Source organism: Ailuropoda melanoleuca, chromosome 12, assembly GCF_002007445.2.
Source record: "Ailuropoda melanoleuca isolate Jingjing chromosome 12, ASM200744v2, whole genome shotgun sequence".
Lineage (NCBI taxonomy): Eukaryota > Metazoa > Chordata > Mammalia > Carnivora > Ursidae > Ailuropoda > Ailuropoda melanoleuca.
Genome location: NC_048229.1, coordinates 71,345,944 through 71,490,122, shown reverse-complemented (window position 1 = coordinate 71,490,122; position 144,179 = coordinate 71,345,944).

The window sequence follows — 144,179 nt, the reverse complement described above, 5'->3', positions numbered from 1 at the left end:
CCCAGCTGTTCTGGAGAAATCAGAAGTCAGGGATCAGCACAAGTTTGCACAAGGGCTGAAGAATTGTTCCCATGTGCATTTCTCCTTTGTTTCCTTCCCTTTCCTTCCCTTCTCTTTTGTGTCCAAACTAGCTCTTTTGTCCTAAGTTTTAGACATCTCATCTAAAAATGATCCCACAATATTAAGAGAACTTATTTTTATCTGATTCTATGTTTAAAGTTTGCCAAAGTTGAAGGGACCTCGATGAGACCCAAATTGTCTTACTGAGAGTTCCCAGAAATATTTTGCAATGATTGCAAAAAAGTTGCCCTTGCATGATAGGTCAGTTAGAATAGGCTGGGTTGTGCCAAAGGAACAGATAATTCCTATATCGTGATGGCTTGAAGAACAAAGACTTTTTTCTTGCTCGCTCTACATGCCTGCATGAGTCCAGTTCTCCAGAGAAATAGAACAATAACATATGATGGTTATATTATGGAGGCTGAGAAGTCCCAGGACCTACTGTTTGCAAGCTGGAGTCCCAGGAGAGCTGGTGATGGAATTCAGCCTGAATCTGAAGGCTTGAGAACCAGGGGAGCTGACAGTGTAAATCCTAGTTTGAGGGCAGGAGAAGATGAGATGAAATGTCCCAGCTCACACAGTGAGAAATGGGGAAAAAAAGGGACTAATTCGTCCTTCCCCCATCTTTTGTTCTATTCCCGCCCTCTACAACTGGGTGATGCCCACTCACATTCAGGAGGACCCTCTACTTTGCTAAGTCCACCAACTCAAATGCTAATTTCATCCAGAAACACCCTGACAGACACACCCGGGAGTAATGTGTAATCTGGACATCCTGTGGCGCATCAAACTGACGTATAAAATTAACCATCACAGTGCCTATCCCGGGTGGGTTGGGGCTCTGTCTCATATCACTGGAAGCCCAAAGTTGGTGAGGCACCTACCATGTACAATGATGCAGGCCACTTAGCAGAGGGAAAGAGAATGGGGTGAGTCACAAACTGTCTCTTAGAACTTTGCAAGGGTCTTCAGCTCTACTAACATTGGCTGAGCAAGTCACGCAGCCATATTTACCTTAAGAGGACTGGGTAAATATCAGTTCAGTGTCTTTCTACCATGCCCAGAAGAAGAGAGAACTGAATAACGATTGACATACCACATCTAATTGCTCGGGAAGAACAGTCAAGAGCACCATATTGGGAGGTCTTAAGTATCTGCCCTCACTTATCAAGCAAGACTGTGATCGGTATTAACATTGTATGTCAACTGTATTTCAATTAAAAAAAAAAAAGACTGGCCAGTGTTACCTGTAATTCTAGGGACAGGACAGTTGAATCATATGGGCTGGGTAGTTTCTTTACCTGGACGGTCAGCAGTACGTCACTTTAGTGCTTTTAAGAAGCACCAAATGTCAATGGAGATTTCTAGACACACAGATGCTCAGGGCCCATCATAAGAGTCTTTTTCCTAAAGTTCAACGTTATTCTTGATCTTTTTCTGATTTTATCTATCAGAAATGGTCCACCAGAACAAAAGGAGAATTGGGCAACAATTTTCTAGTCCCAGATGTACAGGAAAGGTACTAAATGTGCTGTAAATATAAACTGATAACTAGTGAAGAGTTCCCTGATTTGTGGCAGAAGGGGGAGAGCCATGGCTTGGACTCATCATCCCTCAAGGTCAGATTTGGCATATGAGATTTCATTTCATATAATAACTCTGACTGATGGGAAGGCGCTGCCTAGAGTACTGTATAGGATTGATAGAGAGGCTGCGTCAAAACTCATCATCAAAAGTGTGCAATGATTGATTAACAGTGCCTGCCATTGGTGCAGGAACGGTAATACTAGAACACGTGCCAACTATTTGTCTTTGCTCTTCCAGATCATCACTTTCCACCCATCTCCCTCGTTTGGGGGGATTACATTCTGATCTGTCAATCTGATTGCTAATTAGATCTATCAGTCTGATTACAGTTTGTTTCCATGTGTTCCTTGCTATTTGTGTAGGCATGATCTGGATGTCGGACATCCATTTGTCATTCACCAGATAGGTGTCTTCTTCAGAATAAATTAAAAATAAAACAAAAACAAGTCCAAAAAACCCCCCCAAAAAACCTAAAAGCAGAAGCTTGATGTTATGATTTATATCAACCCTTTAGGATTTCGATTAAATGATTAAATTGAATCAGTCCCAGAGATCTGATCAACTGATAATGTTAATTCCTTAATGTGGAAACCTGAACTTGAGTGTGATCTTCCCAGAAGACACTGTCTGTTTGGGGAAATTGGGCTGCTTTCTTCTCTGACATCACTGTAGCCCTTCTTTTTTACTAAAATAATTGTCAACTGGATGGATCATGGATGGAACCAATGTGAAATAACTCATTATGAAAGAAGAGAAGAAGAAACAGATGAGAAAAAGTTCAAGGAGGGAAAATAGAAGCTTTATATTTTGATGTGATGGATGATTAGTCAAGATTGGGCTAAATATCTCTAAGGTCAGTAAAGAAGGAAAGGCTGGATTATTCCAAAGAGCTGCTTGGTTCTTATTTTACCATCAGTGTGTGATTTAGAGGCTGAGAAAATACGTGCCGTCTTGGCTCCAGAATAGCCATTTAGTATTAGACCTCTTTCTCTACTTTTAAAGAGAAGATGAGGTTGGGCTGTCTTTTTAATGTGATCGTTGATCATTGGGAATAAGTGTGTGACAGGTACGGCAGTTACAGACACCCTCATAAGCTAATGAGAGATGGGCTGCATGTCAAGAGAAATTAGAAGAACATTTCAATCTGCCTAGTTACATGACTCGAAGAAAAATATTTCATTTTTTCATATTCTTCATGACTAAAATTTTTTTTATAATCTCATAAATCTTCAAACTTAGAGTGTATACCAGTAACTTGCACATAAATATATTTGGAGGATGTAATGATATTTGTGTAATGGGACTGAGTCTCTGGCCAGCTGCCCGCCTGTGCTAGTTAGAGAGTCTTCCCCAAAAACCTTAGATTTAACCTCTTATTCTCCCAAATGCTACAGAGTGTAATTTAACAATAAAGAAACAATTTCACTGGCAACTTTAGTTCATATTTTATGTGACATAAGTAAGTAATTTTAAAGGTCTTATGATCTATACAGATTAAGAATTATAGAATGTCAGAGATTAATTTATTTATCATGTGCATTTTCAACAGGGGTAATATTTCTCCCAAGAGGGTAGAAATTTGTTCTTAAATATTACAGTAGTCTGTGGCTCTCCAAAGGCCCACTGCACATTCAACACATACAGATGTACAATATAAAAAATTCAGGGAGCAGGGGAGTGATTAGGAAAAAGATGTCAAAAGAAGCTTCTTAAGGAGATGATAATAAAAAGATTGAGAAACGCTCTCTCTCTCTCTCTCTCTCAATAATTTCAGAAATAGTAATAGTTCTAATGATGACTAACATTTCTGGTATGTTTACCGTGTGTCTGGGATTTTGTCTAATCCAATTTCTCTGCCACTAGGGTTCTTTTGATACAGTGTGTGTTTCTCATCTTGGTAATGGGACCATTGAGAAAAGTGAATGAAATCAAGGTGGTTGATGGTGTCCAATTCTTCCATATCCTTGCTGACATTTTGTCTACCCAGTCTGTCTATGACTGAAGGAAACTGTTGACGTCTTCAACTGGTAATGGTGGATTTCTCTGTTTCCCCCTTTCATTCTGTTAGTTTTTGCTTCGTGTAGTTTGGAGCTCTATTTTTAGGTGAATACGCACTTTGGATTGTTATGCCTGTTGGTCAACTGACCTCTTTATCATTACATAACGTCCCCCTTTATTTCCGAGAGCGTCTTTGTCTGATATTCATAGCATCACTCCAGCTGTTTTTGGTCAGTATTTTCATGGTACATCTCTTCTCATCCTTTACTATAACCTTTAAAGTGGGGGTCTTTAGAGAATATTTATTTTTAAAATTTATTCTGGCAGTATCTGTCTCTTAAATAGACACTAATTTCATGTATTTGTGATGATATGTTTGGAGTTTAGTATACCATTTTATTGTTCTCTGTTTGTTTCTTCTGTTTTTCATTTCTTGGTTTCCCCTTTTCTGGTTTGTTCTGGATGATTGGATGTTTTAGTATTTTGTTTTAATTTTTCTGAGTTTCTTTCCATTGTTGCTCTAGGAATTTCAAAATACCTGCTCAGCTTTCCACTTTCCACTCAGAATTAATATTTTCTGTTTTAAGTGGAATGGAGAAACCTAACTATGTACAGTACAGGTATTTTTACCTCTCCCTTCTTTATATTGTAGTTCTGTATTTGTATGTATGGGTAGGTATAATTGTATCATATGTGTAATTGCATCTATGTACTTTGAAAACTGCATCAGTCTTATTATTTTTACCTTCACCATCATACATATTTATCTAGCCAATTAGAGAAGAATAGATTAGTTTATTAAACTTACCCAGATAGTTACCATTTCTTGAGCTTTTCCTTCATTCTTGGTGTTCCAAGCTTCCTCCCTGTATCATTTCCCTTCTGTCTAAAGAACTTCCTTTAGCATTTCTTTCAGAGAGGGTTGGGTAGCAATGACTCCTCTTCGAATGTCTATTTCACGTGCATTTGTGAAGGACATTTTTACTGGATATAGAATTCTGGTTGACAGTTCTTTACTTGCAAAAATTTCGGAATGGTCTCCTTCTTTTGGTGTCCATGGTTTCTGATGATAAATCCATAGTGATGTGAGTTGTTGCTCCCCTCTAGGTCACATGTCTTTTTTCCTCTGGCTGCTTTCAAGAGGTTTTTGTGGGGTTTTTTTCTTCATCTTTAGTTTTCAGGTCATGTTATGATGTGTCTGGGTATGATTTTTCAAAAATTTATTATGTTTGGTTTGCTGAGAACAGAGAGGAAAACAAGTGTAATGGCTAATTTGCCTTACGCTGTTGGAACCGACCTCTCTGGTTCGAGAGAGACTCCCTGCCCTCAGTTTTAGGCCTCTGCCCAGTCTCTGCTGTAGCTGCTGCTGCACTGTGGCAGGATTGCCTGGTGGCTGGCACAGAAACTGAGAAAAAAATAGGGACTTACCTCACTGGCTCTGTCCCTCCCAGCCCCGTTTCCTAATCCTTGGGCCAGAAAGCCAGGTCTTCTCTTGAAGCTCTTCTGGGCCTGGGGCTGCATCATGTGTCTAGACTGGGTGATACCAGAGGGGAAAAAGTAGTGATCTTTCCTCTAGTTTGGTTATACTTCCCATTCTGCTTTCCCCTATCTGCTGGCTACCATTTCCTTCTGAGATAATTGCCCCCTGGTTCTGCCCAGTGCTATATTTGCATTCGGTGGAGAGACAGGGTGGAGTGCGCTTACCCCATCTTGCCCGGAATTGATCCCAATCCGTTTAAATGTTCTTTGTTGTCTTCTGACTACTTGACAAGCATACAGAGATTTGCACACTTAATCACTTAAATTCCCTGAATTCTGTTGAATTTCAAAATGTGATGTGTCTCAAGTTGTAGAATTTTCTATTTTCTTGCTGCCCTGGACACCTGCAAGTTATGGAAAGAATTCTAAGGGAACTTAGATTAATGAGTCAGTCCTTGATGCAACACTGTCACACTTCATCTTCATCATGGTCCTTTTTCATGGGCATTATTTCCTCATTTAAGAGAAGAGGAAAATTTGGCTAAGCAAAGTCACATAGCTAAGTTAAGTGGCACATCCAAACTCAGGTTGATTTGTCTAATTCCAAACCTGAGTTATTTTCGTCGTACCATGCTGAGGATAGACTAAATTTGTATTTTTCAAATGTGGGTATTGCTGGGGGAAAAAAACTGTCAGTTTTTTTTAACCCATTAATACTTGAAAGTGCAATCAATATTTTGGTCTCATGTTACCTGAAGAAGGCTCACTCTCTTGCTCTGAGTAACTGGACCAACTGTCCCCTGATTCTCTTTTAAGACCTTTCTTAGGTGTTGTGATTTCATTAATAACCACCTGATCCTTTGGTAGACGACTGGCCTGAAGATTTCAGACTTTCATTTTATCAAGAAAAAATCCAGTTACATTTAACTTAGAGTGTTTAGCTTGGACAGAATAGTAGACTCATAAATACTAATTTTTGAGAAGTCACAGGGGTCCCCATGGATAAGTGGATTGACCTTCAGCAAGTACGTAGCTGAGGAGCCGACTGGGCTGCCCTTTCATCAGGAAATCCCTGAAGTAATGGCTTTGACGCGGTGGGAGAAGTGGATCCACTGTCCTCACTGCCTGACGAGATTGTCCTGGTGGCGGTTACATGTGTTCTTTGGCAAACGGCCATTTCCGCAGCCTCAAACCAACAACACGTCAGTGGTTGAAAGCCATGTCTTGGGAGGAGGGATTCTACAATTCTTTGGCAGCCTCCCCAGAGTGAGAGATGTGGAGAAGCTCTATGAAGATTGAGGAAGAGATAGTGGAGCGGGGTGAGCAGGTCAGACTGCGATTGTTAGCTTTTGAAAAAATGAAACTCAGAGACACTGAGCTCAAAGATAGGTTAGACTGAACTCAAAGAGAGGTACCCTGAGTCAACAAACGACTTGAAATAGGTAGGACTGCTTGTCTCCGCATTTTCTAGGGAGAGGGGCAATTCTTTAAATTCATCAAGGACCCCACAAAGTTAAGAGTCCTTGATCTGTTTGTTATGTAAACACGTGTAGCTCTGTCCAGTCAATCCATGTGCTATGCACAGAGGGAATCATTAATAATAATGGATAAAGTGTGAGGTGGCCAGCTAGGAGCCTCCACCAAGGGGAAAGTCATGTCATCCCTGTGAGGCACTATTAAATTATTAGATGGTTTTTGTGGCTGTATCCCTGTCATGCTGCGGTTTAGTTGATTTGAGTTTGGCAATGATGACCCGAAGCCTGAAGACAGTGTGAAAAAAAAAAAACAACATGGCTTGAGGGAAGCTATATGGAGAGTGTTTGGAAACCATCTTGTACTATTTTTGCAACTTTTCTGTTATTTTAAAATTATATATATATATATCAAAGAATGTATATTCCTTTTGGAATAAGATGAACTCTAGAAGAGAAGTTCTATGGATTAAATGGATGAGGTTGACCTTGGGAATTTTGACAGCAAGGAGGTAAGCATAGTATAGTGATAAAGAGCATGGACCCTGGGGTTAGGAATTCCTGGGTGTGATTCGCAGACTTAATATTTACCCGCCATGTGATCGTCATTTTGCACGCCGCCCCCATTTTATAGATGAGAACACGGAGGCTCAGAGAGTTTACTAACAGATACTTACCTCATACCGTGGTCACAGAAGTTAAATGAGGTAAATCAAGCAAAAATGCCTGGCACATGGAAAGCATTTGGTGAGTGTTAGCCATTCACATGATTATGATAATAATTATTATCAAAATGGAGGCAGAAGATTTTAAAAGACACGAACAGGCTGGTGAGATCAGGTAAATTCTAGTCCTGACAGCTAATGACCTTCCTATATGTCAGAGTGTTTTCAGGGGCTGAAACTACAGAAAGAAGTGTAGTAGTTAGTAGGGTAAAATGCAGGGAGAGTCAATGGATATAGGATGCAAGGAAAACAAGCTGGCTGATGGGGGCCATATTGAGGAATTTCTGAGTCTCCATGGAGAAGGGCAGGCTGATTAGTCATGGGACTCCTAGAGCCCTCTATTATTTTCTTTTTTAGGATTTATTTATTTATTTTAGAAAGACAGAGCCCACAAGCAGTGGGGGAACAGAGGAAGAGGGAGAGAATCTCAAGCAGACTCCCCGCTGAGCACAGAGCGCGACAGGGGACTTGATCTCACGGGACTGACCACCCAAGATCATGACCTGAGTGGAAATTAAGAGCTGGCCTCTCAACCCACTGAGCCACCCAGGCACCCTGAGCCCTATATTATTAATAATCAAGATCATAAACTTTGACATTTGGATATCAGGAAGGGCTTGAATTCTTTCTCTCAGATAGGTTTTTAAATTCATAGTCCCTTTGGAGTAAGACAACTTCTTTCCACTTTTATTTCAGGGCTTTGGGATCCTTCTGTAATAGGGATCTGATCTGCCATTTAATTGCTAAGGCCCTGGCTCTGAGAAAACTTGCCCCCCACCCCCCACCGTGTGCACAATGACCTCTGAATGCCTTAGACCAACTTTCAAAATGTAACTCCATTAACCCAAATGTGACAGTAAGAAACAAGTCCAAAATATTATGAAAATGTTGCAGTCATGATCTGTAATCACTTTCCTTCATTCTCACTGTAGACGGAGCGTGTTATTTCCCCCTTGAACTTACCCATGATTTCAACATGATATGTTATCATTTTAATGTCTGTGGTCTTACTCAAGAATTGAGTGATGAAAAACCAAGACACATGAAAAATGGTCCATGGTAAAAGCCTATATTAAGAACATGTTCAGAAAAGAGATTAAACTAATTGCATCCAGGGGAATGTGGGTTAGGAGAGACCGGACTTGTGTTCCTACTTAAAGTTCTAGTCTCTGAACGCATTTCTCTATTTGATATGAAATTATAGTAGAAGGGAGTTTGCCTGAATAATAAATGTAGTGGTAACTGAGAGGGAAAACATCATGAAGCCAGAGAACTTTGGTTAAGTGAGGCTGATGATGGTGACTATGGGATGTGTGCACAGCATGTTTTCATTTATTATTTCCAGTGATGCGGACATTTCAGTTTTCCATAGTCTTGCTTACTGAAGTAGTCAGTATTAAAGTCAGAATTAAAGCCATTTTATTTTTATTTTTTTGTAGCAATGTGGGATGAAGCAGAGATCCACTAAAAATGGAGGAAGGAATAGCTAGGAGAAATATTTCTGAGAATTCAAAGGAAATGTCTGTTTTGAATATCCAGGTTCTTGAAATCTGGGGTCACAAGGGAGCAAAATCACTGGCCAAAAAAAAGTAATCTTTCTCCTTATTGTAACGTAAGAAAGAATAAGCTCCTCTAGTTTCCCTTCCTGTAAAATCAAGCTGACTTAGAATACCTGGAAAACATAGAAAAGATAGAAGAAAATGAAAAGCACCACCATATGCAACATCAGGATAAACATTAACACTTTTTTTGTAATAATTTCAAGTTAAATAAAAATGTTTATCTCTACATAATGGCTGCTATCGTGCACATACAGTTAGGTTTCTGCTTTGTATATATGGTGAAAATTTCCCCCGTATCATTGAAACTTTGCTGAAACAATGATTCTAAAGACAAAACTGGAAGTCAGTTTACAGAGAGCAGCTCCCATACGTCAGAAAGCCCAGATGCCCCACACAGACGGAGCTCGAAGGAAATGTGCTCAGTGGGTTGGGCGTGAGAGCCACCATCTGTGAGGTGCAGAGCGTCCTTGCTCGGCATGACTGTTCTGTTAGATGCTAAGTGCTACTGAAGAGAGAGTCTCATGGCTCCCAACCCAGTGCTGATTTCTAATCTTATTTCTTCCATAACTTGAATGATACCCTTTCCCCTCTCTGAACCTCAGTTCTTTCTCTTCCGTTTGATGACTGACAAGATACTGTCAGATCTAGGGTGTCATATCTCTAGACTTAGTACGTTGGTACCATGAAACATATGTTCCTTATTAGTGTTATTATCACGTTTACATTTTCTTTCTTTCAATGCCTACTAGGTTGTCGCTATATTCCAGACACTGACTGATATGTTTTCATGTGTAACATTTGACAATCGCCCTATGAAATAGGTGTCATTATTATCCTCATGCTAGAGACAAGGTGAGTGAAACTCAAAGGGCTGAAGGGGTAAGTGGGGAGCAGAACTTCCACTCTGCCCTACGGTTCTCCCCAAAGCAGGCTGCTTCAGAGGGACTGAACCATTATCACCTGGAGCTGGGCACTCCCTCCGTCAGCCCATCAGCCTCTTCTGTTGGTCACCCAGTTCCTCACTTGTTGGCTCACTGGTCATGGAAGGCAGAATAATGCTCCCTTCCCACCACTGATGTCCATGTCTTAACCCTCAGAATTCATAAATTTGTTTTGTGGCAAAGGACAGTTAAAGTTGCCGGTGAAATAAGGTGGCTAATTAGCAACCCTTAATACAGGTGAGAGCCAGGATTATTCAGACGCTCCCAGTATAATCACGGCAGTCTTTAAAAGTGGGAGCAGGAGAAGAGGCAGCATCAGAGAGATGTGAAGTGAGGACTCCGCCAAGCTCTTGTTGGCCTTGCAGCTATAAGGAGTCAAGGGCCAAGGGGTGCAGGTGGCCTCTAGAAGCTGGGAAACAGATTCTGTCCTGGAAACTGAAGGAAGAGACACAGCTCTGATGATGTCTTGATTTTAGCCCCACGAGTCTGTCATCAGACTTCTGACCTCCAGAACGGTAAGGTAATCGTTTCGTGTTATTTTTATGCCGCTAAGTTTATGGTGATTTCTGTGGCGGCTATAGGAAACTAATACAGAGGGTGTGCTCTGAGAATTACTGGAAGTCTGGAGTGTTCCAGTGTTGAACCCCGGGGGCTCTGTGTTGTTGGGGGGCGGGGCAGCAGGGGCTCTAGCACGTGCTAATTTTGGAGCAGGTGGGCAGCTGCTTCAAGGTCTGTGTAGTTGCCTGATTTTGAACAAGACCCAGCCAGTTGTCAGGGGGCCTGGGTGGGACCAGCCACTTGAAAATGTTTAGGCAGCGTCTTCAAGAACGAGTCAGGCAGATTTTAAAGGCTCATAGAGGGGCCCCTGGGTGGCTCAGTCAGTTAAGCATCTGCCTTTGGCTCAGGTCATGATCCCAGGGGTCCTGGGATCAAGTCCTGCATTGGGCTCCTTGCTCAGTGGGGAGCCTGCCTCTCCCCTGCCTGCTGTGCCTGTAGCTCTCCCTACTTGCGTGCTCTCGCTCTCTGATAAATAAATAAAATCTTTTAAAAAATTAAAAAAATAAAAGGACATAGAGTAATGGGATCTGGGACGCTAGGGTCTAGAGCAGTGCTATCCAGTGGAAACGTAATTAGCTATGTTAGTCACGTTTTCAGTCTTCAGAAAATATGTTTTATACTTTTTCTCTATCCTCCAAAGTTCAGACTTTATAGAGGCAATTTAAGTGTTGCTCAAGAAACACTTATTAATTATTGTTGCGGTGGTTCATCTCATTTTTAACTGCACATTTATTTAACTGTATCTTTTTCAATGGCTGTTCCAATGTGTTGCAATTCAAACCCAAAATACAACGCCTTCATGGGAATTGTTAAACTTATTAGTAGTCCTGGTGTTTTGTTGGTTACATATAAAATTTTCCAACTTTTTCAAATGGGAATTGTATTGGTCTGTTGGCTCAGGGAAAATGAAAAGACAATTGAAATGCATATTGTTTGTTTCAAGATGATGGAAACAGAAAATAATTCTGAGCAAGAAAACATCACCCAAAGGCAGGAAGCCAAAAGAACAATAGTGGTTATAACTAATATAATAAATCTAAGCCTAATCCTTTCTCTTACATTTAAACAAAAGGGCAATAATAATTCTATTTCATAAGAGCATCCCTGGGAGTTACACATGAAAATATTTTTCCCCCTAGGCAGTATTTGAATTTTCCTGCTCTGTCATCTATTTTTGAAACAATTTAATATCTGGTAACATCTGCTCGGTCTGCATGATCTGTGTTTCATACTCAGAATAGAACGTATGGCAGCATATAAGAACACATTGCCTATTGTTAAGGAGTCTTTTTATTTATTGACTGTATTTATAACTTTTCTCTCCAAAGGAACAAAATCCGATAAAACAAAAATAAGAAATTGGGCAAGGCAAGGAGACTGAGGAAAAAATCTATGTGATAGTCTATGGGATAATATATTTACTATGACTGACCTTCTTATTTGGCTCTGAGTTTCCTAGTAGCAAGAGCAAAATTTAAAAAAAAAAAAAGGAATTTAAAGTCTACAGATTCCCCAGTAGCAGAAAGTTTGAATAAAAACAAATTTATAAGGGATTTCCCCATTACTATGTATTTTTTTTACATTTTAAATCCAAAAAATACTTTTGCATTGTAACCACTTTGTCTATTCAACAGTAGAGAACACATCACTGTGTTCTAAGATAGTTGTTCTCAAACTCTGGCAGGTATCAGAAATTCCTGGTGTAGGGGGGGCCCTCTTAAAACAGATATCTGTGTCCCATCCCCAGAGATTCTGAGTCACTGTGGCCTGGGAATTTGCATTTCTAACAAGTTTCCAGGTGATATGATATGTTGGACTGGGGCCACACTTTGAGAACAAGGAGATTGATAGAGATATGTGAGCGGAGACACTGAGTAACCGATGGGAAAGTATCTTTTCAAGGAGTTCCGGGTACATGCAATAGCCATTCTGATACAGATGTTCCTTGGAAACATCTTCAGCAGAGGTCAAGGGTACAACTCTGTGGAGGGGAATTTTACAACATGCACAATTAACATGGTCCGACGACATCCATTTGCTGTCCATCATTCCAAGGATGGAGTATAGAGTCCCTAAGGAAATAAATGAATAATGTACTTCTAAATGTAGATTACTTTCTCCAAATCTTGTTCCTTTTAATCTGGGCTTTTGATTGAGACTCAACTTTTTGAGTCCTCCTATTTCTCTTAATTGGTTTCCAATACAGGATGGTTGTCTGTACACATATGAATATAAGAGTTTGTTTCCGCTACTTCTAGAAATCCCATTGAAATGATTATAGAAGGAATGAAACCCTATTTGCCTAAGAATGGGAGAGGGAGCTTTCAGTGGGTCAGGGAAGGTCATGAGTAACCAGAGTGGTCATGAGGATGGAGTCACAGTTACCCCCATTAAAAATAGTTTTATTTTGTAATAATTTAGATTCATTGAAAGTTCCAAAAAAAAAAAAATACAGGGAGATTCCATATAGGTTCAGTGAAGGGAGTTACCCTTCACTCAGTGTTCTCCAATGGTAACATCTTGCATAACTTGTAGAATATCAAAGCCAGGAAATTGACAATCCAGAAATTAGTACAATCCACAGTTTAATCAGATTTCAACAGTTTTACATGTACTCTGAATATGTGTGCAGACGGGACAATTTTATTGCACGTGTTGACTCAAGTAACCACCACCACAGTCAAAATACAGAAGTATTCCACCATCACAAAATTCTTCCTGATGCTACCCCTTATAATCACACCACCTCCATCCCCAACTGCTGGCAACTGCTAATCCCCTCCCACCTCGATAATTTTGTCAGAAATCATACACTACATAGCCTTCTGAGGTTGGCTTTTTCACGCTGTGTAATTTCTCTGAGATCCATCTGAGTTGCTGCGGGTATCAGTAGTTGATTCTTTTTTATGGCTGTGTAGTACTCCACAGTGTGGCTGTAAGACAATTTGTTTAAACATTTACCTATTGAAGGACCTTTGTAAGAAGAGACCCAGAATGCTGAGTCCAAGGCAGTAATAGTTCAGTTAAATTTGGAAATTTTTCTTTCTTGGAACATCTGAGACATTCCTGGCTTGGGTTCGGTAGGTTAGAGAAGGTGAGGTCTGAAGGAGAGGCAGGAGGCTGGGTGAGTGCTGGAAGACTCTCCAGACCTTTGGTGTGGGTGCTAGTGCCCCAGAATAAAGCACAGGAAGGTCTGACATTTGGTGAGGGAGTCTGTCGCTCTGCCTGCCTGCTTCAGACAGGCCCTGCCTGGGGGAAGCCTCCTTATTCAGAGGCTCTGCCCTGAGTTCCTGGTCTGGTCCCTTATTTAGGGAAGAGGTCCCAATAGGGGAAAAAAACTACTCAAAAAAAAGAGAAAGAGAAAAAGAAAGAAAGAAAGAGAAAAAAAGAAAGAAAGAAAAAGAAAGAAAGAAAGAAAGAAAGAAGAAAGGAAGCAATCCTAGAGATTCACTTCAGTGACTTAGATTACCTGATGAAGCCCTGCTTTGTTGAATGCATAGAGTCAAGACCACCAGACATTTGAGGGAAATCTCTGGGACAGACAAGGGCCAAGATGAACAAATAGAACACTTGGCTCTGGAAGACAGAAATAATTCAAGGAACAGAAGAGAAATTTAACAAAGCCTAATTGTGTCAGTGATTGTGGCCATTTAAAAGAGCGGGCTACTATAAAAAAGAAGAAATGGAGAAATTAGAATTCTTTTAAATGAGTGGTCTCAACCTGGGGTGATTGGCAGTATCTGGAGACGTTTCTGGTTGTGTTGGCTGGAGGCACTGGGCTATCGGCCTTGAGCAGGTAGAGAGGCCAGGATGCTGCTAAAATACTTCAATGCATAAGGTGGTTCCCCACGACAGCCAGTGATCCATCCTGAAATGTCCATAGTACCAAGGTAGAAAAACCTTGCCCGAAACTCAAACTATTATTGCCACAGTAGTCTTCATTAAGAACAAAACGTTCCTTAGCACCTGAAAGGAACATTTTAAAGCATCTCTCGGAATGTAAAACGAAAGATACAGAGAAAACCTGGGAAAACCGTTGACACAGATGATCAGTGTATGAGGACCCAACTCCCAACGACTAGAAGTTCCTCAGAGGGAGAACAGAGACAATGGAAATCAGGACATAATCAAAGAAATAGAAGAAGACGACTTTCCAATGTTGAGCAAAGACACTAGACCAAAGCAGGATGAAAGGAGAAAGACTCAGTTTTTTGGACACTGAGGAGAAAGTGGCTATGAACATATGAGAATATGTATATGGGAGAATATGTATATGATAATATAGGTATATGGGAACTCAGCAATGTTTGCCCTTTTCAAGGCCAAAATTAGTTCCAAATAAATTAAAAAGTTTCCAGTTGGTTTGTGGTTCTCTGTTTATTATAATTAACTCCACTAGAACATCCTTGTAGATAGATCTTGATAGCAGACGGTTTGGTTATGGGTCTTTTTGTCTTTATCAGTTTAATACCATTTCCTTATTCATGCCACAGACCTACTATGGAGTTGGTACCAAAACCCCGCCCCTTCTTGCCTAGTGCCTGCCGTGTTGTCATGGAAGGGAACCTCAGTGACGATCCAGGCAAAAATTTTATTTTCTAGAGGAAGAAGCCGAGTTCCACACAGTACAGGTTAATAAGCCAAGGTCATGGAGTCAGAAGGTCAGATTCTCAGACAATGGGCATCCCAGACAGTACCCATTACAGCAAACCCATTATGTGCTACAGTTTTGTCTGAATCACATCTGTGAACTTTAATGGATACTGCTCAAATTCATAGTCTTAATGACTGTTTTCCCTGCGATTAATAGTCCTTTGTTTATACCTCTAAATGCCCTTGTAGTTTTCTTGAGCAGTATAGTTACTAATATACATGCAGTTTTGTTGAGGACACTCCTCATCTTAGCATAACCTCACAAGGCAAATAGTACAGTGTCTTATACTTAATTGGAATTAAATGAATGTTAATTAATTCATTCAACAGATAATGAGTACCTACTATGTACCAGGTACTAATTAAGGGGGTATACAGTGAACAAGGTAGATAAATTCTTTGCCTTCATAGAGTTTGTATTTTATAGGGAGACAGACAGTAAGATAATATAATTTCAGGCAGTTAGAAACGCACAGGAAAAAAATAAATTTGAATGAAGGGTGATTAGCTCGCTCTTTTGGATGAAGCAGGCAGGAAGGGCTTTTCATCTAGAAATGCCATTTTCAGAAAGAAAATCTATGGTCATCTTATCACCTTTGTGACTCCTTAGCAATGAAAATTAGAAATATATAATCATTTTTCATTACTTTATCCCTTTTAGCACTCCCTCTGGGAAAGGTAATTGGACTTTGAGAATTCCAAGACTCTTTTCAGGGCTGAAAACCTATGACAAGAGACATACTGCAGAGCAGCACAGATTCTTATCAGAAATGTCATAAACCGCAGAGGGCTCAGGTTTTTGGGTAGAAAATGATGATTCTCATGAAAGTGTCTCCGTAAGCCGTTCCTTCACCTCCCACTGTGGTGTGGTGTGTGCCTGTGCACGTGTGTGCATGTGGACGTTAAGTGTGTGTCTAAGGTTGCGCCTGAATGTTCACTCCCTGCCTCCTGTCATCTCTGGCTCATTCTTCACCGTGCAACCTTGGCTGATGAGGTCATGGAAAGAGAAGTCGTGGAAAAGGAGGAGGCAAAGGGCGGTTATGCAGGTACCCGATGCTCTCTTGGGATTTCATTGTTTTGTTTTCATGGTTTAAAAAAATGAGATGCAGGTATTCATATCTTGCTTCTTCCTCATCTCCTTATCCTGAGATGTCTTCCTCCCCACGTGCACATTGTTACTCAGGCGATACTCTGAGACTTAAACCAACACCCTAGTAGAACTTTTGGAGGACACCAGCCCCAGATGCTACCTGCAGTGGCGTGAAAAACCCCAAGAAAGAGCAGCAGAACTCTCCAGCTAGCCAAGCTAACCCACAGAACATTGAGCAAGAATAAGCCATTAAGTTTGGGAATGGCTTGTCATACGTGCAGCTGTAGGTAACCAGAATAGGCTATAAACTTCATTTTTCCACTACATGAGCCGCGAAGATGGAAGTATGTTTTGCAGTATTGTTCTGGAAACAACAACAAAAATGGTGCCAATGCTTTGTGCTGGATGCCAACTGGTACTGGAAGACCACGGAGCAGCCTGCTGACGGGAGGATCCAGACTGCCCTTTGCTGCAAGCAAAGTGTTTTGGTGGATGTCGAAATTAAAGCCAGTTCCAGGATGGTGTATCTAGAAGGTTGAGAGTCCCTGTCTGGTTTGAGGAGCACCTGGAAAGAGTTGCCAGGCAGTGAAAAATTACTGCTTCTGGTGGGGTGAGGGTGGGAGGGCAGGATACAATCCTAGACACCATAATTAGAGGATATTGTTCCGGAAATCAGTATACCCAAATAGAGGCTAAAAATAGTTGTGCATTCTTTGCTGAGCCCAGCTGCTACCAGGGCATTTGGCTCCCAGCCTTTTACACCCCCCACCTTCATTTTCGTGCTTTTGCTCTCTTCAGTGTTAGATTCCTTCAGCACAAGAGCTACGCATTTTTTTGTTTGTTTGTTTCCTTGAAATCCATGTAGAATCATTCCTTTCTGGAAGGACTCCTGAGGTTTCAAGGATATTAGGGCATCTATTTAACTGGGAGATGCTAGAAATGTGCTCCTTCGTACACAGACAGTAACCATCACATGACACATAGCCACAGCTTGACAAAGCCATCACATGCATGATAAAGATTTTGAGGTTGGTGGAATCACAGAAGAGGTGTAGAGAGGTTTTGACTTTGCCAAAAGTCACATAATTAGTATTAAATGGGGAGTTGGGGTTTGAGCCCACTAACTGCTGAGAAGGGTACTGCACACGGGGTATCGTTCTTGGGTCCTTATGAATGGTGTCTTACATTATAACTGAGTGCAATAGGTGGAGTGGTCAGAGGAGAATGTAGAGGTGGGAATCTTCCAAGGAAGAGGCACCTAATAGCCACTTTGAAGTCACAGGTGAGCTTGGTTGCAGTGGAGGGCAGTCAAAGGCAGAGGGAAGATCAAAATGGACTCCAGATAGCCTGTGATGCATGAGGGGCAAGTTCAAGTATTTTCTCAAGTATTATCTTATCATGTTCTCATATTAACCTTACAAGCCAATAGAGGGAATAGAAGTTTATCTCCCTCTTTTTCTCCCCTCCCCCCATTGTGTGTGTGTGTGTGTGTGTGTGTGTGCATACACACCTTCATTACCTTTATTTGCATATATGCAGTACATCTTCTTCCCATATATGACCTATATATTAGTGCCTTGTCCAGCTCTCCTTTATGAGACCAGTGTATACATCTCCTGGCCTTCTGTAAATGTTGGCTGCTAAGGGTTCATGGCTGACCTCCTTCTCCAAAAAATTATCATCACCAGAGAGTAGCCTCTTCACCTAGGAGAAATCATTCCTACTACTGTGGGGACACCTCAGTGTCCAATACTGAGGGGGAAAAAGAAAGAAAAAGACTGACCTTGTCTCAAAGTGGAGATTACTCTAAGATAAAACATCTGTTAGGCTCCTGGTCTGTTTATTCTTCTCTCATGAGTCAGGCTAAGGCTAGACTGTATCTGAGATCATATCCTCTCAACACTTTATCCCTTTCTATCTTGTTTCACTGGCCTTAGAGGTTTGTCTCAGTACTCCCTCAGTCACATGCGTCGGAACCCCTGTCTCAGGCTCTGCTTCCAGAGAACCTGACCTGTACACACACACAAACACTCACACACGCACACATACACATATACATACGTGCATATGCACAATGACTTTATTTTGCAGGTAACAGAATTGAGGCTGAAGTTAAAAAAAAAAAAGGCTTGGCCAAGTTCACATGAGACACATTAATGTCAAAACTATGACTAGAAACCTTTTATTCCGAATGCACATCTTGCCTTTGTTCCAAACTAGATTGGCTGTGGCCTATAATAGTCCTTCATTAATTCCTTGGTTTTGGGAATTGATTATACACGTAGAAACCCGTAATTTCTTTTGTCTATCCTGCAAGGTCTGTTGTAAGTAACCTCAGCCTGGTTGATTTCAATGAGGAAGGGGAATATGGGTAACTTAACTAGAAGGTGGGTCACAGTTTTCAACAGGCTTTGCTCTGCAGAGTGAAGTGAGAAATGTGTGGCACGGAGATGCTATCTCTCTCCAGGGTCAAACATCTCTCAACCCGCAATGCATGGAAATTGTGGAATGGGGCTGTCGGAAATTTTACACATTCATAAATATTGATAGGCTGACAAAGAATTTTAATTTTGAGATGTCTGACTCTGATTATTTCTGAAACATAAACACCTTTTAATTCTCCCCTTAGGCCAGAGATCAAGCTTTGGCTGTCGTCTTTTAGATAAGGCATCTGACTGTTCGATGTAATCCAGATTTGTACACATTTCTGCCCAGGGAAGCTAACCCTTCAGCTGTCAAAGGAATGAGAAAGCTGGCTCTGGCCTGGGACCCCCTTGTTTATTTTGCTGTGTTACCCTCCATAGGTTCTGCCCAGGAGTCTCCCACCTTGGGTGGGGGGTAGGTAGGGTTCTCCCGAGTAACCCTTTCTTTTCTGTTTTCAGATGAATTCTGATCTTCATTTTAATTTTTTTAAAAGATTTTATTCATTTATTTGAGAGAGCAAGAGAGGGCGTGCACAAGTGGGGGGAGGGACAGAGGGAGAGGGAGAAGCAGACTCCCTTCTGAGCAGGGAGCCCTCACATACAGGGTGGGGCTCGATCCCAGGACCCTGAGATCATGACCTGAACTGAAGGTGGCCGCTTAACTGACTGAGCCACCCAGGCCCCCTATCATTTTAATGTCTTTTAATGAAAAAACAAGTATTGTGTTGTGGTAAGAACACTGCGCACATGAGATCTGGGCCGATCTGTAAGTGCACCGTACTGACCAAACAACACACGTTACTAACTGTAGGCGCAGCGCTGGGCAGTAGGTCTCTCGAACTTGCTCATCTTGCGTTGCTGAAGCTTTGAATGCCATTGTGCCCTTTGCATCTATGAGTCCGACTGTTTTTAGACACCTCAAATAAGTGGACTCAAAAGTGCAATCAGAAACAAATGAAAGCTGTGTTGGCGAGGGCGTGGAGACGGAGCCCTCGGGCACTGTTGGTGGGCGTGCAAAATGGGGTAGCTGTCATGGAAAATGGTACAGAGCTTCCCCAAAAAATCTTAAAAAGGGGACTTTGTTTTTTAAATGCAACATTTGAAGCTTCTTCCTGTGCTTGGAATGTACTCCAAACGAATAGCTGGGCTCAATACTATCCTGCCGCCTGGTCTCCCCGCCATCTCTCATCTCTGGTTCTCCTTGTTCATGACTCCAGCCACAGTGGTCTTCGTTCCACCAGAACCCTATCCCCGTGTGGGGTCTTCGTTCCACCAACACCCTCTCCCTGTGTGGGGTCTTCGTTCCTGCTGTCCCATCCTCTTGGGTTATCCTGCCCCCACATAGGCCCCCACTCTTAATTGAGAGATCATCCCCTCTTGGAAGCCTTTGCTGACATCACTGTTAGTTCATGGAAGAGTGTGCTGCTTTATATTGTCCTTGAGGAGTTTTATCAGAAAATGCAAATACTCACCTGTTTTTTAGTTGTTGTCAGGAAAATAAGGACCACAGTCTCTGTCTTGGTCACATCCTCTGTTAACCCTTTCCTGCTTACTTTTGGGTTATTTGAACATTTAAAAAACTATTTTTTTTAACTCTCTTTTTAAATCTTTATTCTTTCTTTGTAAAGTTTTTAAGTAGTTTCTTTAGGGGATCTCTAGGTAGCTTGCTATAGCTTTCCACTGTCTACTGAAAATCAGCAGCTTACTATTTCTGGTGGCATGCAAACACCTCGCCACCGTTTGTATCGTATACATTTGTATGTTACACCATATGCAGCTCTGTACTCCCCCTGCCCAGCTTTATGTCATACTTGCCTCCCATAGTACACCTCTCTATATTGGAAACACCATTAGACAACGTTTTAATTTTCTTTTAACCTTGAAATGTATTTTAAGGGATTCAAGACAAGAATGGGCTCTTAAGCTGTTCTTCATTATTGTTATTCCAGATTTCTATCTGGTATCATTTCTCTGAAGAATTTCTTCTAGCAATTTGGTTAAAGCAGGTCTGTTCTAAATGATTTCTTTTTGTTTTGTTGTGCTTTTCTTCATCTGAGAATGTCTATATCACTTTTATTTCTGTAAGATGTTTTTGCCAGCTAGAGAATTTGCATCAACAGTTAATTTATTTCAAAACCTTGAAAATATGGTGCCATTACCTTATGGTCCCATGGTCTCTAATGAGGAATCTGTAGTCATTTTAATTGTTGTCTTCTTACAGGTAATGAGTTTGTTCTTTGTCTGTACTTCTTAACTTTTTGGAGTTTACTCAGGTATGTCTTTCACCGAATTTGGGAAGTTTTCAATCATTATTCTTTCAAAAAATTTCCAGTACTATACTGTTTCTCCTCTCTCTGTGATTCTGGTCACATGAACATTAAATTTTTTGTTCTTATCTCATAGGTTCCCAAGGCTCTGTTCCATCTTTATCTCGGTGTTCAGATTGGATAATTTCCATCGACCCATCTTCAAGTTCATGGGCTCTCTCTTGTGGTCTTCATTCTGCTGTTAAGCACACAGTAAGTTTTTATTTCAGTTGTGTTTTTCAGTTCTAAAATTGTTTGATTCTTCTTTATATCTTCTATTCCTTTCCTGAGAATGCCTGTATTTCCTTTGGCTTTGAAGTGTTTATAGGCATTTGCTTAAGAATTTTATACTAGCTTTTAAAAGGTCTTTGTCAGATAATCTCAACATTCGTATCACCACTGTGTTGGGGTCTGGCAATTGTCTTAGCTTATTTGAGTTCATTTTTTCCCTTATCGCCATATGCTGAGTAATTTTGGACTGTATCCTGAACCTTTTTAATGCTATATTAAGAGACTCTGGGTATTTCTAAAATCCTTGGAGAATGTTGATGTTTTATTATGTTTTTAGTCGTTGACCTGTTTGTGGTCAAACCCCAAGTTTTGTGGGCTGTGATTCTAATGTTCTTCAGTGTTCCAAAGCTTTCCAGTGTTCCTCGGATCTGTCCTGCATGTGCTCCACCTAGTGGCGGGTCTGGGTCCTGGAAGGGGGTTTGTTCATTGATGGATGTGCTTGCTGTACTGGATGGGATCAGATCCAAGCATTCACTGGGGTTGGGGGGGGTTGAGTCTAAGTGTTCCTAAACACATTTATGGATCTCTTTCTTGAGTTTCTCCTTCCTTGTGATCTCTACAATGTTTTTTTGGTTTTCGGGGGGCTCTTCCCTTTGGTCCTCTGTCTAGAAAACGGGATTAGTCACTTTGGTCGGCTGCGTAGGGACCATGGTGGGAGGACAGAGAGAGAAAAATGAAGGTTGCCCCCCACCCTCTTGGGATTGCATCTCCACCAAATTGACAGAAACATGCCTTTCCCTCAGTCTTGACTCCCATGGGCTCCTGTGACGGGTCACTTCCCCACCCTTACAAAATTGATTGGGAGTGTGAGAAAACAGAAAAATGAAGCAGAAAACAAAATGGGACATTTGACATTTCCATACTCTCCTTTGGAGTTAGAAGTCCCCTGTGGAGGACCTCAGGCCCGAAGGAGGTGGCTTTTCTTGCAGCTGTGTTCTATCTACTGCCAGGTCTGGAGTGTTGAGTTCAAGGCAAGGTACACTGGGGCGAAAGACATGGAAAAGCCACCCCCGGTTCAGTGGTGTTTCAAATTCTGATCTCTTCCCCAATCTGTGTGCCACTGTTTACTTTGCAGAGTCCTAAAATTGCTACTTCTTGAATTGCGTCTGTGTTTTATAGCTATATACAGTGGGAGAGGCAGGGTGGGGGGTGTTTCTTCCCTGTTACCTGGAACCAGAACTCCTTAATTACTAATTTAGTCAGCATACATAACCCTCTGGCATTATTGCTATTCATAAATCCAAACAGCTGCCCGATTTTGTTCTTGGGGTGCAGGAGGAAATGGAGTATAGCAAAAGACCTGTGGACTTGGAAACTGTGAGACCTAACTGCTCATCCTAGAGCTGCTGTGGGATGGTCAGGTAATCCTAGACAAGTGGCTATCTCTGCATCATTGTGTCAACTATGAACGTCGTATTATTCTCCACCCAACTGGGCCCCCCCAACCAGGGTCATTGTGATGGTCAGATAAGATAGTGGAGGTGATAATACTTGGAAGTACAAAGTGGTATGCAGAGAGAATGGAGGTTCCTTCTGTGACCCATGGAAAGTGACAAGGGCAGTATTCTTGGACCAGGGGGCAGCAGGCACCCCTGCAGGGATGGGGGGCCCAGTAGCAGGTCTGTGCTATTGACCTGCCTCCCCAGGACATTTCCCTCCACTCGTGTACCCTCTGTAACATCATTTCCAGGGCTGGAACTTCTGTTCTCGCTCAGACTTCTGGGCAGCATAAACAGCACTGTTGGTGATCAAAATAAACCAGAATTCAGAGACAGGGAAGGATATAATATAATGAGGATGTAATAATTCTATCCAAGTGGTATACTTCTGAATGGATCAGCACTGGTTAGTCTTAGATGATATACAAAACTCTAAGAGCTTAGGATTATTGAGAAAATGGGTAACTTTCCTAATTTTCAGTGTATATTGGAATATCTCCAAAGTATCTTTTGAATTATTAATATTAATTGCAAATAAACTGTAATAAAAAAGGTCAGGGATTAACTGTGCAAAGTATGGTATATAAACATCACAGAATGTGATCTTATGAAATTTAATTAAAATCATCAGCTCATGTTGAATTTTTTAAGAACATGGATGTACCCGTCAGCTCTTCTGCTAGTCATGCAACTTTTCTTTCCATCACCACAGAATGTTGTGTTTGATGGTGCTGACCTAAAATTTGTTTAAAAGCAATCAAGAAGAAAACAATTCTGTTTTCACAAAACGTATGCCACTTATTTTTCCTCATTCATATATGACATCCGTAAGGAAAATGAATTTGTACCATGTCCATGTTCAGCTTCTGAAGCTTGGACCAGATCGTGATGTGGGCTATTTCATTGACTGCTCTGCTATTTGTGTAACAGTTACTATGGATGAAAGCGTTATTTATTTCAGAACTTACTTCCTATCTTTGGCACATTTTTCCTTTTTTCTCAAGCGTCCAAGCTAGGGAAATAGCCATAACTGAATACAGTCAATAATAATAATAATAATAATAATAATAGTAATAATAATAGTTAATAGACAACCACAGCTCTTTGTTGAATGCTCACAGTCTAGTAAACACTGCGCTAAATGCCCTTTGGCAGGTATGGCTGGTATCAAATGCAGACACAGCGTCACAGAAAAAAAAGTCCCAATTTTTGTATAGAATGGGGAATGGCAGTTCTTCCCCCAACACACCCCATCACTCCTAGACCTCTTCTGGAAGGATACAGTCCGACAGGACTTGAAGCTTGTGGCAGAAGGCAGGATTTCATTCTCATTGCTGACTGAAGTTTTTAGTGAAAATTAAAGATTAATGATGCAAGTGTCTAAGAGTCAAAAAGAAGAAAAGGCCAGGACTCTGAAACATTTGTAAACAGTGTAAAGCTTTGTACTGTGCAAATGGCCACAGACAGGGAAAGCTAATACCAACGCAGTAAAACCAAGGGCTAACCTTTCATGGTGTGTCTGGTGCCGAGCTCCCAGCATTTGATGAATGACTACCTCGTGCCAGGAGGTCACTGGGGAGTGGCGGGGGCTTTCATGTGGTCGGGACAGCTGTGGGCAATCTGCAAGTATGGATTACCCTGAGGAGAGAAACTTCTACGTGTGCAGGCAGCACGACATTTGTAGGGGGAGTTAGGAAAGAGATAAACATCAAGAACCAGTGGACATCCTGGATGAAGTCTTTGTGGGATTTTCAACTTGATGGAATCAGCAACTTGGCTTTTGATGTCTGCTCGAAGTGAGATCATTTTGTGTCTGATCTGATACTTACATGAGGGTAATCGGGTTTCACTGTACATTATTCCTGTCCTCTTCATAAGTCATCTGAGATGGGCACTTTGGCTGCCTCAGCCCTTTACTGAGAGGCTCAGTCATTTGTCCAAGGTGGCAGAGCTGGCAAGTGGCTGAGCGGGGACTTGAACCCAGGTCTGTCTGGTTCCAAAGCTTGTGTTGTCCCACAGTTGAAAGTGAGTCCTAGCTTCAGAGGAATATAAAGCTTATTGCTTTCTCATAAAAGAGTGTTCCCTTTTTATTTATTTATTTTTTTAGGGGAGGCTGTGGCTGTAAGGCAGGGTGTGTTTCTTGACTCTGAAATCCAGAAAGGGCCACGTATTAACCTCTATTTCCCTTTCACTTTTGGCTTAGTATCCCCAGTTGGATCAGAAATCAGTGGAATGAGTTTCCCTTCATTGTTTTTGAGAAGGAAATGCCTTCTGAACTTTGACAACAGCATTCATAGTTGCTGGAGACCCTCAATTTATTATTCCTCTCTCAGGAGTCCTATATAAGTTTCCTTTGAAAAGTGTCTCCTCATCAGTATTAATAATCTCTTGATGCCATGCACATTTGTGTTGGTCAGAATGCCTTCATCATAGGGGCTAATTTCACCCTGAAATTTTTTTTTTAAAGATTTTATTTATTTGACAGAGACAGCCAGCGAGAGAGGGAACACAAGCAGGGGGAGTGGGAGAGGAAGAAGCAGGCTCATAGCGGAGGAGCCTGATATGGGGCTCGATCCCAGAACACCGGGATCATGCCCTGAGCCGAAGGCAGATGCTTAACGGCTGCGCCACCCAGGCGCCCCCACCCTGAAATTTTTATGGGAAGCTGTCTACACATTAAGCACCATGTTAAGTGTAGGGAATATCAGAAGAGTTGTCTCCCCAATTTCATTTTATGCAGTAGACCGGATACTGTCTCTATCTTATGCACGATTCTTTGCCTCAGTGTAACCTTCTGTCCCCACCTTTCACAACTTTCGTGTCTTCTTTTCTCCTCTATCAAGGTGCTCACAGTTATAGACTCTGAAACATGACTTGCTCATTTTATCTCCAAGCTTTGGCTGAGGCTCCGTCTCTTCTTGATCTGCTTTCTTGCCACTTTTCTAGTTGTTCACATCCAAGGTACTGTCTCCTCTCCTCCATGGCAGTTCCTCGAGAACTGGATGCCCTCTTCCTGCTCTACACTTTCGTGCCCGTGTGGCCGCCATCTTCTAGTTGGTACTCAGAGGATAAGGCGATTTCATACCTCTTGTCTCTGCAGTTGGTTTCGTGGCATATCTATCAATGTGGAAAGGAAAAGACCATTGATAGGTACTATAAATAAATACATTAAAATATTATTCAACATGTATGATATTTGCTGGAAAGAACACTTGGAATCATGCAGAGACCTGTGTCAGATTTAACCAAAATGTGTATGGTTTAGCCAGCAAAATGTTTCTGTATGCATGACAAAATTTTAGAACATTGATTGCCAATATCTACGTATTGGGAGATTTGACATAGCAAGCTGGACCTCTGGCTTCACTTAAAAAATCAGAAGTTCTGACAACACTTGGCTTATTTTTGGGGTCATGACCATTAGCTGAGGTTGAGAAGAGAGTGCCCCTTAGACATGAGCCTCAGACTCCCCATTCCCCCACGGCCCCCACCATGGCCCGTCCATCGGCTCCTGGATATGGTTGATGAGCGTGAGTTTGCCATTCACCATCTGGTCATCCTGATGACTTCTTACAACATTAAAGAGAAGGTGAAGTATTTCTCGTTAACTCTGAGTCTGTGTAAAGGAAAAAAAAAAAAGCCTGAAAGGGCTTCGTGTTTGAAGAAAAATGAGAGGGAGCAATATTATTATTACTGTCATTATTATTTTGGCAGAGTGGAAAATAAAACTGTGGGTTTCACAGGCAAAGGGAGTTTATGTAGAAACAGAAAGAAAACAAACCCAAGTTGCTGTTAGGGAATAAAGCTGTCTCACTCGACTCTCTGCCAGCTGGCCCTGGCAGGCTTTTCTGGGGGAGGAGGAAGGGCCTGGCCTGGCCGGGTTACTGGGGTGTGACCTTGAGTAGGCTGTGTCTGATCCCGCTCTTCCTGTCCGTGAAACTGGAATACTGTCTGCAGAGGGGTGCTGTGTTGACCTGCACTGTGGTGTGAGGACAGATTGGTGTCTGTTCCGGGCAGCTCTGTGCTACAGCAGTGTGCTGGCTGTACCTGCCTGGGGCTTAGCAAACACTCGCTGGATGGATGAATGCCATGTACGAAGCACCTAGCACAAAACTTGGCTCACAGAAGGCCATCAGCGAATTTCAACCTGTTCCTAAGGATTGAATCATGCTTGCTATGAAAGGCAAAGACTGGTCTCTTTCTTCCTAGTACCTAGGCCTGCCTCACACCCGGCAATAAATACTCATTTGTGGGATGAATAGATAATATCTAGGAATCTGTCACGTGGCAATCTTAAAGAGCATGGCAGCAAGTACACCAGGCTGCCATTTTGGTTTGGTTTCTTTTTTTCTCCCTGGGATGAAAGGTTTGCTCCAATGTGCCATGTGGTATAGGTCTACTTTATGTCCCTTTTTATGGTTCTGGGAGATGGTTAATGGAGAGTAGTATCTTCTCAAGAATGTTTATTTCCCTTTTGGAAGGCCTTTCTCATGTTCCCAGCTGGCCTTCACCTCCCCCTACACTTTAGGAATAACTTAACAGCCCACGGAGGTGCTCTAGAGAACATGGTAGCTGACACGGGCACCTTGAGTAACAGAGACTGCGAGTGGGCAGGTCAACCCACAGAGTCACGGGACTCATGATTAAATCCAAGCACCAGTCTTGTTTTGTGCTGGGGAGCCAGACTTGAGCAACACGTTCAGGCCAGCCATTACTTTGCCATCTTGGCTTTTCTTTGGGTGTCTTTTCTTATTTGACATTAGTAAGTGGCCTTTGAAATAAAGGTTTCATTACCGTGTTTGTGAAAGGGAGAAGAGTGAGTCAAGATCCATGTCAATGGCTCGTGCTTCTCATACTAAGCATGTATCAACGTGTCTGGCTCTCTGATGCTTGTTAGTCACCTTTCCAGCTCTCTCATCTTCCTCATGTGCCTTGACTTTGAGCTTCAGGGTTGGAGGCCCAATAGAGGCCATTGGGATGAGTCCTGTGGGGTGCCAGGCTTTGTGTTGGGAACGTTCATCAATGCTGACTTGTTGGTTCACACAAGTTAGTTTAGTTCCAGATAAACTCATCCAGAACAACTTTGGGTTCTCCTCTGTGCTACGGTTGCAAGTCAGTTTTATTATCTCCCAGGAAAATGCATTCCAGACTCTCAGGGACTGTGACGATGGACTCCCTGGAACATTTATTTTTATTTTATTTTTTAAATAATATTTTTTATTATATTATGTTAGTCACCATACAGTACATCCCTAGTTTTTGATGTAAATTCCATGATTCATTACTTGTGTGTAACACCCAACATTTAATCTCTTAAAGATGAGTAGTTGTGCTTTTGTTTTATCTATCATTCTCGAAGTAGGTGGTAATTGTGGTGGTGGTGGTTTGTGCAGTTTGTGTGGTCAGAATATTTATAAGGCATTAATCGAAGATGTGCTAAGCATTTTGTACCATGCAAGACTTCCTGGAGTTAGGGGGAAATGGTGATGTGGACACATAGTAGGTAGTCAATAAATATGTGTTAAATAAGTCTTTAGTTTCTGTTCTTTGACTTGACTGATAGATATTTTTAAATAATGTGCTTTATAAAAGTTGTAACAACGATGTATGTTCCTTGTGGATCACCTGGCATATATAAAAATTTAATCACTTGTTCAATCAACAACCATGAATTGAACACTTACTATGTTCCAGGCTATGTGCTGGGCACCAGGGACCTAACATGGAACAATAAACACAGTCTCTTGGGAGTTTACATCCTTGTGGGGAGAAACACAAAATAATCCTAGTTAAAAATTTTATCTTTTTGTCCCCTTCTCTTAGCCTAAGTGCCATGAAAGAAAAATGTAACAAAAACAAGTGATTGAGCTAGACCGCGATGTCACCCCCCCGCCCCCCTCAAGTAACTGCTGCTAGTATTTTGGTGCATTTCCATTTGGTGATGTGCATTTTGTGCCAGGGAACATACACTAACATCTGGATTCCATTTTGTTTCGTTTTATTTCAATTAATGACCCATGTTAGGTTGTCGAACAAGGTAGATGTGCGAGCGCCAGCCCGCATCTTCATGCTTTCCGAGATTACAGGAGGCAACGTTTCCAGCGAGGCACCTTTGGCCCCCTGGACTTCCCCTCATTCCTCGAGCCCACTATCCCAGAAAAAAGCCTGGCCTGAGCCCAGCGCACCTGGGACAGGCAACCTGGGGCAGCAGAGGCCAAGCCTGGCTGCGCAAACACGCCCTCCCCCACCATCCTGATCTCCAGATTGTGGTCCTGCCATGGCTGTTTTCAGCTGAAATAGCATGAAAAATGAGTTCTTGTGGTATTTTCAATATAAATAGTGGAGATGCCACAGGAATTCGAGCACTCAAGGGATGTGCTTTCTTACAGGGCTTTCAACGTCCTGAGAAGACCCTGGAGTCCTGCCTCCACACCAGCGCTGCTCCCTCGGAGGAGGGAGTGGCTGGCAGTGTCCCCCTGGGGGAGGGCTCCATCCAGTGCCACGGGCCCAGAGCTCACCGGGCTGCCCAGGCTGAGACCGTGAGCTCAGGAGCAGCAGGCAGCAGACTTTTCCTGTAAAGAGCCAGATAGGAAATACTTTAGGCTTTGCAGACCTTATGGTGGCTGTCCTCCTACTGAGCTCTGCTGTTCGAGCGTGGAGGCAGCTACAGATGATATGTAAGTGAATGGGCGTGTTTGTGCTCCATCAAAACTTCATTAATTAAAAAAAAAAAAAAAGGCAGTGTACCAGATTGAGCCTGTGTGCCTGTCAGCTGTCACTGGCTCTGAGCCAAAGAGCCTGGGATCCCCCCTGGGCTTCCTACTGGGATGGTAGGTGCATGTTCCGGCTTTCTCATCGGTTCCATGGGGCCCATCAGAGCACTCACATGTGGTTTCATGAGTCTCCGAGGAACAGTGTAAGAAGGGCTCCAGATCCTGTCTGCCCTGTGATCGGTACCTGAACAGTCCTTGTACATCACATCTCTGTCTTTCCAGGTGGCTCTGGCCTCTGGGCACGTTGCTTCTTCCATTCTCCTCTTCCAGGACGCATGTCTTCTCACTCCTACACGTGCGAGTCTTACTAAGAGTAAAGGCCAGTTGGTCCCTAAGCTTTTCCCTGATCTCTTTCTGGGTGGTTGTTCACACACGTCTGTAACTTCCCTTTCCCAGCACTGGATGTGTGCTTCGGAGTGGCCCTTGTTCCTTTCTCATGCTGATCTGTTCAGTCTTCAGACCCAGGGTGTAGACTGTCCATTTTCCACCCAACTCAAGGTGCTTTCGGTACATATCTTAATTAGCGCTTTAAGACCAAAGGTCTTTGAGGTCCTGGTACCCCAGAGCCTTGCATTTGGCTTGGCATAAAACACATCCTCAATAAGGTGGAAGGCATTTAAATCCTGTTTCTTACTCAACTTGCCAGTCCTCACTCTATTTGCCTTGGAGCTTTGTATACGGTAGGCATCAAATTAACACATGGTGGTCAAGTTCTACCTCCATCTCATTTACTCCGTCTGTGGTAGTGTTTCTTTCCTTGAGGGACCTGGTTGCCAAATGAGATCTTTACCTTTCACCTTGAGGCTGATGGAAGGGCTGAACTTTTGGTTCAGAAGGGGTTCTAAGCCTAGGATGGCAGGACTCTTGGGGGTGGGGTGCGTGGAGGGCGTGGATGGTGGCGAGGGGTCCAGAGTTCCCTCTGGGTGGCCCGTGAAGCCAGACAGAACGATGATCCCTCCCGCCGCTGCACTCTAAATTATTTACATTCCCCAGCCAGGACACCAGACTCCTACGATCAGACTTGACTGCTCTGTTTCCCTTCTGACTGACCTGAGGGCTTTTATGGGTTTCAGAAAAGGGTACCACGCTTGGAATCAGAGAGCCTTGGGTTTGAAACCCAGCTTTGTGGTTTTGTAAAATTACTTTATCAATGGTAGGGATCTCTGTCTATTCTACGGTATGGGAGGAATGAAAACACCTATCTTATAGAGGTCTGTTGTAAAAAAAACAAAAAACAAAAAACAAAACAAACCAACTAGCCAAAAAACCACACAGAAAGAAGTGGGTTAACACGTGAAATGCAGGGGCCGTCATACACTAGGAGATCAATAAATGCATGCCATTTTCCTTTTCTCTGTCTTGTTCACCAGGGTTTGAATTCTTCCTAATCCTACCCCTTGGGGACCCGCTTTGAGAGACACTGGCTTTATAGGAGAAGAAATAAAAGTTGGATGAACCTCCAGTCCAGGGGTTCTCAGCCTTGGCACTGTCGACATTGGGTCCATGTCATTCTTTATTGGGGGGGCTGCCCTATATATTGTAGGGTATTTAGAAGCACCCCTGGCCTGACCCAGTAGATGGCTGTAACATCTTACCTCCCCCCACGCCCCGGTGACAACAAAATCTTGTGCAGACATTGCCAGGGATTCCCTGAGGGTACGGCTGTCCCCCTTTGAGAACTACTGGACTAATGATCCAAGGTCCCTAGCCTGGTGTAGGGGACAGAGGAGCCTGGAATGGGAGTGGCCCCTGGAAGGGGACCTCCTTGCTCCTTCTCAAGGGAAGTGTCCTCTATGGGGTCCAAGTGCTGAGGGGCACAGAGGGCAGAGAGCAGGATCTTCAGACTCGAGGTCTACACAGCCAGTAGGTGCTTTGTTTCCTGTCCCCATGAGGATGGTTGCCACCTGCCTTACCTGGAGCCCAGGAGCAGTGACTGGGCATTACTGCCTCCCTGGTGGCCTCCCTCCTTGTGGTACACCTTGCTGGTGTCCTGCTTGTGCTTTTCTCCCCACCAATCCATTCTCCACACAGTGGCCAGAGTGATTATTTTAGGACATGGGTCTGGTCTGATTTTGTTTCTCCTTCAAAAGCTTTCAAGGGCTACCCCACTAAGAATAAAATTCAAACTCCTGCCCTGGGCCCATGAGGCCTTGTGTGATCTCTGCCCCCTCTCCAGCCTTGCCTCCCTCGTGCTCTGTCCTGGGTTTCCACAGCCAGCTTGTAGGGCTTCTTCCTCTCCCATGATCCACCAAGCTCCTTTCTGCCGCAGGGCCTTTGCACTCACTGTTCCCTCTGTCTGGCTTTTTACACACACGAGCCCTTTCTACCTTTAGTTCTCAGCTTAAATGTCTGTCCTTCAGGAACAACATTCTGTCCCAGACTCCCTGATCCCCAATAGGCATAGCACCCTGAGTTTTTTTCTTTTGTAGCACTTATCATGTGCTGAAATTATTTGGTTTCGCTTAAGTTTCTGTTTCTTCAACAGGACAGACAAGTTCTGGGGCTTCATGAAGCTTCCAGTTTCGTTGATTTCTGAATCCCTCACACTTAACCCAGTGCCTAACAGAAAATGGCTAAGTGACCCGTATTTGCTGGATGAAGAATGAGTTTTACTTCTCTGATCTCACGGTGTTATCAAAATAACCTCCCGAAACTCAGAGACTTCGAGAGATTTAGCCATTTTTATGGTCAAAATTATAGGCTCACCAACCATGTTTCAGCTTACCAGATTTATGAAAACATATTTACTTGGTCTGGGGAGGTCTAGTAAGGTTACTCTCTACCAGCATTCGGAGTGAGTAGAATCAGATCTGCTCTTTTTACGTGTGTGTGTGTGTGTATGTGTATGCGCGCGCACGTATGATTGTTTTTTCTCTTAATCTCTGAACAAGCTGTGAAATTTCACTGTAGTTATAAAAGTAAAAAAAAAAAAAGTAAAAACTAATAGTTACATGGATACTGCTGCTACGTGTAATAATAATACTTAATATGTGAATAGAGGAATTCTGGGGTAATGGGTAAAGACTGCTTCCATTAGGATCTGCCGTCCCACCCCCAGAACTACTGGATCAGAAACTGGGATGAGGCCTGGGAATGTTCACTTGTAACCAGCCTCCCAAGAGATTCTGATGCCCCCACCCCCCAAAGCTTTAGGATCCCTGCCCCATTGGAGAGGGCATACGCCTTGGGTTTACAACTGAGTTTGGGCCCCATCCAACCCCTGCCCCAAAGCTTGCTAGATGTGTGATGTAGAAAAAGTTATGCTGAGCTGCTTCCGTAAAAGAAGTTCAACAATATTGGCCTCCCTGGATAATCATAAGGACAAAATGCAATTTTTTTTTTGAGCACCCACTTGGTGTCAGGCACTTTGGTAAGCACTTCTCATTGGTGATTTCAATGTACATGTCTATAAACTTCCAAAGGAGGGCATCATTTCACTTTTCATCACAGGGTTCTGCTGTGAGAGATATTATGCCCATTTTGTAGATTAAGAAACTGAGGCTTCTTGAGTCACTTCTTCAAGGGTGACGCAGACCCCTAGCTACTAGCTTTTGGGCTCATGTCAGGCGGTTTGGCTGCACATGAAGGATTCTTACCACTGATCTTCCTCAGTAGATGGCTGTGCCTAATTCCCACTGCCAGACCTTATTTGGTATTAACGTCCAGGATTCTGCTCAAGGATAACACAGAGAAGAATCTAATCAGATTTGAATAAGAAGATCTCAACTGTGAAACCAGTGCCAACTTTCCAACATGGCGGGCAGGAAATGAGTGTGCTGGACTCCTTCGCACCTTTAGAAACAAAGAAAGACACTTGGGGTGATCAGTAAGTGGAGGGGTATTTGCCATGTGTCTTGGGGATTGGGGTACAGTTCCGCTGTGTAATAACTGTCTTGACATCCCTTACCCCGACCCAGTTTACTTTTGGTTAACACCAAGTTGGGGGCGTTTGCCACCAACATAAATATCCTTTCCGTGTCCCCCTGCCATGCAGGAAGTAGCTGCTAGGAAGGGCAAAGGCAAAGGTCAGCTCATGTCACCTGAACTCCACTCAAGTACCTCTTGTCTCCCTGGGCCAATTAGCTGGAAGGGTTTGCAGGTTTCCCCAAGTGGAGCTGATCCCAGTCACTAATTGAGATGTTGCAGGAAGCAGAGACAGAAATGAATTGATGGAAGTGGGCAGCGCTTTCCTTACGTTACTGGCTTTGCTTGAAAAGTCTGTGCAGGAAATTTGTGGGCATTATTTTATAAATGTGTCTTTGACCCTAGACTTCCATGCTCTCATTGTGAAAACACCCCGATTGGTGCGATGTGGTGATTATCTGAGTAATACAGGGTAACGTGGCGTTGATCATAAATAAAACCCAAACACTTGCACAAAGGCGTGGGCTGGTTTCCTTTGAACTTCGGGACTGCTGAAGACAATATCCCAGATCATCACGGTGGTGTGGACTTGGGGACCATAACTAGAAGTGGTCATGTGGTAGTGATACCGAGGAAAGTTTACCAACTCATTTTGCTTTTTCAAAAGGCTGAATACTCTGCCCAGGGTTGCACAGTTGGGATTTGTAGCCAGAGTGATCTGATCTTTAAAGCCATGTTCTTTCCATTTTATCGTAGACTGACTGAATGGGAGCCTAGGGTTTCTCCCACCACCCTCCATTTAGAACATCCTTTCTGCTTTGTTTTAACAATATATCTGTGGTTCAGAGAATCAGCTGTATGTTGCAAGTGTGTTTCCATGTGAGAGGTGATCTTGTATCTTAGATCTCAGAATGGTCAAGGGGTGTAATGTTTCAGAGCAGTAGAGACCAGATATTTCTATATGGTTTCCTGCTGCCTGTGCTAGCTACAAATAGACTAAGAGCAACTTAGGATGGCCTTTGTCTTTTTCCTGTCATTTGGCTTAGTTTAGGGCTACTTTTCTTGATGGTTAACATACTTTGAAGTTTGAGGGTGCTAATTTTCACTAGTAATTCTTAAGGGTAGGTGCTAATTTTCACTAGTAATTCTTAAGGGTAGGAGATGGGACAAGATGGAGTTTCTAAGCAAAGGATTAGAGGCAAGAAAATGCATCGATCTTTTTAGAACCCCAAGAAATCACTATTTTCATTCTAAATTGCCCTTTCTGCTTCTTTGGAAACTCCTTGTTACCCGTGCAGGCTCCCAGGAGCTATAAATGGTAGCAGATACAACTGTCAGGGTTTAAATGGCCCTAGGAGCGTGCAGGTTCCAGAGGTGTGCTGTTTTGACGGTTGTCCACCAGGTGGCGACCTCTCCAAGGGAACTGAGACCAAAATCCGGTTGGTAAGCAACGATTATTCTCTAAATGTTTATTGGGCAGCTCCCACAGGCTTGGCACTGTACTGAATGCTTAAAAGACAGCCTCTGTCTTCAAGGAGCTTCCCAAATATCTGCCTTCAGAAGTCCCTTGAGTTAGACCATTTCTCAGCCTCTCGGTTCAAGTTAGTTTTTATATTCCTTGAGTCCTTGAAAGAAAGAGTACTGTGCAGGACAGACGGAAAATAAGCTTCCTTGAGTCCTGCTACGTGCCAGGTACCGAGCTAGGCACTTCACACACATAATCCTCACTGCGAACCTGTGAGGACAGTGGGGACTGCCCCCTGGCCAGAAAGGGAAGCTGGGAGAACATCTTAGTCTTTGGAACTCCGCTGCCACAGAACTAGTAAGGAGTAGAGGCAGCCTCCGAACCCAAATTCATCTCTTGCCGCAGTCTTTCCACTCCTCACCCTGTCTCACTGGGGGAGACTCATGGAACACATGACTCCTGAGAAGTGGTCCCAAAATAGAAATGGCCACAAAAGCCTTTAGATATTTTCACGGATGTCACATCCTTGGGAGGTGGTTATGAAGAAAGACCGAGTTTTTGGAGGCACGTCTCGACCCTTGAAGGGTGATGCCAAGGGAGCCAGACTGCTTCCCACAAACTTTTCTTTGAGAGAAGGGATCCAGTAGGTTGGCTGCAAGTTTAGCGTTTAGGTATTTCATCCTTTCTGGTTCATTTCATCTAACTTTTTAAAAAAATATTTGTGTGTGTGTGAGAGAGAGAGAGAGAGACAGAGCATGCACACGAGCGCACACAGGAGCAGAGGGGGAGGGGCCGAGGGAGAGGGAGAAGCAGACTCCCGGGTTGAGCAGGGAACCCAACTCAGGACTCGATCCCAGGGCCCTGGGATCAGGACCTGAACTGAAGGCAGACGCTTAATGACTGAGACTGAGCCACCCAGGCACCCCATTTTTATCTGTCTTTATACTATTTTATGCGTGCATGTACATGTAATGTAGTCTAAAGCTAGTGTGATGTATATGAACCTAGATCTCAGCCCTGCTGGACTGTAAGCTAACCGAGGGTGAGGTCCTGAATGCGTTTGATATTACCGCACAGTCTCTTTGGGCCTTTATATGTCCATGGTAATTCATTGAACTGTTTCTTAGGCAAATATATTTCCCTTCCCCGCCCCCCTTTTAAAAAAACTTATTGTGGTAAGAACACAAATCTTAAGTGTAGGATATATTATCGTGGACTCCCAGTAAAGCTCTTACCAGAAAACATGGCGAAAAGACCCATGGCATTGATCTTGGCCATGAGCTCACGGATCGGACACCAAAGGCACAGGCAACAAAGAATGAAAATAGACAAGTGGGACTGCATCAAACTAAAAAACTTCTGCACAGAGAAGGAAACAGCCGAGAGAGTGAAAAGGCAACCCATGGAATGGGAGAAAAAACCTGCAAAGCATATAACTGACCAGGGGTCATCTCCAGAATAAGTCTACCCTTTCTTGCCTTCACGTCTGAAAATGCTGCTGGGGAGTGGATGCTGAGATGCCCCAGAGCAGACTCTGGGGTGAGGACTCCAGGTCGAGGCACAGCTCTCAGGGAGGTCATGAGAGAGCAGGGCAGGGCAGAGGAGGGTACCCGAGAAGACCGCAGGTTCCAGCACAGTCCCACAGAGGGGAGTGTCAGCCTGATCTCATCAGGGAAGCCGGAAGGCAAACCACACCTTAGACTCTGGGGCGGGGGAGATGTGGATTTCCTACAGCTGCACCTGTCAGCTATTAACATGTTAAGAGCCACCCCCAGGAGGAGGATGGGAAGTGGACATGAATTCCAGGGAACCTGTGGCTCCCCGTGCCTGTGAGCAAACCAGCTCCATTGGAAGCCAAGGTCAGCCTCTTACAATCTCCCATGGCTGGCTGTCCTAGGTACGAAGAAGCTAGTGTGTTTACACGGAGCCCAAAGACATCAGGTGGGGTATCAGCATTGTAAGCTGTGCTAACAGGCTCTTAGCGCTGAGGTTTTTAGGTTGATGGTTTCCAGTTGTCACGGAGGCCCGTGATTTTGTTTTAGTATTTACAGCTAGACTCTAGCCGCTAGCATAATTTAACGAGGCACGAGCTCACACCTGAAATTAATGAATTCTAACCCATTTCTTTTCTGACCTGCATTCAGTGTGCTAAAGATTCAAAATCCTGGGACCGACTATTGACTTTGCTGAAGTTAACACACTTTCCCTCTCTCCGGCCATCTCTGGGTGGCAAGAGGAGGCATACCTCAGCTGCCCTGCTAGGACCAGAATCATCTGATTTGCCACCAGACCATGCCTGCCACAGCAAGACAGCCATCATGCCCCAAAGGAGTAGGGGGGAGGCTGCTGAGCGGCCGGGAATGACAAACACCCACGGAAGCTCCTAGGTACAGAGCAAATGAGCATCTCTGGCCGGCTTTGCACCAAGGCAGAGCCCGTTACGGGCTAGTGCGTCGGCTGGGTACTTGGGTCTCAGACGCTGCATTTGGCTGTCAACTTTCCGGGTCACCCGTGGCCTCTAGGATTTGAAGCTTTGGATCTCCACCTCTCAGTCATTCCTTTAGGGGCTTTCAGATTTGGCCGTAGTTGAGGTTTGGCATCCTGCATCTGGGGGCCGGGCCAGAATCCTGTTGAAAACCGTGAGCCACCACGGCTCAGAAAATCCGAGGTAACGCCATGCTGGGCTGCACTGGGGGAGGCTGTAAATTCTATTGAGGAACCGAGGGAAACTTGCTAAGGCAGCTGCTGCCAATGATGTTGGGATTCCAAAGCATCTAGGAAAAGCAGACTTTAGCATTTTTACACACCAGGCAGGAGCTGTTCTTCCAATTTCCTGGTCAGCTCTACGTTCTCAAGGTCACCCCTATGAGAAACACTCACAGGCCCTAGGACACCAGGCAGGTGCGGGACAGTCACTTCAGAGAAGGTAATTACACCTCCCTGTTCTCGTTTTGGCATTTTCATCTGCTGAAGGCTAACATTCCGCCTGAATTGCTTAAAGCTGTAGCAGCCTCCCACTGCATGACGACAGCCCTGTCCAGGTGAGGACAGTCTGGGGAGCACTGTGAGCTGGAGCATCGCGGGCTGCGTTTCCCAACCTGTTTTCCTTGACCGGCTGACAGCAGTTTCCACTCGGCTGTCTTGAAAACAAGTGGTGATTGCCTCCAATTGATCAGCAAATGCTACAGTAACAGGAGGCGGCCATAGACTTCGTCGAGTGATTAGAGAATCAAGTGTGGTGTGTAAACTTGGTGTCCCTGACATTGCTTTTTCCTGGTTTAGGGGAAGGGGATAGCAGTCAGGAGTCCAGCACAGTTTGGGATTTTGGAGTCTTCAAAGGTGGAGGTGCTAACAGGTGAAGAGCATTAACAAAGGATTTGAGGCTCTCGGGGACCAGTCACAGGGGCAAGCTGCTACAGGAGAATTGAGGGGTGGGGCCAGAGCACCAAGATTGCTTACTACGAGCATCCTGGAATGGCTCCTGTGACGAAGTGATGCTGGAGCCCAGATGCGTTGAGAACTGGGAGCTAACTGGTTGCAGAGGAGGTGGGCACATCTCATGGGAGATGGACGTGACAAAGGCAGTGAGCCTGGACACAGCCTGAGATGTTTGGTGAGTGGAGACCAGTGTGGCTGAAGGGTGATGCTTTGAGGGGCACGTGGGGAGCTGTTGCTGGGGAGTCACAGAAAGGAGTTTTATTTTCTCCCTATGGTCACAGGAAGCCATTGAAGAATTTTTTTTTTTTTTTTTTAAAGATTTTATTTATTTATTTGACAGAGATAGAGACAGCCAGTGAGAGAGGGAACACAAGCAGGGGGAGTGGGAGAGGAAGAAGCAGGCTCCCAGCAGAGGAACCTGACGTGGGGCTCGATCCCGTAACGCCGGGATCACGCCCTGAGCCGAAGGCAGACGCTCAACCGCTGTGCCACCCAGGCGCCCCGCCATTGAAGAATTTTAAACAGAAGGATAACATCCCTTCCCTCATCTTGGTTGGTACCTTGGATGGCAGAAGCCCCTCTCTGACCACATCTTTGGAGTCTGCTTTGAGACTAGTGCCTTCTCAGTGGCTATAGCTGACTGGCTCTTAACGCTCACCTGCTCCAAAGGAGGGGGATTTCCTTGTAACATCTCCTCCTTGATCAAGCAGCCTCGTTGCCCATGATAAATGGAGCCTTACCAGTGTTACCAAATCCCAAGATGGCGCCTCTGGTCCATCTGGAGAACTCCTTCCTCCTGCTCCCTCAGACTCCAGAAATGTATGTGTCCTAGGCTAACTTTTAGTTCTTGGAGTCTTATCCCAGACTGGGCATCCTTCCAGCAGGAATATGGAGCCATCCCCAGTGGAAAATCTATGACTCGTAGTCTTCTTACTCATGTAGTAGTTCACACAAGGACAGTTGAGCATTTACATGACTTATTTCACTTGATTCTCACACTGACCCCATCCGTTATCCTCCTTTTCCAAGTGGACTCAGGCTGGGAAAATTTGAGTAGATCACTCCAGGGCAAGGGGCCACTTTATGGCAGAGCAGAATTCAAACCCAGGTTCGGATCCTAACCTCTTGGCCACTCTGTTGTATCATCGCCTCTAGAGAGCAATGCCGGGGCTCAAGCTTTCTTACTTCATGCACAAACATTTAGCATCCCCCAGGGTCATTACTAGCTGCACACCAGTCAAATCCTTTAGCCTTCTTGTTGCAGATATCTGGGTTCTGAGCACCTTGGGGAAAGCATGTTAATCACCTCCTAGCCATCTGGGTCACAACCTTCATTCCCTTTCAAAAAAGTAGAAGTTTGAGTCTTAGAAACAATGGGACCCTCTGGCTTAGGACCATGTATTCACTTTCAGGGTGATAATCTGTCAGGGTCAAGAGCAGGAAGAGAGGGAAAATCAGAGGAATTAGCAAATTTTAGGTCCAACTGGAGGTGAGCCATAATTTGTGAATTAAGTTTACATCACTTAGATCACTTTACAGACAAGCGGCTTGATATTAGAAATTACCAGTGTTTATTTGCACAGATGCAGTGGAGAGAAACATTTCCGCAGGGTCACGTTAGCCCAGCTGATGGACTGATAAGGGAAGCCACACCATCTGCAGACAACCAAGCCTCTGAGTACTTTTAGGATCACTGTTAACCACATTTATGATAATATGAGAGGAAATGGATCATTTCGGTTTCTTCCCCATTCAAGCTCTAATTTAGATTTTAAACCAAACATGGGCCCCCTTTTTCTGCCTGGAGTTTCCTTGTATGTCTCTGAACCTTCCAGTTTATATTTACTTCCAGGAACCCTTGCTGATTTGAGTTGTTTATATCTCCTGGGATTCTGGACTTACATCATGGTGTATGATATCCCATCAGATGGAGAAGGCTTGGGAGGCCCCTTTTGCAATTGACTGAAGAGGAAGTATTAGCAAATGTGGAACAGAGATGCTGAGAAGCAATTAGCCTGAGTGCTAATTTCAGTGGAAATAGGTAGCAGACCCTCATTTCCACAGTCTTTGAAAACAGGGAAGGCAATCCATGCGGTCCCTCTTGGTGTCTGCATCTGTGTGGGGTGGGCAGGGCAGAGAGGGGTAAGGTCGTGGGTAGTATCAGGGGATTCTTCCCTCTGAGCTGGCCAAGGGGGAAGTACACTGCCCTGGGAGCTGGATTCTCATCCCGATGCCTCTTTTTTCTGGCTATGTGACCTTAGCTAGTCTCCCGTCCTCTCTCAGCCTTGGTTAGTAAATGTAAGATGAGGAGAATAGTCTCTTGAGTTGGCCTTATGTGCCAGATACTGCCTTTTGTACCTGGTCCTTGAGTTCGAGGACCACATTGTCAAGTAGAAGGACTGCTGTGTATCCCTAATCAGTGAACAAGAATTGCAAGTAGAGAAATGATTTCAGTATGTCTCAACAGTGTGCATAGGAAGGAAGGGAAAGGCAGCTCGTTAGCCTGAGGGCTAAAGGAGGAATAAAGTGATAAAAAGTGCTTTATAAGGATCTTCAATATCTAACTAGGGCTGAAACTTGGACACTTCCTGGTTTTAAAGACCTATTGGTCAGGATAGACTACTTTATGATGCAGTAATAAAACCATACAATTCAGTGGTTTTACATAATAAAAGTTTGATTTAATTTTTTTCACGACACTACCATCCAATTAGTTGGCAAGAGTGGGAGTGGTCTGTGTTCATTGGTGTCATTCAGTGACCCAGTTGGATGAAGATTCTGTGTCACCATAGGAATCTGTTCTCCGTGGCAAGAGGGCTGTGCACCGACTCTAAAAGCTTTGGTCTATAGAACACGGTCTCACTTCTTCTCCTAACTCCTTCATTGGCCAAAGCAAGTCACATGGCCATGACTAATTTCAAAGGAGTCAGAGGAGGGTGATCCCACCATGTGCCTATAACATGGAGAGAGAAAAGAAATTTGGGGAGATCTCTAAAGTCTTTAGATATTTTCTGTAGAAATACTGCTAGCCTGCTTGAGAATCAGAAAGTGAATTTTGCTGTATTTTTTTTCTGAAATCCTATAGTATCATAACTATAAATATAACTTAAGGCTCAGCAATACCATGCCTAGGGATATATATCCCTGAGAAATTCTCTCCTAGATCTGCTAGGATGAATAGCAAGGCACTCTTTGATTTAGTAATTAACTGGGGGGGGGGGTCTTTCATTTTGCTGGAGATAGAAACCTAGATTAGTTAAAATATGGCAGGCATACATTATGGAGTACTGTGGTAGGCAGAAAAATGTGCCCGCCAGTACTCCCCACCCCAGAAAAGTCCATGTTCTAATTCCTGGAAACTGTGAACACATTACATGGCCAAGGGGGATTTAGGTTGCATATGGTTAGTTTGCTAATCATCTGATCTTTAAGTAGATTATTTTGGATTCTCCAGGCGGGCCCAGTGTAATCACAAAAGTCCTTATGTGTGGAAGGAGATGGAAGAATCCGTGTCAGAGTGATCGATTTGAGACTTGACCTGTCATTGCCTTGAAGATGGACAACAAACTAAGGAACGAGGTGTGCTCTAGAGCTGGAAAAGGCAAGGAGACGGATTCTCCCCTAGAGCTATGGAGGCTAGAGAACAGAGTCGTGCCTGATATCTTGACATTAGCCTGGTCAGACCCATTTCCGACCTCTGACCTCCACAACTGTAAGATAATACGTTGGTATTGGTTAAGCCCCTGAGTTTGTGCCAGTCTCCTGTAGCAGCCATAGGAAACCAAGGCAAACACCATGCAGCATTCTAAATCAACTCATTGGACATATAATGTACAGATTTTATAAAAATTCTAATCGAGAAAAGTAAGAAACAGGATAGGATTTTGAACACAAGACCCTCCATGGCAATTAAGCACACAGGCACATACGTATACATAAAACATAATTTACAAGGTAACGAGCATATTAAAGGATCCATATTAAATGTAGTATGGTTTGTGGGGGAGAGAATGGGAGTGGAAATCAGGGGCAAAAGGAAGAAAACTGAAAGGACAGAGATTCTGCCTGGACCAAGGAGGAGAGTGGACTCAAGTGAGCAGTGTGATTGAACATAGACCTTTAAATTTCTATCAGGGGTTAGACACTTTGGGTTATAGGACTTTTTAGACACCGTGAATCTTAATTTGGAGGGGCAGTTTGAACTAGGGAGAAGTCTGGATTTTGGACTACTGAAGCAAGGCATGAGCTTGTCTATTTCTTCCAGCATTATCACTCTAGCCTGGTGCAATGCCTGGAATACACTAGACCTTCTGGAAACAACCACGGTGTGGTGAAATTCATGACTGAGTGAGGGAATGAGCTGAGTGAGTGAGTGGACTTCCGAATCAAGCCCGAGCTCAGACACAGTGTTCATTATCAGATGTGGTTGCCTAATTTGACAACCCACACCAAGCCCCCACCACGTACCTGCTGGGCGTCAGACACAGAGTTCGGTGTTGGGGATTAAGAAAAAAAAGAAGTTTAAGCATGCAGTCTGTTTTATGTCTTCAAGTGGTCATTTAAAGTATAAGTAGGTGACATCTTTCACACAGGAAACGACACGGTGAAAGCCTCTGAAGAAGAACAAAGTGGCCGGTGGTGAAGGAGAGATGACAAAGGACATTCTAGACGTTAAGCACAGTACTTCACTGTATCAGCTGTTTGAAGTGCCCACCTGGAGTATTTGAATTAATGTTCAGCTCAGGGAAACCCTCTCAGTTTTGCCCGCCTGACTTTGAAGGCCAGAGCAAAGCGGAACTGGGACGATGACAGAGGGCACTTCAGAGTCGGAGTGGGGAGGAGGGAGAGGTGACCTAGCTGGTGTGGCTGTGGAAAGACAGGCGGCCTTCAAGGAAAATGAGGAATAGGCTTTCCCTGCCTCTGTCTGGGCCTGGCCTGGAGGCCGTGCAGCTGAGTTAGGGAGGAGGTGGCCCGCGCGGCCAAGCCGGCCCGCCTCTCTTCTCCTCACCAGTTGGCCTTCGTCAGGCAGTTCTGATGAGCCCGGCCTCCTGGTTCGTTTTCCTCTTGGAAAGAATTGGGGGAAGTTGACCGGCTTATAGATAAGGAGGCAGATCTGTTACCTTGGCCTCGGCTCTTGGCAGGTCCTGTCCAGGATTTCCCTGGGCCATCTGAGCATCGTGGGGAGATGAGAGGTCAGGCGTGGGCTGGGTGGGAAACTCTGGGATCTCCAAGGCAACCATATAGCTGAAGGAAGAAAAAAAGCCCTCTGGTGCTCAGCTAAGACCGGCACTTGTGGTTAGTAATCGGGACTTAGACATTCTTTCCATCTGGGGGGAGACAGATGACTGTAAAGAAACCACTGGCTCTTCAGCTCATTGAGGCAGCACATTGTGGTAGACTGGCCTAAGGTTTTGAAATAGGCACAAACAAAATCAAAAAACAAATACCTGCTATCTCACTAAAGTCAGCTCCCTCCCCCAACCCCTCCTTAAGTCCTTTCATTTGCTAGGTCTGCCTCCTTCTCCTGAGAAACCTCTGTTTTCATTACTCTAAATCACTAGCTCTTAACTACTGGAGCAAGTTTGCCCCTCCAGGGGACATTTGACAATGTCCAGATTCATTTTGGGTTGTCACAACTGCAAGGTGCTATTGGCATCTAGTGGATGGGGGCCAGCAATGCTGCAAGACATTCTACAAGCTGCAGGCCAGCCCCCCACAAAGAATTATGCGTCCCCAAATATCACATATCTAGCTCCTCTTCCAGACCCCAGATCCCATGTTCCTGCTGCGTCACAGCATTCAGCACAGTGGCTCAAAGCGTGGGGATGTTGAGTTTAAAGGGACAGCCAGCCATCCAAGGGGGTACATAGAAGAGAATCAATGAAAGCAGACATAGGATTTGCTTTTTTTGGAGGGGGAGCATTAATGATTAATTAATAACAGTATATTGTTCTAGTTTCCCCTCGAAACAGATCTCTGATGGAGGTACTGTCATGGTCTCCTTTTTACAGATAAGAATAGAACACACATAAGATAAACTCTTGTCCATGTTTAGCCAAGTGCCTTTGTGGTCTGTACCTTTGTGGTCCGGCCTCCCTCTGCAACACCCTTCCCCCACATTTCCTGGGTTCTACCTACAAATTGAAATTTCCAACCTGAAAGATAACTTCTCTATTATTTCTATTTAGTTGTAACCACCCTTCAGAGTTGAAGCCAGTTCTCTCCTGCAGGAGCCTTCCCTATCTCCTGTGATCTTCACTGGCCCCTCTTTTCCCTGCTCTTCTCTAGTAGGTGTCTATGCACCGTCTGAGAGCGTTTTAAATCCAGAGGGGACCTTTGAAGTCCTAGGCCAGGAGATTTTGCAGGAGTGCCTGTCAGAATCCAGAGCTTTGGGGGGGATAAATTATCTTGGGGCCTCTCCCAGGAATGTACTGAGTCAGACTCTAACAAGGGGTAAGTGCGTGTCTTAAAGGACGCCTGCCGCCGACCTAATGATCTGTTAGCAGAAAGGGAAACTGAGGCCCAGAGAGGGGAAATGAGCTGAGACCAGCACTCAGGTTTCCTGATTGCCACTTCAGGTCTCAAAATGCAGCACGAGGTCTCTTGATTCCTAGGTCTCTCCCCTAGCCACAGATCGAAGAGAAGCTAAATAAACATTTCCTGGCTGAGTGATACCAAGAAAAAAAAAAAAAGGGCCTTACACAAAAACATTTTTGTCATATTTGTCTTCTTCTGGCCCCACCCCCCACCCCGAATCCTGCAAATGTTAGCATTTCTGCAAGGTCATGTTATTCAGTACATAGCTCATCATCTTAAACGTCATTCTCCCATTTTCTCTTGAGCTGAAAGCCATGCATGTCTCTCACCACTCCTGAAAAATGTTTATTTTCAGTCTTTTTGAAATCTTTCAGCTTCCTGAGGCTAATTAAAATGCAAGAAAAATAAGTAACATTTGTTGGTTGCCTTCTGCATGTCCAGGGTTCGTGCTTTGATCCTTTAAATGCACAATTTCTGATTCGAGCAACCATACCGTAGCCCAGATCTTTTGCCCTGATGAGAGTGAGACTCAGGCCAAAATAACTCACCTGAACGTCGCACAGCCAGTAAATGCAGGTGGCGGGCTGTAGGTCTGACAACAAAGCCTTGTGCATTACCCCACGCTGAGTCCCAGCGTCCTACCAAATTCAGATGATTGAAGCCATGCCGGTGACCGCCAAGTGTCCCCTTTACTCTGTGCTTTGATTGCGACTACAGTCTTCCTATCTGTTGTACCTGCTCTGAATACGGTTTGCTTGATCATTTCCTGAAAGAAGAGGTACGTATCAGCCAGAAGGGAGCTAGGAAAACAGACACAGTCCAGGTCTTTCAAGCAGAGGTGATACACTACAGGGAATGGGCTCCATGGCTGGTTACCACCAGCTCCGCCGCCCTATGCCCAGAGGAATGACAGGAACAGGTATCGTTCCCAGAGTTCAGAAGCCAGACCTGTCCACCCAGAGCTGGAGCGCAGGGGAGATTCTGTAGGGACCAGAGGCCGGGTGGAGATGTACCCAGGCTTCTGTCTTCACAGCTGTGGTTGCCTCTTCCGCCAGTGCCCCCAATTGGTCAAACCCATGCGGGAGCCAGAGGCCATGGGACATGGAAATGTGGTTTCCTAAAATACAGAGGGAAGCAGGAGACAGTGGGGAATGGAGAGAAGAGAAGAGGCAAATCACCAAGTAGGCAAGAACAGTGAAGCTTTCCCCTCATCCCTCCGCGGAATAGAAGCGGACTCTGCAACTATGGAGTTAGGCGGACTTGCGTCTGAACCCTGGCCTTGCTGCTGCTGCAGGTGGGACCTGAGCCCTCCCGGGCTTGATGGCTCCATGGTGACTAAAGGAGTAAGAACGTGTCCTCCATCCCAGGATTGCCGTCAGGATGAGAGAGGCGAAGAGGGAGAAGCTCAGTTCCTAACACAAAATGGGCCTGCAGCAAGTAGAAACTATTTTTACTGCCCTTTGGAAAAATCTGTACAATTGGGATTTGACCAGTGTTCTCAGGGAGACTGGGTGTTGCCGCGAGGGTGTCCTGTGACCACGGACAGCGGTAAGGATGAGGCTCGTTCTCTTCCTCTGTAGACAAGTTCAGAAGACCTTTGAAAGTCAAGCTCCAAATTGTATTCAAAGAATTTTACTGCCTTTTTTCCCCACATGTTTTCTGCCACCTTCCCTCCCAAACACACACACACACACACACACACACACACACACACACAAATACTTAAACGCACACTTAAATTTCAGCCCTGGTAGATGTTGAATCCCATACATTTTCTGTACCTGAGTTATTTCACTGACACCTTAGGTTGCCCACTTTTCCTTCTGGGGCTCAGGGGAAGTCTAAATCCAAGCTCGCAGAGGAGGGAACTTCCTGAAGCAGTAATTCAAACGCTCCTGCTGTCTGCCCCGGAGAGACACAGACAGTCTGACCTACTGGGGAGGTCATCCCCAAGTGTGAGTTTCTCGAGGACGCGTGTTCTTGTCCAAGAACAATACTCTCGCTCGTGACCCCGGTTTATGGTGAAGATGGAAATGATTCATTAGCACTTGCACAGACGTGCTCTGGACAGCTCAGGCAACCAGGGGCATTTCAACGTCAGCTCGGTTCCCACAGAAAGTCTCCGTGAGGCTGTTTGTTCAGGCTTCCTGGTTGAAAGTCCTCTTTTGAACAGAGGTGCTTTTTCTTTCTCGGGAGATGATGAGATGTTGTTTCTGCAAAGCGACAAGGTCAGGAAATAAAGAGACAGGTATCCCTGTGAACACTGGAACTCATGGAGGCTCGTGAAGGTCACATGGCAGCCCAATCCCTTGGTGGAAAGCTCCTCGGTTTGGGACTCAGCATGCCAGCACGTAGCAGAATGTGGATTTGGATGCAAATTTAAAGCAATCATTTACTTATTTGTTAATTCAGTAAATATTCACTGAGCGTGTCCTGTGTGCTGAGATGTTGTAGGGGCTCGGGATAGAACAGTGAACAAAACAAAACAAAACCCTAAAAAAAAAAAATCCCACCTTCGTGGCGCTTAGTGGGGAGACGAACAATATACAAGATGAATACTTACAGTGTTTAATACCTTTGATGTTTTTAAGTCTTAAGAAAAAAACACTAGAGCAGAGAGGGAGTTGGAATTTGAGACCCGGTGGCCTCTCTGCAGCAGGACGTAAAGCCTTGGAGTAGGTGAGCAGAGGGTGACTACCTGGGGGGACGGCAGATCTGGCCGAGGTTGCCCTAGTGCGCATGTCCTGAGGGCTGCAGAGGCCAGTGTGCCCAATCATGTCTCCTTCCTAAAATGCACATTGTCCATTCACTCAGCAAAAGGTTTTAACCATCTCTTCTGTGCTTGATGTTGTGGTTGGAGGATGTTAAGAATCTTAAGTGTCACAGTACAATGGGGGAAAATGGAGGGATTCTGAATTATTTAACCAGTAGGTACTGGAAACCTGCCCCAGTGGATGCTCTGTGAGGAAATGCAGATATCCGTGATACACATCAGCGGTGAACCTTAATACAACTGACACAGATTTCTAGGGGCCAGGAGCGAGGAGAAGAAGACCTCAGCATCCCTATTCATAAAGAAGCTGTGGCAGAATTAGGGCCGCTGGGACATGCGCAGATAGAACCCAGCAGCACGAGCCAGCAACCTGTAAATAAAGTGTGGCCGGATGTTTCAGTCTTGCTTCTGCCCCCAGATGTCTTCCTGGCCCACAGGGACTGGCAAAGACACAAACAGGGAACAAAAGAGGAGCTTTTATAGTGCAACCCAAAGCAGACCTTGGAGGTGGATGTTTCAAGCTTAGCTGGGCTTAGCGTTATGCTAAGAGCCACTCTATGCAAAACGTCTGATGGTTTTACATTTTCCCCGAAGGCAAGTTAGGGCTGCATCCGGCACCCACCTCCTAAGCAGGAATCCCAAGCTGTGTTGGCCTGTTGGCTGAGTTCCGGGGGATCAAGACCCCAAATGCAGTTTTCCACGGAAGGGGAAGCTCCTTGTGGATTGTGACCAACCCCTAGCAGCTGAACTTTCTGCAGCTGCTTCTGTGCTCGCTGTGTGAGATGGATCAGGCAACACTCCGACTTTGTCTGTTTTCCTTTTTCCTCTTAATGAACCATACCATCTCCTCCCGCTAACCGTGTTAAGGGCATATCCAGTAAGGGAGTTACAAAGTACCGATAAATATAAACAGTAAAAGCAAATTAACTAGAGGCATGAATTTGAAAGAGAGAGATTGTGTGTGTCTAAGTTCATTCTGGAAGTTTCTCCACTCTTAGGACAGCAGGGCTGCCTGGATTTACAAAGTGTGAAGCTATGCAAAACTTCTATACAGATTAACATTGCCTTTTCTTTCCTACTCTTCTTTTTTCCTCCTGGGACCGAAAGAGACACTCACCCCTCCTGAACCCACAGAAATCCTAACTTGTCTCCAGTTCCAAGGGGGGAAAATGACCTACTAGAGCAGAACGAACATTGAAGAGGGGCAGCTGCCTGGGAGATGCCATTGTGCAGTGCCAGCCTGTGGGGAGGCCGAAGGGGGAGGCCCATGGGACAGAGCTGTCACTTGAGATGTCCCATTCACAGTAGTGCTGTGAGCTCCGTCCAGAGCCCCTTTATCAGATAAGGGGGCCCTTCCCCCAGCTCATGGCTCTCATCTGCCCCCTTCCCTGGAGATTTTCCTTCCACTGTTAAGAACGGTTACTCTCAAAGAGGGAACAGCCCACAGCCGATGGCTGCCGGATACAGAAGCACCACGGCCCGATCCCCTTGCTTCAAGGAAGACAGCCCAGTGGTGTCATTCATGCCCCAGAGCCTTCCTGGGCCAGGCTGTGGCTGGAACTTTCCTGAGATCTTGTGCTTATTCATTTCTTTCCTTCCTTTCCTGCTTCACTCTATCCTTCTAGGTTTCTCCTGAAAAGCATTCCCTCAGTAAATGACGTGCCCTTGAATCTGTCTCAAGATCTGCTTGGAAGGGACCCAACCTCGGTCATCATCTGTATTAACTATATTGCTATGGAACAAATTACCCCAAAACTTAGCAGGATAAAACAGCAGTAGACATTTACTATCTCACAGTTTTTGTGAGTCAGGGATTTGGGAGCAACTTAGAATGTCTCAAGAGGTTGCATTTGAGACATTGGCTGGGGCGGTGGGGATCTGAAAGCAGGATGGGGGCTGGCGGGCCCTCTGGAGGATTGTTAGCTCGTGCCCGGCTCGTTCTTGCTGGATCTTGACTGGAGGTTTCACTCCTTGCCCCGCATGGACTTTGCCATGGGACTCACTTCTGTTTCCCAGGAGGCGGTGGTTGGCTTTCTCCAGAGGGAGTGATCTCAGGGAGACAGCTGCCATGTTGGTTCTGCCCTCACCTCGGAAGGCACACACAGTCGTTTCTGTGGCAGCCTATCGATGACGCGAGTCAACCCTGTTCATGACCAGAGGGAGCCACACGAAACCGTGAACACCAGCCAGGAAGTGAGGCTCTTCGAAGCCATGTTGGAGTCTCGCTCTGAATTGTGATACTGAATCATCACGATCTTGAGCTGTGCCTCCCTCTTTCTGGCTTCCTATGTATTTTCCGACAGTAAGCTTTTTTCTTTTCCCTCCTACAAAATGGACATCTTAAATCCCAGTCTGGGGGACTCGGAAACTGTTGGTTTTAACCAGCAACCTTAACTGATGTCTCCATCTTGACTAAAAGGAGCAGCAGCATGAACAAGACATTGTGTTTAGATGGCGCTGCAAATATGTCATTGCTCTAAGCGGGCTTTTTTTTTTTTTTTTAAAGATTTTATTTATTTGACAGAGAGATAGAGACAGCCAGCAAAAGAGGGAACACAAGCAGGGGGAGTGGGAGAGGAAGAAGCAGGCTCCCAGCGGAAAAGCCTGACGTGGGGCTCGATCCCAGAACGCCGGGATCACACCCTGAGCCGAAGGCAGACGCCTAACGACTGCGCCACCCAGGAGCCCCTAAGTGGCCTTTTATTGGGGCTGGTGTGCTGGTTGAAAATGGCGGGGCTGCCCACACTGACTGTGAAACCTTATTCTCCCCTCAGGCTGCTACGTTCAGGAACATTCAGTTTAGGCAATACTAAGTGACTGAGAGATATAAGTCATGCAGGACTGAGAAGTGGGAAGCTTGGGCCAGGAGCTGTATTTCTGTTTTAGATATGCATCCAATGCACAGATACAGAGGAATGCTGTTAATTTATTGTGAAATAGATATAACTCATTTTCCTATTGCCTTATCATTTTCTTCTCCTACAGGAATCTGGGGAAAAGGTTGTAAGAAAATCCTATTAGAAATCTGCGGGGGTGGAGATAGGGTCTCCAGCGTCGCAGTTTGGCATGAATTCTGAATTTTCAACACACACAGTGTGTGTGGGTTTGGTTGATACTGGGGGCCTCCATCCTTAATGTCCTCCCCTCTCTCCCCTCTAGGTCAGTCTCTTCTAGCCCCTTTCTTCTGATTTGACAGGGTCGTTGAGATGTGGAACGTGGGGCTTTGGGGTTAGGCACACCTAGGCTTAAATCCTTTCACATACTTGCTGTGTGATCTTGAGCAAGTAAATGAGCCTCTCTAAGCTTCTCTTTTCTCATCTGTGAAAAACTAACACATCCTTCCCGGAGCGGTTTGGAGGATTGAATGAGGTTCTGCCCATGGTAGCGCTTCTCAGCACAGTGCCGGGTACGGACAACGCTCGAGGGGTAGAAGCTGCTGGATTCAGTCTCCGTCCCCCAGCCCCTCGTACCAGGTTCCTCAGCCACTTGTGGCGGCCCAGATAACAGCCGCTGTGCATCAGGGTAGAGCAGGGCACCTCCACACCCTGGCAGCATTTTCCCTTTGTTCTCAGCTGGGCCTTCTGTGCCCCCGCGCCTGTGGTGATGTTGGCACTGGCTCCGCTGGCTTACAAAGGCTGACTGTACCTGACTCATCCCAACTCTGAGGTCAGAGATGTCATGCTGATCGCTTGAGATCAGCCACGCTGGCAAGTATATACACCAATGCCCTACAAGGCAGAGCTCCTCCCTATAGAGCCCCTTAGTAAAGATTTACCAGCACCTCTCTTCCCAGGGCTGTGTCTTCATGCGATAATCTGAATTATTTGTCTGCTTTGCTACCCCCGCCCCCAGCACTTTCTAAATGCCTCTTTAACCATCTCTTCTCTTTTGTTTCTCCCTTCTGAACCACTACAATAGCTTTTTTCCCCCAGATTGCCACTCTCTTCCCCTCCATTTCTTTCCTTCACCATGTCAGAAGAATCTTCCAAAAGCACCGATTTCATCCTGCCAAGAAATTCCTGCTCACCGTCCTCCCGCAGCATCTGTGCTGTGCTGATAGAGGGTGTTTGATTTCTCCGAGTGGGATTTTATTTTACTATTTTTTTGAGAGACAGAGACAGAGAGAGCATGTGGGGGAGGGGCAGAGGGAGAGAGAGAATCTCAAGCAGGCTCCATGCCCAAGTGCAGAGTCTGATGCAGGGCTCCCGCTCACGACCCTGAGATCATGACCTGAGCCAAAATTGAGTCAGATGCTTAACCACCTGAGCCACCCAGGTGCCCCAGAAGCGGGATTTTAAATCTCTTGCCCCACTCTTTCCACTGGACGAACTCAATGCCCATATTATGCAGGACTGTACATGGAAAGAGCATGGGCTCTAACACAAGGAAGAATTTGGAATTCAAACTCCACCACCTTCCAGCTAGGTGACCTTGGGAAATTTACTTCCCACAGAGTTGCTGTGGGATTATAGCGTTAATGAATGCACTGGTCTAAGCACAGGGACTGCTACACAGTAAGCGCTCAGTAAATGTCGGGTTATTGTTCTCCTTCCTTACCAATGTGCCCCCTCCTGAGTCCTTCCCTGCTGCATGCAGATGTCACTCTCAGTAGGACCTGGTGCCATTTTCCAGATTGGGGATGTCCTTTCCTCCCCCCTTCCCTCTGCAAATTCACCCCACGACTTAGGATCAGAGTCTAGTACTGTCCTACCCAGAAAGTCCCCCCAAAGTTTCTCAGGCTTTTTGACATCTCCCCACCTGAGGAAGGAACAGAAGCTCTGAGGGGGCTCACATCATCCGGTTGTCTTCACTGGAGGCCAGCACTGTGTGGGCAGAGGGACACCGCATCTCCTGCCTATTGAAAATTATGGATTCATGGCTGAATATGGCTAGAGAACAAAAAGTGCTCTAACGAGGCAAAACAAGGTCTGGGGAAGCACACACAAAGGAGGGGGGTCTCGTCCATGCCTGTGGACTTCAGGGAAGGCATTCAGAGGAAGTGACCTTCAAATGGAGAGAACTGGAGAGTGTGGACATTATCCAGATGGAAATTGCAGAGGCGTGGTAGGAATTGCATTGTTCTAGAGAAAGAAGCGAGCATGTAGGGAGGCCTGGTGCTTAGAGGTTATCATGACGGTATAGAGGTGCTGAGAAGTGCTCATTGTGGCTGACATGCAGAGTCTGGAGGCCGAGAAGATGGAGACTAGGCTGAGGCTGGGTCTTAAGAAGTTGAGATGTTATCCTGAGGACCACTGGCGTTGAGCAGAAGAATGACTTGATTCGATTTCCATGCTATTTTGCTACATTTGCTTCTGTGTTACCCATGGTTTTCTCCCTAAATGAAACATCACATCTCTGAGCCTTAATCTTTACCTCTCTAAAATAGGCTAATAAATTCACAGTTTGCCGAGGATAACTATAGGAAATAATGTGTGGGAAAGCGTATCGTGAGCCTTTAAAGCTGTCTACACATGAGGGGATCATTATTAATTTTGGATGGAGGTGGTGGCCTCGTGTATTTTGCTCTACTGGAAAAGCTGAGTCCACATCCTTGCATTCCCACTACTTGGGAAAGCAGCTTAACTTTCAGATGCTGCTATCACTTCTTCCACTGCACAGGTGACGGTAACACCCAAGCAGAAGGTCCTAATGAAAGGTTTATAGCGTGCAATTTTAGGACACACAGTAGTGTTTGATGAATGGTAACCTCGATGCACACACACGCACCCACATCTATGCTCTGAATTACTTCCCTCGTGTAAGGACAAAACACATGTCTGCATCTTAAAAAACAAAAACAAAGAATAGCTAGCACAGGACTGGGCAGAGAGTGGTAAATTATGTTTTTCATATTAAACTAGGTGCTGGAGTAATGATCGTCTCTCCTACTGTGTTTGGCATTAGACCAGCTAAATCCAAGCCCTGACCTCAGCTCAGTTTCCTGCACCTGCAATGAACACACACACCCATGCCCCCTCCCCCACCCTTTATCGGACTTCTTGATCCGTTAGTATTTGGAGTAATGGTTCGGATTCCTTAATATATGCAAGTTTCAGATGCGTTAATGTACATAGCTGTTCTGAGAGCACATAGAGGCTGATCACGGTCTTCACCCCTGTACTCTGATAATCAGCAACACTGGATCTGTGGCATGATTTCAGGCAGCGATGAAACACACTCTGAGGTCTGAGATACAGGAAGGGCAAGGCATTCTGACGTTTGCAAAAATGTTATCCCAGCTTTCCTGGGACCCAGGGAACTGCTGATAATTTTAGCACTTCTTCCTTTATTGCTAGGAGTTTTCCACTAAATTACACATACAATTTGGCACACGTATGGTGGAATATATGGTTTTCATTTTCTGGGACTAGATAAGACCAGAGCACAAGAGACTAATTAAAAACAACAGGCTGGAGTAATTCCTCTTCCCACATCTAGCTCTAGGAGCCGCTTTGCACATCAGTCTTGGGTTCGTGCTCATTCGCGTAATTTGGAAGCAAGATCACCCTCTCCTGATAGGTGAGGTGCCACAAAGAAGGTGGAGGAGAACTGCAGAGTCCTGGGTTTCTTACGTTCCTAAGAACAAGGGTCTTTGGAAAAAATAATCCATGAGATTCATCTGTTTACAACAAGCTACCAGTTTTGTCCCAAGTGTGACATTTCTTAGCTATGGATTTCCACGGTATTAGCCTTTATGTTGGAAATCTGGCATTATTTAAACATGGACAAACCTAAAGAGTACCTTCTAGATTTTTTTTTAAGATTTTATTTATTTATTTGACAGAGATAGAGACAGCCAGTGAGAGAGGGAACACAGGCAGGGGGAGTGGGAGAGGAAGAAGCAGGCTCATAGCGGAGGAGCCTGATGTGGGGCTCGATCCCACAACGCCGGGATCATGCCCCGAGCCAAAGGCAGCCGCTTAACGACTGCGCCACCCAGGCGCCCCACCTTCTAGATTTTTATCAATGACTCAGCCCCGCCGCTGCAAAGCCTTCCTGCACATGTACTATTCAGAGGCTCACTATGTCCTATCTATAGTTCATGGACAGGCCCGTGTCGATGCCATGGTGGCCAGTGAGGTTGGATTAAGTGGAGGTTAAAGACCAGGGTCTCCCGGTCACTCTCTTCTGCTGTGATCCCCACCCACCTGAGGGTGACACGACCTAAGGAGCTGGTCCTGTCCTCCTGACCTCGTCCCTTCCTTCTGACGTTGAATATGTGCCCTATCTGGGGAGCAAAGCTTAGTGTCTCTCGATCTAGAGAGAGGACACGCAAACCCAAGTATTCTATACAGCCTCCTATAACTGTTGCGATTTGATTGTGGTCCTCTTGGAAGCCAGCCCTGAAGAAGGGAGAGGGATTATTTTATGCTGAAGGGATGCGAGGGCCCCTAATGGGAGAAGTAGGCTTTAGGAAGGGCCTTGCAAAACAAATGACACAGGAAACGTAAAGGTATTTCATCAAAGAAGAGATGTAACTACTTGGAGAACCTGGACAGGAGTTCAACTTCAGGAGCAAAGGGAGGATAATATACGTAAACTGTTACATTTTATTTATCAACTGGCAAAGAGTCTTTTTTTCTTCAATGCAGCTCCCCAAGGCTGGCTAGAATAAAACGATATGACCCCACTCAAATATTACAGGGAGTCTGATATGTCAGCTGTTCCGTTTTCAGTAATCTATATGAAGGGTTAGGAAAAAAAAAAAAGATGCCTGTATTTACAAATTAAATTATTAATTACCAAAAAAAATGGAAAATGATCTCAATTACCCACAACCAGGGGATGATTTAGGGGCTGTGTAGCTGTCCTAAATGACACCTATGAAGAGTTCGTATAACATAACAAAGTTCTTAGGAAATACTATGTGGACAACTAAGGAGACAATGTTTACACATACATATAATCAAAACTGTTGTGCAAAGATGCACATAATAAAGCATGAAGGAAATACACCAACATGCCTCCAAGGGTTATCCTCAATATTTAATATGGACACAGCGTGGTGGAGATTTTGATGGGATGGTGAATCACGAGCGGGGAAGGAGCTGTGTGGAAGGGAATTCAGGGAGCTCTCATCTCAAGCTGCCTCATAGATCCAGATCTGATTTAGAAATATTTTTGATGACTCAGATTTCTACCACCAAAGCCTGTTCAAGATTTTTTTTTTTTTTTTTTTGATAGCAAAAGTGACAGAAGCTTCAACTGAGCCCAGCAAACCAGCAGGCCTTGATAAATAAATGGTGGTTTCAGGTGCATTAGACAAGACCTGCCTGTGCTGCCCTTCCTTGGCCGTGGACAGGGATTTGAATGGAAGAAAGCCAGCCCGTGGAGGAAAACACAACTCACAGGATGAATTTACCTCCCCAGAACTACAGCGCAAAAAACCCAAGAATATATCTGGAAAAAAAATTACCCTTGATTTAAAACAAAGGGAAACCAAAGCCACATTTTCTCCTGCTACTTACCTCTTTCCTCCTTAATGGGGTTGGAAAAGTATGAGACCTCGTTCCGGGACTGGCCCCGCTATTTGCTCACTGTGTGACCCTGGACAAGGGTCTCCTCAGTGTTCCCATCTATAAAATGTGTTGGATTCAACTCCAAACAGCCGGAGATGGAGCTTGAGCCAGCTGAACTTAAGAGCAAAATTTCTCAAGGATGAACACGAGACCACAAAAATCCGTGTATATTTATGTTTATTCTAATCTAACATAACAACCACCAAGTAGAATTTGCACGGCGGTAAGATACAGTATAATCAAATTTTGGCCTGTGTCTACTCCGGTTTGAGAAACACGGGGTAGTCCACTGATCTGCAAGGGCCCTTTCAGTCTTAACACCCCTGCACCTCTGGTGTTTCATGTCTCACTTAGACCCCTCTGAGCTCTGCACTTCTGAGATGGGCATCCAAATCCAAAATTTTTTTTTTTTTTTTTTTTTTAGCAGCCGTTGTGGCAAGCAGGAAAACAGTTTACATAGCTGTCTTCCTTCTCTAGCCCAGGATCTCGGTAAAACATCCTGTGCATTTTAGACAAAGCATGTGGTGTTTGCCCAACTATCAAGGAGCTGGGGTGGTGGTGGGGGGAATCTAAAATCTATTCCCATGTGCAGTCGCACCCCTCTTTCCGTCATCCTTAAACCTAGGGCCCAGTTAAGATTTTTAATCGTAAGAAAGATATTAATGCTAATATGAATAATATGTAACAAGTATAATATTCCATATTAGGAATACAAGTACTGCTGATATTTGGTGACTCAGTAAGGCATTTTAGAAGCAAGTCACTAGAACTTCTCTGGGTAATCAACAAAAATATGTGGGCTAGCTCATAGGATTCAAGGAAGAATTGGACAATCAATTCTGCAAGCACAGGAACTGAGACTTTTTATGGGCTGAGACAGGAGGAAGTAATCAACAGCTTCTTTGGGGTAACATGATTAACATGAATCATCTCCGTGCATTCAATTTGATTTAAGTTGTCAAGAGGGAAAGTAGACAGTGCTGGCTGGGTTTTCAGAGTGATTGCCCAGGAGAGGAAACACAAATTTCTACCTCTTTTGACAACTCGTGTGACCACCTGCAAGAGGATACATACTAACACTTTCTGTAAATTATTCCTAATCCTTCGCACGGACTTTCAAAGATGTATTCATGTATATTTGCTACAAGACCCCCAAGGTTTAGAGAGGTAAAGTGACTTACACAGGGTCACACAGCAGAGTTGCTGAGACTGAAACCCAGGTCTTTCTGATTCCAGCTGACAATCCTAGGCTGCTCTCCACGGTTCTCACTCATCAGAAAATGATGCCCTCATGATCCAAACTCTATCTGGTTAATTCACAATTTGTATTCTAACTAATCCGATTATCATTCTCTTACATTTGGTGGCAAAGTTTGATGTCCTGAATCGGAAGGAAAAAACTAAGTGTGACCACAAATCTCTCTGCCTGCCTACCAATCTCCTTCCTTTGCTGTGCCCAGCCCTTAATTCCCTTACTTTCTAGACCAGCCCGGCATCATATTATATACTCATTTATTTGCTTTGTGTCTGATTCCCTTCTTGAATCTATGTCCTACAAGAGCAGTGGTTTTGCATCCACATTTTAAAAAAAGATTTATTTATTTTAGAGAGAGTCAGGGGAAGGGCAGAGGGAGAAGGAGAGACAAAATCAAGCAGACTCTGCTGAGTGTGGAGCCCAGTGTGGGGCTCAATCTAATGACCCCAAGATCATGAGCTGAAAGCAAGACTCAGACGCCCAGCTGACTGCGCCGTCTAGGTGCCCCTTGCGTCCACGGTTTCTAATAGAGGCACTTGATAAATATGTTTTGAAGACGTGAATGCTGCTGGCAGATGCAGACCAGCTCACGAATTTAGCTCCTCCCCTTGTGTGGTAATGAATTCGAAGGGTATTCCACACTCCAGTTCTCCCTACTTCCTGTTTCAGGTCATTTCTCCATTCTTGCAGTCAATCAAACTTCAGTCTCCTAGGTGTTTCTGTGACTTTCTGTCTGGTCTTTAAGCCAAATGGCCATGCCTGTGGCCACCTGAGGGGATCATCAATTGCATACAATGGAGCGAACAGGACACACTACTCACGGTCCCATTTCTTGACCTCTTTCCCTAACCTTTTTCCTATGGCGGAGTGTGATGGTCCTGGCAATAGACCTCACTGATTAGTCTTAGAAGTTTGTATGTGCTTCAGTCTTCAGACTTCAAACTCTGCACCATCATCCCAGCAGGGACCTTGGCTCTCCCCGTTCATCTGGACCGCCTTTCTGGCCTTCTGTGCTGGTGACATCACCTGTGGAGTGTGAAGGCGAGGGCCCCCTCCTCAGTCAGTAGGCCTCCAGGACCCCAAAGCCATGCGCGGCTCCATACCACAAGTACACCCCATTCACCCAGTCGTCCGAGTAGAAGTCAGAAATGGCCCGCTCGTGTCCGCTCAAGTCCCAAGTCTGCCATCTTTATTCTGCCAAATCTCACCCTCTGTCCATTCCCAGGGCAGCTATGGTTCAGATCTCCATTCCGTGTCATCTGACTCATTCCACCTTCATCCTTCCTCAGCTCCCTGCACCCAGGCTCACTGTCTCAGGTTCTCAGGGAGCTTGCAGCCTGCCCAGGGGACCAGAGGTCTTTGAGCAGCGTGCCTCGTGTTAATTGGTCTGAGTGTAGAAGGTCCCTCAGGTAGCACCTGGTAGGACATTCAGAAGCCCTTCTCCTGCTGGAACCGACTGCTCTTCGTGCCTCTACCCCTGCACCCCACAGTCTAGCCACACTGGGCCACAGTAGTTCCTCTTCTCCTTTGGTCTGTTTTTTTTTTTTTTAATTTCAAAGGGAAAATATGAATAAAGAACTTCTCATACTGCCATTCCCCACCCTCTGAAATCTTACCCATATTTCAGGACCCAGCTCACTGCCACATTTTCCATAGGGCCTTCCCTCATCTCTGTGGTCAGAATTGGTCTCTCTCTCTCTGGGCTCCAATTACATTTTCTGCTTTCCTTAGAAGACAAATAGCATCTGCGTTGTATCATGACTGGCATCTGTCCGCCACACTAGACCAGCGATTCTCAAGTGGGATCCTTCTATCCCATGAAAAAGAATCACCGGGAGGGAGGACTTCTGCTAAAATGCGTATTCCTCAGCCCCATTCCTTGTGCTGCCCTGCACTTAATTTAATTCATGTTCTTTCCAGAAACAGCATCCTAACTTCCCCATGGGGAAATTCTCCCCTCCCTCCCAGTTAGTATTCAGTCTTGATGGGATGATTATGGAAGGTGCTTCGCCCTGTCTCGTTGAAGGATAAGTAGGTGACTCATTCTCTACTCTCCCTGGCATTCTGACTTTGGAGCACCAAAAGGACAGAAAATAGTTCCCTGAAGATTTATTCATGAGTTTCCCCAATCTAAAACACCCACTGCTTTTCTGGCTAAATTAAACTTCCAAAGGAAAGTATTGGAGGAATCTGGGCTACCTGATGTCACGAAGATTTGTAGCACCTCATCTCATGGAAGAAAAGCTGAACATCTGGGCCTCAGAAAGGACCCCAACCATAGTCCGGTTTTGTTGCTTCCACCTTAAGAAGTAAAAGGTAGAGCCACTGAACCAGGATCTCAGAACCAAAAGATAGGCTTTTTTTTTTTTTCTTTTTTCAGAACGTCCAGCTCTTCTCCTCCTCCCCCCTCTTCCTCTTCCCCTTTCCTCCTCCTCCTCCTTCTTTTAAATAAACGTAAAGTTTTGGAGTAGTTTAGATGGACAGAAAAGTTGTGAAGATAGTGGAGGGTTCCTTATACCTTACACCATCTCCCCCATTGTTAACATTCTACTTCTCCATTAGTTCCTGCAACTTAAAACACCCGCTGTGGTTCATTTATCAAGATGAAGAAACCGACGTGGGTACCTTACTGTTAACTTACTTCCAGACCGGGGACTTTTTTCTCCTTTTCCCCACTAATGTCCTCTTTCTGTTCCAGATGCAGTCCAGGCTGCCATATTGCATTTAGTTGCTGTGTCTCCCTGGTCTCTTTTGGTCGGTGACACTTCCTCAGCCCTTCCCTGTTGTTCACGACCTTGGCAGTGTTGAGTCACACGGGCTGGAGTCCCCCGTCTCTCCCAGTGATTTTGACGCCACCCCGGGCTCTGGGCGTCTCGTGGACAGGGTGCATGTCTGCACTGTGTCTTTGAGGTGTTGCAGGTCCGGTGTGTGCCTGGCCCAGGGCAAGAGCTCATTGGTCACCGCGGACATCGTGAACACTGCAGCCTGCGCTGCCTGCGTCAGACACCAGGCCTCGCCTGTCCCTGTGATCTGTACGCTGTCCCTTTTGTGTCGGGACTTGCAGAAGCGCCCACCATCCCACAGAGCTGAATGCATTTGACTCGGGTCAGGTCTTCAGACAGAAACCATCACATAAATACAAAGGAGACCTCTAAATGCAATCACCTGACCTTGCTTTGCCATCTCGGCGTTGATTCATGAATGTGTCACCTGCAGCCCAAACGGAGACACAGTAAGGAGGAAAACGGGGACTCTGGCATTCTCTCAGCAGAGCTGGGAAGACAGCCTGTTGCTCTGGGCATGTTTATAAATTTCAAAATATTTCAGATGCTTTTGCACTGCTGCTGCTTCTGGTTCAGTGGGCAGGGGGAATGCGTGAGGGGGACGGTGCTTCATCTCGCCGGGCTGCTGGTGGATTACGGGTGCGCTTGGTGCTGCCAAAGGGGGGGCCGCCGCCACCGCCGTGTCGCCACATCCAGCTGACCAGACTCAATGCAAACACTGAAAACAACAGCAAAAGCGCTCATCGAGTCTAGCTGAGTGGATCTTCATACCCTGCTAAGTGCGTCCCAGACATCAACGTCTAATGCTGAGGGTATTCTAAAAAGCAGATGATTTTTAGCCCTGTTTACCAGTGAGTAGCAAACAATGGCAGAATAAAGCCTTGAGAGGCCCAGGAGAATTCTCGAGACCAGGCAGAGCTGGCAGGGGAATGCACGTCTCTGTGGCACGCCAGTCACCCCTCTGTCGTGGCTTTTCACGGACCCCAGAAGCCACTTGCCTTCTTTTCCGGGTATCTATGCACACGTGCATCGCCTGTCTCTGGTTATTTCACTATTAAATAAATAAAATCAGTATCTTCACAGTTGTTTTTTGACAATTAAATACACTTCAGAGCCAGCATTGTATGGTACAGCCTTCCTCAAAATTTCATTCTGTGAGCAAACTGTGTCAAAGCCCCATGGGGGGCATCTCAGAAAGGCCCATTCCTGGAGCCCAGTGGAGACCTCTGGAACCAGAGCTCTGATGTGTTGCGGGCAGGGTCAACACAGGTCCTACCGTGAATGCAAATTCGTGCTGCAGTTGGAGAAGCTCTCCCGTGGGCAAGTGCGCGGGGCTGGGGACCAGGGCTTACGTGGGTAGCTTTCAGTTCTGGGACTTTTTATCTTGTTAACCTTGGACAAATCANCCCCCCCCAAAAAAAAAAAAAAAAAAAAAAAAAAAAAAGGGTTTCTCACTTCGAGGGCTGCTCTTAGGATTAGAAGCGAAAACGTGGATGAAAACCTGCTGTCCTTGAGAAGGAAAGCATCTCCCAGTTACAGATGCGGGAGAGAGATGTCCAGGCGAGAGCAGCGCCATGCTGCAAGGTTGTGTTTCTGACTCCGGAAGGCCTGCGGTGCTTTACCCACCCACGTAGAGCACAGTGGGATTGAAACAAACCTTGGAGGGATTTGTGCTGTGGGAGAGCATTGATAGGAAGACCAAAGAGCCAGGTGGAAGGGTGATAATGTACAGCACAGCCTCTGGACCAGAGTTTCTGAGCCCCGGGGCTAGACGGTCTTTGTGGTCGGGGAGCTGCTGTGAGCATGCCGGGCGCTTTAGCAGCATCCCTGGCTCTTCCACCCACTAGATGCCGGCAGCATCCACCCTCCCTGGTCCTGACAACCAAAAATGTCTGCAGACGTTGCCAAGTGTCCCCTGGGGGGCAGAACTGCCCGTGCTTGAGCACTGCCTCTCGGGAGGGAGGCGGAACTGGTTCAAATCCTGGCTCTACCAATTTACCATCTGTGTGATCTCGGGCAGCGGTTTAATCTCCCAGAGCCCCAGTGTTCTTAGCTATAAATGGCGGGGGAGGAGGGATTCATCCTCCAAGTCTCTACTCCACTGGGTTGTAAGAATGGCACGAGAAACTGTATGTCAAAGTGTAACACTGTATGTTAAATCACTGGAATTAAAATAAAATCTTTTTAAAAAAAAGCATAAAAAAAGTAGTGTAGCAAAATCCTTGGCTCTGTGCTGTGTGTGTTTTAATAAATCTTGGAATTTTGCCAGATTTTAAAAATTTGAAATACATACTCCTTTTCCTTCTTTGTGCAGAAAGGGGTTTTCAAAACACTGAGAATTCTTAACTTTAGTTTCAAAGTCACGAGCCGAGAACGTTGTCACTGGGCCGGGGGCACCAACATTGTCTGCGCTGAATCAGAGACGTTATTTTACCCCGGAATCCGATTGCTGTTGGCACACTGACACGCCATGTTCTACAGAATGTTGCCATTTTGGACCTAGGTCCCGCCAACATTTTTCTTCAGGCTGCAAGTGAAAATCATTCATCTCTTCCCAATGTGAACTTGCTGGTTGGACGCACAGGCAGAGCTGAGCCCGAGGAGGTATTTGGTGCTCTCCCCTGGTCTGGCTGTTTGAACACTGAGCCTGCAGACGGCTGATCTTTCAAGAGGATGAGGGGTTTTTAACATTTGGGACAGATTAACCCGTTTGACAAAAGCAAAACAGTTCCCCTTTTAAGATGAAGTGTTCCTTAAGTGCCTGTACGGTTTCCAGCCCAGCCCAGACACTTCTTCCCTGTCTGCGCCAAAAGGGGCGCTGGACCCCGATGTGTGAGCAGATCATCAGACGCGGTTCTCCTGTGGGCCCGACTCTGCAGAGTTGAGAGATTAGGCCCCCAAACAATCTTGGTGGAGCCTGAACTCAGCCTGAATCCGGAGCTTCCCACCTTTCCTGCCATGACTGCGGATGACTTCGGTGTGTGTTCCCCCACCCCCACCTCCAGTCATTTGAATACCTTCTTTTCTGTTGTTTCTCCTTCAACAATAACTTAATAAAGAGCTCGATACGTGCCTGGCATGGGCCCAGTTTTTGTGAATACTACCCAGTAACCCAAGTCCTTTCCTCTGGAACCCCTTCTATGTCTGCAGGGAGTGTCCCATCCTGCCACAGGTGGAATGAATGTCACAAGGACTCAAATTGATGGATATCTACTTCCCTCAGTGACACTGGCTTCCCATAGTGGCAGGAACATCCGTGGGTTGCCCACATTTGATTACATGCTTCCAGAGACATGGAACTCATTACCTTACAAAATGATGTGTTCCCTTGTGGGACATTGTCAGCTCCTCTTCTCCATGGAAGCTATCTGGTTATGTCCTTCCTAACGCTTGTCAACATCACAACTAGTAATACATTTATCTGTTTGTTCATTGACTCTCTGGGTCCCTGCCCCCAGTAGATGTAGGCGCCACGAGGATAGGGAACTTTCTGATCTAGTGCATATTTGGATCCTCTCATGTTCTCCTTGAATATGAGCTGAATTGAAAGATGAATCCGTGAATTAAAGGGTTTATTGCTTGAGCCAGACATCTCCTGGGAGACAGAGTTTATGTCTGTGATCATAAATCACTCCTAGCATTAGCTTGGGGGCCAAACCTGGTGTGGCGGGAAGAATACAGATTTAGGAATCAGATAAACCTATGTTAAAAATCCCACCTTTCCCACTTGCAAGGGTGTTAGGTAATTCACATTTCTGAGCTACAATGGCTACAGTTGCTTCAATTAGTGAAATGTTTGATTCTAGGATAGTATCTAGCTCACACATTGTGGTGAAGATGGAAAGAGATTTTTCTAAAGTGCTTAGCAGTGCCTGGGACACAGTAGGGATTTGAATTGCGTGGAGAAGGCCAGATGGTTATCACCAGCGTGGTCAGGAGAGGCCCAGCACCCACGGGGGCTGGGGTGTGGCATGTCCGTCTTTCAGAGGTGGACAGACTGAGACGACCTGTTTACTCATTCTTGAAAGTCATTTTAGTATAGCAGATGTCACCAGGTGTGGTAGCATCAATCTGGGGGACCCCTGCGCTCCGGCCAATCGTCCCACTTAATTTGTAGTATAAATGATTTCAAATGTGCGTTTATTTTCCTTTCTCTCCAGCTTGTGGCTTCCTGGACTTTTAAACTGTTTACCTGCCCAAATGTGCCTGGATTTTAGATGCTGTACAAACACATTACACATGCACACACACATACACACACAGCCCACTCTCGAGGCATTTGTCTGTCACTGCCCTAAATTGAGAATAAATCACAGTCAGTTTAAATCTCCCAATTTAATAAACACCAGACCCCCCAACTGTCAGAGAGTCTAGTCTTTTGCGAGGTCTTTAACTTGTGGCTCATATTTGAGACTCAGGAAAAAAGTGGTAAATGACATGGGCTTGTGCGAGCAGATGGGTTACTCACTAGGCCAGGAATGTGAGGACAAGTGGTGTGGGGCCGATCTCACCATGCAGCTAGACCACGTACAGGCCTTCTGGTCTCTGTGGACCTTGCCAGGGGTCTTCAATTCCAATTAGGAAGGCCCAGACTTCTGCTTTATGGCGAGCAGTAAGCTGCTGCACAACGAGGATTTGCTTTACCAAGATGTTTCCAGAGTGGAAGACCTTTCAATCGATAGCACGATGTCAGTTTTCCATGGCCCAAGGAAACCTGGTCTGTGCCTTCATTTTGCAAAGCTCTGTGGCAGTTTTGACCAGGGCTTGTATTACGCCAAAACTCTGCCCCTTGTTACTGTTGTTGATATCATTCACAGGAAGACCTTTTAAAGTAATGAGGTTAAGGGAAAGGGCATGGGACCAGGAGTTGATCCTAGCCCTTGACCTTCCATAAAACTTTTATAGGTCCTAAAAGAAGCCACTTCCTGCCTTGGGACCCTTGTTTCCTCACGAATGATCCAAGGAAGGCTCTAGGTCCGTTGTTTTAAACCCGCGGTCTGTGCAGTATTGGGGGTTGTGTAGGTGTTACACTTCCACTGTCCTCTCACCAGAACATCCTCACTGCGGTAGCATGAGGAATGGCCCCCAAGTTGTCCACATCTGACCCCTGGGACCTATGAATGTGTTTCCTTACATGGCAAAAGGGACTTTGCAGGTGTGATGAAGTTAAGGGTCTTGAGATGGGGGGATTATCCTGGTGCGTTCAGTGTAATCACAAGGCCCCTTGTAAGAAGGAGGCTGGGGAGTCAGTGTGAGACAAGGAGAGGTGGTGAGAGAGGCAGGGAGGGGTACGAGTAAGGGTGGGGTGGAGGGAAGAGGCAGGGAGCAGGGAGATGCTATGCTGCTGGCTTTGAAGACAGAGGAAGCAGCCATGACAAGGAATCAGGTGGCCACCAGAAGCTGGAAAAAGGAGTAGATTTTGTTCTAGAGGCTTTGGAGAGGAATGCACCCTGCTGACTCCTTGGCTTTAGGACTTCTGACCTCTGGATAACAGATTTGTGTTGTTTTCAGCCACGGTGTTTGCATAATTTATTGTAGAAGCAATAGGAAACAAATGTACCCACCTTACTTGATTTACACATTGAGATTTCATCTAGGATTTTCTCTGAGGAGGGATCTCAGTGGTTAAAATGTTTGAAAGTCATGGAGTGGCTGAACCCTGAGTTTCATTGCAGCTTGAAACCACTATGTCCTTAGTTGTCAAAGGACAACTCCGGGGGAAAAGGACATGACCTGTTGAAGTCTACATGGACTAACACACCATTCTTCAGCAGTCAAACCCATTTGTCATATCCTTCTCCATGGTCAAGCCAGCTGTGCCTTGCGACCCTCTCTTCTCCAGTCAGCCAACCCTTCAGGGTGTGGGGAGAACCTTTTACTCTGCAAGGATGCCCTCCCTGAGAGGATAATGGAAGTAGCAATTTCCTCTGCTCTATAGACATTTCCTGAGACAGTGCCAAGAAGCAGCTCCTCTTTCAGGATAACCTCTCAGATAACTCTAGCAAGTTCTCTGCGTGAGTGCAAAGCACAGGAGGGCGGGACCACTTCTGTTTTGTTCACCCTGCTATTCCCTATGCTGGTCCTGATGTGGAGCCTCAGTGACCATTCTTGGAGTAAATGAACACATAAATGAATAAAAGATCGGCCCTGGTGGGAATGTAAAATGGTACAGCCACTTTGAAGGCTGGCTTGGCAGTTTGTTACCAAGGTAACCTTAGCCTTACCATTGGCTCCAGCAATCACGCTCCTTGATATTCACCCAAATGTATTGAAATCTTCTGTTCACATGAAACATAAACAGGGGTGTGTATAGCAGCTTTATTCATAATTGCCAAAACTTAGAATGAACCAAGATGTCCTTCAGAAGGTGAATAAGTAGGGAAACTGTGGTACATGCAGATCATGGGATATTATTCAGTGCTAAAGAGGAATGAACTGTGAGGCCATGATAAGACGCACATACGTATTACAAGGTGAGAGAAGCCAATCTGAGTAGACTACCTACCATACAATTCCAACTCTATGACATTCTGGAAAAGACAAAATTGTGGAGACAGCGAAAGATCAGTGGTTTTTAGGGATTGGGGGGAGGGAGGGAGGAACAGGCAGAGCACAGAGGATTTTTAGAACAGTGACATTTACTCTGTGTGATACTAGAATGGTGGGTACAGGTCCTTATACGTTGGTCCAGACCCAAAGAAGGTACAACACCAAGGGTGAACCCTAGCGTAAACTATGGGCTTTAGGTGCTCATGGTGTGTCTGTGTGGGTTCATTGATGGCCACTCTGTGCCACACTGGTGGGGGATGTTGATGGCCGGGGGGCTGTGCATGTGGGGAGACAGAGGGCAGTATGTGGGAACTCCATAATTCCTGCTCAGTATTTCCGTGAACCTTAAACTGCTCTAAAAAATAAGTCTAGGGGTGCCTGGGTGGCTCAGTCAGTTAGGCACCTGCCTTTGGCTCAGGTTGTGGTCCCTGGGGTCCTGGGGTCGAGCCCCACGTTGGGCTCCTTGCTCAGTGGGGAGTCTGCTTCTCCCTCTCCCTCTGTGCTCTCTCTCTCAAGTAAATAAATAGAATCTTAAAAAAAAAAGTGAACCTGAAGATTTTGACCCATAATTTATGGAGCAGTTTAAATTTCAGCTGACTGTCTTAATGTGTAGCGATTTGTAAATAAATTATTTAAAAGAAATTCAGAAAACGAAGTGATGATAACTAAAAGTCAACGGAATCAGCCGTGTTAAATTAATTCTGCCTTCCTTGCTGCAGAATATGGCCGTTAGAAGTGCTGAGGCTCTAAGATCTCTGGTTTTCAGCAAGGTGTATGATAGTCGTTGAGAAAATCAGAAAAACCTGGTGAGATTATTATACATTGAGCACCAGTGTTGATATCCAAAATGAGGTTGACGGACCACAGGTATCTGGAGGTGTTTGGTCAACAGAAGGGAAAAAGCATTTGGTTGGAGTGTGGCAGAATGGAACGGAACCTCAGATGGGATATTGGACCACGTGGGCTTCTAATCCTCCCTCTATTCCAAAGGGTCTATGATCCTATAAAATATAGATATTTAATCCAGGTACCAGAATTCTCAGGGAAAAAAAAAGAACTTTACTCTCACAACAGCACAGTTCTTTAGTCTTTTAGGACTTTATTAGCTTAATTCCGGCCAGTTATTTATTTTTTTTATAGCTTTCATGAATCTAATTCAAAACACATTGAGAAGCCAAACCTTTGCTGGGCTTGAGAATGTAACTAATAAAAAGGCAAATACATCAAGGTTGCCAAACACTGCAAAAGAGAAGTATATGACACCAGCTCTAATGTGAGAAATTGTAGAGCCTTATTTTTGTTCTCCTTTTGATAGGAAACATAAGGGTTGTTTCATACTCTTGGAGAAAGGCCCTCACAATACTTAGCAATGACTTTAAAAATATCATTGTTATCAAATGAGAAGACCCTTCACTTCATGGCAACGATCGAGGTATAATCCAGGCATTGCCCTTTTCTCTGGGGAGCTCCATGCAAGGCGGTGCCTCTCAAGTTTAGTAGCCTTTGGCAGCCAGAGATACCTCAAATCCTGCCGAAAAACCGAAACCTCACGTTGCGGTCCCCACGGCGATGCTGTGGTCTTGCAGGTGGCCTCAGAAGAGCAGTCAGGAGGACCAGCGTTGGCCTTTGGGCAAGGGCAAGGAGCCTTTTCCTCGCCTTCCTCGTCTGGTGCTCCCTCCTACTCCTCCTCTGCGGCCCCAGCCAGTGTGTCAAGTATGGACAGCCAACCCCATGCCCCCTGATCCGAAGGTCTCTGTGGGAACCCTGCAGACAGAGAATCCATCTGCCCGTTCCTTTTGCAGAGTGATGAATGATTTTGCCGAGTGGAGCATGACTCCTCTCTTTTAACCCAAGCGGAATCCATTAAGCAGTTTTTCCAGTATCTTTTATTTTAAAAATCCAGGGGTGCAGATTTCGGTGTCCTTCCTTTAGCTGCTGGTACACAGCAAGTACTTGTTCTGTCATATTTCCTTGTTGAATTTCATGGCATTTGGAGAACAGTCCTGGCCTATCTAGAGAACCACTTTCCACTACTCCCAGGTTAGAGACAGAACTCCTTATTACAGCTTCTGGGTTCCTTTAGAGCATCTTCTAACCCCTCACACCTGCCCTGCTCCTTTCTGCCAAGGCCGCTCCTTCAGCCTGGGAGGGTCTTTCCTCCTCCTCCATCCAGTCAAGTCCAACACATTCTTCAGACCTCAGTGCAGCCATCAGCTCTCTCCCCTCCCCACCGCATCCACACACAATGCTCTAGGGACACCATGGGTCTCTCCTTCCCAAAGCACATAGTTCACAGTTTCTCATTTCCTTGGGCAATTACTGATCAGTGACCATCATTTCAACTATGCTGTAATTGACATGAGGGCTTCTGTCTTTTTGCACATTTTATCTCTAACATGTTGCATAGTGTTTAGCATATTCTGGAAGCTCGATAAACCTTCGTTGAATGAATCAATGTACAGATGAATGAATTTCCTCTATTCGCTGCCCTCAGTTGGTTGATGCACACCTCTCTGGGCTTCAGTTTTGTTCCATAACCATCTGGATAAGAATACCTATACTTCCTTCCTTGTAGGGTTTTTATTAGAATCATATGAAATACTAAGGGCTCTTGGGTGGCTTAGTCGGCTAAGTGTCTGGCTCTTGGTTTTGGCTCCAGTCATGATTTTGGGGTCTTAAGATCAAGCCCCGTGTGGGGCTCCCTGCTCAGCGGGGTGCCTGCTGGAGATTCTCTCCCTCTCCCTCTGCCCCTCCACCTATTCTCTCTCACTGGTGCTCACACTCTCTCAAATAAATACATAAAATATATAAAGAAAGAATCGTATGAAATACTGCAAAGCCTTCAGCAGATTATAGGAACTCAAATATTTGCTGAAATAAATGGCTGCGTTTGAAAACATTTGGCAACATCTCGCATTTGTGATGGACCTTACATCATATATTTTTTCTTTGCCCCCAAAATATCTCATCCGGATCTTTACTTATCTTTTCCCACTCTGACTTTGCCACTTCATATTTTCTCCCAAGGCCTCCATGTCTGCGAAGAACAGACTTATGGTAGTGATGGTATTTCTTACCTTTGCATATTTCTTGTAAGTTTATGAATTGCTTAGCACTATTCGTGCATTCCACTTAACAGTAGTGGGTTTAAAAAACTGTATTCATAGAACAGAATATCATATGAGGAGAACAACTGATTAAAGCTACTCACAACACGGTTGAATCTAACAAACGTAATATTGAGTGACAGGACACAAAAGGATATCCATTGCATAATCCCATTTGTATATGAAAGTATGAAAGGCACAATTAATTCTTAGTATTAGAATCAGGACAGTAGTTACCCTTGATGGGAGAAGGTATTGGAAGAGGGCAAGTGGAGCTTCTGGGTAGTGCCCTGTTTCTTGAGCTGGGTGCTGGTTACACGGGTGTACTCGGGGTGGGGAAATTCACAAATGTACGCTTCTGAAAGGCACATTCTTCTGTATGTGTACTTTACCTCGATAAGAAGTTTTGAATTGCTGTTCCATGCATGATTTAATCCCATTTTTGCCTCAACTCTGTGAGTTCAACAGGGCAAGTATTTTTAATTCCATTTTGGAGAAGAGGAGAATGACGCTTACACGACACTCGCACCTGTCCTATGTGTTATAGCAGAGATTGAAGCCTAGGTGTTCTTAGTCTAGAGCTCTCTCGTTCCAGCATATGATCCTCAGCAGGTAATAAAATACTATTTAAATGTGCACGCCTCCTTGCAAACCATAAGGAGTGGCTTGCATGGTGGCAACCTTAGGTAATTGCCAGGGGTGTAATCTTGGATTATAGAAGCTTTCTGATACGCCCCACAGCCCACCATGTTGGTGGCCACCTACTTGGATGTCCCCCATTTCTAGTTGAAAGACAGTAGAAGTGTTCCTAATGGAGAGCTCTCTTCCTTGCACCACCTCCCACGTGAGCTGCTGATGGCTACATCTGGAGATCCAAATGAGTTCCAAAGACTGAGGCAATGACTTTGAGGACATGTGCAGAATATGATAGTGCTGAGCAGATGTTAAGCAGCTGGAACTTTCTTTAGCATATCCAGTCAGGTCCCAGATGAACTGATTCTCTGTGTTCTTCTGTTCAGCACCCCACGTGCTAATCCTTGCAATGGGAAGGTGGAATTCTGGCTCACACCTCATCACAGAGGGCTTAATGGAGGAGAAGAGATTTTTGCAGGGGTCTTTAAAGACATAAGGGGCTTGGTGCTTGATGGGAGGAAAAAGGTTCCAGATGTAAGTACACTACAGGAGTGGACCAAGTTACAGGAAAACTGGCTACAGGATTCCATGGGTGCAGAGGATACATAAAGGGACAAGAGAGATTCGAGGAGTTTGCTTCTAAAGATAGAAAATGTATGAATCTCAGGAGATTTTATTTTAAGGGGCGGAGCTTGAGCCTGTCAGCTCCAGGGCCAGAACCCAAGGCTCTTAACTTGCAGACCCGTGCCTTCTGTTTTAATCATCTGCTGTGTGACCTTAAGCAAGTCATTCCACCTCTCTGAGCAGGAATATGGTCCTTGATATTAGAGCTTGTGGTTATGCCCCCGCTGGAGTTTGACAATGCGTCCTAGCAACCAAAGCCTGTTTGTGGATAAGGAACAAAAAACAAGTTTGAGGGATCATAAAAATATGTTCCATTGAAGGAAAAATGAGCATTCCGCACTTTCTTTTGCAAAAACAACGGACACATACCTCAAAATACTTGACAGATCACATCTAAATAGAATCTTTATTAAAGATAAATGCAGAACATTCTTTTGACTCCCCTTTTTTAAGGAATTGAGATGATTTTTATTTGCTTTTGTATTGTTTGATTTTCTTACTATTTTCTAAAGTTGCATCGTGTCATGGGACTCAACTTGGACCCATTTTCGTGTTGGCTTTGTTGAAGAGCAATATTTTTTTTGAAAATTGAGGTTTCCTGAAATCTGGTTTTATTTTCCCAATAAAAGCACAAAACTCCGTATTTTGATTTTCTCTTCTTCTATATCTTGTGCTTCTTCATGGATATTAATAAAAAGTTCCCTATGTAATAAAGAAAAATGTGCTTATGCCTCTCGCAGAGGTTCACTAATCAGAGTTCATATTCCTTTCACACAAATACTCCAACCTGCCAGGTTTTCAACATCGTTAGAGCGGTCCAGCACACATTTGTGGACATTCATCTTGTGTTTTGAGTAGGACTCCTTAGCTGTCATCCTTAAGTCCCACATATCTCAGAGGTTATGTTTTTACCTCTGGATGGCTTCAATCAGTGTGATAGACACAGAGCACTGGCTGTGGAGAGTGGGTTCTCGTCTGATGGACTCCTGATTATTTTGGCTTCGTCTCTCTTGCAATCTCATATTTTCTTGAGTGCATAATTTCCTATCAGCTTCAGACACCAGAGTCACCAGCTGAGAAAGAGTTGGGAGGGCAGTCTTTGACAGTGGTAAATTTGATCGTGCTTTAAAAAACCCCAACCAACAGACACCATATGCTGCCATCCGAAGGAAGACTTATTTCATGGTCTCAACTTTATGGCCTTAGATTTCAGCATGACATGAGTGATGGGGAAGGGAAGTACATTTGGATGATAAGATGAGGATAATTTGTACTGGGAAATTATTTGCGATTGTGATAAATAATCCCTGGCACATCATAACAGAAAAGCTCAACCCTTGCCCTGAATTATATATATTTGCGTCTCATAAACAAGGAAGAAAATACATTTTTTAAACTGCTGTGTTTGCAAAGTCCTTTCCTTCCAAGGCACCCTCGTTAATAATCATAAAGGAGCACATTTCCAAGCTCAGAATCACATTAATCTCCCTCCACGTGACCTGATCGTGCACTTTGGGGAGAATGGATGGGATGCAGTTGCCTTCATGTATCCTATGTGTTTTTTCCTTGTTTTCTGGTGGATAGCTGGGAAATACAGAGTGGGGGAGACTGATGGAAAAAAAACCAAGAAGATAAAAAATGAGTGTTTCAAGAAAATTGGACGTTTTCTGGTTAATCACTGAAACAATGATGGAATGATGAGATGAGTGGGTTTTTTCTTTTTCTTTGTACACTCAGGGAAGGTGAAAAGGGAATAATGTTTCTGTTGGTACTCATGAACCTTACCATCATATCTGGAAAAGTTGATAGGGAGACTTAACAGGACTTTTCTTTTGAAAGTGTATGCTTATAAATGTCACAGAGTTGGATTTTCCAAGAGAGGGAGGTTATCCAAGGGTTGAGGAGCAGGGGAATGGCTCTCTACAAGAAAGAATGTGAGGATTCCTCAAGAAGGTGATAGGAATGGCAGTGGGGAAAGAGAATGGTGGGATGAAGCAGAGGGAAGATAAGATAAACTAGCAAGATTGACTTGTGTCTCCCTTCGAGGCTGCTTTCTGGAAGAGGATAAATCTCCAGAGGATGACTAGGTGATACCTGTGGAGGTTGAACAGTAAGTGTGGAACCTTGAGAGAAATGAGGGTACCCCGTCCAGTCAATGGAGGGGTCTGCTGAGAAGAATGTCTTTCTCTGTCGGGTAGTGCCATGCTGGAGTACTTACGGATGGTCACTACCCAACGGTGGCATGGGTGACCTAGCGAAAGCAGCAATGGCAATAGTGGAAACCCCCATGATAGATCAAAATAAGGCCCCAAATTCAGCCTCTTGGGACCCTGCTACCCTTCTACCATGGCTGAGTTCAACCATTGATTGAGTTCAACCTCCACATTTACCAGAGGCATAAAATGAGTCCTAGAAAGATTAATCCCCATTCATACAGTAGAAGAGGGGGATACAAGGCCACTGAAGCCACCTCAGAATAATTCAAAGGGGTGGGAGGAGTGACCAGGAGAGTCCGGCAACATCCTGACACCTCATGGGCTTTTGGGAGGATCAAATGAGATCGGTGTATGGAATCACCTAGCACATAATCGAGCTTCTTACTTCATCATTTAGCTCTTAAGTAAACTCGTCCAGCGTGTATTTGTTAAGCATTTGCAACCGTTGTGTAATGTGTTCTGACGGAGCCTAACATCTGGCCCTAGAACTCCTATTTCAGGAAACTTACAGTGACCTGCTTGCAGGTGGAATTCTACAGTTGGACAAGAAAGAAAGATGACTGGGTCTTGGTCTACAAAACAACAGTCAGGTTTCATAGGGAGAGGTCACCTGTGGTTTAGAGGCCAAGGAAAGTATAAGGGAACCAAGAGAGGAGAGAGGGGTTGGAGTTCAGCCCTGAAGAATTGCTAAGGTTTGGCCAGAATCTGGAATCTTAGAACTAGAAGAAAGCATGAGAACTCTAGTTTCTTCTACACAACCATAGGAAGTTTCTGGGCATCATCGCCTCAGGGATTATCTGCTTGAGCTCCCAAGAAAGTCTTTCTCGCCTTCCATTATTCTCAAGTCAGGCGACCTTATAAAGCTATGATTTCCTCCATCTCCTGGGAAGACAGAGCTCAGAGATGTTCAGTGACCTGCTGGGTGTGCTCGGGTGGTACGGTTCAGCTTTGCATGTTGATGTGAGGGGTTGGGAGTCGATGCTTCAAAATCAGATGGGCTTGAAGTTGAATCCTGTCTCTGCCACTTCACAGCTGGGCAATTTGTGTAACCATGCAGAGCCTCAGTTTCCCAGTGTGTAAAACAGGAATCATAACCAGACATCCCACACAGAGTTACCGTGAGATTTCAGCTAGAGCCACCAGACAGTGCCGTGCAAGTGTCCAGTGTGTTTAGGACTTGACAAGTGATGTGTTTTCAGTGTTAAGGGAGAGAGAGGAAAGACACACAGACGGGGGCTGAGCGTACACGTGGCCCTGAGGACGGAAGGAAGGAGGAGTCGGTATTGCGTGCTGGGTCTGGGGGTCCAGTCTTGCCTGTTGCCCGCAGCCATGAACTTGCATTTCTCTGTAGGTTGTGCCCGGTCTCTCAGCCTCAGCACTGTTGATATCTGGGGCTGGATAAATTCCTTTACTTGGGATGGATGTAAGGGTGGAGTTTCTCCTGTGCATTGTAGGATATTTTAGCAGCATCACTGGCTTCTAGCCATTTGATGCCTGCGATGCCTTCCCCCCAACTCTTGCCAGACATTGCTGAGTGTCCTTCAGGGGAGCAGACCTCACCCTGGTCCAGCAGCTGCCCGTGCTCCCTTGCGAGGGAATTGGCACAGGCGCTGGTGGCAGCTCACAGCCGAGAAGTCCTCGCACGACTTCACCAGGAATATATAATAACCCGGCCCAAGACTGTCTTTCCCCCCTTAATTCCCATGATTGTACCGTGTTTCTTTTTCAGTTTTCGACTCTGGGAATTTGTCTTTTCTCACTCGCCAAAGCCACAGCTCAGAGCAACCATCAGAAAATGATTAACACTGTCTGTCTGTGCCGAAGCTGTCGGACAATCGCAAGGTATACGTGTCCCTAGTACAGTGTGAACTTACTCTGTGACCCCCAGTTAAAGACAGCATGGTTTATATTTTTTACTGTAAGAATTTCATGGGGAATATTTTTCTTCATTTTGTTTTCTTTTCCAGCTGTTAGAAAAACTAACATTCTTTGTCCTCACGTCCTGCTGCTCTTCTCTCTCTGTCATTTAAAATAATCACAGGAATTTCAGTGAGGGGTTAGGGAGGTCTTAAAGAGGTCACCTAGTTTAAGCCGTGTCTGTGTGGATACTGAGTATGGTCTAGGCCCTGGGGGAGTGGGGTCTGCCCTTCAGGGTCCAGGCTCCCGGATGTTCCTCTTGGTGGGAAGAAGAAAACCTGGATCTTCATTTGGAGAGGAGCTGGAGGGCTTTGGTATTAATCAGGCACCTGGCTAAGCATCTCACCCTGTTGTCTTACTAAACCCTCACAAAGGCGTTACGGGAAATGGGAATGATAGTAATTGCTCCGTAGAGAAAATGAGTGAGGCTCAGTAGAGACTCACTGATCCTGTACCTTACAGTCTGTAATCCCTGCTGGGATTCAAGCCCAGGCTCTCTGCTGCCACAGCTCTGTATCCTTCGTGGCAATGAACAAGACCTCCACAGGGACAGGGACTGGTGTGTTAGGATTTTATCCAGCCTGCTTGTATCATTCCTTTCCTTGAATATTAATACCACGTATAGCCTTAAATCCATGGACGGACTCCTCTATAGACGCTGGCCAAGAGGGCCAGGTAGGGAGTTTGGCTAAATCACAAGAGGCCTGCAGATGACCGAGCAGGCATGTCAAGCCTTGCCTCATCTTGACTGACTGCATATACTTCAGCTCCGGGACGTACTGATAATAAATCGGTATCGGTACTGATAAATGAGCAGCCAGGGAAAGTGCAGGGGCAAATAGAAAATCAAGTGACCGGGATTCACATCCAAGTGTGTGTGGCCCTGGACAAGTTATCTCTTGGTTTGTTCATCTTTGAAATGGGAATGATGATCCCAATTCACAGGCTGGGAGAGTGTCTGAAACAGCCCATAAGTGGTTGTTGTCTCCTTCTGCTCTACCTTGTTGCTGTTATCAGGCATCGATATGGGTGTCTCCTCCTGCTTCTCCACACCTGCGCTTGGACATCAGCCCTGCAGGCGGGGATGATGCATCCCGTCCTCCCTGCGTTAGCACCACCGTCTGAGGTCCTGCCAATTCCTGGGGATGCTTCCATGAAGTAGGGCTCTTTTCCCTTGACACACCGGACCTCCCAAACTTTGTCCTTTTTCAAGTCTGGGGGACCCTCGCTCCTCCCAGGTCAGCCACTCAGCCATGCTTCTGTGAACTGTCTCCTGCCCTTTGCTTCCTGTCAGGCACAGCCTCATCCACTCTGCTTGGTGGGCTCCAGTAGCCACCATGTTGTTTCTTCCTTCTTGGGACTTGGGGTAGGCAAAAGAAATGTTGACCCCTGCTTTTTTTTCCCTTTTATTTATACATATTTGAATGAACGAACCTTCCTTTTTTTGTTGTTTTATGATGGTAACTGCGGACAGTGGAGAAGAAATTACGTCTTCTAATGCAAACATGTTGTAGGTAGGATGTGACCAAGAAATTCTTCCAACTTATTTTGATCTTTGATACAGAAAACACTTCCGTGGGGGCACATTCTTTCTTCAGGCACTGTTCGAGGCACCTGACATATTTTAATTCATATAATTCTCAGAAGAAAGGCAAGGAGGTAGGTTCTTTTAAGATCTCCATTATGTAGATGAGGAAATAGGTGTGAGGGGTGAAATAACTTGTCTGAGGCCGCACAGCTAGGAATTGACACCTAAGATCTTAACCACTGCTCGTATTCAATCCTTGTGAAGATAGTTCTATGAAAAGTCTTACATTTGTATAAAATCCTTTAATTTATTACCAGGTATAAAATGTGACTTCACTGCTTATTAAAGAGGATGAAATTGCATGAAATTGAGACCTGGACATATTATTCTATTTTTTTTTAAAGTCTACTTCTTGATATGTCTGCGCCAGCTCTGAGAACTTCTACCAGGGGAAAAAATTAGAATTTGGATTCGCAAGATCACCTCCGAAGGTCCCTTTAGCTACATGTGTCTGGGGGAGAAAACTAAGGCAGCTCCTACTGATGGACTCATTGAGTTGTTTCCCTTATCATGGGGCTCGGAATGGAAACAGAGGACTCCTGGTCCTGTCCGCACATCTCCCCCAAACATATACATTAAGAAACAGCCCCCCACTCCCCCATCTATTCCCGTACTCTTCCTCCTCTATTCTACCTGCACAATCGTGGCAAAACAGGTCCATGGGTTTTGTCTGTTGATTTCATTGGTTGGTCATTTAACAAGATCTCAAAGTAACTCCCCAATAACTTCTATAATAATTAAACAGTTACATATTTAAAAATGAAATTATAAAATGTTGATTTTTACTTTAAAAGATATATGCTCATTTTAAGTGCTTGAGAAAAAAAATCAAAGAGTCCAGAGAGGAGAATTAAAATGAACTATAACCAATCAGAAATATTCACTGTTAATATTTGGGAGTCTTTTTCTCCCCAGGATTGATCTCCCTCTCCCTCTCCCCATACATGTGTATCTTGTACTTATACAATTTGACTTGTATCCCATTGCATAATTTAGTTTGAATCCTGCTCTTTTTTAATCCAACTTTTAATCAATAACACTTTCCCATTTCATTAAATAATCTCTTAAAGCATCCTCTTAGATGACCACCTGAATGGATGAGCCACAATTTTTAAACTATTTCTCTACTTGTTCAGTGTCTAGCTTATTTCCAATGTTTATGCCAAAATAATAAACATTTTTCTATATATGTCTCTGTCTGAGTTTTTTCCCTTTCTTTGTCTGTGTGAATATTTTTGTTACAAAGTACAGAGAGAGATGTTAAGTTTAATTTTCTTGGGATAGATTTGGGAAAAATCACTGGGGAAAGCAAGGGACATGTGTTTTTGTGGGTTTTTTTTGAAGGATTTTATGCATATTATAAAATTATTTTCCAGATAATTTGTACCAATTTGCATTCCCAGGAGAAGAGAATCAGAGCATCTGTTCCAGCTCTCCTTTGCCAAGAATGTTTGACTTTTAAAAGCTTGGTTTATTTGATAAGGAAAAAAGAAAATCTCATTTCAATTTCCATTTTCTAAAAATTCCTGGTGAGGCTAGATGTTTATTTATATCATTAGTCACTTTTTATTTTTATCTTTAGGTGTTAAAGGGTTTTGTTGTCGTTGTTGTTGTTGTTGGACACTAATATGTCTTATGTGAAAGGTGTACATTTTTTATCAAATTTTTCTATTGGGATTTTTTCCCCACTGGGATTTTGAGGGTTTTCTTATTAATTTTTATGAGTATATTTCACTTACTTATTTTAAAGTTTTACTTATTAATTTTTAGCCACGTATTTCCTGATAGGAAGTTCTGTCTATGGTGTCTCATAGTGAATTCAAAAATACTTAGGCCTAGGCACATCTTGGTGAAATCTAGAAACAGATAATTTTTTTTTTTGGTGTCTTTTTGAAAATACTATAAGTTGGATATTGTACCTTCTGTGTTGATACTCCCATATGTCTCAGGAAATAAATATATCTCATATTGTCTCTGTGTCTTTTCAGTTGGTTTTCTTAGAGATTTTCTTAACATTTCTGCAGACTTCTCTAGGGTGCTCCTTTTTTTTTCTTGTCTGTCTGTCTTATAGATATTATAAGTTTTCAAACCTCTTTAAGACATTAATAAAAATTTGCCTTTAAAATGATCTTCTGTACCCTGCATTATCTCCATTTCCTCCAGGGTCATTTCTTTTTCTATTTATCACATCTTCTCTGGTTTTTATATTGGACATTTTCCTCAACTGTGTAATGATTGATGTTTAATATTGAACTAGGGTTCTGTGGATCAGGGTCAGGTTTGTGGAAAGGTGGGCTTTGCATTTGGGGAGCCAGAAGATAGTGAGTGGCAATCAGACTGGGGAGTACAATATGCTGTGAAGTAAACAAAGAAAAGGTGGGGTGGATGACATCTGCAAATAGAATTTAAATAAACGTCTTTTCCTACCACCCACTCCTCCATTTTCATCCCATATCTTACTCCAGTTCTCAGTAGTACCCATATTGACAAGACCTCAGACTCCATAGGGCTCCATTTGGCTAACAAACTCACTCTTCCACAGAAGCCTCATTTACACACCTGGGCTTCTCTCACTCTGTGTGGCAAATGTTCCTGGAGCCTGGACTCACAGCCTTTCAGCCTCACCACTAGTGTCCACTGTGGTTGCAGCTTTTGCTTCATGTGGGTTTGAATCCCCTTCACACTGATGGTGACTTGCCTCAAGCATATGCAACATGAATTCCATTTTGCCCCAGAGTTTCTTATTCTTGGTGCCCCTTGAGAAGCAAGTGTGAGAAGCCTATGAATTTATGGGAGTTAATGCCTCCATGGACAGCCTCAACCAATGGGGCAATGGGAGTGAATGGATCAGTACTACTCGCAGTTAGTCCTTGGGTGGACAGCTCATTTAGTACCATCCTCAGAAGATCTGGGTGAGATTGAGCTTCAGTTGCCCGTAGTGGTGGCCTTGGTAATGTCAATAACACACTCTTATGTTGGCTTTTCCTTTCTCTCTCTCTCTGGTCCCCTCACTACTGCTCCCTGGATTTCAATCTACTTCAGGTCCTGTTTCAGCTTGACTTTCAGGAGAACCCAAGATTCCTCAGTAATTACCCTTCTATCTTCTTTCTTTGTTTTTCTATGTTTGCTAAGGACCCTCTCCCATTCTCTTCAGAATTGTGGGATTACATTTGGATACAACGTTCACTATCATTCTGGTATGAACTCAGTAAGCAGTTTTGAATGTGTTATTAAATCTATTGACCTTTTTCCCTGCATTTTAAAAATTACTCTTGAGTTTAGAGTATGCATTTCTATACGCTTTTTGAGGGTAGGATTTTTTGTCTATGGAGAGTTTCTATGGAGAAAACAAAGATATATCATTCACTGTGCTTGATTCAGAAAGTTTGTCGAATAAATGAACATAGTAACAACGCCCTTCAGCAAAGACTACCAGAGATTCATCTGTAGTTGAACAAAATAGTATTTATTAACTTGCTAATAGGGAAAAATGTGTATTATCAGAAATAGTGGGTTTTCTCAAGAAGAGGGCCTTTGGACGGCTCATTATAGGCTTGTGTTAGGTGATTGTGGGGAGGGCTCTAGGAAGTAGGGCTTTGCTCTAGATTGGATGCTGTCAGGATGTAAAGGTAATTCTATGATTAGATATAGTAATTTCTATCTAGAAGGCAGGTAGAATAAAGCAAAGCTCATGCTGTAATTGGTAAAGAAGTAGCAGTCGCTTATAGTTGCCAGGGAGGGATGCTGCTTGGTCTTTCGAATGAATGGATGATTATTACTATCATTTTTTGTTTGAACAATGTACTTATTTTACTTTGTGTGTGTGTGTGTGTGTGTTTGCTCAGTCCCGATTATTGAGTGGACTTGTCTTTGTCTTGCTCCATCATGGTATTTTCCCCAGTATTGGTGTTCTGTGAAATTATCTGTGCTCAACAGGGATATGTGACAATCTGCCTTCAAGTGCCAGAAGGTTCTTACTGACACCAAGAGGTGCCTGATAGTGCCAACCCCATCTTCAGCAGTCAGGAGCTGTCTTTCTTTTTCTCAACCTTCGTGAAAGTTCTTTGTAGAGTAAGATGTGATATAATTTCCATGCAAGTTTGCTGGGGCCATTGTATCTTATTGATATTAACAGGTTTTGAGCTCCAGTTTTGCTACTTGCTAATGTATTTTCTTAACTATATTAAGCTCTCGTAGTCTGTTCTATCACATGTACAGGGTGATAATGATCCTCAGAGAAATTTTGTACAAGAAAGTAATTGATATAATAGAATAAGTACCCGGAAGGCTAGCCGATCCCTAATAGGCACACACACAATGAAGTTCTCTTCCCATCCTTTCCTTTCCCAGTTTTGATAAGAACATTCTCCTGAGAAATCATTGTCCTTAAAGGATCTCCCTGCCCCTGAATGGCTATGAATAAAAACGCAAATAAATACGCCCTCCTGCCCACCTTCTCCACCACTTTTCCTCATCTTCCTCTCATTCTTGCTCATGTGGCTAGTTTTCACTGTGACACATAGTTGGAAAGCTGAGATCTTGTTTTTTTCTCCTAACTGAGATTTGTATTACATATGAAATGTTTTGAATCTTCCCCCCCCTTTTCTTTAGAAAGCTGGTAATAATTAATCCTGCTGTACTTGCAACAATGGAAAAATTGGTAGACATTTTAGAAGCTGCAAAAAGCCAAACACAATCTGAAGTGTTCTCTCAAAATAATGTCCTCGTGACCATAATGTGTTATATTTAACTTTAAGCATCAACTTCTTGGGCATAATTTTAAGTAATTAAAGAAATACAGAAGAGTTTAGAAAAATGCGTGTGATCCGGTAGTTGTGTGTTGGAATTTATGAGCAGAGTGCGCACATACACCGAGTTTGCTCGGGTGCTTTTCGGCTGCCCTAGAAGCGGACCCTGGGCAAGGATTTGAGTGTCAGCGCTACATGCAGAGGAGGACAGAAACACCAGTAGGGGATGGACAGTTGAGCTGAGAAAGACAAGACTGCTCATAAAGCCGGTTACCACCAGCCAGTAACTCCACTGACCACTGCCTCCTAATCTTTCTGGGACACAGTGGAGAACACATGCCTCTGTGTGGCTCTGCTGAGACACAGGCAGCTGGGGCATTCATTCACTAACTCCCTCCGGTCCTTGGTTGAGGGATGCTCCCGAGGGAACTCATTTCCCAGCACTTACTGGTGGCCATTCGCAGGTGGGCAAGTGCAATGTGCGTCAGCAGCCAGAGAAGGCACTCAGGCAGAAGCCAGTGAGTACTAAAGTGGTAAGAGTGAGGACATAGGGTGGGGGACTATTTGCTACAATGCTGAACACAAATTGAAATTTGAGTTAGATACGATTAACAGAAATGTCTTATTTTTAAAGATTATTTATTTATTTATTTATTTATTCATGAGAGGCACGGAGAGAGAGGCCAAGAGGGAAGCAGGCTCCCTTCTGAGCAAGGAGCCTGATGTGGGACTTGATCCCAGGACCCTGGGATCAAGACCTGAGCCAAAGGCAGAGGCTTAACTGATTGAGCCACCCAGGTGCCCCAGAATGTCTTACTTTTAAAGGCAAATAGCTTTTTAAGGCACATTTTCAGAGTGAGAAAGGTTACTGAGGCTGGTGAGCAAGAGCTAAGATGTGAAGTCAGACGGGCTTGTTTGCAGCTTTCTTATGGAGGCTGCATTGCTTGACTTCTTTGGGTTCTGGTTCCCTTATACCTTCTGAGGTCATAGCCAATGTGAAGTGCGGATATCTGCCACACCCAGCATGGAGTAAGATACTTGGGAGGCATTCAAGGAACCGTAACTGATTTTTTAGTATCTTCTCAGTAAAGGAAGTTCATTCAGCCCCACCTGGTTTCAGAAATGGGTCAAGAGAAAATTAAAAGAGGAAAGGGAGTTTGAAACAACAGTTTCACCTTTTTGGTTCTGATGGTTCAGTAGCTGGCCACTCCCCCCAGATGATACAGAGAAGATGTCTGGGTCGCAGGAGTTGTTTTGGAGGGCCACTACTGCCAACTGCCATGGGTAGAATCCCATTGCGATCATGTGTGGTACTTTCCATGTTCATTCATGGCTTCTGATTTTTGAAATAACAGATATTCTTTCATCCACTGAAATCTGTTCTGATCAGGTAGCCTCAGTCCATTCAAACACATTGAACCTAGAAAAACTTTGACCTCTCTTGGTCTTTGCATGTGTTTACTGATAGATGGTCACTCCGTTTTCCTTTCCCTGTGACTTGGTTGAGAGATCAAGTCTTAGAGCCACAAACACCTTCTATGACTCCTCCCACCACCACCTCCAGTGTGACTGTGATTGTGGTGACAGTGACTATTAATACTATTGCTACTACTGTTGCTATAATACTATTGCTATTTTAATGCTACTGTCATTATTACTGCCGCTGCTGTCACTGTTACTACTAATAGTCCTACTGGTGCCCCTCCTTCTTGACCAGCTCTAATTGCTATTGTCCTTCAGTGCGGCCAGCACACTGCCTGGCAGGAGAGAGAGATACTACGTAATACGTACCCATTGTTTGCATGCTTAAAATGTTTATCCTCACAACATCGAGAAGCAGGCCCTGCTTTCACCCCATTTTCCAGATGAAGATCTGAAGACTGAGAGAAGGTAACTGACTTGTCCACCAGCAAGAATGAGTAAATGCCAGAAGCATCCGAATTTGATTTTCAATCTGCTCAACCCCCATGCTTTGCTCTCGGTCTCTGAACATGCCCTCTCATGTTTCCCACTCTTTGCAGATCAGGCTGCATGAGCGCAGGGCAGGAGGGCTGGGTCTGCTGAGATGGGTGTCGGTGGGGTGATTCTATGCAATTCAACCCCTGTTAACGGAGGACCATGCTAACGGGATGGGAATGTACAACAGCCTGCATTCTCTTGAATAAATCTCTTAGCCTCTCTGGGCCTCAGATTTCCAGATCTATTGTGCTGAATGTTCAATAACACCTAACTTCCACAGTAGCTCTGAGGACCAAAAGGATGATCTCTTTGTGAAAGCCTTTTATAAATTGTAAACATTTTCAACCATAAGCAGTTACTCTAATAAATTTTGAGGCCGTGCGATGATTAGACAAAAAATGTTAAAGCTCATAAATAAAGTCAATTAAGCAGTAGTTTAAAACAAATTTCTTTATTTTTCTACTTTGCTTATTATACAAAGGGCAATCATCGCATGAAAAATATATAGGGAAGCAGTCATTTGATGTTGCTGGTGGTCTGGGCAGTGTAGGGATGGCTAAGGGGGGGGGGGCAGAAAACGTGCCGGTCTTCCTTTCTAATTCCTGGCCTCTCTCATCCCTCATCTTACCTACAGCAATGCCTAAGGGATGGGGTTGTCTAGTTTCATCCAACACTGTCATGCTGGCTTCTTCCTGCCCTGTGGGAGGGAAGGAGGCTCAGGGGCAGGGCTTCTGACTCTTTCCTCTCCCAGACCTCCTGTGTTGAAGAATTTTGGAGATTCAGAAAGATGAGGGAGGAGGAAGAGCAGAAGATCCTAGTGTTTTTGGCACTTCTCACAAATTAATCCTTATTTGTTGAATGAACCAATGAATGAATAGCTCATGGGTTTTTCCTTTAAGACGGGATTTAATTATCCCTCCCTTCCATTATTAAGCAACCTTATATTAGCTGATTAAATACACATGTAGCTGAAGAATACATAATGTAATCATTTATTTCAAGTTCAGATCCCATCTTCCAATCTGTACAGAATCTATGAAAAGAATGGCCCCTGTATGGTCTTCAACTTGTCCCAACCCAGCCACACACTTTAATGGGCGTGGGTTAGATGACATGGACTCCCCTCACCTGGGCAGTCTTTTCCCATGGTCAATAGAGGAGCTCTTTTCCTGAAAAGTTCCAACTTCTCTCTCTCCTCTTTCTCTCCATGGCCACTTAGATCATATAGCCCCACTTTTTCCTGTTCCCAGAGTCCCTCTTCTAGGTGGGCTGTCCATCATTCTGTTCCAGTTTGGCTAGAATGGGGTTGGGGTGGAAAATGAGGCCTATGGGTCTTCCTCATCACACACAGGATCCAATCAGATTGCTCAGACTGACCCTCATTGAACATCTCTCTTTTTCCTTTTTGGGCCCAAAGGATCCTTTATTTGCTTCTGTCTGACTTATTTGCATTCCCTTCTCCTCCATTACTCCTGGAGCCTAGATTTCATCTAATGAAAGATGCATGTTGAAGCTTGAATATGTTTAGTGATGAGTGTATATTAAGGGTTAGAAAATTATTTGCTTGATGAAGAAATAATTGAGTAGATGACATCTGTGTAGTGGAGGCTCAGGACATTCAGCCATTTCCATAGAGAGAAGGAAGCTTTCCGTCTTGTGTTTCCATCCCCTGGGAGGGTCTTTCTTCATCAGTCTGTTATTTCAATAATATTTGAGTGATTTCCTATTTTGATGAATTCAAGTCATAATTGAACAAAATGAAGAAGTGACTTAAACTTTCTTAGAATGATCGAACACCTCCCTCTTTCCAGGACAGGTGTCATTTCTGGTAGACGTGGAAGGTGTAAGGTCACAGAGCGTATTTTGAGATTTCAATTCAGTTCCCTCCTTTTTCATCTAAAGAAAGTGACTTGTTACTGGGTAGAGTTTGGCCACCATCAAAGTGTGTTTTGTAGAATTCAGAGTCTAAACCTTTACATCCCAGAGTGAATTGACAATGACCTGTCCTGGACACAGTGGACCAAAGTGTCTATTATGCCTAGCCCCGAGATCCCTCTCAGATGCTTTTCCTTTGTTGCGGGAACATAGGTCCAGATTTTTCACCGTTAAGTTTTTTTGCATGTGTGTTCAACCCAGCAGACACATAACAATAAAACTAAAATTATACATTATATTGTTGGGCCTCTAACTATTTTATTTGAACCTGAGATGTAACACGTATAATTAGGAAAAATCAGATAATATTAAGGAAATCATGTTTTCTATTTCCGTCTATTTGGACAAACCATTTATGGCTTAATCTCAAAAATATATCACCTCTCAGCTAACATATAAGGCTGTCCTTAGGTCTTCTGGTTGGAAGAGTTAAATCTTTTTATAGAGATCTAAGAAGACATGTGAGCACCTTTAGAATAATAGCTGATGAACAAAATATTTAGCAAAGGGTTTCTTGAATGCAGTAAAATTGCTACCATATTCCCAAATTTTGAGATCTGGGAGATTCCAGGCTTGAAAAGTATATAAACTTGACATCTGAGGGGAAGTGTATAAGACCTGCAGAATCATCTGTTGAGGTTCAGCGTGTTTGTTTTTTCATCAGAATGAGTTTTACAGACAACAAACTCCATTTTGCTGGGGGTTCAGACAGTCTCCAGCATGATTTCAGGGCCAACAGGCAAGACTGGTTGTGAACTTCTGCAATTTTTTCTTAATCCATTTATATGTGTTCAGTCACAGATCCAGCTTATCTCCTCTGCTGCTCCCCCCTTGTGCTTCCCGCAAACAAAATGGCACAGTGTGTCCAGTGTGTCCAGCTGCTCTGTGATGCTTCCCGTGTCATCCTCAACATTTTACTCACCCTGCTTCCTCACCGCGTGATAGCCCTGCCCCTCTGTTGAGCTGTAAGTCACAGATGGATCCATTAAAGGAATGCAAAACTTAGCACAAAACACTTCTCTCCCCTGGCCCCCGATTTTTTTCTTGCGCCTGTATTAGAGGTACCGTGGTGGGAAATGCTCTTAGGTGTGGCTGAGGCTTGGGGAGAGGTGGTAGGATGCTCAAAGGTCTGCTGTCAGGATCTGGACCAGAGAAATAAGTGCAATTCTATGACTCCACTCTGCTGAGATTTTTAAGTGGGAGGCCTTTCTGAAAGTCCCGTACATTTCAGCAGGTGAGAATTTGGCTTCCAGTGATAACTAGAATCAAGAAGTGCTTGGGGGGTCTTAGCAATCTTTTAGCCAAGGCGGGACTTCCTTAAATGATGGTTTTCCAGGTTCTGGTTAAATATGAACCTTGGTGAGAGCTCACTGTCACCCCAAACATCCTGAACGAGTATAATGTTGGCTAGTCCTTGCTAATAGTCATTACAGTGGTAAGACCACAATAACTAACATTTATTGTGTGTCTTTTTATGTGTCACGCCTATCCTAAACATTTTGCTTTTATTAAGTTATTTATACACTGAGCAAGGTGCTGATGTTATTTCCAGTTTATAGACCAGGAAACTGGAGCTCGCAGATGTCAAGTTATTTACCCAAGGTCACACAAGGTTAGATTTCTGAGCCTGTTCTCTAAACTGTTGCACATGTTACACAAATTCCTACTCATTCTTCCAAGCCAAGCCAACCCTCCCCTCCTGGTCACAATGCTGCATCAGGTCTGCGTCTCTGCTCTGGGGCTGCGCGGAGCAAGCACACTCCCTCTTTTCCTACTTGTATTCATTCTGAAAACACATAGATAACCCATCTGTGCTCCAGCCCCTTTGCACGCAGGGTCTACGTTAACTGATACGCTGTTCCTATGAAATAGATGTTACTACATTCGTGTTGTGGAAGAATAACTTCCAATCCTTCCTGTGACCTCAGCTCTGTTCAGAGATGACCAATAGCCCTTCTCACTCAAGCTTTCGTTCATCTGAGGAAAGGAATATCTTTGGCGTGTTAGAAAGCATCCTTTCTCATATCCTTCATGGTTAAGCATTCTATTTATTGTCTGGACAACATATGATAAAGCGTTGGCTAATCATCTCAGGGTTGATTAGTTTTTTCATGCACGTTATATATTATTCTCTTGGCACTTACTCTACACGCATATGCCTTTGCCAAGGACTGTGTGTGGAAGGCATAGGCAAGAGTTGATTCCTTTCTGTGCTATGGCTTATTGAGATTCAGATGTGTCAGATGGATGTATTTTGAAGAGGAAAAATTAGGTTTCTAGAAGTGTTCTCGGTTAGGGGAAGAAATGAAACAATGGAATCTGTCTACCTCTTCCTGATCACCCTAGAACTTCATTCTGGACTTTGGTGTTGGATCCCCCACACTCTGCCAGCTTCTCTCTAGCCGTGAAGTATCCGTACAGGTTTCAGGTCAGCGTTCAGAGGCAGTAAGTCATTTTCCTACTGCTTTTCTTGGATTCCCCCAGTAGGCTAGGCGAGAGGAATTTCCCCTGAATGAATAATTTACAATCCTCTCCCAGATGATGGATTTACAGTTTTGTGGTGAAATGGAGCCCTCATCCTAGCTACCATTTGCTTGGCGGCCACACTTTGAGAAAAAGACATGCATTTAAAATTATTTTAAGGTTATATGTATCCCAACTTCAAGTTTCAGGAATCACAAATTGTTGATATTATAATTATAATACTGTGTTAACAAACTGTTAATGTTTTAAATATTTTGGTAATTCTTTTACTGTGTTAAAGAGAGACTGTTCACTGGGGCGCTTGGGTGGCTGAGTTGGTTAAGCGTCTGCCTGTGGCTCAGGTCGTGATCTTAGGGTCCTGGGATCCAGCCCCATGTGGGGCTTCCTGCTCTGTAGGGAGTCTGCTTCTCCCTCTCCTTCTGCCGCTCATCCTGCTTGTGCTCTCTCTCTGTCTGTCACATAAATAAATTAAAAAAGGGAGAGAGAAAGAGAGAGACTGTTCACACATGGAGGGTCTCCTGGAGATTCCCTTTTCGTAGGACATGGTGTTTATATGGGGTATGCAGGTCACACAATCGACGGGAAAAACCTAAGCTGATGTGGAGGGAAGATTCTTGTGAGGAAGAACATTTATTTGACCTGGGGCTAAAGATGAGTGAACCAGCAAAACAAAACAAAACAAAACAAAAAACCAGGTGAGGGGAAAAGAACTCCATATAGAGGGAAGGATAACTGTAAGGGCTAGAGACAGAAAGGAACTTGACCTGTGAGTCAAGGACAGTCAGTGTGGTTGAACCCAGTGGTGAAGAGGGCATGATGTCCACTCAGGTGGGCCTTGGAGGCAACAGTTAGGAATTTCAGTTTTATCTAAGAGCCATTTTTGGATCAAGCTTATTTGTTTAATGCTATATGGAGAGTAGATGGGAGAAAACCAGCGATTGTTCTCTACTGCCCGAACAAAACTGTCTTGGCTTTGGAACATGACAGTGGAGATGGAAAGACGTAGAAGGATTCTACATATATGTTGGAGTTTAAAAGCCTTAAGATTTGTGATGGATTGATTAAAGTAGAGGGCAAGAGAAATGCAAGAGTCGATGATGACCACACAGGAAGGTCAGTGGATCACCAGTATGAATATGTCATTGGACTTTCAAGGTCAGAAAGAGAGGGACCTGTGAATTACTTATAGAACACATGGTCTTTATTGACTTCATCTGGATTATTATTATTATTATTATTATTATTTTAAATTACCGTGACCAGCTTTTGTAAAGGTCAGGTGTCAAGAGCATGGTATCCCTTCCGGATTGACTGCTGCTGGTCTACCTGGATGGCCTTAAATGCAGGGTCACTGGAGCCTAGAATGCCCCTGATTGTTGAGTTCAAAGGTTTTCTAACCCTGATCCTCAGAGCCATGGTTATCAGAGAAGCTTCATGATCAAGCATAGATACATGATTTATCTACACCATATGTTGGGGCTTTTACTTGCAAAAGGACTTCCCCTACAGGATAAGAGGTTTGAAAATCACTTAGCCCAAACTACTAACTTTGCACGTGAGGAAACCAAGGACCAAGTATGGCTACTTCCTCCCAAGCAGGCTCGAGATTTCTTGTTGTCTGACTTCTTTTTTTTCTCTTTCTACAAGGAAAATAAAACCTCTTGGGTGATTTTAAAAGCATATTTTATGCACTGTCACCCATAATTTTCATCTCTATTTGTGCACAAGATACTATTTCCATTTTTTAGGTGGGGAAACTGATGTTTGGAGAAACCAAATGTCCTGCAACTTGAGTTTGGCATGCACAGATAGAACTTGATACCAAGACTTCTTACTCCGGACTTCATCTCTGTTCCTGTTCTCCTAAAATAAAGGGGAAATGGCCTAGATTTTGCCATTCCTTGATTCATTTAAAATTGATGGAGAATTCACTGAAAGGGAATGGTTAACATCGAATCCGCAGTTTAAAAAAAAAGTCTGGTTTCAAATCTCTTCTCTCTTTCTTTTAGTACTCGAAGTATATGAGTATGAAAAAGTCACATAAACTCTATAGGCTTCAGTTTTCTCATCCACTAAATGGAGATGATAATGCATATTTGGGGGAGTCGTTATAAGGATGAAGGGAGAAAATAACATGAAAAACAGATGACTAATACAACAATAGCTACTCCTCAGGTACTGGACCATTGCTGTTAGAACATGGTTCCAAACTAGACACCATCATAAAGGCAAATCTGAGTAAACTTTTTTTTTATCCTAGAGTTTCTTTCTACGGGCGAGAGAGAACAGAGACACATACTCTACTCTGGGAGTGCATTGTGATTAGTGCAATTATATGAAAAAATAATTATCCCCCCCCTTTTTCCTCCATGTCCCATGGTAGCACAAAAGACAGACCATTTCCAATGGGAGGTTCTGGAAGATCTGGCAGAGGAGGCTGGATGGAGGGGCGAGGGGAGGCGTGGCACCTGTCAGACACCTCCCATGCCTCGGGTGCTGTGTGAAGCACTTCATCCTTATGTTGCTTCTTGTTTGTGAAACAAAGTGAGGCGTTGCATGGTCAGCTGACATTCTTCAGAATTGGGCTTTTGCCCCATAAAGAGCCTTCCCTACCTTTCCTCTGGACTAGATCTCTTTATCTTCTCGGTGGTTTGTGGCCTTTTCTTTGTAGAACGCTTTGATGCAGACAGACCATAACTCCTTTGAAGAAAAGACTTCAATATTTTTTGTGTGTCTGCATGCGTTCTCGTGTGCACACTTAGTATAACATAGAGACCCTAAAGTCAGATGGCCTGGGTTCAAGTCTTGACTTTACTTCATCTCCGTGTCTTGTTTAGTTACTTCATGTTCTCTATTTCCGCCGTTGTGCAGAGGAATGATGGCACAATGTGCTTGATAGCATTTTGGGTGAAATTTAAGTGAATTAGAATATGCAAAGCACATAGCTCTTACTAAATCTGTGTTGCTATTATTATGCTTATGATTCTTATTTCACATGACTTTGTTGTTCATGTTCCTTGAAATGCCCTTCTTCCTCATATAAACTTACCAAAGTCCTGCTCACTCTTCGAAACCAACCTTGGATGTCACCTTCTGAGAGAGGCCATTTCCATCCCCTCTCTTCTTTTTTGGCTCCCAGTGCACCTACACTCATTCCTCTTTAGGGCATCCCGTGTTGTTTTGTGAGTTTGGGGCATTAAGCCTTTAAAAAGGCACTTGGCACCAACTAGGGAGTCTACAAATAAAAGCACGGAAGAGTAAATGAATACAGAGGAGGATCTCAGTTAATTTTGTTCAATTGATTTCAGCGAATTGAAGTAAATGGGTTGAAGCTAATTGGTGGGCAGATACTCCAACTAACTTTGGAAGAGTTTAAGAAGTTGGCTCAGGAAAGGCATGTAATTTTTCACGTTCATGTGCCTTTAAGAGAACAAGCCAGTTAAACCCAAAGCAACAAGGATGCTAATTAACTCTGATTAGAGAATTTATTCTCAGTACTTTGTAGAGGGATAGATAATTGTAATGTTTGTAGTGAACAAATTACTTATTATCTCTTTGAGGCATTCCCACTTGGCCAAGAGCTCTTTGATCATGGGGACAAATACACACAGGCGATCATGTATTAGTTCCTTTAATCCTTATGGGACAGAAAGATTTATCAGTGGAAAACAGATCTGAACCCTCCTGACCTCACCTCGACACAGAAATCCTTAATTCGGGTATAAGGACAGGCTGGAAAGAGCAAATGCTTTTAACTAACGTCAACACACTCTGGCACTCTTTGTAATTAATCAGGGCAGAAAATTTGCAGACAAGAGAGTAACATAGGCTCTGCAAGTCATATTCCTGTCTAATCAGCAATAGCACACACTTTTTCTTCACTCCACTTGGCGTTTCAAAAGGACCATCATTTGAAAATGACAACTGCTATTGTTGGGGATCACTGGAAACTTGGTCAGCCTTTGAAGACCCAGTGTTTATTGTTGCAGGCAAGGAATGGTAATGCACTTTGGTTTCAATCAGTTATCCCAAATAATTCCCCTCTAGAAACCACTAAATCCAGCCCTCTCACTGCGACAAAGCCCGTCTCTATTAAATCTATGTTTTATTTTATAACAAGAGAGTGTAAAAGCATGGAGAAATGATGGCTGAGAATATAAATAAAAAACACAAATGGAGACGCGGGAGTGCAAAAGTGGATGGTGTTATGAGAACAGCGTCGAAGGAGGTGACTTCACATTCCCAGCACGTGCGTGCCAGTCCCCACTGTAGTGAGAAGCCGTCAGGCCACCGCCAGAGTGGAGTCGGGACACTTTCCTGTGTTTATCGTGAGTTGGTAAACACATTAAAGATGACCTCTTAAGACAAGATGGGGTTAGCATTTTTAAGTGAATTAGAAGAGTCGAGAATGATCCTCACATTCTTAATTGAGAATTTATTTTTAAATAGCTTTCGTTACTGAACTCAGGCAAGACTCACACTGAAAGAGGCTCAGATGTTGGCTTCGAGGAAGTTACTTGACCACCCTGAGCCTCAGGCTCTTATAAAATGAGGCCAAAAATGCCTACTCTGGAGGTTTATTTGGGGATTAAATGAGATTGTTCCCATAAAGAGGCAGTATATAGTAGGTACTTAATAAATGATAGTGGCTGTTATGTTTTTTATAACCGTTGAGGAGCTCACTTGTATTTTAGTGTCTGTGACACTAAAAGGAATACATAGGCCAGAAATATTAAGGAAATGGGTATTGTGAAATTAAATGTCTTCTAAAACATTTCTGTAGAAAGTGGTGACATTTATAATATTAAACAGCTGGTGTGGTGTAGGCACCAATCAGAATGGATGAAGGTCACATCCCTGGGGTTGGGAATGGGGGGCTGTCTGTGCTAATCTTTAACCCTCTGGTTGCTGGGCCATGTGGAGATGTTGTTTGGGGGCCGCTAGGACAGCCAGAGGCTCACTAGGGTGGGGAGAAGCCTTGGAGTAAATGACTGTTTATTGAGCCACTTGCTTTCTATCACATTCCCAATATATAAATAACCAAGACAGATATACCAATGCTTACCAGCTATCAGCCATGTCCATAGAGAAACGAGTCATGAGAATACTGCCACCCAGGTGCTCTAAGGATCATGTGATCTGAGCTGTGTTAGGGCTGTATAAGCCTACCTCCAGGCAAGGGTTGGGGGGTCTGTGGCTTGGGAAGGGTAGGGACCTAGTTGCATTCATCCGGGACCAACTTCTGCTCCTAATGAGGCCAGCCTGGGACTCAGATATGACTCTGCTGTGTTTCACTTTCCTGGCAAGTGAAGTCAGACCTCTCTGACAGGCTCAAGGTCCCCCATCTGTGTGGGCCCTTGCAAACCCAGGAGCCCATCTGGTCCAGTCTTGTGGCAGCATCGCCTTCACAAACCACACTTCACCCTGAACCGGCATTACTGGCATCGGTTGAAGGACACCGAAGGCAGACCAAGATTCACACACAATTATACTCATTAATCCCCTCCAGTCATTTTCCTTATACACTTTAGCATCTTTCTCTGAACTCCCCTGGTTGGGATCTGTGTACATGCTGGAATGCGTGCACTGTCCGGAAATTCTCTCCTAATGCAAGTATACTCAGCATTTTTTTTTCTTTCTGTCCTTTCTTTTATCATTTAACTAAAATTAACCTCTACCTCTGATGAGCAAGAAAGGAGGGAAGAGGATACTGGGCTGATAATCAAATATTTTCTTTGGCTAGTTGGGTAAAAAGGGAAGACTTGGGCACTCATAGGGGAAAAAAATTCATGGTTTATTACATATAAAATGAAGTCTTTGTGTTCCCTGACCATTTAGATACCTTTCAGACTTAAATCTAAGCCAAATATAACCTACGTTTTTTAAAAGGAAAGGTAAAATATGTTCAGAATTGGAAAATTCCATATTTTAGGGTGTCTCCAATTTATATCTCCCCAAATTGGTCTATAGATTCAATGCAATCCAAATTAAAACCCCATCAAGCTTTTTTTTTTTTTTTGGAGAAATTGACAAGCCAACTTTATAACTTTATGGCATGGAAATATAAAGTACCCATAATAGTTAAAAGAACAAAGTTGGATGACTTACGTTGTTTTGGGAACTACTAAAAAGCTACAGTCGTCAAGATAATGTGATATTAGCATAAAGATAAATATAGATCAAATATATTACTGAATCCAGAAATAGATCCACACAATTAAAGGTACTAGAGTAATTCAATGGAAAAAAAGATAACTTCTCAAAAAAGTGATAAGGGGACACCATTTTTTGGATATCCCAATGGAGAGAAAAACACCTTGACCCTTACTTCCCACCATATACAAAAATTAATTGATTCATACACTAAAGTACAAAACCTAAAGCTTAGGAAATGATGCATAGAAGACAGTCTTTGTGACTGTGGTTAAATAAAGTTTTATTAAATAAGGAATAAAAATCATAAACCATAATTTTTTTAAAAAACTCAAGTGACCTTTAATAAAATTAGAAATATTTGCTCTTTGAAAGGCATCATTCAAATGAGGGAAAAAAATTAAGCCACAGACTTGAAGAAAATATAATACACCTATCTGACAAAGAAGCAGTGGCCAGGATACTTAGGAACTCTTAACAATAATAAGAAGATGAATAAATAATAAAAAGCGGGCAAAATGTTTGAGCTGACACTTCATGAAAGAAGACATGTGAACGGTGATAAGCATGTGGGAAGATGTTTAGCATTACCAGTGATCAGGAAAATGCAACTGAAACCCACTGAATGTTAGAGATCAAAAAGACTGACAGGAACAAGTGTTGGCAACGATGTGAAGTTACTGGAATTCCCATATGTTGCTGATGGGAGTATAACATGGCTGAGAACACCTTTGGCAGTTTCTTGAAAAGTTAAGCACGCACTTACTATACAGCCCAGCAATTCCACTCCTAGATATATACCCCAGAGAAACGCAAGCCCAGGTTCACACAGGGTTCACCCAGGTACACAAACGTGTATGCAAATGTTCACAGCAGCTTTATGAATAATAGCTCAAAGCCGGAAACAGCTCATCAGGAGAAGAATGAATGAACCACAGGTGGAACCTGCATATGATGGAAGCCTGTTCAGAAAAACAAAAGTAAGGACTTACTGAGACGTGCTCCAGCAGGAGGGAAGCTCAAAACCTGGGTGCTGAGTGAGAGAAGCTTAATGCAGAGGGTTACATGTTGTATGGTTTCATTTACATGACCTAGCCAGAGAAGGCAACTTGTAGAGAGAAATCAAATTAGCAATTGCCGGAATCTGGGGTCAGGAGTTGCCTGTAAAGAGAAAAAAGGGAAGATTTTAGGGCAATAGAAATTCTGTTTCCATTCGTGATGCCTACCTACACGAATAAACTCACCAAACTCTGCATTTTATTATACGTAAATTATAACTCACAAAGGTGACCTCAAATATTTAAATACATAGGAAATGATGCACAAAAGAATGAATACTGCACCTTGTTAAATGAGTAATGTCACAGGACCCTGGAAAACAGAGGGCTCACAGCATTTCTTTCCTTCTTATTCCTGCCTGCCTTCCTCCCTCCTACCCTTCTTCCCTCCTGCCTTCCCTTCCCTTCCTCCTCTCTTCCTTTCTTCCTCCATTCATTCCACATTATTTATCTGCTTGACAGTTCACCAGTGCTAGTCTTTGCTAAAGTGTGAATGGCCAATGGTGTGTCAATGCGTGGTTGCTCTCAGGGGTCTCTTAATGAGGAGCTCTTGAGATAGTCTGTCCATGGCCTTTGTGAGGGATTGGTCCCTGGGGATAGAATTTTTTTTCTGTGGAGTAGACTTTGAAAGAAAGCTGTTATTAATTAGCTCAATGTATTCTTGGCTGGGGAAATGTAACCATTTATTTAGTAGAAAAACAAACATAAATCTCCAGATAGGCACTCTGTATTAATCAGACAAGTGGAATTTCCAGCTTTATTTCTCATGTGCAGTCTTTGTTGCTAGAAGAGTTGCATTTATGGAAAGAACATCACCTTTTAAGTCAAGCGGACCCCAGTTTGACTAATAACACCACTTGTTAGCTCTGTGACGGGGAACTCCTAACTTTCTGACTACAATTTGATGTTTGGAAATCAGGCATTAAAGAGAGAAATGAGCCCAGCTGAGGTTCACACTGACATAAACATAGAAGGGTCAGTCCCCCCGGGGGAAATTGTAAACTCATGTTTAGGGCTTTAGCTAGTCAGGGGACATATGGCTATTCGGATGGAACAGGACCTAGAGTCTGCTTTTATTCTTATGTTTTTTCGAGGGTACGGCAATGTAGATACCCATGACCAGATTATAGATGGATTAGGGCCCTATCTAGTTAGTTGCTCTGGGCTCCGGTTACCGGAACTGAGGGCTGAAAGTAAAGATGCAACATATATGTGAAAATTTCCCAAACATTGCATTCATAAAGCTACTGCTTTGTTCTTAAAGGTGTCTTTTCATATGCTATTCTGTTTGATTTTCACAAAGGCACAGGGAGGAAGGGGTCTGAAGATAGCATGCATCTGTGTTTTAAAGGCAAAGGAATAGGTGTCTGGATATGGTAAGTGGTTGTTCAAGATTCATAGCTGTTGATGGAAAAGGCTGGCCCAGAGTCCTCATCTTCCCTGTGGCACTTTTTCATTGGGAGACACTGCCCGTGGCTGTCCGGGCCCCCTGAAATGCAGTCTGCGGTCTCATCCCTTGCTGTGGTCCTTGGGTAGTGTTGGACATTTACAGATCCAGCTCCTGGGTTAAACATTAAGTCATCTTGGCCTTCGAATTCAGAAGGTCTTTGTGGAGGTCTCACACTAGCTTCTCATGGAGGCAGCGTGGTTGAGTGAAAGGTCCACAGGGTTGGGGATAGGGAGAACTGGGCTGACATCTCTGTTCTGGTGTTCTCTATTTGGGTCATGTGCTGCTGCACGTTTCTTACCACTCCTGCATCTCTGTTTCCTCATCATTCAGATAAATTTCTGTGAGAAATGAAATGACGTCTGTGTGGTTCCTGGCCTGTAATAATTACCAACAAATGATGATTTGCCTTTTCCTCTTCCCTTCCTATGCAGTTTTGGCCCAGTTTCATCTTATGAGGAAAGTAATAGTCAACAGGAGGGGTGGTCAAGCCACCAGAGGAACCAGGAGGAAAACAGAGACGCGCTCCTGCCTTCTCTTCGGGTGCTTTGCGAGAGATCTTTTGCAGTTCATTACAGTTAATTTTCTACCACTGTTGATACTTTTGAGGAATGCTTTAAACTTAAGAATAGTTTTTAATGCTCAAAGCAGAGGCTGAAGGGAAAATGAGACAACTGGTTTATTTTCAGTTCTTGATTGAAACGTGGCTCTGTTCATTCTTGCTTTGTCTGCAGGAAGATATTGCTCTTCTGTTCACACACACACACACACACACACACGTCGACATTGAACTATTGATTTCTCTCCAGGGAAGGCTTATCAGAACTTCTGGAGGGTCTGGGATGTAAGCGTTCACTCTCTCACGTGCTGGGAGGAGCTTTAGAGATTATATGGCACAATCCTTTCACTTTATTGATGAAGACACTGCAACTCGAGATGGGGAAGTGTCTTGTTCAGATTTACCCGGGGAGAAACCAGTGTAACCTTTCAGCTCCCCTGAAACTTTCTCCTGCGGACTTACTCGTGATGACACCTTGATGAAGAGTGAAAATCCCAGAGGTGACTCTTCGGCAACATTCAATAAGCCTTCTTAGTGACTTTATCAAAATGGGAACTTACCTGTAAGAAACAAAATCGTTTAGAGGCAGGAATTTTACTTATTTCAAAGAGCAATTTCCATGTATAGTTAATTTACTGAGCAAACTTTTTCTTTCTAGAGGAAGGTCCATGGGTGGTCTTGGAGGGAGCCATGAGCCCCTAAAATTAACTGCAAAACTTCCTGTATGTTTCCTGATGAGAGGGTCAGGTCGATTTTAGAGACCCCTGAGTCAGCCAGACATAACCTCAAAGCCTGTTCTACATGATAACAAAGCCTGTTCTACATGATAACAAAGGAATAATTTCTTGACTATCTTTGGTTTTTAGTTGGAAAAAGCTCTAGGCTTTTTTTTTTTTTAAGGAAGGCTTACTCCCACTTTATTATGTGTGCTCATCAGTGGAGACTGGGAGACATGCAGTGGAAACTCCTGTATCCTTTCCAGAAGCTTGATTGGGCAGCATAGAATAGTCTAGAAGAATCTTCTGACCTTCCCTCCCCCCCCTCATCTTCACCCCAGCATGCTTGTCCCTAATAGTCAGCAACATATCAACCCCAAGCCCTCAGATTCCCTGATAACAACACATTACTTCTGCTCTCACATCTTTCTATTTTCTCCCCTCTTTTGGGAGTTTTTCAAGGGTAATTGTATATTACGTATGATTTGTTATTTAGGTCATACCTTTAAAACCTTATACTTGAATTACATGTGACTTCAGTGTGTGTGTGAGTGAGTTTATCTCATGGCATTCTCTCACTTCGAGATCTGTCACTGTCTCCTTCCTAGAACAATCTTTTCCCAACCTGCCCTGCTCTTTTCAAAGTGAGAACAAATGCAGCATAATATACCGTGGGAATGACTAATCCTCAGATATTTTGGACATTATGTATTTTTATCAGTGGTGATGGGAGCTGTGAAAAATTAGAGCAGACTAGACATTTTTATACTGCCATAGGAATTACAATTCCTTTTCCTGTCTCCTGCCATTGGCCAAGCACCTACTACGTTTGACGTGCGGGGTAAGAGGTAAAACCACAGGCTTGCCTTCCACGCGGTGGCCATGTTATATAAATGCACTCTGTATAACAGCCAATTGGATAGCTTAGGTTTCCCAAGTCTGAAATGGTGTTGACAAATCTTAAAAGTTTTAAGATGTGGGTGAAAGAGCTTCTGGTCATGATGAAAAACTCTCAAGTGCTGGAGGTGCCATTGAAGAGCTTTCCTTCTCAGGAAGTGATGGCCCCCAAGATCAGCAGAGATCCAGACTCAGAAATCTGTGCCGGGAGTCACCCTAGTGGGGTTGCCCAGCCTCCCAAATGGGCATGACCGTCGTCCTCCCCGTCAGCCCATCGGGGGCCTTGCCTCTGCTTGGTTTGCTGAGCTGGTGTGTCTGTTTCCAGATGGGCTCCTGGGAAGAGCCTGCTAGGGTATGGCTTGTCACAGGCCCCCATATAAAGTGTAACAGTCTTGTTCATTTTTCTGCCTTAGGTCTTTCTGCTCGAGAGAGATTTTAGGGGATCAATGTGAAAGGTAGGACATAGGAGAGAGTTGAAATATCCAAGATATTGGGGTCATCCTTTACTTCTCCTTCCCTTGCCCTCCAAACGTCACCCATTTTGGACTACTTCCTTAGTGTTCTCTTTGACACTAGGAAATTATACCCACGTTCACTTTATCTAGACCGTTTCCCCTCTTCCAATTTAGCTAACTCCAAATTGTTCTTCATAATTCTCTTTGTATCTTCTCTGTTAGCAAGCTTTCTAGAACCTTCTAGGTGAATTAAATATGCCTGCTCTCTGCTCTCATAACCCTTTGTTCTTCCCCCGACATAAACTTCACTCATCCCACTTAAGGCAATTGCTTATTTTTCCTTGCAAACTCTTAATGAAAGAGTCTCTGTCAGTACAGAACTCAGGGAGTGAACATTGGACGTGTACAGAAGGAAGATAAGATACTAGGAAATATCTTGGGGTGTAGAATGAGAGTCTGAACCCTTCTTTCTAGCTGTGTGATCCTGGGTAAGTTACTTAATGTCTCTAAATCTGATTCTTTGTTTTTAAAATGCTGGTGGCACCACCCTCCTTGTATGACTGTCATAAAGATCAAAAGGAGACTTTTAGGGGATGATGAACATGTTTACGGCTTAGACTGTGGTGATGGTTTCACGAGTATATCCTCATCTCCGAACTCATCAAATTGTCTGCATTAAAAATGTACAGTTTTCTGTATGTCAGTCATCCCTCAATAATGTGGTTTTAAAAAAACATCAAAAGACTATGAGCACAACATACTTGATGGATGTTATTCATAAATATTAAAGCAGCTTGCGCGGGACGGGCAACAACAATTTGAAAGAGGCTATCTTGTCTGGGGTAAAGGAGACAAGATTCTCAAATGTGGGCATTATGAAAGCTAATCGAAAGTCCTGCAAAAAGAAATACTTGTTTTTGGAAGTCCTTTCTGAGCTTCATACTCACCTATTGGGGACCCACATACAGTGTACTTTGCATGCATTATCTCGTCAATTCTGGCAGTGACCCTGGGAGATAGGAATTAACGTCTCCATTCTTTACATGAGAAAGCAAAGGCTCAAGGAGAATGTGCAACTTTCCCAAAGCCACAAAAGTTGTAGACTAAGAATCTGAACCCATATTTGTCTAGTTTGCTGTTTCACAATCGGGTGATTTTTACCAGCCCCTCCCGGGGGACCTGTGGCAATATCTGCAGACATTTTTCATTGTCACAAACTGGGGGAGGAGGTGCTGCTGGTATGTGGGTAGAGGCATTCCGTGTCTTGCAATCCACAGGACAGCTTCCACCAGAAAGAATTACCCAGCCCCGGGTGTCCGTGGTGCTGAGCTTGAGAAATCCTGGTCTAGTTTCACTGCTTTGAGCTCTCCCTTCTTTTATTCCCAAAGATAAAATGCTATTTCATGAATGCCGTTTTGACCGAACGGAGTCCTATCAGAGGGCAATGTCATTGCCCGAAGTCCTCTGTGCCAATAAACTCAGATGACTCTGTGCCCTACAAAAAGTGATGAAACAAACATGGCCAAGTAGACACTGACACCCTGAAAACCCAATTAGAACTTTGGCCTGTTTAAGGTTCAGAAACGCCACACCCAGGAATCTTGGATACGGGAGGGGTATGGAGTGTCAGGAGTGGAAGGAATGCAGGCGGAGGAATGTTCTGTTCAGCAGCTGCTTGTCCTTGGGAAGTTTAACCCCTCTCCCAGGAGTCGTTTTCTACATCTGCAAAATGGGGACATCAATGCCGGACTCAACGAGTCGCTATGGGGATGATGTGGAATAATGTCATCGAGTATTCGGTGTAGGCCATGGCACACAGGGGGTGTTCCTTGTCACCCCTAAATGAACCTGCGCTGTGAATATGGTTCTTGGCCCCATCCTCTGCAGTTCAGTGGGAGAAACTAGATTCATCCCCAGTGTCGATTCTGAGGTCTATGCTGTTCCACACGTCCCTGTCTCCTTCCCGGTGCTCACCTTCGCCTGATAGGATCGGTACCTCTGGAATTGGCGGTGCCAACCCTCCTGCCCCCACGAGCCCCCAGCAGAATGATGACAAAGAATGCTTTCCTTGGGTAATAGTCAAGCTAGAGGAGGGTGAGAATTCCTTTTCCCTCTTAGCCCTCTCGCCCTCCTCTGGCTGCTGAGTGGAGACGTCTCTGGTTACCCTGCAGCAGAGCGGGGCGCCTTCGGTCTCCTGAGAAAGGATGCCGAGGGTATTTGGTCTCTCCGGTCATCTTCATACTATACCCAGTGGCTCTCCTCCTTTGCTCTGTCTTTTCACAGTAGGTTGTCAGTTGAGCAAAATGCCACATGCCCAACACCTCCAATGTGCCCAAAACCTGGCTAGGCACTTGATAAGCTTTATCCTATTTTCCCATGGAGCCCAACAAGATAGTCAATAAATGTTTGTTTGAAGGAATAATTTATACAATAATTGCATGAAGCCAAATCACACATCCATATTATACAGCGTCTCAAAGAGGCTAAGGAACATGCTAAGGGTTCACATAGAAGCCACGGGGAAGGAGCAGTGCTGGGACCCCAGCTGTCTGACTGTAAAGCCCACTTTCTTAACCAGGACCAAACAGTGATGCGTAATGGGCAGGAGATGGCGGGTGCCCACCTGGGCCTGCTGGAGTCGTTCCTGGTCTGGCTGTGAGTGCACCCCACTCTCTCTGACTCCTCTTCTTTATCCATTCACTGACTCAAAGGAGTTTATTGAATTTCTACTTCATTCCAGGAATGGGGCTGGTGTGTATAGGGGGAGAAAAACAGACTAAAACTCCTGCCCACGTACACTTGACACACCCGTGAGTGGGAGGTGATGGTCCTTGAACAAAAAATATATATATAGTGTACACATGCCAAGTGTTACCAAGGAGATGAAAGGACTGGTCAGGTAGAAGATAAAGGAGGTCTGGGGGAAAGCCTGGCAGAGCAGGTGCTATTTAAACAGAGATCCTGAAGAAGTCACACATGCACAGGTCCTGGGAAGCATGTTGCAGGCTGAAGGCACAAAGAGCCTAAGGCTGGAAGGACTTGGCATGTTTAAGGAAGTCAAAGGAGGCCGGCATGCCTGCAGTGTAGGAGAAAATGAGAGAGTACAAATGCATGAAAATGACATTATTCTCTTTTTGTTCTACTGTAATAGATGCGGGATAATTCTACTGCTCCCAAACGGGCACTTTATCCTTAATAACTGTTGTGCAGTGAACTGTGTCCCCGCAAAATATACATTCCAGCCCTAACCCCTGGTACCTGTGAATGTAACCTTATTTGGAAATATAGCCTTTGCAGGTGCAATTAAGATGTAAGCTAAGATGAGGTCATAGTGGATTGGGGGGGGGCGCGAATCAAATAGGATCTATGTCCTTCGAATAGAAGAAAGGACACAGACACACAGGGAGGAGAAGGCCACGTGAAGACACACACAGAAGACAATGGTGTGATGGTGGAGGCAGAGGTTGGGGTTATGCAGCAGCTGGTTGAGGAGGGCCAAGGATGGCCAGCCATTGCCTGAAGCTGGGAGCTGGAGCATGGTTCTGCCAGTGCCTTCATTTCGGCTTCCCAGCCCCTAGCTCTGCGAGAGAACAAATTTCTGCTGTTTTACGCCCGCCTGTCACAGGCGGCCCTAGGAGACTAGGACAGTAGCTTGATAGTTGCAGTGATCCTCTCAATTGATCGCAAACACTGAGAGCCCCTGCTCCTGACGTGAGCATCTCTGGGGGGTGAGGGGCTTCTCCTGCCTCCCTCAGCTGCTGACAGGCCCACAGGGAGCCCACCTTGTTGGCCACAGTGCTGAGTGCTTTCTCCACTCTTGCAGAGGGCTGCAGAGTGCTTCTCAAAGTGGGCCTTGTCAGAAGGCAGGACACCTTGAGGATGGTCGGCACACTGTACTGGAAGTCACATAAGCAGGGGGCAGGCCCACATTTGCACCTTGACCTCACTCCTGACTGTAGTGTGAACTGAGGGCTTGCTTATATCTCTTGGCCCAGCAACAGGCACTCTCACTGTCTATGCTTATTGGCGTCCTGTCTTCTTTTGCTCCAAAAGGGTCACTCCCAGGTCCTCATATGTCCTGCAGTTGGAAAAAGGGAAAAATATGGAATGGGGTTATACAGACTGCATCCTCTCTGTGGGGAGGTTTGGATTACCCTAACGTGGACTTCAGATAATTAAGGAAAAAAAATAGTTTCATTTGCCCCAGAGAGCTGCTTTGCTTGAACAAGTGTTCCTCATTAACTAAACAGGGTGGGTTTTTTTTTTTTCCTCACCCCGAATGGCAATTGCCTCTTCTTACTAGCATGTCATTCTTTGTCTAAAGAATTTTTTTTTTAAGGAATGGAAAGGGAGTATGTTTCAAGACTACTGAATTCACTGGTGGCAGAGAAAGAGTCCTCTAGAATGCTAATGGCAGGCATGGGTTCGGATAGATTTGGGCACCAGCTTGTGAACCACACGAGTTACCTTTCTGAGAGTTGTAATTCCTATTTTATGGAGTTATTGTGAAATGCAGTATGCAGTCATGTACATTAAGCTCTCAGAAGTATGGGCTGTTCTTTTTNTTTAAAGATTTTATTTATTTATTTGACAGAGATAGAGACAGCCAGCGAGAGAGGGAACACAAGCAGGGGGAGTGGGAGAGGAAGAAGCAGGCTCATAGTGGAGGAGCCTGATGTGGGGCTCGATCCCAGAACACCGGGACCACGCCCTGAGCCGAAGGCAGACGCTTAACCGCTGTGCCACCCAGGCGCCCCGTATGGGCTGTTCTTAAGCCCTTCCTCTGGTGCCCTCCTGGTGTCGTAGATGGGCGGCAGCCCAGCGAGGAATGATGTTCATTCAGGACCCGGGGCCCGGTGCGGTGGCTTGTCCCTATCCAAGATGCTGCTGAGGCTGTGTTGCCGGAGGGTACCCCGGGTAGCTGAGTGCTTTCTGATGTGCCACACTAGGCATCTGGACCTTGTTTCGGTGCCAGTAGACAGGATCTACGTCTGGATTTCTCTGTCCACTCCCTGCTTCCCTGGGGAAGCATCCGGTGTTGTGGGGCGTGAGATGTTACCCTACTTGCAGGCTAACGAGTGAGTCTGCCAAGGACTCAGGGATGTTGGCTGGAGACAGGAGAGTCGGGGGTCAGGGAGAAAGAACTATATTACTTCAGGTGCGGCAACAGCATAAGCCTCGTGTTTGTGTCAGCTTCCCTTCCCTAGGCTCCCACAGTGCAATGCAAAGAGGGGCCACACACAAGCTCTAGGGTGGGTCACAGAAGAGGAACCATCAGCTTAGGGCACCCAAGTCTTTAAGCTGGAAGGTAAGCACGCCTGCCACTGCTCCAGAGGAAGGCACTGTCTCTGTTTTCCAAGGCTGCTTGCTACACATCCTTAAAAAGATCGTACCTAACAAGGGCTGTCAGTGTCTCTGTTCACAGGATGTGCAAGAATGTGTAAGACTCACACAAAATTGTCTTCTCTTTTTTTTTTTTAAGATTTATGTATTTATTTGAGAGAGAGAGAGACAGAGAGAGAGAGAGCGTGCGAGCAAGTAGGGGGAGGGGCAGAGGAAGAGGGAGAGAATTCTCAAGCAGACTTCCTGCTGAGCACAGAGCCTGACATGGGGCTTGATCCCAGGACCCTGGGATCATGATCTGAGCTGAAATCAAGAGCCAGACGCTCCCCCAACTGGGCCACCCAGGTGCCCCACAAAATTGTCTCCTACTAGTACTATGTATTGCTATTTTGCATTAAAATTATAGAGCACTGGTAGTAGTTCAGAAACTACCACACGCCGCTTTGCTCTCCTCCCTTGTTCTCAGCCCTCACCTGCTTTTAACTCGGGTAGGGACTATGTCTTTGGAACTTGGCGTGGCTGGGGCTGCTGGTATTAAAGTCTTGATCTGCTTCTGATTCATTATGAAACCTAGAGCAAGTGACTTATCCTTGAGCCTTAATCTTCCCATCTGTGAAATGGGGATAAGAGTGTCTGCCTCACAAGGTGAAAATGTTTGGCTCGTGATAGGTGCTTAGAGAACCCTGCCTTTATTTATCATTCGAATTGTCATGTAATTGCATTCTTGGCACGGGTCACTTGAAAGAGGAGGACGGACTTTGGGTGCTTGTGTCTCTGCAAAAATGGTACCAGAGTGGACGCTAGCCTGAGCATGAGTGACCTATTTTGAGCAAAGTTGCACAAATGGGAGCTTGCTTGGCCCAAGCTTCCCTCCTGGTTCCGTACAAAGAAAGCTCACATATCATCTTGGTGGGAGGCTCGTGAGCGGGCCAACCTTTCCTCAACCGTGACCTGTGTGTCTCCGTTTATGTTTTCCATTTCGCCTCTATTAATCTAATGCAAAACACCGTCCACACTCCCACCCTGCCCTCCCTGGCCTATTTCTGCATCATCCTCACCTCCCCAAGGCCTGCCTCTCAGATTTTTTCCTTAGCTGCCACTTTGACTGTGTAGGCAAGCTATAACTCACTGTCAGCACCTCCTCCTCCCTTCCCGGTGACTGTCTTTCTTCACTCCAAATGGGCCTTGGCCAGCCTCTCGAGGGGTGGATGGGGTAGGCAGGACGGAGCAAGACATACTCCTCCATGCTCAGCGTTCAGGACACAGGTAGCTGAATTCCTCCCTTCCTTCTGTTCTGTGAGTTTCTGTGGGTTTGGATGTCTTAGGCAGAGAAAGCCAACTAAATAAAGCCTCAGCTACTTGCATGGTCCAGAGTCAAGCGGAGTGAGAAGACTGCTGATGACCAGGGTTCTGATTCCACCCACATCCTAGTGAGGAGCGCACCTATCCCACGAGAAGAGCATCTTTCTACCAGTTTCCATAGTACCATCCTGGTTGGTGATTGCATGTGGAGAGAATGACACAGTTCGTCGTACTGGAATCTCTTTTCTGATATTTAGCTGATGTGTCATGTTGGATCCCCTTTTAGGATGACTTCAAGTACAGGGAGTGATGGAGAAGGAAAATGTCAGTTCATTCAAACAAAACTAATCATTAATTACCTATCCATCCATCCATCCACCCACCTACGCATGCAACCAACCACCAGTCCACCCACCCAGCACCATTTGTCTTTCTGTCTGTCTATCTTGCCTATCTGTCTATCTGTCTGTCTGTCTCTCTCTCTCTATCTATCTTTATATTGGACATTCTATTTCAGATGACCTAAATGTTACTGAATGAAACTGTGACATTGAGGATGAGTGTCTGTATATTCTGGGTTTGTTTGTTTGTTTTCAAATTTCTTTCCTGATGAGGAGAATCTTTATGGTTCAAAGTTTTATGGACATGGAATATTTGTTCTGTGGGCTTCGGATCAGTACTAACAAATATTCATTGGCCATTAGAATTTTGGTGCTGTTAGAAGTCTCATTCAGAACTTTTTATTTTTCTGGAAGCTTTTCTTTACCCCTTCAAGAAGAAAGTGTAATTTTTGCTCAAAGGAAAAAATGCAAAGTAGCTCTGAACCCAGAGTACATCTCTAATCTTTTTTTTTTTTCAATGAAAGCAGGGGATGTGATGATGATCCCACATCACTGTGCATTTTCACGAGAAGAGGTAATACCCAGAAACCCACAGGCATTGGGCCTCGTAGAGGCGTGACAAGCAGGAGGAGCCACTGCAAAGAGGGAGAACGGCAAAATCAAAAGGCATGGCAATAGTCCTGGTGGTGGGGGGTTCATGTCTTTATCAGAACCGAGCTGGACCACGGCTGCTGGCTCATAGCGGAGGGCAGCGCGAACACCTCATTTTCAGAGCGGGGTCTCTGAGTAGGGTCAGATCATCATGTATTGAACTGAAGCCTCCTTCAATTCTTTTATCAATGGCTTTGGAGTGGTCTGAGAGCCTGGGGTGGGCTTGCGTGGCCTAAGTGACATCAAAAGAAAGGGGTGTGAGGGTTTGAGATGCCTACAGGGGTTTACCCTGGGGCCTTGCAAAATTGTGAAATGACGATTTATGAGTTCATTTTTTGTATTGAGCAGATTTTTTAAGCTGCATGTATAGAAATAGAATGGACTGTTGGTGACTTACTGAAGCATTCCTATTCTTAAAAACTTCCCTATGAGTTATTGAGGGGTATTTGTTAGGCATTTTATCTAATCTTAGACAACAGACAGACACAATAACACTTGGTGAAGGAATGAAGGGATAAATAACAGGACCAGGCTATAGGACAATGTCACAATTCCAACCCACCATTATCTTGAGTGCAACAAACCTTAACCACTGGAGCCATCTGCTCACCAGGGAAGAGATGATGTCTCCCTTCCCCTTCAGTCTCCCAGGGTCCTTGGTTCAACGTCCCTCCCCATGCCCGTCCTTCCTCCCACCTCTTTCTATTGCGATTGATCCTCAAAAAGACATAGTTCTTGGTCACCTGTATCTTACTGTGATTGTGAGCCGCGGATTCTGCAGCCTTGTGTGCACTTACTTCATTTCTCCTTGGAAACAAAAGACTTTATCCCCAATGATTATATGTCAGGAGACGGAATGGGGTAGGAAATCAGAAGGTGGCTTCCAACCAACAGTCAGCAGTGACCAGAGGGCCTCTTCCAGGCTCCCCTAAAATTGACGTCTTCTCTGCCTGCCCCCAGACACTTCTTTGAGCCTAAATTTTCTCGTTTGTCTATTATGTTAGTTGCATCAACCTCAGATGCTATCACAAAGTACAAATGCAAAAAGGCCCCACAAACACCTGTATAGAAAGCACCTACCATATAGTTCTTGGCACATGCTCTGTGCTCCAAACAGTAACCATCGTCCCATCTTTATTATCACTATCAGTATTAGGGGTCAGTTGAAAACACAGAAATAATCAATACTTTCTAAAACATACCACATTTTATTTTAAAGCTTTAAAAAAGTCATGTCTTCCCTACACTGAAAGACCTTGGAGATTGCATATAAAAAATGATCGTAATGCAAACTTGCGCTTTAAAGCTCACGGAGAACCTTGGCAATGAAGCAGTTCCTTTAAGAACACTGATGACGGAGTAAGAATGCATCAGCCTGGGTGTCCCAACCTTAAGGAAGCAATCCTAACCAGATAGAAAAATTCACACTTCAGGAACCCGCCTTGTAAATGTGAGGACACTATTTTCCTCCTGGACTTTCATGTTGGAATTCAAGTTCTTTTGGAGACAGATGTATCCAATTCAGACTGTGGTTCAAAAGCCATAACATACTGAACGCTGTGAAGTGTCAGGGGTGTTCAGGTTTCTAATTTCTGGGCGGACATGTTGGAACTTCTCACCAACTATGGGATGTCCGGGTACTGCAAACATTCCTGCTGGGACTCAGGCAGCCCCAAGTCGAGCTGGCGTTCACGTGAGCTGGAAGGAAAGGTGGAGCCGAGCAAGGACTAGCCTGAGTTAGGCAACAGCCACCCTGCTCCCTTCTGTGCTCTTCCCAGGTGTTCACTGACCACTGCTGGGTGACACCCCTCCTTGCCCCCTACCCACTAAGGAGATGACAGTAAAGATGCACAGTCTGCCACCAAGGTGCTCACAGCTTCGTAAGAGAGTCACAGTCACACTGATAATACGTGCTCTGCATCCCATCCAAGTTAAGGACGAAAGGTCACAGAAGCATAGCACATGTATCTGCTTGAGTTTCTAGGCATTTGGGGAAGGCTTCCTAAAAGACGTTGTTATAGACTGAATGTCTGTGCCCCCCCCCAACTTCGTACAATGAAGCCCCACCCCAATGTGATGGTAATTAGGTGTAGATGAGCTCACAAGGCTGGGGCTCTCGTGATGGGATTAGGGCCCTCCTAAGAAGAAGAAGAGACACCAGAGCTTTTTCTCACCACCACCACATAAGGACACAGCCGGAAGGTGGCCATCTGCAGGCCAGGAAGAGGACCTTCCCCAAGAACCAAATCTGCTGCCACCTTGACCTCGGACTTCCAGCCTCTAGAACTATGAGAAATAAATGCCTGTTGTGTAGCCCACCCAGTCCATGGTATTTTGCTGTAGCAGCCCAAACAGACTAGGACCTGCATAGCCCTGGATTTGACTCTTTTAAGGATGTCTATAAGTTCAACAGCAAGGAGGAATGTTTTCAGCAGAGGGAACAACACATGGAAGGGAGGAGGGACACCCACAGCATGGACACCACATCTGTCTTCTTTTCCTCTTTGTGACTGCATTATATAGTGAGAAGAAAGACAGGTGAAAAGGTATCTGTTGTAAAAGGTTTTTGTGCGACGTCGAGTTTGGTTTCAACTAGTGGGCAAATTAGTAGGTTTCTCCCAACCAAGTCACACGTCCTAGTTTACTGCTTCTGCACCCTGCCCTTACTTCTCCACAGCAAATGGCAATGGGGCGTGCTGAGTGCTAGTTATTCTTATTTGTCCCTTTCACTAAATGGGGAATTCCTTGAGGTCACGGATTCTAGTTTTCTCTTATTTTACTTTTTTTGGGGGGGGCGTTGGTGAGAGTCCCATGCAACGCCTAACACACAGTAGGAGCTCAATAAATAAGTATTCAATAGGTATTAAGATTAAGTCTTTGAGAAGAGGTGATATTTCAACAGGGGTCTGGGTGGAGTTCAGAGAAGAACTTTCTAGGTAGTGAACGCAGGCACAAAGGGCCTAAGGCTTGGTAGACTTGGTGTGTTTGCAGAAGACAGAAAAGGCTTATGCCTTTTGCTTTATCCAGAGAAATGGCATGTGAGGAGGCTGGAGAGTAGTTTAGAGATACAGGATTGAATGCCTTGGCTGGGAATGCATTGACTTCTAATTTTCCCTCTGCTTCCAAGATATCCCTAACGGCAAAGTATGATCGTGGCAGGTGGACTCATAGATGGCCCCCAATGATCCCCACCTCCTGGTGTTCACATCCTTGTGTAATACTCTCCTATTGAATGTGGGTAGGACCTGGGGGTTGCTTCCAATCAACACAATATGGTGGCATTCGCTTCCAAGTTCAGGTAGGTTCTATTATGAAAGATGGTAATTTCTGTCTTGCATTTTCTTTCTCTGACTTGCTTTCTCACTTCAGTGAAACAAGCTGCCATGTGGGGAGTTGCCCTAACAGTGAGGCCATATGGCAAGATCCTGAGGGTGACCTCTTGCCAAAAGCCAGAGAAGAACTAAAGCCATCAGTCCAACAAGCTTTCAAAGCTAAATTCTGCCAACAACCACATGAGCTTAAAACCCAATCCTTTTCCAGTTGAAATTTTAGATGAGTACTAGCCCTGGCTGGTTCACCTTGACTGAAGCCTCATGAGAGACCCTGAAGTAGAGAGCCCAGCTAAGCCGTGCCTGGACTCCTGATTCATAGAAACATGAGATAAGAAATACATGTTGCTTCAAGTCTCTAAGTTTGTGGTAATTTGTTATGTAGCAATAGTGACGTTCTAAGATCTACTGACACAGAAAGAGTATGTAGGATGGTTAAGAAGCCCCCAAGTGGCCTAGCCATTGGCCAGCCGCATCCTGGAGCCTTGGGCCTGGCAGGTTTCTGGGGGTGGCCCTGTGGTAGGCCTGCTGGAGACAACTCTGACTGTGTGAAATTTGGGCAAGAGGCTTCTCTCCGAGTGAGTCAGTGAGTGCCTATCTGAGCTTCAGCTTTCACAATGTCTGACAGAACACCAGGTGGAATCTTCCAGCACCTACTTAACATTTCAGCCACTATCGTGAAGAACAACCTCTCTCAACATAGCCTACACAGCCGAAGTAAGGTCTTGGCAGGACAGACAGAAGGACAAGTTTCAGAAAAATATCGCAGAGCTCATTCAGAAAATCTGTTTTCCACTGACTGTTTTCTTAGGTCTGAAAGATCCTGAAGACAAACACGGCACATGGCTATGGTCTTTTTTGCTTTCTGTTCTGTTCTGCCCCTGAAGTTTGGCTGAAGGGATCACTCAGGACTCAGCTTGCTGTGTCATATGAGTTGGACGTTAGAGAAAACCAAAAGCCCAACGAATGCCAATTATTTCTTCTTGATTCTCCTTTAACCCCCTTCTGAACTTGCCTCAGATATTGGGATTCTTTCTCCAAATCGTGTTTCGTTGGTATTTTAACATTTTGATCAGGGTTTATTTAGACTTACAGAGCTTGACTTTTGCTCAGGGGAAGTCTTGGGATCTGAAGCTGTGCTTGGGGAGTACTGCAAATGCCAAAGAGCATTTCTCCGAGCCGCACATATTTGCTTTTATCTCTTTTATATATTGGGGTTCTCCATAAGATTACATTTGGAAAATACAGAGACACAGTAAGAAAAAATAATAAAGATTTTTTTATTAAAAAATTATATTATTATATTATTTTTTATAAAATATTTTTTATTTAAAGTAGTAAAAAATCTTAAAGTATCCCCCAAAACCACTGATTTTGAGCATCTGCAAAAGATGCTGGCCATCTACACCATGGCAGATGATATTCCTATTTATATTTAAAATACAGTTCTTGGTATAATTTGTTGAATGTTTACCTACGCCAGGCACCTGGGTGAATGTATTTCCAACCTCAGTGTGTCATTCATTCAATGCAAACATATTCTTAGTCTCTAGCAGAGAATAAAACATCCTCTCAATCAGGAAAACCAAGACATCTTGAGCCCTGCTCTTCAAGGATCTAGTGATGAGGCTGAGGACACAGTGATCACCATGACCTGTGATAAGGCTCACAGCAGGCTCCAGTTTGGCAGAGACTGCCTCTGTTGACTAGAATAATTAGAACCACCCCTCTTCACTTTTAAAAAGACCCTAATTTGGAAGATAAATTAGATAGTCCATTCAAGCTTAGACCAATAGGCCAAAAGTCATATGTGCGTTAAAAAAAAAAAAAAGTGTCTTTTGGTAAACTCAATAACATTTTCTGCTTCCACCTTAACAAAACTTGGTCATCGACATTTACATATTCAATTTACATATTGATAGTTAAGTTACACTCTGAGGGTTTGCTATGTCATAAAGTATTGGTAGTTTTCTAGTTCTCTTGACCAATCTGTAAAATTAGGCTTGCTTTACCCAGGTCAAGAGAAAATGAACTTTAGTTGGCTCACTTCTTCCAGCTCTGAGAGTTTCCCAGTTGCCATGGACAACATTCATCCATTGGAAAGCATAAATATCTGCTTTCCTATATGGAGATGATGACTCCTGTGAATTTCTGGGGAGGGAACCTACCACCCACACTGCACTTTCTTTTACTTTCTACTCCTCCAAGGAATAATTGTGAATCAGAGAAAAGCTATATGGAAATCAGAGCTGAAATAGCCTATAAATCACCCTTGTCATCATTTCCCCAAACTGTGGTTGATTTATGAAACACCCTGATGCCTCATTGCTATGGCCACACCATTCTCGTGATATGAAATCACATACACACACCATCAGGGACTACTTAAAGACTATACAAAGGGAGAAATAAAAACAAAACAGAATCAAAGCTGGAGAACACTGAGACACGTATGGGATGCAAACACATCAGTGGGAAATCTGGGGGATGCTGGAAATAAATGTTCACACTATGGAGAGCAAGAGGGACAATCATTTGGTCAATACTGGATTATCTAAGCTCATGGAGAATGGGGGGCCATCATGCAAATGCTGAAATAATCGAATTTGTGTCTCTAGGTACAAAGGTGTCCCCAGTGGCTCCATCCTTGGTCACTCTGAGTTGGTTATTTCTAAGCAGAGGAATGGTCAACCTTCATGCCCAATCAAAGCTGGGTGAAGGCTTCCCAGTCATATTGGTAGACAGACCTCAACTGTGTATTGAGGGAAAGTTAAGAGTATGGCCAGGGAGAGGAAGAGTAGAGGAAGTGGGGCTGACTCATCATCCTCTTCTACCCTTAGCTAAGCCAGACACTGGGGATCTGGGGAGAAACTTGGGGAACTGCCCCCTATCCATGTCCACCCCAATTAAAGTCACAGAGCTGGGATTCAGCTTCTAGTACCCATCAGTATTACCCCAAGAACATACTTCCTCAGATGAGTCAGTATTTAGGCTTCCTCTCAGTGGAATGCCCTTCATTTAAAAAATGTCCAAGTCCTATGTATTCCAGAAATCTGTCTGGGATAATTTTCTAAAATACTTCAACAGAGAAAAATAATCAATGATGAAGTCATGAGGGAAGCTAATGTGAAACCTAATTGTCATCCTTTTGGGCTGCCACGAATGTCCAGGGCACGTCCAGAACCAGCAAACACCCATCACATCACAGCAGTGTGGGGAATGGGCAGAGACACAGAGCGAGTGGGATCTGGATTGTGCTTCCCTTTGCCAGGGCAGCCTTGTCTCTTCCAGCAGCCTGTCTCTTCCAATTGCAGATGATTTCGCTGGTGATGGTTATTGGGAGGTGATTCCACACTTGTGGGTCTTCTCCCTTCACATGTTCTGCCACTTAATTTGTTGCGTTTTGCCTGGTTACTTGTCATCACTTCAGGAACTGAGCACAGTCTTGTGGTTAGATAGACTTGAGTTCAAGTTCCAGCTCTGTCTCTTGTAAGCTGTGAGACTCTGATCAAGTTATCTGATCTTTCTGAGCCTCAGTTCTCTCATCTGCAAAATGGAGGTTATGATAGATATGATGGAAAGTACTTAAGAGGATATAAATAACCTGGCATATAGCCTGATGTATAGTTGGTCCTTAGTATGACTATGCCTCTGTGTGTGTGTGTGTGTGTGTTCATGACAGTTCTCCGGAGGACAGAACCAACAGGATGTGTCTATCTATCATCTATCTATCAGTTGATTGATTGAAGGGAGCTTTATTTTAAGGAATTGGCTCATGCAATTGTGGAGGCTTGGTACACCCAAAATCTAGAGTAGGCTGGCAGGGTGAAGACCCACATAGAGCTGCACTTCCAGTTCAAAGGTAGCCAGTTGGCAGAATTCCTTCTTGTGTGGGGGAGGTTAGTCTTTGTTCTATTAAGGTTTTCAACTGATTGGATGAGGCCCACCCACATCATGGGAGTAATCTGCTTTACTCAAAGTCTTCCAATATAAACTGTCCATCTTCTCCAATAAACTCCTTCACAGAAACATCCAGAATAATGTTGGACCAAATATCTAGGCGCTGTGGCCCAGTCAACTTTGACATATGAAGTTGACCATCACAACGTATATGTACTTGAAATGGGAGCCGTGTAGCTCCTCAAAGGTGTCAAATAATTACAGGCAGTGTGGACTTGCTGCTACCTTTTCAGTAGTCACTGACTTTATGTGGAAAAAAAAAGGTGAATAATTTTGGCTGGTCATTCCAGACCCCACATTTTGGATCTTTCAAAATTTATTCCACTCCAGCTATCTGTGCCAAATCTTGAGTTAAGCAAAACTCCTCTCTCCGGCTGACCTGAAGCAAATCTTTTGGAAAAAAAAGAAAAAAAAGAAAAGCATGTCTAGGCAGAGACATGCTAAAGAGAAAGAAAATCCAGTCTCTCTCTCCTCAAAGAGACACGTGACCCCTTCTGGAACTGTAAACTCCTCATTTTGGCTTTCTTGGCACCATGCCACAGCTTTGATGGAGAGACCAGTTAGCTTTGTCAGTTCCTTGAGGGATATGGGCCTTCTCGAAGTGGGCAGTGAGATATCCATTCTGTTACCACCCTAACCACATGGAACATATTTTTCACTCATGGCAATCCTTGGACCCCCTTGAAATGAGCCTTTTCCACATAGATGGGTGGGCCTAGCTAAAACAACTCTTGGATCGTCAGGTGGAGTTACTAATATTGCCCCCCTACGGAACCAACAACTATGGTTCATGAGACTTGGTGTCTATAGCTTGCCTTCTTGGCTATTGAGACATTAGTCTTGGCTTCCCCACTGTCTCTCTCAGATTACGGTGTCTCTTGGTGTGCCTAAATTATATACGGCTTCGACCGTAACCATAAGCTGCCTCCGCAGAAGAGTAAGGTTGAAAAAATGCTTTGCTTCCCTGGTCCTCCCCCACTTTCTTCTTCTTCTTTTTTAAGATTTAATTTATTTTGAGAGAGAGAGGGAGAGAGAGAGGGCACAAGCGAGAGGGAGGGGGCCCCACTTTCTTCTTGATGCCAACGACCATCTTAGAAGATCACACTGATGTGAAAGGAATTAGGGCAAGTTAGATAGGTAGGTCCTCAGATATTTTAGGTTGTTTTAAGACAGTTATTCCAGACTGACCACATTTCCATGGATTCCTCTGCTAGAAGGTTTCCCACATCTCAAATATTTTTTGAGGTAGCCGTTTTTTCTATTTTTTAAAGCTTTTTCCACCTCTGTTTTTAGCATCCATGTGAGGTGAAGGCTCTCTGTCTCATCTCCACCGAGCCGCTCACATATCTGTGCCATTTTTTTAGATTACCCACTCTCTCGCCTAATGCACTGTTACTCATCCCACAAAGTTTAGTTCAAACATAACTCCTTCCAGGATGCCTTCCCTGGAAAGTCAGCCACCTTCTTCTGTTTCTATAGAATCTGTATGTCTTTATTGCAGTTCTTATCAAATTACTGTAACTGTTGGATATATGTTTCTCTCCCTGCTGCACTATAAGCTCCCAAAACAGTAAATGGGGTGTCCTCATCTTTCAAATGCCATCATCTTGTATAGACAACATCAAAGAAGACCTTTAATAGAAGTTTGATGGATTGATGGATAGATGGATAGAAGGAGCCTTCAGGAAGATCTCGGAGGTATCCCAGTCAAAGTTTTGTGCTGACTTTACCACCAGCTTGCTGTGTGACACAGAGCAATTTGCTTGCTCTCTCTGGTTTTTCTTATAGGTCAAAATGAAGGTGAACTTTTATTTGGTAACTGAGTCCTTTCCTGTTCATATAATCTGTGCTTCCAGCATGCTGCTAGGTGTCTGTGTGGCCAGCAGTTTGCAAGCCAAGAGTGATCACTTTTGTATGGTTTCAGCATTCTCCGCAAACCTGCATCGTGTGGTCATGCCAGCTGGGACTCAGGCAGAAGTCTTTCACTTTCAATGCTGTTTATTGCCTGATTCACTGGGCTGAGAAAAGGCATGACTGTACTCTCAGAAATCCTTCCATCCAGAATTCACCTACCCCGTGAAGGCAACTTAGGAATATGGTCAGGACCATAGACACCTTGGTGATGCCCACAGACAGCAGAATCGTTCTAGAGAGTTTAGCTATAACCATCTTTGCCACAGCACTTTTTTTAAATATTTTTTTTTATATTATGTTAGTCACCGTACAGTGCATCCCTGGTTTTTGATGTAATGTTCCATGATTCATTACTTGTGTATAACACCCAGTGCACCATGCAATACGTGCCCTCCTTACTACCCATCACCATCCTATCCCCTTCCCCCACCCCCCCTGAAGCCCACAGTTTGTTTCTCAGAGTCCATAGTCTCTCATGCTTCATTCCCCCTTCTGATTAACCCCCCTTTCTTTATCCCTTTCTTCTCCTACCGATCTTCCTAGTTCTTATGTTCCATAGATGAGAGAAACCATATGATAATTGTCTTTTTCTGCTTGACTTATTTCACTTAGCATTATCTCCTCCAGTGCCGTCCATGTTGCAGCAAATGTTGAGAACTCGTTCTTTCTGATAGCTGAATAATATTCCATTGTATATATGGACCACAGCTTCTTAATCCAGTCATCTGTTGAAGGGCATCTCGGCTCCTTCCACAATTTAGCTATTGTGGACAATGCTGCTATGAACATTGGGGTGCATATGGCCCTTCTCTTCACTACGTCTGTATCTTTGGGGTAAATACCCAGTAGTGCAATAGCTGCATCATAGGGTAGCTCAATTTTTAACTTTTTAAGGGACCTCCACACTGTTTTCCGGAGTGGCTGTACCAACTTGCATTCCCACCAACAATGTAGGAGGGATCCCCTTTCTCCACATCCTCTCCAACAATTGTTGTTTCTTGCCTTGTCAATTTTTGCCATTCTAACTGGTGTAAGGTGGTATCTTAGTGTGGTTTTGATTTGAATTTCCCTGATGGCTAATGATTTTCAACATTTTTTCATGTGTCTGTTGGCCATTTGTATGTCTTCATTGGAAAAGTGTCTGTTCATATCTTCTGCCCATTTTATGATTTGTTTATTTGTTTCTTGTGTATTGAGTTTGAGAAGCACTTTTGCCCCATAACGAATTGCTGTGAAAGATTAAAAAAAAAAAAAACTGGTTGACAGTTTGGTTTCCTTTCTCCAATGACAGAGTACTTTCATTTTATGTTATATAAATCTCAGCCCTCATAATGGTCCACACAGTGGTGCAGTGTTGAATCCACATTTCTTATAGAACTTTGGAATTCTACTGACAGGATGCCAAGAACAAACAAGAGTGTAGAGGTTTCCGCAGCACAACACAAAGCTCGGTTACAAATGTGCAGCATAGTATTTGGAAACTGATACCTCTGTTAATGAGGGAAGACATTTCAGCAAAAAAAAGAAAAAGCAGTGAAACACCTGGGTGGCTCATTGGGTAGAGCATCTGCCTTCGGCTCAGGTCATGATCCGGGAGTCCTAGGATCGAGTCCTGCATCGGGCTTCTTGCTCCACGGGGAGCCTGCTGCTCCCTCTGCTTGTGTGCTCTCTCTCTCTTTCTTTTAAAAAAAAAAAGTGGAATGCTGAACAAGAAGATGAATCCATGAGCAAAAAAAAAAAAAAATGTATGCCATGTATTAAAGGCTTCAAAGACAAATGCTTAGGCACTGTGCACAAAATAAAATCAGTTATTTGCAGTGTGGCCACGAATATACATTATATATTTGGAATGTATTCAGATATTTTGCATTTTGCAATAGCCTTTAATTTTGTTCTTCATTTTTCTTTTTTTAATATTTATTTATTTATCTATCTATCTATTTATTTATTTATTTATTTAGATTTTATTTATTTATTTGACAGAGATAGAGACAGCCAGTGAGAGAGGGAACACAAGTAGGGGGAGTGGGAGAGGAAGAAGCAGCGGAGCAGGAAGCCCGATGCGGGGCTTGATCCCAAGGCCCTGGGATCATGCCCAGGGCCAAAGGCAGACACTTAATGACTGAGCCACCCAGGCACCCCATGTTCTTCATTCTTCATGTTTCATTATGTCCTTTAAAATGAATGTCCCTCTTTTACTTGTCATGATTTTATCTTTTATGGCAAAATTGCCTCATGGCCAATTAGTTTTGCAGCAGACATGCTTGTGGCAGGGATGCTGGACACGCACCACAATCTGAGAGACATGAGTGGGAGAGCCTAGATTGATGGGTCAAAAGCTAAGAGGCAAGTCATGGGCATCATAGACACCCAATATTGGAAAAGATCTCAGGTCAATGGCTTCACTCTGGATCAGAGACATCTTTTCTCAGTAGACATTAAAGATTAAAAGNACCCAATATTGGAAAAGATCTCAGGTCAATGGCTTCACTCTGGATCAGAGACATCTTTTCTCAGTAGACATTTTTTTTAAGATTAAAAGATTTATATATTTATTTGAGGAGGGGTAGGGATAGAGTGAGAGAGAGAGAATCCTCAAGCAGACTCCCAGTTGAGTGTGGAGCCCAATGCGGGGATCGACCCAGGACCCTGAGACCACGACCTGAGCTGAAACCAAGGGTCAGCTGCTTAACTGACTAAGCCCCCCAGGTACCCCTCTCGGTGGACATTCTATACCTACTTGATTTCCTTCTGTGATGTGCAGCTAACTACATGATGAGGCCAGCCAGGCTATCATCAGACACTGAGAAGGAGTAATGGTCAAATTCTACTCAAACTCTACTCAAGCTGGAGCCCACATTGAGAACCCAAACAACTGTGTTCTTAGATATTCCTATGTGCCAGCAATTAGAAGTATGGGTTCTGCATTCAGTTGTCATGAGTACTCATACAGAGTCAGCCATTTGTTAACTGTGTGACTTTGTGCAAAATATTGAGCCTCTCTCTCCCCTGGTTTTCTCACCTGCAAAATGGGGTTATTTGTAGTACCCAAATTTACAGTATTGTTATGAGGTTTGAAGGAGATGATACATATAAAATGCTTAGTACTATGATTAGCTCAGGCTAATAACGTCTATTTGAACACTTACTATATCTAGTAGCGTTATCAGCTGCCACTCAGAGATCCTCCTTTTCCTCTCTTCAGCGGAGAGCAAATTGCTCTCCGCTGAAGAGCAAATTGGGACAGACACCAAAACAGGTACTTCGAGCCCAAGAATATCATAAGAAAGGAGTTGAGTTTGGAATCACAGCAATGGGTTCCAAGTCTCAGTTCTGCCACCTCCACTAACTGGATTGCCTTTTGCAAGTCATCCTGGGATCAGTTTCCCTGTCTGTAAATGAGAGGTTGTTACTAAGTCAACGTTGCTCCCTTTTTAATAATCATAAACAGCTCAAGCCCTTGAAATTCCAAAATGGATTAATTTGTTTGAACAGCATTAAATCTAAGCAGTGAGATGATTTTAAAATATTTTTAAGTGTGTGCATGAATTTTGTCCTGGGAAAATCTGATGTGTCTTTCCCATTTTCTCCCCTCCCCATAAGACTCATCCACACCAAGTTAAAATCCCTGTCCTAGACAGCCTCTGACTTTTCTCTTCCAAATCTAGAATGTTTACCCATTATGCTCATGAAAAACAACCAATGGAAGTTATTACTCAAAAATTATCATTGACATTTGTTCATCTGTCAAAAAGTAACAAGAAAATTGCATTGAGGGGAACAGTGGGATAAAATTTCCTGAGCTCTTTCAGTAGTATATTTTAAAATAAGTGAAGGTCACCGTGTAGTGGAACAAAAACATGGTGGATCAGGATTATCTTTAAAAAAACTTGTGCACACACTGGACTCCGGTACATTCATATTATCCACCCCACACAGAATTGAAAAATCATTAAGCCCACAAAAATTCCATGTGTCCATAGTGCCTGCACTCATTTTCCTTCCTCTCCACCCATGCATCTGTGGCTCTGTCTTCCCCTTCTTATCAGGTTCTGCCTCACGCCACTGCCCATCTCAGCCTGGATTAGAGAAAAGGAGGCTTGCGAATACCTGAACAATGGGCTTCCGGGTTGGATGACTTCCTACCTCCATGCCTGTCCCCAAAGGCTGCGTCTTTGCCCCACACTTCCTTGGCTCCCACCCTTAAAGGCGGCAAAAGGAAACAATAGCTGTCGGCCCCTGCCAGGCTGGGTGTTTCTGAGATACAGCTGCGTAATCAATTACTGGGTCGGTGTATCTCAGTTTCCCTGGCTGCTGTCCACAGGCCTTCACAACATCAAAGTCTACAGGAGCGGGGCTCCGGGGGCCCTCCTTCCAGACACTCCACCAGCCTGCCACTCAGCCCCAGACCCAGGCAGCTCCCGCCCTCACCAGCCTCGCTTTGTTTCCTCCATCCTTTCCACAAGGTGTCTGGAAAGAAAGACCACTGTTTCCTTGAAAAAGGACCAGTTGGATAGGAGAGACGGTGCAGACAGCAACATTTGGCAACTCTGTGGCTGGGGGCGAGGACCAGGAGCTATGAAATAGATACTTCAAACAATTTTTATTTCCGTGTTGGTACCTTAAGTGGCTAAATTCCAATAAAGCCAATAGATCCAAACTGTGAGGACCTTCCACGAGAAACCGGGGCCCCGAATGCCCTCCTGTTTCCACATACCCAGAACCCACACGGTCAGAGAGGGTGCCTGTGCTCCTGGTTGTTTGTGGAGTTTACTGTAAGAAAAGTCAGAATATCAAGTGATTGAACGGAGGCATCTTGCCAGCTTGAGAGCAAGCTGGGAAACAGTTTAAGGAACAGAAAAATTCTTGTCTGTGAAGATGTCCAGTTTTCCTGAGTGTTGGTGTGGATATGTATGTCAGTTTGGGGAAAATGATGGCACAGGCAGGATGCCTGATAGGACGGTGGTTGGCGGTTAGATCAGACAGCAGGTTGTAAGGGTTCAGTTTAAAAACAAATGTTGTTTATATAACAGGTCACACACCCTGGCCGAAATAAGTCCTGCTAAAACAACATTTTCTCAGACTTGGGGATTTTGTGTTTTTTGTCTTGGCTAAAGCTAAGCTCTCAGATCTGTGTTGAGCAGATGGGTCAACAATTCTCGAAATCAGCCAGCGGGTGAAGGGGAGACAGACTCCGGTGTTCTCATCTGTAAAATGGGAGCTACAAGTGTTCCTTTCACAGATGTCTGTGGCGGAGGCAAAATGAGATCATTACCAGCTGCCAGATAGTGTGATTTTGTTGTTTTATTCTGGGCACCAAGAGGAAAGTGATGAAGTTCACAATATGTATTTTGAAAAATCCTTGAGTGGGGGGATCTTTAACTTGAGAATGTATGCTGCCGGCAAAAAGATTTTAACTATGTCCAGTGTATGTTTATGGAGTGCCCATCACACAGAGATGCTGGGAATGGAGAGTTGTTGCTCTCTCGTGCATTTGCAACATAGAAGGTCGATGGCTTGTTGGTTAGGGTTGAAACAGGGGAGAGAAGAGTGAGTGACTGCTAATAGGTAGGAGGTTTCTTTTGGGGGACCAAAACTCTAAAATTAGGTCATGGTAATGGTTGCACAGTCCTGCAAATATACTTAAATACATTGACTTATACATTTTAAATGGGTGTGTGGTGTGTGAATTATATCTCCATAAGCCTGCTTTTTAAAAAATGTAGAGAAACAGTATAAAAAAAGAAAAGAAAAAGCAAGAAAACCAAGATGACAACAACAGTGAAACCAGGTCTTGGGCAGGAGTATACCAAATTGACTTGGTTTCTATCCTCGTGGAGCCTGACGTCTTGGGAGGTAGCCACACATTTGCTAATTGGCCAAATAAAGGGGCCGAGGGATAAAGATTAAACGGGAATAGGGCAGTGTGGCCAATCCTGGCGATCACCTCGCTGTATGTGCACATGTTCTTCTGTTTCCCTGCCGCCGGAGGTCAGAGACTATGCTTCCAGTGTGGCAGCCTCACAGCCAGGTGTGGCCCTGGCACTAAGTCTGGGGCCAGTGGGGTGTGCATTTTCCAAGTCAGGTAGGTTCTTTTCTTAGAACAATCTCTCTTTCCTTTTCTGCTCTCCCCGTGGACTGGGAAACCAGCATCACCCTTGTGAATGGGCTCAGCTCTTTGCAGATGGTACAGAAGCAGCCAGAAGGCCTGGCCGACGTCTCGCTCTGGACTGCCCTTCTGTCTCCTTCCTTGCCTTGTTCCCAGTAAGAAAGCTGCTTTCATCTTTATCTTAGCTTTTCTGTACATAACATGTCTCCTGTTCTCTGGCTGCTTTTAAGAGTTGCTATTTATTACTGGTTTTAAGCATATTTCAATTATGGTTTTGATGATTTTGAGCAGGTTTTCTGATATACATCTTCATGTCTCTTGTGCTAGGAAGACATTGAGTTTCTTGGATCTATAGGTGTATAGCTTTTCTAAAAATTGAGGGGAGGGTTGGCCACTATTTCTACAAATATTCTTCCTGCCCACACCTATTCTCTTCTTCATGGAATACAATTACAATATATTAGGCTGCTTGAAAATGTCCTTTGGTTCACTGATCCTCTTCTCTTTTTTCTTTTTTTCTCTGAGTTTTATTTTGAATAATTCTTGTTGCTATAGCTGCAAGTTCACTAATCTTTTCTCCTGCAGTGTCTAATCTGGAGTCGGTCTCATGCAGTGTATTTTTCATCTTACGCACCATACATTTCATCTCTAGAAGCTCAGTGTGGATCTTTTTTTAAAAAAAAACGGAAATACCTTTTATGTTTTTTTAAGTCAAAGCTATCTTCAATTAAAGTCAAACTTTCGAACATCTGGAATACAGTTATAATTGTTCTAATGTCCTTGTCTGCTGATTTTAACATCTGTGCCAGTTCTGGATCAGTTTCAGCTGATTCGTTATTTGCCATTTGGGTAGCATTTTCTGGTTGGGATGCCTGCTGAGGTTGGGATGCTAACTGTGGTGAATGTCACCTCAATAAACCTTTTTGAGGTTGTCCTGGGATGCAGCGAGGTTTCTTGGTAAGAGCTTGATCATTTTGGATCTTCGCATGTATGATTTGCTAGGCAGGTTTGAAGCAGTGCTCAGCCCAGAGCTAATTATTCCCAACTACTGAAGGAAGACCTTCCTGAGTACTCACCCCAGTGCCCACGAAATGAGCGGTCTAGCTGGGGAAAATGGCATTATCCCCGATCCTGTGAGAGTACCAGACAACGTTCCCTTTAATCCATTTGGATGATTTCTCCCCCTCCTTTTATGTAGTTCCTCCCGTGCATGTGCTGATCACTAATCTGCTGAGTATTCAGGGAGGACCATCTTGCTGTTCCTTGGGGTTCTCTCCATGTGCCGCTCCTTCCTCTCCAAAATTCTGTCCTGCATACCCAGGTTGCAAAAGTCTGCACACTCTAGCTGCCTCGGTCTCCCTGGATACTCAGCTCAATGATTCAACTCACAGAGTCTCCCAGGTTCCCCCGGGCTCCTCTCATCATGCCACAGACTGCAGGCCTCTTCAAGGGAGCGAGCTGGGGCAATCATAGCGATGGCTTCATTTTTCTCCATCTCTCAGGGATCACAATCTCTTGTTGCTTGATGCAGAGTGTCTTGAAAATAATTTTTCCCTGTATTTTGCCTCTCTTCATTTGTCAGTTTGTTTCAGGTGGGCAGGTAAATCTGTTGATTTATCTTGTCTAGAAGCAGAAGATATGCTTCCCAATATCTTACTCAACCTTATTAATGAGGTTTTGAAATAGCTAACCTATCCTCATTTGCAGGGGAGCAAGGTGAGCTTCCAGCAGGTACCATAATTTGTCCAAGCTCATGCAGCTTGTCAGTGGTCGAGCCCAGATTTCATCCCAAGTTTGTGTCTTGAAAATAGTTGTTTATACTCTTTCCTGTGCTCTGCATTCCCTTCACTGGAAATGCTCTCGGGTGGGAGGGAGAGTGGGAGGAGAGGGCTTGAAAATAGGAGCACAGAACCCTCATTGGAGCACAGTGGACCACTTCCCTGCTCCCTTTAGGGTGTGAGTTAAGTCGGGGCAGAAATCGGAACATGTGGGTGAGACATGGGGACCATCCTGGTATCTGTCACCATGCTCCTGTCTCCCAGCATAGGAGCCTCTAGCTCAGCAGGTCTCATCGTTGAAAATAAACGAACTCTTGGTTGGGGAGAATATACAACGTCTTGAGTTATTAACAACAACAAATTGGAGAAAATAAAGATTAAAAATTAATATACTTAGTTTCTTTCCTGAGGTTCTGGCATGTGCCCCAGTGAGAATTGGGGAGAGAAAACTCTTCGACACAGAGAATTTCATCCTCCAAGTGAAAGTGTATAATTATTGCTCTCTTTCAACACCCCCTTTCTTCTGTGGATAGGCGCCACTGCATTCAATGTGGGTCAGCAGAGACATGGTTGGGCATAGACCGCAGACCCAGCCAGTCATCAGAGCCATGTGTCTCCAACCATGGCGACTGGGCCAGCCTTTAGTTCCATGCCCCAAGCTGGGTCATTCCAAGTTCTTCCCCAGGACTTTGTTCATCTAGGGCCAAAAGAAAAGGAGTTTTGTCTTTTCGGATACAGAATAGGAAGGCATGAGTCAGAGCTATCTGGGAGCCATCTACCAAACCATGTAAAGACCTTGCATGCAGTAGGAGAGAATAAGACAACACATAAGGCAAACACAGGCAAGAATTGGAGTACAGTGGGGCTGGGTGGGGAGAGGGGGTGATACGTCAGAAAAAAGGAGGTCGTCATGGTTTGTCATTCATCATCGACAGATCTCAGTGGACCTGAAGCCAGTGCTTGGACTTCCCAGTTGCACAATCCAGTAAATCCTATTTTATGCTTAAATTGGTTTGGGTTGGGTTTCTGTCACCGACAACCAAAAGAGTCCCAGCAAATACAGAGAGAAAGTGTTGCACCCAGTACAAGGTCCTGAATTGTAGGGAGGCAGGATGAGACTTCTACTCATTCTATGTCAAGTATACCAGCCAGGAGAGAGAATTTAGGACCCCAGTTCTTCCCCTTGGGGTGAGCAAAGGCTGCTCACTACTAACAATTTTTATTGTCATTGGAACATGCATGCTGCCATCATGAAGTCTTTGTGCTGGGCACACTCTAAGGGTTTTATGTGATCCTTCCACAACCAGTGGGGAAGGTCTTATAGTCTCCCTTTGGAAGATGAGGGAACAGAGGCTTGAAGAATGTAAGTGCCTCAAGTCCAGAACTGGTTAGCATTGGAGGCAGGGTTCTCCGACGCAGGCAGCCTGCCTTCTCAGCCCTGTACTTGACCGCTGTGCTTGCCCCTGCACTGGTGCATTAACGGCCTTCTGCCCAAGCACCAGGTGACAGCAGGAAATGATCTTTGACCAGTCTCTGACAGCATAGCCTGAATTTTCCTTCTGTATCAGACGTTTTCATCCAGATTTCACCCCGAAGGATGACAGAGCTGGTGGCAGTCGCGTTTTTGAGCAGAGGAAGAGGGGAACAGGATTGCTCCCCTCTTGTAAAGCTGTCTTCTCACACTTTATCCAAATGATTCCTCCTTTGATGTTTGCTAGGTTTCAGGGAGTGCTGGTCAAGATAGTGGAGCATGAACCCTGGGTGCACAAGGGACTATCCTTCACCTAAGTTCCCAGAAAGATTCACTATCCCATCTCAGGTGTCATTCTAGCAGAATTCAAACGCAGTTCCTGCTGAATGGCTGAATCGGTGTGCTTTTCCTTCAATGACACCAAAGCACTTGATTTTACAGACTTCCCAGTGCCCCCGATTACAAAATAAATGAGAACAGAAGAGCCCAAAGGGAAAAAACGGAAGCCAGCACAGACTTTGCAACTTTCAGTCTCTGAATGTGTACGGAATCCATCTGTGATTCAAGAGTATGCATGTCACTCTAGGGGGACAGATGCCTGTTTGGACAAGTGAGGCCAGGAGGTGATTTGCCTTATGGCAATTTTTCCTTTGAAATTCTTTTTGTTAGCAAGCAAGTGGGTTTTAAACAATCGGTGGGACGGAATCTAATAAATAGAATGACACAGACACCTCTGGCATTTTCTGCAATGGCTTTGGCTTTTATCAGCAGTTGGGTTTGAGGAAGTTTTGCTGGGCCGACAGAAGAGAGCTCGGTAGGGGCTGCATGTTTAGACAGGGTGGGGCTGGGAAGCAATCGCAGAAGGCCCACCCTGGGTCTGGGCTGTGGGAACAGTAAACACAGGGGAGACTCCCATGTCATAGGAAGGAAGAGACCATCATTAAGCTCTTCGGAAGAACGGAACTGCGGGGTCTCCAGTGGCTTCAGGGCTGGTGTCATCCCCTCCCTGAGGTCATCATCACACATGTCTTTCTCACACACCAGATGGTCTCTGCCTTGGAGTTGGCAAGCTAAAGCCGCTCCTGTCCCAGTTGGCCAATACCTACAGGCTAGAGTTCGCAGGAAGAAAGTACATTTGGAACCGCGAAGAGGGGACTATTGCCCCAAGCCCAGTTGGGCAGCTTCATTCAGCAGATGGCGAACGGGGAACCATACGTCCCTGCACTGCCTCTGCCACTTACTAGCAAATTCCATTACCTCTCTGTGCCCCAGTAGGCTCATCTAAAAAGTAAGCACTTAGAGCCTGAAGAAACCTTAGAGATTATCTAATGAAAACAAGCTATGGCTCTCAAAATGAAGGGAATATCCAAGAGACCATTGTTCTATTGCACATAGAATTTTCAGGAGGTTAAAAATTCCTCTTTTTTATTCTCTACCATCAGGTTGCATATAAAGGGGCAAAAAAGTAGATTATAGAGAAACATCAGAATCCCTCAGCACATATCCCAAGGACCCTGTGTACTAATATTTCCTTAATATTTGTCTTTAAGCCAGCTCACACTTTTTTCCCAAATAGAAATCCTTAAAAAGGAATCATTATATCACTTGCCATAATAACAATTTTAAAACATTGTATTATTTTCATTGTATTTTTTTCCAATTACCTTCTAATTAGATACTGTTGCCTGCCAAAGGTTCTAGCCCCCAGGCTTGTTCTCTCCTTAATACTTGCTAATCTCTCTTTTTAATAAAGAAGTATTAAAGACCTACTCGTTCTGAGCCAAAACACTTCCTCTTGATGTAATCAACAAGTGAGAAAGTGCGTCCCTTTTGAGGATGTTCAGCCCCTGAGATTTCATTGTTGTTTTGTTCATGTGCTTCGGAAAACCACCTCCACAACTCCTAGCGATGCCAGGTTCGCATTTTCTGCACCCGGGAGTAGGGAATGTAGGCTCTCTCCTGCCTAAGCAGTCTCCTCCTGGGTACGCTGAAATCAGTCGTGGTCAGTAAAAAGATTTCCTTGCAAAGGGCGGGACCCGGTACCTTTATCGCTGTCTGCTTTGGTGTAAGCTTTATACAGGTCTTCCATAAAAATAAACTATTTTCACACAACGCTGGCCCTGTCCGGTCCTTCCTGGAGAGTGACAGAGCAGAACCCTCGGCAACTAGGACCAGGCATCGTCCCGGCCACCCCCTACCCACTTTGGAAAGTCAAGTTGCCACTAGTTAATATTTCAAAAAAAAAGAAAAAAGTCAAGCTTCTTGAGAACTGATAAAGTTTATACTCAGACACGGCTGTGGAAGTCAGGCTATTACCATCCACACAAAACGTCCATGAGCAAGTCCTCATGGATCAAAATACTTAGCACAGCAGTAAAATGTAAAGGTGGAGAGGTTGGGTAGGAAAATCCCTGTTTTTCTTTTTTCTTTTCTTTTCTTTTTTTAATGATGTTCAGTTAGCCCCTGTACAGTACATTGTTTTTTGATGTAGTGTTCATGATTCATTAGTTGTGTATAACACCCAGTGCTCCATGCAATACGTGCCCTCCTCAATAGCCATCACCCTGCTAGCCCATCCCCCACCCCTGCCCCTCTGAAACCCTCAGTTTGTTTCCTGGAGTCCAGAGTCTCTCACGGTCCATCTCCCTCTCTGATTTCTCCCCCTTCAGATTTCCCTCCCTTCCCCCGTGGTCCTCCGTGCTGTCACTTATGTGCCACATATGAGTGAAACCATATGATAATTGTCTTTCTCTGCTTGGCTTGTTTCACTTAGCAGCATAACGCCCTCCAGTTCCATCCATGTCGATGCAAATGGTGGGTATTCATCCTTTCTGATGTCTGACTCATACAATTGTTTTTCTTTTTAAACGGTAAATTTTAGGGGCGCCTGGGTGGCTCTGTTGGTTAAGCATCAGACTCTTCAGCTCAGGTCTCTGCACTGGGTGTGGAGGCTGCTTAAGATTCTCTCTCTCTCTTCCTCTGCCCTTATTCTCTCTCTCTCTCAAACAATAAAATAAAAACAGTAAATTTTAATATCAGTATGTTGGTGGGCACTTGAGAAAGAGGGCACTGTTCACTGTGTTGGTGCTGCAGGAAACACTGTTTGTCGTTGTTGTTTAAGATTTTATTTATTTATTTGACAAAGAGAGAGTACAAGCAGGGGGAGTAGCCAGCAGAGGGGATGGAGAAGGAGACTCCCTGTTGAGCAGGGAGCCCAGTGTGGGGCTCGATCCCACGACCCCAGGGTCATGACCTGAGCTAAAAGCAGATGCTTAACGACTGAGCTACCCAGGCACCCCAAAATGCTGTTGATAGGTATTGAACTTCTTATAGACAGTGACTCAGGGACCTGGATTTTAGGACGGTGGTTGCTCCCAGATCAGGGGCTGTCCCGCAGGGTGATGAGCTTACGTTCCATGCTGAGGCACGAGGGGCTTGGTTATGGGGTCAGTAGTCCTCTGTGTGTCAGGGCGGCACTGGTGGTGGTGGTGAGGAGAGTTTAATGAACCACCTGCAATGGGAGCTCTTTTACTCATTGTCTCCTTTAACCCCTACCGTGATCAAATGATCTAGAGCTAATGATTCCACTTGACAGTGAAGACTCTGAAGCCCAAAGACGTCAAGATGCCTATAGCTGTGGAGTCAGCTCTGAGGAGGGGGCTCAGTCTTCCATATCAGTCTCATTCCATCACATTCCCAGGAATCTTCAGCACCAATTTGCTCTCAGGATGAGTCGGAAAACCCTTCATCCCTGCCACGTGTGCTTTGGCTCGAAGCTCCAACTGGAGCCTTTTCAACCCAAAAATGTTATTTTTCCAAGACACTTATTTCCTCCTTAAACACGCATGCATAATCCTGAGACTAGATGTGATCAAGGGGAAAGAGTTTACTAGGGTTCCTTAAAGGAAGTTTGAATAAACCATACTGAAAATTATACATTTTCCTATGTAGTAACTCAAAGAAATACATGCTATCTTGAAGATTTGGAGCTTTAAATATATTTTTCATGGAGACTACCTACTGAAGATTGAAAAAAAGCTTACTCTAAGGTGATGATTTAACATGGAAGTTTGATGTTCTCTATGAAGTTAAATTGCTCTAATTTGTCATCGTGCCCTAGAAGTGTTAGGATACTCAAGCTACATTTACTATTTCTACCCATCGCTAGGTATTTATTGAGCACCTACCATCTGCCATGCACTGTCATAGGGATGCCAGCGAGAATGGGCATGATGAAGAAAAAGCAAGTCGTTATGGAGACTTGCACAGGGAGCTGACCCTAGTCTGTGGCTTTAGAGAAGGCTCCCCAAAGACAATTTTGAGGCTTGCTTCCAAGGAAGAGTATATGCAGGGTCAGAAGTCCCCAACTTATAAAATCATAATGACATACCTCCAAAGTCATATTAGAAATAAAATCGAAGTAGGAAAAAAAGGCTTCTTTTTTTTTTAAAGATTTATAATTTTTAAGTAATCCCCACATGTAACATGGGGCTTGAACTCACAGTCCCGAGATCAAGAGTCACACGTTCTACTGACTGAGCCAGCCAAGCGCCCCTCCTCCAAAAAGCTTCTTAAATATAGCATTAGTTGTATCAACTATTGATAGTAGACATCCAATCTGGAAGAAGATAAATGGTGGTGTTATAAATCATTTATTCATTTTTTCCTTTTTGTGGGAAATGTAACATTTGCCATTTAACCATTTTTAAATGTATAATTCAGGGGCATTAACTACATTCACAGTGCTAAACTGCAATGACCACAATCTATTTCCAAACCTTTGTCATCACCCCAAGCAGGAACTCTGTAACCCTTCATCAATAGCTCCCCATTCTCCCTGCCCCTGTCCACTGGTGACCTCTAAGTCTGCTTTCTCTCTCTTTGAATTCGCCTATCCTAGATATTTCATGTAAGTGCACCATACAATATCCGTCCTTTTGTGTCAGCCTGCTTTCACTTGGTGTGACATTTCCAGGTTTATCCACATTTTAGCACATGTCAGAACTCCATTCCTCTTGATGGTTGCATGATATTCTATTGTGTGGATAGACCGCCTTCATTTATCCCTGAATCTGTGGATCTCGGGTTGATTTCACCTTTGGCTATCGTGAATCATGCTGCGGTGAACAAGTGTCTGAATCTCTTCTCAGTTCTTTTGAGTGTATACCTAGTAGTGGAATTGCTGGACTTCAATTCTGTATTTAGCTTTTTGAGGAACGTCCGCAACACTTGCCACAGCAGCTGTCATTTTACTTTCCTCTCCCCAGTGTAGGCAGCTTCTGATTTCTCGACACCCTCACCAACACTTGTCATTTGCCGTTTTTTTTTATTACAGCCATCATAATGGGTATGAGGTTGTATCTCTTTGTGCTTTTGATTTGTGCTTCCTATATGTCTATGGGCCATCTGTATATTTTTTGAGAAATGTCTAAGTATTTTGCCCATTTTAAAATTGGGTTCTTAGTCTTTTTTGGTGTTGAGTTTTAGGAATATATATTTATATTTTTTTCCTTCTGGATATTAAAACTTTATTGCATGATTTGCAAATGTTTCTCCCCATTTTGTAGGTTGTTGGGTTTTTTTTCTACTTTCCTGATAATGTCCTTTGATGCACCAAGTTTTCAAGTTTGCTGACGTCCATTTCATCTGTTCATTTGTTGGGTTGTCGTAGGTATTTTTGGAGTCTGTATCAGCTCGCGAGGGCAGCCCTCACAAAACATTCTGGTTTTTTCTTTCACCATATCAAGAATACCTTTGGTTTCCTCTGAGGCCTTGTTGTTTGGTTGGCAGATGACTTCCATCTTATCACCTCTACACATGGTCCTTTCTCCTCTCTCGTGTCTCCTCGTGTGTCCAAATTTCCTCTTCTTCTTTTTTAAAATTTTATTTATTTGAGAGAGAGAGAGCATGAGTGAGCATGAGTGGAGGGGAGGGGCAGAGGGAGAGGGAGAAGCAGACTCCCCGCTGAGCAGGGCTCCCGGCATGGGGCTCAACATGGGGCTTGATCCCAGGACCCTGGGATCATGACCTGAGCCAAAGGCAAATGCTTAACACACTGAGCCACCCAGGTGCCCCAAATTTCCTCCTGTTATAAGGACACCAGTTGTACTGAATTAGCTTTCTTTCTTGTTAAAGGAGACAAAAAAGAAACAAATAAATGAGATCATATTTGATAGTAACAAGTTCTATGATGAAAAATTAAAAAAACCCATAAAATTTAGAAAATGAAATACCAGAAGAGAATAGAGAGTGAGTGGGGGAGAGAGACTGTACTTCAATGCATTGATCAGGGAAGTCCTCCCAGAGAACTTGATATTTCACCGGCACCTGATTAGAAAGAACCAGTTATTTAAAGATCTGGGAGAAAATTCAGTGTCATTACATAGGAAACTACACACTTGAAGCCAGTGCCCTTGTTCGTAGTGGTAGAGCCAAGATTTGCATCCAGGTCTCTCAACTAACTTTTGAAACAAATTGTATTATGCATTTCAAGATGAATCAGCCACATTGAGTGACTCAATATCTTATCAGCAGTGAGAGAAAAGCTAAAGGGTAAAAAAAAAGGGGGGGTGTGATTGATTTATTTGTCAAATGTATGGATTTTTTGGCAGCCATGAGAGGGTAATCAAATGACGTATTAATTTGACCAGTATTTTGACAAGCTGCCCTGGCATGTAGGTCCCCAGAATTATGTAAGATCAATAAACAACACTGCTTGCTGGGTAAGGTGGCAGGCACCCTGATCACACTGTCCTGGAAGGGAATGGAATGCATACCTTCCATTTCCAGACCCAGGGCTGGCCACGGTGGGATATCTGGGTTGCCAAGGAGAACAAGAAGTTGTAGATGCTTGGTCTTGGGTGGATTTGCCTGACAAACATGGAAATGACAAACTGTCTTTCACAATCCCTAGTGTGGGATGACAAAACACAGTGGTGGTCCAGTGTACGAGGCGCATTCCACTCCTATAGGCTTGCGACAAATCCAGCCCAGTTCTCAAGAGTCCTTCTGGACCCCAGACCAAACTCTCCTTGGGAAAGCACCACCCAAAAGCAAACATGCCCCCAAAACACTGCATTCTCCCACAGCACAGCTCCCAAAGAGTTGCGTTGCTCAGCACAGTCTCAGCTTTTGAAAGACATACCATAGGGGAAGACCCTTCTCTAGGGAGAAGAGTTTATTTCTGATTCCCTAGGACTTAGCCTTATTTGGCACTCTTTTCTAACAGCAGCAGAGAAACCATCTCTTTGGGGTTCTGATAAGTCTTTATCACCAGGAGCCCCACCTCCCATTCCTGCCCCACACAGGGAACTTTAAATCCCAAATTCATTTCTCCAATCTCTGTCCATCGCATTTCATACACTCAGGGCATTTTCCATATTCTGCTCCCAATGTCTGTCCTTTTTTTCTTTCTTTATTACCTTTCCTCAGTTACATGGTTCTGAAGGTAAGTGTCATGTTTTACTCATCTTTCCTGTGGTACCACAGCACCTACCATGCTTGGAATAAATATATTCTCAATAATTTGGGGGGGGGCAATTTAGTCAATTTTGGAAACTGTTTCATGTTTTGCATGTACTTTTATAAAGTTGAGAGCTGCTGCTGTGGGCTTATGCAGAGCTGTAATAATGTTAACATGAGAGCCAACCCTGATAAACATACTGGATGGATATTACAGAAAAAATGATGTAAGGTTGCCACATCACAAGATCTAATTGCACTATTTCAAAAGGAGAGGAATAGGGGCGCCTGGGTGGCACAGCAGTTGGGCGTCTGTCTTCGGCTCAGGGCGTGATCCCGGCGTTGTGGGATCGAGCCCCACATCAGGCTCCTCCGCTATGAGCCTGCCTCTTCCTCTCCCACTCCCCCTGCTTGTGTTCCCTCTCTCGCTGGCTGTCTCTGTCAAATAAATAAATAAAATCTTTAAAAAAAAATTCAAAAGGAGAGGAATAAAACTAAATAGAACAAGTTCCTTTTCAGTTTACCATGGGGGAAGTTGATCTAACAAGTGTCACAATTTGTAGACTGTCCTAATACCTACAGCCACAAATGTAAGGCTTGATGGGATGATCTAAGAGAAAAGGCTCTCAAAGAGAACTCGACACTGGGAAAGTAACAATACATAGAATGCAGTTGTAGTTTTAAACAACATATATGGTGCATGAGTGGGAGCACTATCAATTATTTTATTTCTTTTTTTAAAGATTTTGTTTCTTTGAGAGAGGGGGAGAGAGAGAGAGAGAGAGAGCAGGAGCAGGAGTGCAAGAGCAGGGGGAGGGAGAAGCAGACTCCCCACTGAGCAGGGAACCCAGCACGGGGCTCGATGCCAGGATGCTGAGATCATCACCTGAGCCAAAGGCAGACGCCCAACCGAATGAGCCACCCAGGCGCCCCTAATTATTTTAAGCATCAATAGTAATATCCATTAAGAGGAATGAAAATACTCATTCACTTTGACTCAATTCTCTCTCTCACGGAAATTGATATCAAGGAAAGAATTCCAATAGATAAAAAGCAGTTCTTTACTAGCACAGATCTTCCTGAACGTAGGATGGGGTGACATCCTGATAAAGCCATCCTAAGTTGAAAATATCGTAAGTCAAAAATGCGTCTAGTATGCCTTACCCACTGAATGTCCCAGCTCAGCCTCGCCAACCTTGAACAGGCTCAGAATACTTCCATTTGCCTACAGTTGGGCAAGATCATCTCACATAGAGCCTATTTTATAATAAAGTACTGACTATCTCATGGGATTTATTGAATACAGTAGTGGAGGTGAAAAACAGTAAGGCTGTCTGTGTGCACATGGTTGTCGGCGTGTTGGTGGTTCACCCTCGTGGTTGCGTGGCTGGTGCGGAGCTGCAGCGGCCACCGCTCGGCATCGTGAGCCTGGTGAAAACACTCAGGAGCAGCATCAGACCCCCTTGTCAACAGCCCAGGGACAGACCCAGACTCTACCGTTTCTACTGAACGCATATCACATTCACGCCATCGTAAAGTCAAAAGGTCCTAAGCTGCATCATTGTAAGTCAACGACCATCTGTATAGACGAGACCTTTTCCCTATTTACCCAAAAATTAAATTTAAAAATTATGTGGTTGTTGGAATTTCAGAGTTTTAAGATCTACCGTATAGTCTGGGCAGCTGATACATGACACTTTGCTTAAATGTGGCCACTGGAAAAGGTAACAGCACAAACTAGGATATGTTTTGATCCTGGTTTTAAATGGGAATATAAAAGCATATCAGTGATTGCAAATAGGTAAAATATTCATGCATAGAAACGAAAACTGATTTCTTGTAGTTATTGGGCTGAAGTGACTGATTCAAGAAGCTTGTGGAAATGTAAAGATTTTCTTTCTAACGCTTTGTAAGCCAATTTTCTCAGTTCAAAAGATAAATAAACTAGAATTGACAGAAGGAAGAAGAACTAAGATTGGTTTGATTTTAAAAAAGGTATTTATTTTAATAAGGTATTTATTTTAAATAAGATATTTATTTTGTATTTATGTCCATTCCTCCCTTGCTGGGCTGAAATGAAGCTCTATCTCTTTGTCTTCTAACAACAAAGAAAAGATCAAATAAATTTTTGAAAAGCGGAAACTTTTCTAGATAGGAAAGAAGATAGTGATCACATGCATAAAAGCAGATACTTCCTTCAGGGCTTGTGAAAACAATTCTAGGGTCTGAGGACTCATTAGTGTCATTTTCTATAAATTTTGCATTTTATTAGAGAATAGGAAGGATGCCATTAGACTAGAAATACCCAAATGTTCTAAAATGGAGATTATTTAAGTCACTTCTGAAAACCAAAGAAGGGACTGGATCTTTTTAAAGAGAAGTCATCTTGTCTAAAGAGCCTGATGCCGATTGTTGAATTGACGAGCATTTACAAATGCATGTTGAAACTCACGCGGTTTGTATTTTTTTGCCAAAATAACTCCACATCCTATGTGGATGACTCTGCCTCAAGGCTGGCGTTGCATCCTGGTTTCGGACACGCATTTGACGATGTTTCCCCCATAGTCGTGTGTGCAGGATTATGACATGGGAACTAGATTGTAGGGCTTCTGAAGGCAATCATACATGACCAAGGGGCTTGATTAATGACTTCTTGTCAGCTTGGTGGGAGGTCTGCTGCGGAGTGACACGGGGATCACTCCCCGGGTCTGTCCTGTTTGTCTATTTTTTATCAGCCACTTGGGTTGAAAGTATGTGCTTATCACATCTTCAGCTGCCACAACATGGGGAGGGATTGTTCATTGTGTAGACGACAGAACCGAGTACACAATGAAATCAACAGGTGGGAACAGGGTTCACCAATGGAATGTAACAGGGAGAAAAGAGTCTTACTTTTTGGACTAGTAGTAAAATTGTTTAAGTTTACCACAGGAGACATGAGACTTGGTTGGAGATTAGAGAAAACAGGTGTGATTTTTTTTTTTTTGGTTTGTTTTGTTTCATCTGCTTCTAAGGCAAACGAGGATCTTTGGAATGATAAGGACATTTAAATAAAAAGTCAGTGTTTATGCCTGGAGTCCGACAGTTCTACCTGCCTTTGCATCAGGTTCGTCTTGAGTATTATGTCTAGACACAAGCCTCACATTTCAAGAGGTTCATTTAAAAAAATTAGAGAAATCAGAGGAAGATCAACAGTAGGGTGAAGGGGGAAAGCAAGCCAACAGATACTACTAGATCCTTATAGTGTGCCTGGCACTATGCTATGCTGGGCACTTTATATTTTACTCCCCCAAAGCCCTATGGCATAGACACTGTGTTCATCAATTTATAGGTGAGATTAGGACTCAGAATTTAAGGAAGTTGCCCAAAGACTAATAACTAGCAAAGGGCCAAACTGAAATTTGAGTCCAGGACTCTAAGTTGCCTAAACCTAAACTACTTTCTTCTCCAGGAAAACTGTCCAAATTTATTGAGAACACAAGCATTGTCTTCATATATTTCAAGCATTAGCATATAGAAGAGGAAAAAGATGCAGATAAATGGGTTTCCATATACAAGAACTAAGGCATTTTGGCATAATTTCTTAGAGCAGCCAACTCTGCTTGATTTAAGCAAGAAGTTTTAACGCGTAGAATTATCCAACAGTGCAAACATCTGTCCACGTGAATCTTGAATTTCTTTTTACTGGAGCTATTTAAGCAAAGAATAGAAGGTCATCTATCCTGGATATGTGGAAAAGATTCCTTAATCTCTTTCTGAGAAAGAGGTTGAGCTCAAAGACCCATACCATCCCTACCAATGCTAAAAACTCTTGAATCTATAAGTCAAGCCCGCAAGAACTTCAAGTATATTCGAAAGGATCAATATGCCAACTTCTCTGATTCAGTACTTTTGAGTTCCTGTTTTTTAATCCCATGCAGCATTCCAGACAGCTGGGATTTAGCTTCCAGCTCTGCAACTTGCTAGCCCTGTGACCGTAGACCTAACCTTTCCACCATCATCTTCCCCCCCTGCAAACAGAGGTCAGAATAATGCCTTCTTCAAAGGTTGTGCAAACAAGAAATGAGACATTCACTTAAAAAAGAAATACTAAGCACTATTCCTAGATCACAGCAAAATCTTAATGATTGATAGTAACAGTACTATGATGATAGTTATGATAAGGAGAGTGACTTGCATTTCTTTTTCTTTTGTATTCTTAAATTCTTCAAGCAAGGATATCAGGCTCCTCCATGGGGCAACTTGAGGCTTGGATGGGTCAGAACATCTGAGGTGCTATCTTTTCTATTACCCCACTGCACATTTTCCGTAGGATCAAGTCAGCCCCTGGCAGGGTGCCGGCTGTTCGAGGGAAGGACACAGACATTGAATTCCACTTGGTATCCCTTGATTCAGGATACAGATCAAGGACCGAGAACCCCTCCCACCTTTTATCCTCTTGCTATTTTCATTCTTAAATGTCTTTTTAATCATTGACATTTATGCATGAGGCATGTTCATTTTTAACACATTCAAATGGTTTGGAAGTATGTGAAATACAAAATGGGAGTCTTCCATCATGCCCAGCCCCAGCGCATACCTCCACACATACACATTCCCTAAAGGAGAGCTTGCTTGAGAACTTGATGTGTTACCCTTCCAGATTTTCTATTTCCATCCAACCACAAAGAGTTCCCACTTCCCTATTTCATTTGTAGCCTCAACAATCATAGGAAGTGTCACCACTTTACGTATGATGGCTGTAAAGAGCAGAGAGGCAGCGTGGAGCACACTACAGGTAGTGAGTAGCCATTCGTGTTGGAAGTGTTCTACTCTGTTGATTCTGATCCCAACACAGGCTTCCTTGGTTGCTTAAACCAGACTTCTGGCTTCCGGCACAAAGAATCATGAAAAAGATCATGAAATCAAAATTGAATTCATTAGTATTTGCTTTGAAGCTTTCGCATTTAAGAGAAAACTGATTTATAGGACTCTGTAAAGAAATATATAATCAAACCTGAATCATCCAAGAATGTGTCATAATTCTTTAAAGTGTAAGACAAAGCAATTACACTTAAATTTTTAAGAGGCAAATTAGACATTTTGATATCCTGTATTTGGAATAAAATATGATTTGATACAACCTCAATTTCTAATGAGTTTAGTCTTTTCCTACCATCAACTCGTGGGAGGAATTCAAAACGCTGCAATTCAGGGGAAGAAAATGTTTGTCTTTCTTCATAACACTTCCTTTTTTGGGAGTTGTTTATTTAATAATCAGAATCAGACTTTTTTCTTTTTTTCCCCAAGCTTGGCAAGTGGCTACCAGTTTTGGATCCATTCTGATTTGATTAATTGGACCACAGAGAAGACCCTGGAGCAGAACTGACTAGATATTTCCTTTTTTTGTACCTAAATATTTGGACTTGGCTGCATTTTTTTGCCAATATACATGAGACCACAGTGTTATATATTCTTAAATCCACTGTTGAATTTAAACATTTCACATTTTATTCGGCCATCCCTTCTCTTCCTGCTGGTAACTTTTTGAAGTTGAAATTCAGAGCTCATGGTCCATGAACTGTTCAGACTTCAGGTCACATGTCTATGACAGGTCCTTGGTGTGGCTAGCCAGGCCTTCCATATGTCACAGGATGACATGTGGTCAGGTTCTGAGACCAGAGTTTCCCAGGCAACCGAGTCTGTGCCCTCTGGGGATTCCTAGGGAAGTTGAAAAAAGAGAATGGAGATGAGGGGTCTGGAGCCATTGGGTTGGAAGTGTTCTATTCTGTTGATTCTTATTCCCAACAAAGGCTTCCTTGAGGTTGCATCCAGGTCTCCAGGCCATTGTTTTGCTTTCTTTTGTCTGCTCTCCTGCCTTCCTTTTGATTCTGCCCTGAGTCTCCAGTCTCCAACGTGGGGAATGCATTCATTTACTGGCACTCCAGACGCTTGGAGTGCCAGTAAAGTATTTTAAAATATTTTAAAAATATTTTACAGCTTGATGTTTTAAACAATGAATATATTCACATTTGCTAAAATCAACGTAAAGTTGTAAAGTGAATCAAGTTACATGAATATAAGTAAATAGTTCATGTGGTACATAGCTTTGGCTAACAAGAAACAGAAAAAAAATATGAGGTAGCAAAGAACCATTGGACTCAGTTTCCAAAATTTCTACCATTTCTAGTTTTTATAGCATTTTTCTTATTCCTTAACAAAAACGGTGATATGATACCTAATGCTCTATTTTCCTTCAAATTCACACAACTTTTGTATCTATTTAACTGTATGATCTTCCTTTAATTTTTTTTTTTTTTTAATAAGGAGGAAGTTATTTGTTGTCTGGAGAGAGGGGGAGAGAGAAACCTACAAGACTGCTTCCTGGTTTGTGTTAAGAGAACTTAGTCTGAAGTCAGATAAGCCTTTAATCTTAAGCCCAGCTTCATTGTTCACTAGTCAAGTGGCCTTGGGGGAAGTTATTTGATCTTTCTGTGCCTCAGTTTCTTTCTCCGTAAAATGGGGAGAACAACAGAACCTTTCTTGTAGGATTATTGAGAGGATTTAATGGCCGATGCATACAAATGTTTGGTTCTCAGCACACAGGAAATACCCGCTAAATTCTAGTTATTGTGTATTCTTCCCATTATCACATTTCTAAGATGCTGTTAATTCCACAACACCTTATTTCACAATGGTTCAAATGTGAAGAGAAGTGTGCTTCAGAGGGGTGCTGTGTGAAGTCACTACACTGGAGCTTTGGAGTCCTTATAAACACCTCGCCAGCTTGCATCACTCGTTAGGATTATCCCCTTGTAATTGATGCGATTTCCAGAGCTATTCTTGATTCCGAGACTTCCTCCCACTCATGGTCATTGGCAGGGGACATCTTTGGAGTTAATAATCCTCACGTGGTATCTTCGGACATGGCATTCATGCCATACTGGTCCCATGTTCTCAGAGGGCTAAGCAAAGAGAAAGTGAAATTCCTTCAGCCGATCCCAGGAATATACTTATTTGTAACCAAAGATATAATAATGCCTTTAACCATTTTAAAAGTTTGCCTTCTTGTATCAATCCTGGCTTTTTTGTTTTTGTTTTTAAAAAAACAGATCCCAGATCACCCTCTAGAAACATACCCATTTGTCCAGCTATTTTGGAATCTCGTGTAACTCTTGATAATTGCCTTTTAATTTTATTGTAAAAGTGTATTACAGATGATAGTTCTGAAAGAGATGAGATCTTCCAAAGTAGTACGCATCTTTTTTGAGAGAGAGAGAGCAAGTGTGAGCTGGGGGCCAGAAGGGAGGGGCAGAGGGAGACGGGGACAATCTCAAGCAGACTCCTGCACTGAGTGAGGAGACCAACTCTGGGCTCGATCTCATGACCCTGAGATCATGACCTGAGCCAAAATCAAGAGTCAGACGTTTAACTGACTGAGCCACCCAGGCCCCCCATAGTACACATTTTTAAAAGTGATGAGTGAGTGCGTAGCATGAGAAAGGTCAGATGAAGCAATTGGCATAATCCATCCTGATACATGTAATACAAGGTAGCACTTCCTTAGAGAAAACGACATAAGAAAGATAGTTTAATCTGTCTTTTTTTTTTTTTTAATTTTTCTAGGATGAAATCATGCCTCAGTCTTTTGCAGTTTCTCTAATAAGGATGGAGCTTCAAAGTGAATGCCCAAGTGTACTGGCTGGAATGCAAAACTCAAACACATTCCCTTTCCTGCCCCCACCCCCATTCCATTACTACACATTGGATCTAAAAAGATAGTTCTATGAGAAGGAGATGGAGAACAGTATTCAGTCAAGGATTCATTCATTTAAGAATTCCATAAATAACATTAAGGGTCTTTCCTGTGCCTTGCACAGGGCAACAATCATTAAGGTTTGCTGTGTGTGAAATGTGACATCATAGAATCCTGGAAATACATACATGAGATACAGACCACTTTCCCCCCATGTTACAGATGGAGGAACACGCTTCTCTTCACACTGGAACCAGCTTGCAAGGGATGAGTAACTTGTTCGGATGGCAGCACCACTGCCATCTAGGATATTCTTACTTTTTCTACGTTTTTCTTCCTTTCTTCTTCATGTTATCATACAAGTGTTATGGAGCCCTACCTATCGAGTCCCACATCCTGGAGTCCCTCTAGGATGGACCCTGAGACCTACTGTCTTCTCATTCTAGACTCTTTCATTGGTGCACTTCAACCCTGAGACACCAATGTGGGTGTTGCCTCACATTTTGATATTTCCAGCCCAAATCTTTTCTCTCAGCTCCTACTCCAGGCTGACCTCTGTAAGTCTCGAGGACAGCCAAGACTCAACATCTAAAAAGGTTACTTCTTTGCATCTCACCCCCCACCCACCCTGTCCCAAACCTGAGGCTCTTCAGAGATGCTGCTTCACTGAATGGCCTCCTCATCCCTCTAGCCGTGGGAGCCAGAAACCGCACTCGCTCCTGACACCTTTGTCTCCCTCATCTCAGGACTTATGATAAATTCCTGTGGGTCTCCACTTCCACCACTTTGATCCCCCCACCTCATCTCTGGCCTGGATAACTGCACTGCCCTGCAAATTGGTCTTCCTCCCTGGTCCCTTTCCAGTCCATTCTCCACATGTCACCCAGAGCAGGATTTCTCCAAATGTCAATCTGCTGGTGTTGTCCTGCCCTGTCTTCAAGCTTTTCAGGGGAATGCATGGATCCGGTAACAGACCAGTATTCATTCGAACACAGTTCCAAGTCTCTCTTATGCATCCTATCTCATGAGTCTTTGTCCTTTGATCTCTGCACTCGGACCATCCTGATTCTCCATCAGGTCCTTAAATGACCCACCCTCAGCCACATACAAGGCTTTGACATATTACTGATGGCCTGAAAAACCACCTCCATTCCAAAGTTGACCACCATAATGTCTATGTTGCCTATATTTCCCAGCTCAAGTACCACTTCCTCACTAAAGTTTTTCTTAATTTCCCATACTGGATCATTACCGTAAATTTTATACAAAACACTTTAAGTGCCTATACACTTATCTGTGTGTTTCTTTGATTGATACCAGTTCTCTTTACCAGAAGATAAGCTCATGAGAACAAGGACCATGTCTCCATATATACCATTATGTCCCCCTATGCCTAGTGTAGAGCCTAGAACATAGTAATTGTTGAATACGTATTTCAGTAAGTACACCGTGATAAGGCGCAATAGGATTATTACACAATTAAACCATCTTGTGTTCTAGTTATTGGTGAAAAAAAACAACCTCTGTGTCTAGAGGAGGGATTCTCAAACATCAGTGATGATCAGAATAACCTGGAAACCTTTTTGGGCAAGCTGGCTCCCACCCTCAGTATTTCTGTCTCAGTAGGTGTGGCTGTGTCGAAACATTGCAATTCTAATGAGTTTCCTGGTGAGACTATTGCTGCTGGTCCAGAGACCAGAGTTGGAGAACCATTGTGCAAGCCCATATACATGTTAGAATCTAGTTCATACATTTTTGAGAAATCATGCCTTCTTCATCTAATGCACTAGGGACAGCCGAGGAGGCTACAGGAAATGGACAGGTTTGCTCTTCCTTAGTCATTTCTAGCCCTTCAGAGAAGCTCCTGTATTTCAACAGCCGGGCCTGGCATCACTCAGGGATTCAGTTTCCAGCAGGGATTTACTCACTAGCAGGGCTTTCGTGATTCTCAACAGGGACAAGTGCCTGCAACTGAAATGAAAATGGGGAGGGGGGCGAGGCTTAGGTTTCAAACATCTTTCACTGAGGAATTAGTTATAATGAGACACACAACAATAAAGCATGAACTGAGCCCAGACACCGTCATTCATAGCAAGCTTACCCTCTGAAACTGGCCCCACGCCAGCTTGGAGCCAGGTGCCTCTCTTGGATCTGAGTCAAGTGCCCTGCGGCCACCTACGGAGCACTCAGGTAGGATCCTGAAAGCCCCGCACCTCCATCTGCCCTGCCTGATGATTATTTCCCGTCCCACCGAAGGACTCCCAGCTGGCTGGCTGGGGTCCAGCCGCTCAGGCTCGCCCGTCCCATCATCTGTGCCTCCTTGGGGTGGACGGGCAGGACCGGCAGGAGAGGAATGACAATTGGGCCACCTTCTTTGTTTGGAGCTCACCTCAGAGAGGTATTGTTTACACATGATTAGAGTGTTTAGAGCTTATTATCCTGGGCCTAGTGGCTGCAGAAAGAAACAGGAGGGCCAGACCAACAAAGCTAAGATACAGGTTTTCATAAGAAACAAAAGAAGAGGACGCCCTGGGAGGGAAGCGGGGTGGAGGGGCAGAAGAGCAAGTGTGCATAGAGAAGGGCATTTATTACATGTCCCGCAAGCAGATGAGCTCACTGGCAGCACAAAGCGACGCTCAAGTGCAATGCGGAGGGCGGGCACAGTTTGCCCAAAGGGCATGTGTCTGAGTACATGCATGTCTAGCTGAATCGAAGGCAGAGGATCTGGGCTTGTTTTAGGACACATTTGAAAGTACCCAGCGTGATGGTCATGGGAGTGCCTCACAAACACTCAACTTCAGGCAGGGTAATGGACCAGAGGCCTAGCCGCTGGGCCCCGAATTCCGTGGCTGTGTTTGTGTCCTGGCTACACTTCCGGGGGACTGCTCCTAGCCAGTGGGAAAGTGAGAACAGCAGCTGTGCTAAGGCAACCCCCCCCCCCCCGCCAAACACACACACCGACAGGAAACACAGGACTCCTCTGCTGGCTTACTCTGGCTTGAGGTCACTTAAGTGGGCTTCTAGAACCTTCCTAACATTGCAGATGCTTCTACCCAACCATTGTTCCCTCTCGCCTTCACAGGGGGTCAAACCCATGTCATGGACTGGTCAGTTAGCCAGACTTCCTGGCTCCTCCCCTTTCTTCTCACAAACATTACCCCCAAGATTCTTTCACAGTTTCTTCTTCACAGAGCATCCGTGTGAGCTGGGAGGGTACAGAATATTTACTCTTCACCTGGGTGAGGAAACAGGAAACTTTTACTGAAAGGGTCAGATCGAGGTTCTAAGAAATGGAGATGTTTCTTCCGTCCCTTGTTCCAGGCCCTCATTATGCACATCATCTTCCTGGATTCTCTCTGTTTTCTGCCCTCTCTTATGTTCCCCTCTCCTGACACAACCACACATACACCCACCTGCACACATGCTTGTGCGCACACACACACACACACATTCTCCTGCAGGGGGTCTTCAACAAAGGTCATCATCCCTGGAGAAAAATTTGGCATTCAAGATCCCCTCCATTCACGACCCCTTTTTAGACTTCTTATCTTCTCTCTTGCCTCAACTGACAATCTAGCATCTCTAAAAATCACCCACCATGGCAAAGGTCATCCTCAGGGTTCTAGCCTGAAAACCCACTCTGTTTGTGGAGCCATAAAATACAAAGAGTGAAATAACCTAACAGCCCTATGATGTACATACAATGATTTCCCAATTGCTTTTTATCTGGTAGCCAATTGTGTGCAAGT